Below are 144,179 nucleotides of genomic sequence, written 5' to 3' on the forward strand. Positions count from 1 at the left end.
CCTGATTCCCAGTGTCACTTCCATAGCGTCAGCCCCTCCTGACGTCAGTGCCCAGATCTGGGGCCCTTGATTTTTGAGAGTTCTTCCCATTAGCAGGTGAAAACTGAAAGGTGATTTTTGTTTGAAGAAGAGATAAGGAATCTGGAATCGGAGTGCCTGGATTTGAATCCTGACTCCCATCATATAAGCTGTGTGACTTTGAACAAGTATTGATCTGCCTCAGTTCTGTCTCCCATAAACAAGGAGGACCGTTGTGTCGAGCTCCTATGATTGTTCCGAGGGCTCAAGGAGTTTGTATATATGAACACAGTCTGGCCCATAGTGAGCACTGCATGAGAGTTAGCCAGTCCTGGGATTATTTCCAGAACACTGTCACTCAGATCACAGGTCGCCTTTCCTCTTGGCTGCTCTCACCTGTTTCATTTCCTCAGAGGCACACGCGTGGCCTGGGGGCATAACCCTCTGTGCTCTGGCAAAGTCCCTATTTCCAGTTAAGGCTTCATTCAGAGCTTCCAGGTGTACCTGAATTTTTGGAGGACACTATCCAACGGACTCTAGTCAGTCTCTGGGTTTAGGTGTTCCAGACCAGATAATTACCCAGGAACTCCAGACGTTACAGAACTACCTATTACTGCTGTAATTTTGCAGTGCTCTCACATTTCCTATACTCTTGTGTGTCAAGTTCCAAAGGACTCTAAAGCATTCAACATAGCCCAACACAGGTAGAGTCAAGACAGAGACACAGCCCAAACTCTCTAGCCTTACCTTTCTGACTCTTTCTTCTGAACCTCCAGAGAATAAAGAGGATGCTGACAAATGAAGCAAGAAAGATGAGGTGGGAGGATTTAACTCCATACCTCTTGCCACTCTCATACCTTTTGTGTGTTTGCTCAAAAAACCTGCCCATTGACAGGAAACTCTCACATGTTTGCTCAAGTCTCTTTGTTCATATAGTCTAGAGGTTTGACTATTGGTTCCCAAAGCCTGGGCTATAAGAGGAGCAAAAGGCACCCATGGGCACAGGATGGGCCCCTGCAGTGTACGTATAAGAGCACCAGCCATTAGCAACCACCTTGCTGGCTCTGTAGCAGACCTACTACCCTGTCCATCCCAGGGACCCAAGAGTGTGAAGGACTCAGGGGAAGTGGAAAGCTCCACAGTTAAGACAGAGCCATACCTCATCATTCACACCCCCAAAGAGTGTGGGTACCAATATGAAAAGACCAAAAAGATTATATGAAGTAGATAGGCTACATGCAAATAACATTTAAAAGGCTTAAAAAGCAGTACTGTTCTTGGTTATAGTATTACTAACTATGGATTACGCTACAGAAATTGCTTCTTTTCTTATCTATAATCTAGGCTGCAGATTCTGTGAGGTTAGGAGACTGTATCTGTCACACCGTAAGAGGCACTCAATAAATAGTCCTTGGATGAGGAAATGTTAAGCTTTTATTTTATATGGCCACCATGTGTTAGGCACAGAGTACATTAAAATAATCCCTGGAAATAATATAGAATTGATTCAGAAATGGAACACCATAAAAATTTACTTAAAACTGTGTTAAGAGTTAAGACCCATAAGTGGCATGACTGAAAAGTCATGGTACAGATTTCACAAGCCATCCTTGGAAAGCAACTGAGTAAAGCATGGGAGGTAGATGCAGACTGCCTGCCTGTTTTATACCCCAGCTTTACCACTTACAAATTCTGTCAACTGAAGCAAGTTTCTTAACTTTTGTGCCTCAGTTTCCAACTGCATAGGAGAATAAGGTCAGTACCTACTTCAGGTGGTGGTTGTGAGAATGAGTTTATTCATGTAAAGTGCTCAGAACACCACCTGGCAGAGAATAAGTTCTCGTAGAGTGTTAGCTATTATACATCTCTCGTGGGCATGTTTGAGCACTATACCTTGCACAGCATAGAGTACATGGAAGGAGCTCAATAAAGTTTGCTGATAAATTATAACATCAATAAACTAAAATGTGAGGTGGGGGTAGAAGTGAAAGAATTTTCACATGCTATCCAAGTTAACCTACCAGCTCAAAATAGGATGTTATAACTAAGACATTTTATGTAAGCCCCACGGTAACCACAAAGGAACAACCTATAGTAGATACACACAAGATTATGATAATGGTATCAAAACTTACTACCACAAAAAGTAATCAAATTACAAAGACTGCCAAGGAGAAAGAAAGGGACAAAGGCATCATAAAACAACCTGAAAACAACGAACAAATTAACAAGTCTTTACCTATCAATAATTACTATAAATGTGAATTATCCAAAAGACAGAATGGTTGAAAGAAAAAAAAAAAAAAAAAGCCCCCAAAACACTAGATCCAATGATAAAGAGACTCCCTTTCACTTAAAGATCACACAGGCTAAAAGTGAAGGGTATGAAAAAAAAAAAAAAAAAGATATTCCAAGTAAATAATAAATCAAAGAGCAGGGTAGTTTTAATTTAAAAAAAAAAATACTTTGTGCTACAAATGGTCACAGGTGACAAGGAAGTTCATTATATAATGATAAAGGAATCAATTCATCAAGAAAGTATCATAATTGTAAATTTTATGCATCCAACATCAGAGCACTGAAATATATAAAGCAAATACTGAGAGAACTAAAGACATCAACAGGGGTGCCTGGGTGGCTCAATTGATTAAGAGTCTGCCTTTGGCTCAGGTCATGATCCCGAGTCCTGGGACCGAACCCTGCATCAGGCTCCCTGCTCAGCGGGAAGCCTGCTTCTCCCTCTCCCTCTGCTGCTCCCCCTGCTTGTGTTCTGTCAAATAAGTAAAATCTTTAAAAAAAAAATAAAAAGACATCAACAGCAATACAATAATGGTAGGGAACTTAAATAACTTAAATAACACAATCTCAACCAGATCTAATCCCAGGCAGAGAATCTATAAGGACACAGTGGATTTCAACAACACTATAGACTAAATGGACTTAATAGACCTACAGAACATTCTACCCAACAGCAAAATACACATTCTTTTCAAGTAGAAGTGGAACAATCTTAAAGAGGGACATGTTAGACTATAAGTCTCAACAAATTCAAGAAGATAGAAATTACATCAAGTATTTTTTCTGACAATGGTATGAAACTAGAAATCAGTAACAAAATTCGCAAACACATGGAAATCCAACACACATTCTTTTAAAGATCTTACTTATTTGACAGAGAAAGCGCAAGCAGAGGGAGCAGCAGAGGGAGCAGCAGAGGGAAAGGGAGAAGCAGGCTCGTCACTGAGCAGGGAGCCCAACGCAGGCTTAGGCCCCAGGACTCGGGATCATGACCTGAGCCGAAGGCAGACGCTTAACCAACTGAGCCACCCAGACACCCTCAACACACTCTTGACCAACCAGTATATCAAAGAAGAAATCAAATGGGACATCAAAAAATATCTTGAGACAAATGAAAATTGAAACACAACATACCAAAACAAAGGATGCAGCAAAAGCAGTTCTAAGAGGAAATAACTATGACAACCTACCTTAAGGAAAAAAAAAAAAATCTCAAATAAACAACCTAATAGTACACCTCAAGGAACTAGAAAAAGAACAAACTAGGCCCAAAGTTAGCTGAAGGAAGTAAAATTAAAGAAATGAAATAGAGAATAGGACAAAAATAGACAAGATTAACAAAATAAGAACTCCTTTAAAAATATTAAGGAAAAAAATCGACAAACCTTTAGCTAGACTCCCCAAGCGGGAAAAAAAAAGGACTCAAAAATCAGAAAAAGGAGCCATTACAATACAACTGATACCATAGAAATAAGGACAAAGGATCAGAGATCACTATGAACAATTATACACCCAAAAACTGGACAGCCTAGAAGAAATGGATAAATTCCTACAAACATAGAACAAACAGAATAATGAAGAAATAGAAACCCTATACAAACCAATGATGAATAAGGAGATGAAGCATTAAAAACAAACAAAACCTCCCAACAAACAAATTTCAGGACCAGATGGCTTCATTGGTGAATTCTACAAAACATTTAGAGAAAAACTAACACCAATACTTCATAAACTCTTCCAAAATATTGAAAAGGCACTCTGAAACTAATTTTAAAAGACCAGTATTACAATGACACCAAAGTCAGATAAAGACACTACAAGAAAAGGAAACTATAGGCCAATATCCCTGATGACCATAGATGCAAAAATTCTCAATATTAGCTGGATTTGACAATACATTACAGTGATCATGCACAAGGACCAAACAAGATACATCCCAGAAATGTAAGGATGGCTCAACATACAAAAATCAATATAGGTGATACAGTATATTAGTTGAATGAAAAATAAAATCTTAGTAGATGGAGAAAAAGCATTTGACAAAATTCAACATTCATTCATAAGAACTTTCAACAGATATAGAAGGAACTTACTTCACACAAAAAAATGACATACATGATAGGCCCACAGCTCACATCATACTCAAGAGTGAAAGGTTAGGGGCGCCTGGGTGGCTCAGTCGTTAAGCGTCTGCCTTCAGCTCAGGTCATGATCCCAGGGTCCTAGGATCAAACTCCATATGGGGTTCCCTGCTCAGCAGGAAGCCTGCTTCTCCCTCTCCCACTCCCCCTGCTTGTGTTCCCTCTCTAAGCTGTCTCACTCTCTGTCAAATAAATAAAAATAAAATCTTAAAAAAAAAGTGAAAGGTTAAAAATTTTCCTCTAAGATCAGGAACTAGACAAGGATGCCCACTCTCACCACTGCAATTCAATATAGTACTGGAAGTCCTAGCCAGAGCAATTAGGACAGAGAAAGAAATGAAGGGCATTCAAGTCAGGAAGGAAGAAGTAAAGCTGTCACTATTTGCAGATGACAGGACATAGTTTATAGAAAATTCTAAAGACTTTATAAAAATACTATTAGAATAAGTGAATTCAGTAAAGTGGAATGGTTCCAAATCAATGTACAAGAATCTGTTGCATTTCTATACACTAGCAATGAAACAATTGAATAAAGAAAACAATCCCATTTGCAATAGCAACAGAAGGAATAAAATACTTAGGAATAAATTTAACCAAGGAAGTGAAAGATCTGTGCACTGAAAAACCATAAAACATTGATAAAAGAAATTTGAAGAAGACACAAATAAGTGGAATGTTATCCCATGTTCACGGATTGGAAGAATATTGTTGAAATGTCCATTCTCCCAAAGCCATCTATAGATTCAGTGAGATGACTATCAAAATTCCAGTGGCATTTTTCATAGAGAAAACAATCCTAAAATTTAAATGAAACTACAAAAGACTCTGAAAAAGAACAAAGCTGGAGGTCTGACACGTCCTGATTCAAACTATATTACAAAGGTATAGTAATCAAAATAGCATGGTATTGGCATAAAAACAGACCTATAGATTAGTGGAACAGAATTGAGATCCTAGAAATAAACTTCTGTATATACGGTCACTAATATTTGACAAGGGAGCTAATAATACTCAATTAGAAAATAGGGTCTCCAATAAATTGTGGTGGGAAAACTGGATATTCACATGCAAAAGAATGAAACTGGACCCCTATTATATACCCCTCACAAAAATTAACTCAAAAATGGATGAAAGACTTAAATGTAAGACCTGAAACTACAAAACACACAGTGAACACACACAGAAAAAGCTCCTTGACATTGGTCTTGGCAATTAATTTTATACATAGGACACCAAAAACAAGTAGGCCTACATCAAACTAAAATTCATCTGCACAGCAAAAGAAAATGAAAAACAGCTTATGAAATGTGAGAAAATATTTGAAAGCCACATATATGGGAAAGGGTTAATACGCAAAATACATGATAATCATGTAGCTCAGCTAAAAAGGAAATGATCCGACTAAATGGGCAAAGACAAAACAAGTCTTTTTTTTTTTTTAGAAGATTGAAATCATATTGAGCATCATTTCTAATCATAGCAGTATAAAACTTGAAATCAATTACAAGAGGAAATGTGGAAAATTCACAATTATGTGGGGATTAAACAACATGCTACTGAACAACCAGGGGATCAAAAGAGGAATAAAAAAATATCTTTAAGACAACTGAAAATGGAAATACAATATACCAAAACTTATGGAATGCAGCAAAAACAGTTCTAAGAGGTAAGTTTATAACGATAATGCCTACATCAAAAAATAAGGAAAATCTCAAACAACCTAACTTGACACCTCAAATGAGAAAAAGAACAAAGCCCAAAGTTAGTAAAATGGAAGGAAATAACAAAGATCAGGAGAAAATAAACAGAAAAGGCAATAGGGAAAAAAAAAAAAATCAAATGACTAAGATCTGGGATTTTTTTTTTTTTTGAACAAAATCCACAAACCTTTCGCTAGACACACCACAAAAAGAGAAAATAATATCAGAAATGAAGGAGGAGACATTACAGCTGATAATACAGAAATTCAAAGGATCATAAGAGAGTACTATCCCAATTATACACCAACAAATCAGACAATGTAGAAGAAATGGGTAAATTGCTAGAACCATACAACCTACCATGGACATACTTAAGCATGAAGAAATAGAAAATCTGAAAAGACTAGTAAGTACTAGTAAGGAGATTGAATCAGTAGACAAAAACCTCCCAACAAGCAAAAGTCCAGGACCAGATGGCTTTGCTGGTGAATTCTATAAAACATTTAAGGAAGAATTAATACCAAGCCTTCTAAAATTGTTCCAAAAATAGAAAAAGAGGGAATACTTCTAAACTCACTTTATGAGTTTAGCATTATCCTGATATCAAAATCAGACAAGGACACCACAAAGAAAGAACTATAGGCCAATATCCCTGATGAACACAGATGCAAAAAACCTCAACAAAATATTAGCAAACCGAATTTAACAATATATTAAAAGGATCACACCATGATCAAGTGAGATCTATTCCAGGGATGCAAGGATGATTCAATATCCACAAATTAATCAATACACATTAACAAATAAAGGATAAAAATCATATGATCTCAAATGCAGAAAAAGCATTTAATGAAATTCAACATCCATTTAGGATAAAGAGAAAAGAATCTCAACAAAATGGATATAGGGTGATATACATAAACATAGTAAAGGCTATATAAGAGAAGTCCACAATTAATATATGCAGCAGTGAAAAGCTTTTAGCTTTTCAGAACAGGAATAAGACAAGGATGCCTACTCTCCCCACTTTTATTCAACATAATATTGGAAGTCCTAGACAGAGCAATTAGGCAAGAAAAATAAAAAGTATCCAAATTGGAAAGGAAGAAGTAAAATAGTCACTATTTGCAGATGACATTATATATAGAAAACCCTAACGATTCCATAAAAAACTGTTAAACAAATCCAGTAAAATTGCAGGATATAAAATCAGTATGAAAATCTGTTGTATTTCAGTTATCAGAAAAATCATAAATTGTATCATAAATAAAATATGTAGGAATATGTTCAACCAAGGTGAAAGACTAGTACATTAGACAGTATCAGACACTAATGAAAGAAATTGAAGACAATACAAATAAATGGAAAGATATCCTGTGCTCATGGATTGGAAGAATTAACGTTGTTAAAATGTCCAAACTATCTAAAGCAATCTACAGATTAAATGCAATCTCTATAAAAATTCCAATGGAATTTTTCCACAGAATTAGAACAATCCTAAAACTTGTATGGAACCATACAAGACCCTAAGTAGCCAAAGCAATCTGAGCCTCATGAGCCCTGATTTCAAGCTATATTACAAAGATATAATAATCAAAATGGTATATTATTGGCATAAAACAGACACATCGATCAATGGAACAAAATTGCCCAGAAGTGAACCTATGAGGCAAGAATGTACAGTAAGGAAAGGACACGCTCTTCAAAAAATGGTGTTGGAAAAACTGGACAGCCACATGCAAAAGAATGAAACTGGAGCACAACCTTATACCATACACAAAAATTAACTCAAAATGGATTAAAGACTTGAATGTAAGACCTGAAACCATAAAAATCCTCGAAGAAAGCTTGGCAGTAAGCTCCTTGACATCAGTCTTGGGGATGGTTTTTTGGATTTGACACCAAAAACTAATAATACAACATAAGCAAAAATAAACAAGTGGGACTACATTATACTAAAAAGCTCTGTACAACAAAGGAAACCATCAATGAAATGACAAGGCATCAGTGAAATATTGGCAAACTGAATCCAATAATACATTAAAAAGTCATTCACCACAATCAAATGAGATTTATTCCAGGGATACAAGGATAGTTCAATACGTACAAAAATCAACATGATACAGGACATCAACGAGAGAAAGGATAAAAACCGTACAATCTTAATAGGTGAGGAAAAAGCATTTTACAAAGTACAACATCCATTCATGATAAATAACTCAATAAGGTAGGCTTAGATGGAATCTACCTCAACATAATAAAGGCTATATATACATATATATATATAAACCCAGTTAATGTCATACTTAATGGTGAAAAATGGGGGAGGTTTTCCTTTAAGATTAGGAACAAGACAAGGATGTCCACTCTCACCACTTCTATTCAACATAGTACAGAAAGTCCTAGCTGCAGCAATCAGGCAAGAATAGAATGCATCTAAATTGATAAGGAAGAAGTCAAACTTTCACTATTTGCAGATGACATGATACTGTATTTAAAAAGCCCTAAAGACTCCACCAAAAAGCTATTAGAATTCACAAATTAATTCAATAAGTTTGCAGAATTCAAAATGAATACACAAATCTGTTGCATTTCTATACACTAATAATGAAGTAGCAGAAAGAAATGAAGAAAACAATCCCACTTAAAATTGCACCAAAAAAATAAAATACCTAGGAATAAACTTAACCAAGGAAGTGAGAGACCTGTACTCTGAAAACTATAAAACATTGGTGAAAGAATAGGATAAATAGGACACAAATGAAAAGACATTCCATGCTTATAGATTAGAAGAACCTATATAGTTAAAATAGCCATACTACCCAAAGCATTCTACAGATTTAATGCAACCCCTATCAAAATACCAACAACATTTATCACAGAACTAGAATACAAAAATTTATGTGGAACCACCAGAGACCCTGGATAGCCAAACAATCTAGAGAAAGAAAAACAAAGCTGGAGGCATCACAGTCTGAGAGTTCAAGATACTACAAAGCTGTAGTCATCAAAACAGTATGGCACATAGACCAACAATAGAGTACCCAGAAAATAAACCCACACTTATATGGCTAATCAACCTGTGACAAAGGAGAAAAGAATATATCATGGGTAAAAGACCGTATCTTTAACAAATGTTGCTGGGAAAACTGGACAGCTACATGAAAAAGAATGGAACTGGACCACCTTCTTACGTCATAAACAAAATAAACTCAGAATGGATTAAAAACCTAAATGTGAGCCTTGAAACCAAAAAACTAGAAGAAAATAGGCAGTAATTTCCTTGACACCAGCCACAGAAGCATTTTTCTAGAGGTCTCCTCAGGCAAAGGAAACAAAAGCAAGAATAAACTATTGGGACTACACTATCCAATAAGGGGCTAATATCCAAAATCTGTAAAGAACTTCTAGAACTCAACACCCCAAAACCAAATAATCCAATTAAAATGGGCAGAGAACCTGAACTGACATTTTTCCAGAGAAGACCTACAGATGTCCAACAGACACATGAAAAGATGCTCAACATCACACATCATCAGGGAAATGCAAACCAAAACCACAATGAGATACCATCTCACATCTGTTAGAATGGCTAAAATAAAAAAGACAAGAAATAATAAGCATTGGTGAGGATGGGGAATAAAAAGGAACCCTCATGCCCTGTTCATGAGAATGCAAATTGGTATAGTCACTGTGGAAAAAAGTATGGAAGTTCCTTAAAGAATTAAAAATAGAATTAGCATATGATCCAGTAATTCCATTACTGGGTATTTGCCTAAAGAAAACAAAAACACTAATTGGAAAAGATATATGCATCCTTATGTGTATTACAGCATTATTTACAATAGCCAAGATATGGAAGTAACCCAAGTGTCTATCCATAGATGAATGGATAAAAAAAAGATGTGTTTATATATTTTTATATATATTTTTATAAATATATACTTATATAAAAATATATAAATTTATATATAATATATATAAACACATACATCTATATACACACACATATAATGGAATATCATAGAGCCATAAAAAGAATGAGATTGTGCCATTTCCAACAACATGGATGCACCTAGTAAAGTCAGAGAAAGACAAATACCATATGATTTCACTCATATGTGGAATTTAAGAAATAAAACAAAGAAAGAAAAAGGAAACAAAAAACCAGTTTTCTCAAATACAAAGAAACCTTGCCAGAGAGACGGTGGAGGAGAGGATGGGTGAAATAGATGAAGGCGATTAACAGTACACTTATGATGAGCACTGAGTAATGTATGGAAATGCAGCATATTATACACCTGAAACTAAGAACACTGTATGTTGATTATCCTTCAATTAAAAAAGATTAAATGGCAAAAAAAAAAAAAAAAAGGCAACCTACTGAATGGACAAAAATCTTTACAAGTCATGTATCTGATAAAGGGTTACTACACAAACTATATAAAGAATTCCTACAACTCAATAGCAAGAAAACAATCCAAAAATGTGCAGAGGATCTGAACATTTTTTCAAAGATGACAGAGATGGCTAACAAGTACATGAAGAGATGTTCAACATCACTTATCAGGAAAATGCAAATCAAAACCACAAGGAGAGGTCACCTCACACCTATCAGAATGACCATCAAAAAGACAATAACAAGTGTTGGCAAGGATGTAGAGAAAAGGGACAGAACCCCTCACACACTGTTGATGAGAGGGTGAATTGGTACAGCCACTATAAACAGTATGGAGTTTCCTTAAAATATTAAAAATTGAACTACTTTAGAATCTAACAATTCCACTTCTGTGTATTTATCAGAAGGAAAAGAAAATACTAATTCAAAAAGATCTATACTCCCCCACAGTCACTGCAGCCTTACAATAGCCAAGACATTGAAGCAACATAAGTGTTGGGTGAATTAATAAAAATGGGGGCACCTGGGCGGCTCAGTCGTTAAGCATCTGCCTTTGGCTCAGGTCATGATCCCAGGATCCTGGGACGGAGCCCCGTGTGGGCTCCCTGCTCTGCGGGGAGCCTGCTTCTCCCTCTCCCCCTCCCCCCACTTGTGCACGCTCTAATAAATAGAATAAAAATCTTAAAAGAAAATGTGGTGTATATATGTGTATTATACAATGGAATATTTAGCCATAAAAAAGAAGGAAATCTTGTTATTTGAGACAATATGAGTAGACCTTGAGGGCATTAGGTTAAGTGAAATAAGTCAGACAGAGAAAGGCAAATACCATAGCATCTCACTTACTGTGTGGAATCTAAAAAAAAACAAGAAAAACCCTAAACTCATAGAGAGAAAAGAGTGGTTGCCAGAGCTGGGACTGGGGGAAAGTTAGGTGGGGGGAATGTAATGTGAGAAGGTAGTCAAAAAAATACAAATTTCCAATTATAAAACAAATTCTGAGGATACAATGCACAGATGGTGACTATATTAATACTGTATTGCATATTTGAAAGGTAAGAGTGGGTCCTAAAATTTCTTATCACAAGGAAAAAATTTTCTAAGTATATGTGCTGATGGATGTTAACTAGGCTTATTGTGATGATTTCACAATATTTACAAATATTGAATCACTACATTATACACCTGAAACTAACATACGTCAATTATAGCTCAATTTAAAAAAAAAAATGGGCCAAGGGCCTGAATAGATATTTTTCTAAAGGTTTACAAATGGCCAACAGGTACATAAAAAAGTACTCAACATCACTAATCATCGGGTAAGTACAAATCAAAACCGCAATGAGATATCACCTCACACTGTCAGAATGGCGGTTATCAAAAACAAAAGAGATAAGAAGTATTGGCCGAAGTGTGGAGAAAAGGGAACCCTTGTGCACGCACTGCTGGTGGGACTGTAAGTTGGTGCAGCCACCATGGAAAACAGCATGGAGGTTCCTCAAAATATTAAAAATGGAACTACCACGTGATCCAGCAATCTCTCTCCTGGGCGGAAGGAAATGAAATCACATCTCAAAGAGATATTTGGGGGGGTGACTGGGTGGTTCCGTTAAGCATCTGCCTTTGGCTCAAATCATGATCCCAGGGTCCTGGGACTGAGTCCTACATCTCCCTCTGCCCGCAGCTCCCCCTGCTTGTGTTTTCTCTTGTGCGCTCTTCCCCCCTCCCCCCTCTCCTTCTCCCCTCCCCCCCTCTCTTGTACTGACAAATTAAAAAGAGAGATTTGCACCTCCATGTTCATTGCAGCATTATTTATAATAGTCAAGACATGGAGACAACCTAAGTGTCCACAAGTGGATGAATTGAAAAAGAAAATGTGACACACACACACAGCAATATTAATTGGCCACAATAAAGAAGGAAGTCCTGACATTTGCAATAATACAGATGGACCTTGAGGACATGAAAAGTGAAGTCAGAGAAGGACAAATAACAGATGATCTCACTCATATGTGGGATCTAAAATAACTGAATTCATAGAAAGCATAGAGTGGTGGTTGCCAGGAGTGAGGGGTAGAGGAATGATGGACAAGGGGTAACAACTTCCAGCTAGGAGATGAATAAAGTCTGGGGATCTAATGTCCAGCATGGTGACTATAGTCAATACTATATTGTATATTTGAAAGTTGCTAGGAGTTGATCTTAAATGTTCTCACTACAAAAAAAAAAAAACACAAAAAAACAAAAAAGACCCCAAAACACCCAAATACAAAAATACAGATGGTAACTATGTGAGGTGATAAACGTATTACCATATTTCTCAATATGCATGTGTATCAAATTATCATATTGTACCCTCAAACTCACACAACGTAATAGGTCAATCCTATCTCCGTAAAGCTGGAAAAAATAAGATACAAAATACTCTGGCAAGAAAAAGAACGTTCATTGAATGAGTGAAGGAGAGGGGACTCTCAAGAGCAGAGGCTAGTCCTGGTCCAAGCCAGCTGCAGGGTTGGCTTGGCGAAATGATGAATGGCCATTTGATCAATGCTACGAGGCAGAGGCTGGCCCCAAACAGGTGGAAGAAGGTTCCCAGGAGGATGGGCTCTGCTTTGCTGCCCTGAAGACTGGGCCAGATCCCAGAGCCTACATAAGCCTCTACCCCAGGGGACACTCAGGGATACACCTGGTCTTGGTGTAGGACAGCCTTCCAGTTCAGAGATGGCCCACTGGCAGAGGAAAAACCCTAAGTCCCATCTACCCTGGACTGAAAATACCAGAGTACAGGTTTTTGTTTGTTTTGTTTAATTTGACAGAGCGTGCACAAGCAGAGGGAGCGGGAGAAGCAGGCTCCCGTACTGAGCAGAGAGTTGGATGCGGGGCTCCATCCCAGGACCCCGGGATCATGACCTGTGCCGAAGGCAGACATTTGAACCGACTGAGCCACCCAGGCGCACCCTGGAATACAGGTATTAACATGATTTCATAAAGGAAGAAAAATTCAATGTAAGAGTCCACTAACTTGCTCAAGGCCCCGCAACTAAAAGCCACTGGAATAGAAATTCCTCTTGCCATTCTTAGTCTCCACACTATACCGCCTCCCTAACTTAATGGTCCTAAATCTTCATTTCCTTTTCCAGAAGACCAGAACCATTAATGGTTCCTAGCTCACAATACCTGGGGAAATTAAGCGGTAGAACAAACACGAGAGCCTGACACGCAGTAGGCATGCAGGAAATAACGGGTGTTATTGTTATGCAAATGTTGGTTCTCCTTCCCTAGTTCCAGATCCCCCTTCAAGCACTCAGCTGTCACCCGGTGAGGGCTTGCATTACAGAACCAACTGAGGGATGATGGAGGGAGGTGGGCGGGGGAGGGGCTAGGTGGGTGATGGGGATGCAGGAGGGCACTTGTTGGGAGGAGCACTGGGTGTTACACGTAAGTGACGAATCACTAAATTCTACACCTGAAACCGATTTTACCATATACGTTAACTAGAATTTAAATAAAAACTTAAAAAAAAAAAAAGGACTTTCAGTGTTATCACTGAATCCTAGAGTAAACCACTCAGACCAATGGGGGGTGGGGTGGGGGAGGAAGGGAAATCACATGTGACCTTGGAAAAGTTCCTCCACTCTGGGCCTGTTCGGTCAGTGGCAGGATGTTGCCCGTGATGTTTGCCGGTAAGAGTTAGGAGATTAAGGAACAGGAGGAAGTATGGAGGCAGCCCAGCACCTGCCTAGTGACAGGCGCACAGGTAACAGCAGAATCCCCTTACCCCAGTGGCCACGGCCAGAGGGGCAGGAATTCTACTTTGATTTCACTAGAATAAGGGAATTAGGAGGATTACTTTACACAGCTAAAGATCAAAGACTGTTGAAAGAACTTGGGCTGGTTAGCCCGAAGAACACAGGGTTTATACAAACCCAGCTAACTGGATGCCGGCACCTATTTAAAACGAGGCTTCCTGGGGATCAACAGAGGCCCAACCCACTTTCATCTGATAAGGTTTCTGGTATATTAAGGGAAAAAAATTGTTGAGGTTTGCGGTATATTATTGGGAAAGTTTTTTTTAAGGAAAATATTTAGTATTAAAAAAATACTCAATCGGGGTTATAAATATTATGGCATACCTTCAGTGTTAGATTTAACAAAGGTTACCACACAAAACTAAAGCTAATATAATTGCGCTAGTCCTAGGACAACTACTAGATTTATGTAGTTCTTGAAAATCTTAATTCGCAGTGCGCTGCATGCGGGCTTTGTCCACAGGTAACGGGACCCAAACTTTTTTCAATCCTGTCGGGGCACCCACCTGGAGAAAAGGCCAACTTTTTGAGCTTGAGGGCGCATCTGCATGGGATCGGTCTCTCGCTGCGTCTCTCCCTGTCTCCCCCTCACGCGACAGGCCCGTTGGAAGGGGGGCCGGACATTCCACCAGCCACGGAGTCAGAATGGAGCCTTGGAGCCGACGCTTGGAGAAAGCGGGTTTCTCCAGGGCAGGGCAGGGCAGGGCATCCCCCCTCCAAACCCCCCGGCACGTAGCCCCACCCTGAAATGTTGGGGCGGGGTGGGAAGTAGCTCCTTGCGTGGCACGTGGGCAGGACATTTATGTGGCTGGAGCAACCATTTTAAACTTTGGGGGATTCTGATGAAAATCCGGAGAAAACCTAGGACCGTCTCCCCAGAATTCTATCTCCCCCGCACCTACGCACGCACGACTTTCCCGCCAAGGAGCCGGGAGAAGTCCACACCCAGGGTGAAACCCCCGCCCGGCCCCTGGGAGCCCGGCTCCCCGCAGGCGCCGGCACCCCGCCGCTCGGCCAGAGCTGGGCGGGGCTCGGGGGCGGCGTGGCCCGGGGCCGGCCCCCCCTTCGACGCCCGGGGCGGCGTCGCCAGCCCCCCCACCCCCCGCCGCCACCGCCCCGGGGCCCCGAGACCGGGCCCGCGCTGCTGCAGAGCCGGGACTCGCGGACTGACGCGCCGCCGCCGCCGCGGCTCGGCTTGCCAAGCGCTGTTCCCGGGCCGCCGCTGGAGCCATGAAGATGCACTTCTGTATCCCGGTGTCCCAGCAGCGGCTGGACCCGCTGGGGGGCCGCTACGTGGTGCGCCGGGGGCCGGGGTCCGACTGGGCTGGGGGAAGGTCGGTGACCTGGCGGGGCGGGGGCTCACCTGCTCGCTCAGCTAATCGGGGACGGTCTTTCTCTGTGTTGCAGCTGTACTCCGTGTACCTGGACGGCTACCTCTTCTGCAGGGTGCGCTACAGCCGACTGCATCGTTGGAACGAACAGGTGAGCAGGTTCGAGGCACGTGAGTGCGCCCCAAGACACCGGACTTTTTGAGGACTCCAAGCTCCTAATCGGCAATTTGGTATTGCTTGGCATACCGCTCCTTGTATATAGGTTGCCGCTCCTAACCATCTACAGCTGGGAGATGAGGGGATAGGCTCAGGTCATTCTCCCAACCCCTTTCCAGCCCAGTGATCCCCCCCACCCCGCCCAGCAGCCCCACCTGGCAGGGTGCTCCATTTCAGTTTCAGCTGTCCCCCAGGACAATGCCCCCATTCAAAATGAGCATACTCAGTCTAGACCAAGGTGCCTTAGGAATCTTGTACGCAGGTGTTTAATCTCCTCTCCCCCAGAGTTTCTTAGACTGACTTTTTAAAAAAGGTGTGTTTATTTTTGTTTTCAAATTCGTGTATTTATAGGCTTCAAGTACTGGCAGGCTGGAAACCCAGGAAGCAGATGACTTATCAGGACAGGAGGCCATTTCCCACTGTAGTTTCTCACTCTGATGTCGTGGTAGCATTTTCTTTGGGAGGCAGCCTGATTTATTAACCTGCTCTAATGGGTTTTATTGTCCTAATAAGGAAGTGTTGCAGGTCTTCAAATTGGGTTGGAGAAGTAAAAGAAAGTTTGGAAATAAACTTCACCCTCCCTCTACCTCCACGCATAGTGTTTTCTTTTTAATTAAATTTTTTTTTTTAGATTATATACCCTGATTTTAAAGAGAATATACCTAAAATTAGAAAGAAAGGGGAGCCTGGTTGGCTCAGTGGGAAGAGCATGTGACTCTCGATCTCAGGGTTCTGAGTTTGAGCCCCAGGTTGGGTGCAGAGATTACTTAAATAAATAAAACTCAAAACAAAACCAAGAAACAGACAAACTTGCCCAGGCAACAGCTATTAACATTTTTAGGAGAATCCTTCCAGGCAATCTGGGTTTCTAGTGAGTAGATATACCTTCTGTTGAAGGACAGCTCTTAATTTCATTTTTTTTTTTCTACTATTGCAAACATTACAGTGAGCCTTCTTGCTCGTATCAGGGGGCATTGGAAAAGTCCATTTTCAAGATATGATTACGTTTCTTTGGAGTCAACAAAAAACAGGTGTAATGTGCTTGTTATCTTGTAATATGCTTGTAATTTGTGTGGTCCTCTCTGAATTGCTAGCACCTGCTGCAGTTGTCCCAGAAGGTTCTCGGGAATGATGGTGGGCAGACTCAGTGAGGAAGGCATGGATTCAGACTTGTGCAAGATGAGAAGCTACTTGTGACCAAAACCTGTCTGGGGATTTGAGAGGACTGCTGAGGTTGGCAGATGGAGATCTTAAGGGAAGAGAAAGTATAGGTGTATTAGGTATTTGGAGGAGGAAGTTGAAGTATCATCTCCCCCACTAATCTGTCTTCTCTAACGTGAGGTGGAATTGGGGAGGTTGCCATTCACAACATGAAAAGCAGGAGACAGCAGTGGGGAGCAGGGGGGTGTGGAATTGACTAACCACTTCCTGGCTGGTCACCTTACCTCTTCTCTGACCTTCAGTTTTTTCATCAAAAATAATAAATAGGTGGTTATAGGTGTCCACTTTCCAGGGTACTTGGGAAGAGTAGGGGCCAGTTTCCGCCAGAACCTCGGACGTGGTACATGCTCAGTAAACCTTTGCTGACTGATTTAAGATTTTTATTTATTTGTCAGAGAGAGAGCGTGCACGCACAAGCAGGGGGAGCTGCAGGCAGAGGGGAAGCATTTCTTTGGGAGGCAGCCTGATTTATTTTAAATTAATTATGCAATTATTTAAATTAATAATGCAAATAGCCACCTAAGCTCAGCCTCCAGCTGAGCAAGGAGCCCAATACACGGCTCCATCCCAGGACCCCAGGATCATGACCTGAGCCGAAGGCAGATACTTAACCAACTGAGCCAGCCAGGCGTTCCCCCCCCCGCCTTTTTTTAAGATTTATTTATTTGAGGGAGAAAGGTGCGCCCATGATGGGAGGGGCAGAGGGAGAGAATCTCAAGCAGACTCCCCACTGAACGTGGAGCCTAACATGGGGCTCAATCTCAGGACCCATGAGAACATGACCTGAGCCAAAACCAAGAGTCAATGATTAACTGACTGAGCCACCCAGACACCCCACTGCAGTGGACTCTTAAATATTGAATTGCCACAGCCTGGTGCCCAATGTGGGGTAGAGAGTAGATATTAATTAATACTTCATATTTGTCCCAAGTTTTTCAAAATCCAAAAGTGGAGATTTCTTTATCCAGTTTCCAACTACCTTACACCTTGCACTTAGCATTTTTCCTCTTTCAGTAGGAACAACTTCATTTTAAAGAAACTATTTAGAACTTAGGTGGCTATTTGCATTATTAATTTAAAACAACAACAAGCAGTTACTGTGCCTTAAGGTTGGTGCCAAGAGCTTTACATGTAATAGCATGTTTAGTTTTTACAGCAGTTCTATGAGCTAGGATTATAATTAGCCCCATTTAACAGATGAGAAAACTGAGGCACAGCTTGCTCATAATCAAACTGCTGGTAAGTATTGGAGCCAAGATTTGATCTCCAGAAACTGCTGTGACCCATTACATTTTGTGGTTTCTTACTAAAGTCAACAAAATAAATTGTATCAGTAAGACAATTGGGTCCTGAAATAACAAGGTTTTACTCTATTTTGGAATAACATGAAAATTCCCAATTTTAGGTGTTCAATGTGGTGAATTTTGGTAAATGTATACAATACTACCACCATAATCAAGATAAAGAAAAGTTTTGCACTCTAAAATTCCCTTGTCCCCTTTGCCCTTGATCCTCTCCCTCCACTTCTCACCCCAGGCAACCAAGATCTGCTTTCTGTCTGAGTTCCAAGCACAGGATTTAATTCAGACTGCCCAGCAAGCCTCTGTGGGGTCAGCAATACACTCATCATCATGACTCCCGTTTTGTATGTAGTCTGAGTAAGGTTGCCAGATTTAGCAAATAAAAACACACGCTCCGCAGTTAAATGTGAATTTCTGATCAACAACAAAGAAATTTTTAGATAAGTAGTTCCATGCAGTATTTGGGACATACTTAACCAGGCATCCTTTATTTTGTCTGGCAACCCTGAGTCTGAGAAAGTTTGGGGGATGTCTTTCAGGCACTTCTCAGCTAGATCTTATTCTTCCTCTTCCACTGAAGATCTGAAAATGGCTCAGAATTCTTAATCTGATTTAATACAAAGCACTATAAAAAGGGAAACAATAAAAGGCCCCATCTGTGTGTGCATTTGAGTATATTTCCTAGGAAGTTCTGCATCCTGATAGAATAAAAATGTCGTCTTATAGAATTAACTGCTTTATTTACTTAAGAAATATTTACTAAATTCCTATTAGATGGTATGCACTGTGGTATATTCTGTGCAGATGGCACTTCAGCACATGTGATTTTTTTTTTTAATTTTATTTGAGAGAGAGAGTGTGTGTGTGAGAGAGAGCACAAGCAGGGGGCAGCGGCAGAGGGAGAAGCAGGCTTCCTGCTGAGCAGGGAGCCCGATGGCGGGACTCGGTCCCAGGACCCTGAGATCATGACCTGAGCCGAAGGCAGACACTTAACGACTGAGCCACCCAGTCGCCTCAGCACATATGATTTTTGACTTTTAAGTATTGGATTTCTATTTTGTATATTGGATAACTTTGAGATTGAGGAAGGGCACCTGCCCAGGCGAGGTGGCCCCTGCTCTTTCTCTGCCCAGCTGCGTGGAGGCTAATGCATCTAAGACTGCCCCTGGGGAACTGAACCTGGCTGTTTTTCAAGATGTCCGTTGTGACTTGTGCCCTCTGAAGTCATCGCCTGCAGCCCTGTCCCATGGTGAGGTTCCTTCCAGGTCTGGCAGCTTGCCCCTCTGCTGTTGAGGGCTGTTCATCTCTCTGCCATGTGAACTGCCTGACCTGACTTCTCTCTGCGCCTTTGGCTAAATAAAACCAGTTTGATTTATGCTCCACTCTTGCCTACACCACCTTCCTCTAAGGGATTTAAAGAGACCTTCGAAGGAAACATTTAACTAGCTCATTTTGACCAAGTGTTAAAGATGAGGCCATCCTGTGTAAGCGACACTGGACTCTATGAAAAGGATGCCCGCCCCTTTGCAAACATTCTGCCAGTATCAGATATGGCAATGGGCGCAAGCCATAGAATCTTGCGAAGGATCCTTCCATGGTGATGGAAATGCTGTGTGAGCCCATATGTGCTGGTTTAGTCTTCGCCACTGCAGATGCTAACCCAGCCTAGCTCCTTCCCCTCTTTCCCTACCTCAGATTCTCTGTATTAGACTGGCCCATTCATTACCTCTGTCTACCTCACTTCCCTCTCCTGGGAAGACCCCTGCTTTCTGGCCCACTGGTCAGGGACCAGCCCTTTCTCAAGACCCATCTCAAGCCTCACCTCCTCTGGGAAGTCCTCCCTGATTGCATGAGATGCCTTTCTCTGATTCCTGTGTCACTTCGTGTTTAGACCTTGTCATGTTCCTCCTTTTGTGTATATATTTTCTTTCCCTTGGTCATTTAGTTACACAAGCCAAATATTTAAATGAAGGAATGAATGAAGGCTGTAGGCATAATATACCCAGCATGGAATCCTTCTTTAGTAGATGCTCAATAGAGATTTGGTGGAGGAGAAGGAAGGGAAATGAGGGAGAGAAGGGAAAAGTAATGAAAATCTGCCACTTATTAGCTTATGGGACCTTGGTTAAAGTCACTTCATCTCCCCGAGCTTCAGGTTACTGTGATTATCGTGTAACTTTGATGTGAAGGTGGCAGGATGACATGTTAATGGTGATGATGATCATCTACCTCACAGGGCTATTTTGAGGAACAAACAGAATAATATACAAGCTCCAGGCTAATGTTATTTGGTGCCAGATGCCACAGTCTGGATTGCTTTGAGCTGTGGCCCTTTATCTGGTAAATCTGGGGTTTTGATTCGAAGGGGCCTTGGAGAGGTGGAATGGATAAGTCAACATTAGAAAGGACACCATTTGTGTCTGTAATTCCACTTGTCCTGGGCCACCACTTTGGGATAAGTATGGGGGGCCGGGAGGGCATAAGGCGGGGAAGGAGATGATATTTTCCATTGGCCAGTGAAGTTCTCTTCATGTTAAAAGGCAGAACTCTATGATGGAGAAATCAGTGCAGGGGATTGTGCTGGGATTAAAAACATGTATTATCTAAACAGGGTCTTTCAAAAACCAACCAAAACCCCAAACAAAACATCTCATAATAAACAAAAGAGGTATATTTTCCTTTGGAGAACTTTGAACAATTTTTTGGAAGTCTTTGGGCTAAACTCTAATACCAGGTAATTCTTACTATGCTGTTGGTTTTAATAGCTAAACTGTGTTGCTGAGACCAGTAACAAAGGTTATATTTTGATGAGTTGAAGAACTTGGGGAGTCAATGATTGATGTTTGGCAGACCTAACTACTCAGTTTATTATATGTTTATCTTCCCGCTTAAACCAGTATTAGAGAGGGGAGGGGAAATATTCCTTGAGAAGTCAGCTCAGGTTGTAAAACCTGCTGGGAGAGTTTGGGCTGTGTTGGGTAATAGAACCTTAAGCCTTGGTGACTTTTCCCCCCAGCTCTTGGCCTTATGGTAGGGGCTTCCCCAAGATGCTCTCCTGCCCACGGAAAACCCAGATGGCTTAAGGATGCTGTGATTCAAACCAATTTGGGAGCATCTTCGACATTTATGAACGCATGCCTAGGAAGACAATTGCATTTTAAAGATCACTTAATCCATTAATCAAGAAATAGTCACATGCAAAGAAGACAATTTTCTGCTCCTAGTTCATGGAATTAACAGAGATGGGGTACATAAATCCCAGGTTGTTTGAGCAGCCTTGCCTGGTTTGATGCTAGAAACCTGATTTCTGGCTAGTTTCCTTTCTCCTATTTTATTTTATTTTATTTTATTTTATTTTATTTTATTTTATTTTAAACTGGGGTGACTTTGGGCAGTGTTTAGCATAACAGGAAAATTGCCTTGACTTAAAAAAAATTGTTGCTATAATATTTTATACTACCAGATTTAAAGGAGGAAAGCTTGCAAACTTTGATGGCTATGGGGGTCAGGCAGGTAATTGAAATGAGAGGCGTGGGCCAGGTGAGAGGCAATGGGGACTGGTGGAAATTGCTTAGGCCTCCTCTAAAGGGGATGATTATCTGAAGAATATGAACGCAGTGATTCCAGAACCTCTGATTTTTCAAGAAGCCAGAACATCAGGTTTGTTTGTTTGTTTTTTTTAATGAGCTTTATTTTTGTGGACCAGTTTTAGATTTACAGAATAATTGCAAAGATAGTACAGAGAGTTCCCATATATCCCCGCACCCAGTTTGCCCTGTTGTTTTCCATTAGTAGGGAACATTTACCATTAATGAACCAATATTAATACATTATGATGAACTATAGACCACAATTCAGTTATATTTCTTTAGTGTTAACCTAATGTCCAATTGCTGCCCCAGAATCCCATCTAGGACACCACATTACATTTAGTTGTCGGCTTACTCTCCTCTTGACTGTCAATTTCACAGACTTTTCTTGTTTTTAATGACCTTTTCGAGGTGCACGAGTCAGTTATTTTGTGAGATGTCCCTCTGTTAGAATCAGACGTTTTTCACATGGCCAGGCTGGGGTTATGGAAGACCACAGAGGTCCCTGTTGTTCTAATCATATCACAGGAAGAGCACCTACCATCAACATGACTTAACCACTGTTGATGCCTTGATCACCTGGCTAACGCTGTGTTTGTCAGGTTTCAGCACTGTGGAGTTACTCTTCTTCCTCCTTTTCCAAAGTGTACCCTTTGGAAGGCAGTCACTATGTGCAGTCCACACTTAAAGAGTGGAGATTAATGCTCCATCTCCTCATGGGATGAGTATCTACAGAAATTATTCAGGATTCTTCACGGATTTGTCTCTTCTGTCCTCTGTATTTTTTCAGTAATTGATAGCTGCATAGGCTCCTGGATAGTTATTTTATACTTTGGGTTATACTTCAATACTGCTTTATTCTGCTATTTTACCTGTTCCAGCTTCTGCCCATGGAAACTCCTTCAAGTTTGCTCCTGTAACTCTTGCACATGTGCCCGTCGTTGTTGTTTCGAGCACTTTCTTGTTTTCTGGTGCTACAAGATGCCCCAGATGCCTCTTCTATATCTCCTGCTTCAGTTCTAAAAAATCAACTATGTTCTTCATGGAGCCCTGGTTGCTTTAGTTGGGGAATGGTTAAGAGAAACCAAGATCTCAGACTAGGTATGTTCGTTGCTACTATCGTGTTGTTGCTTCGAGGCCCTCTCAGCTGACAGAGCAAGGAAATATGTGTATACACATATCTATAACTCTCTTTATATGTAACCATCTGTATCTATGTTAAGCTAAACATGAGTTCATACCAAGATCTCCAACTATCATCCACCACCACATGGATCATTCCAGCCTACTGCCCTTGCTTATCCGAAAACTCTCACTTCAGGAATGAAAAACCTGACTCCCATCAACTGCCATCCATTTACTTCATGTATCTCACCTACAGGCAGGCATTTACTAACCTTTCTAGATCTTAGACCAATGCTGTCCAATAGAACTTTCTGTGCTGATGGAAATGCTCTGTTTGCTTTGTCCAATTCAGTAGCAACTTGCCACGAATACTGTTGAGTATTTGAAATGTGGCTAGTACAACTGAGGAACTGAATTTTAAATTTTATTTCATTTTAATTGATTTAAGTAGTCACAGGTGGCTAGTGGACATCATGTTGAATGGCTCAGCTCTTGGCCATTGCAAAGATATTGACTTTCCCTTGAGTGAGATAGGAAGCCATGAAGGATTTTGAGCAGGGCAATGGATTGATCTAGCTTACCTTTTTAGAATGTTACCTTAGATGCTGTATTAAGAATAAACTGAAGGGGGTCAAGGGCAGAAGCAGAAAGATCTGTTGTAAAGCTGTTGCAGTAATGGGGCAAAGAGAGGACAGTGGTTTGGACCAGGGTGATGGCAGTGGGGGTGGAGAGAATTGGTAAATTTTTTGTTTTTTGTTTTTTTAATTTATTTATTTGAAAGAGAGAGAGGGAGAGACAGAGAATATGAGCAGGGGGAGGAGGCAGAGGGAGAAGGGGAAGCAGACCCCCCACTGAACAGGGACCCCGATGTGGGGCTCGATCCCAGGACCCTGGGATCATGACCTGAGCCGAAGGCAGATGCTTAACCGACTGAGCCACGCAGGCGTCCTGAGAACTGGTAAGATTCTTGATGTATTTTAAAGCTAGGGCCTATGCATTGTAAATATTCACCAGATACACACTGTTTGTGACAAAGTCCACTAGGAATTAAAATTTCTACCTCTTTGTTTCTCTTAAATCTGTTTTCATTTTCTTTAAGCCACTGACTATGCAATAGTAAGAGTTTTAGTCCTTCTGCAGAGGTACCATGTTAAAACCTGATTTCTGGCTAGTTTCCTTTCTCCTATTTTATTTTATTTTATTTTATTTAGATTTACTTATTTCAGAGAGGGTGGGGAAGGACAGAGAGAATGAGAGAGAATTTCCAGCAGGCTGAGCGTGGAACCTGACGTGGGGCTCCATGTCAGGGGCTCTGACCCTGAGATCATGACCTGAGTCAAGAGTCAGAGGCTTAACCAACTGAGCCACCCAGGCGCCCTTCCTTTCTCTTATTTTAAAGAGAATGATGCCGTGCCTTATCTTCAAGCTGCTACTGTAAGTGTAGGGCTAGCTACACTTCATTCTTCATTCTTCAACTGTAGGGCATGGCTTCCTTCGAGGAAGGAAGATGCACTTTTGATTATCAAAATTTAAAACATATTTTTGATACATCCACTATTTAGCTTGCATAAAAATAATTGCCACCTTGGTCTTGGATCAATATTTGGGTGAGTAGGAGGGTGGGAAGGGCCTCACTGGGTTGCTACTGGGATCACATGTCAGCCTTACAGGAATTTTATAAGCCAGCACTGTCCAATAGAAATATAATGTGAGCCACTTATATAAGTTAAATTTTTCTGGTAGCCCGACTAAAAAGCATAAAAAGAAACAGGTAAAATTAATTTTAATATACTTTATTTAATCTAGTATACCTAAAATATTACCATTTCAACATATAATCAATATAAGGAGTTATTAGTGAAATATTTTACTTTTTTTTTTCTTTGTACTAAGTTTGGGAGTCTGGAGTGTATTTTATACTGATGGCATATCTCAAGTCAGACTAACCATATTCCCAGGGCCCATTAGTACTGGCCAGGGGATACCATATCAGATCGCATGCTGTAAGCATCTGTTATGTTCAGACTTGGTGGAGGTGGGGTGGGGAATTAAATTCCTAACTATGCTCATCGTTATCACAGATACTATTGGAGAATGAGTTAAAGAAACACTGTATGGCATGAGTGGTGGGCAGTCTTACAAAAACAAATGAAAAATTAAAAGGTATCCCAAATCTACCAAACTCAGACTGGAGAGGTCAGTCTGTAGTATGTCTAATAGTATCTTCAGAAACCTATCCTGAAATAAACTCCTTCCTAAGAAAATCAAATCATCCCCTTTTCCTCCTTTTGGCCACCAGGAAGGGTTAATTTTAAATTAAGTACTAGAATGAGACTTGCCCTAAGAGGAGGCTTTGGTGTCTCATCAACCTTGAATTGGAGGTTCTTTGCCTTAACTGTGTGTTTTCTGGATCTTTCAGCTGAGGCGGGTCTTTGGAAATTGCCTGCCACCTTTTCCACCAAAGTATTATCTTGCAATGACCACATCCATGGCTGATGAGAGGAGGGACCAGTTGGAACAATATTTGCAGAATGGTATGTATTTGGACTTTATTTTTACAGATTTATTGAGATACAGATCATATACTGTAAAATTCACACATTTAAAATGTGCAGTTCAGGGCACCTGAGTGGCTCAGTCAGTTAAGCATCTGCCTTCGACTCAGGTCATGATCCCAGGGTCCTGGGATCGAGCCCCATGTCCAGCTCCCTGCTCAGCGGGGACCCTTCTTCTGCCCCGCCCCCCATTCTCTCTCTCTCAGATAAATAAATAAAATCTTTTTTAAAAAGTTGTACAATTGAATGGTCTTTAGTATATTTACAGAATTGTGCAACCATCCACCATAATCTGAGAACATTTTTGTCACCCCAAAAAGAAACCTTATACCTATTATCAATCACTCCTTATTCCTCACCCCCACATGCCTCTATCACCCCCTATACTAATTTCTGTCTTAATAGATTTGCTAGTTCTGAACATTTTATATAAATGGAAACATACAAAATATGGCCTTTCTATTTGGGGTTTTTTGTTTGTTTGTTTTTTAAAGATTTTATTTATTCATTTGAGAGAGAATGAGATAGAGAGAGCATGAGAGGGGGGAGGGTCAGAAGGAGAAGCAGACTCCCCGCTGAGCAGGGAGCCCGATGCGGGACTTGATCCCGGGACTCCAGGATCATGACCTGAGCCGAAGGCAGTCACTTAACCAACTGAGCCACCCAGGTGCCCTGTATTTGGTTTTAAAAATACTCTGTTTTCACATTTGCCTTTGGGTGCTGTATGTTGGCTTTGATTGTAAAAGTCAAAGACCTATTACCTGGATTGAGACCAAAATGGAGGGCTGAGATGAACTGTTTTCCTGAAAGCTCTCAGGAAATATCAGAGTTGCATTTCCATCTCTGTCCAACAACCAGGGAGCCTCAGAGGTCTGCTCTGACCCTAATGAGGCTTGCAGTACCCTGGTCCTTGGCCCTTGCCTGCATCCTGCAAATGCTGTGCACCGCAAGGGGGTTTCTCAGAAAGGGGGTTGGGGAGAAGTAGCAAAATTGGCATTCAAGTATTGAAAAGGGGAAATAGTATATACACAAAATATTTGAAAAGTAGATCCTGTCCGAAGAGTATAAAATGAAAGGTACATTCCCTTCCAGCCCAGCCCCCACCCCCTTAGGCCTCTAGAAGTAAACACTATGACTTAGGTATTCCTTGGAAGCAATTTTTGTGTCTGCTGGTGTGTATGCACATCCCTGTTTGTTAAACACAGGTTGGAATGTACTCTATATACTTTTCGGTACCTGATTCTTAAAAACTTTATTCTGAAAGAATTTCTGACTTACAAAAAGGTGCAGAAATAATGCAAAGAATTTCTGTATAGTCTTCACCCAGATTTCCCAAATGCTAACATTTTATATTTGCTTTATCATCCTCTCAATTTCAGGGTATGCGTGTGTGTATTATATATAATGTTTTGAGAGGCCTTTGTTACATACACAAGCCACTTTCCCCTTAAGTACTTCTGTGTGTATTCCCTAAGATCAAGGACATTCTCTTCTACAACCACACTATAGTTATCAAAATCAGGCAATTAACACTGATAAAATAATGTTATCTAATCTAGAGACCTTTTTCAAACTACACCAACTATCCCACCAATACCCTTCATAGCACAAGAAAAAAATGTGTTTTTCTTCTGTAAGTTGATTTTTCCCTCTTAAAAATCTATATTTTATAGACCATTCTAGATCAGCAATTACAGACTTACTTCATTACTCTCATGGTGGCACTTGTTTCCTTAAAAAAGATAGTAAATAAAAATTCTAGAAGTCCTCTATTTCCCATTTGTCTTTTGTAATGGAGAATATACCTCTTTTAGACCTGTTAAATAAGCCTTTTCAAACTCAAAATGTAATATCTGTTGAATTTTTCTTCTCTCTTGGTTTGATTTCTCATGTCTTAGGGAAATACTCCTTTAACTGCTGGCCTCTCCACAAATGATCACAGTGCCTAAGGGGTTGCTTTTCCAGGCCTGGCCTTTGTGCACATCATGGGGATATCTCCTGCATCCTCCTCTGGCAAGGCAGAGCAAGGAGACAGTGTGACTTAAGACATGGGCTCTAGAGTCAGACCCAGAGTCAAATCCTAGGTTTGCACTTCACTGGCTGTATGACCTTGGGCAAAACATTTACCTTCTCTGAGCTTCAGTGTCTATTTGTAAAATAGAGATAATATTTATCCCAGGGTTTGTTGTGAAGATTAAATGAAGTAAAATAGACAAAGTGCTTAGCATTGTACCTGGTTCTTAACAGTTGCACAGTAAATACTAATTGATTGAACACTTTTTTCAACAGCTTTCCCCATCTCCAAGAATCCAAGCTAACAATTATAATGTTAATTTGCATATCCACCACATAGATTCCAGAAAATAAGACAAGGGCTCCCCACCCCCCAAAATCATCTCCCTTAAAAAAGAGGGAATACCTTTTATAAAAAGTTTCTCATAATAGGGAGACTTTTTTCATTACTTTCTTTTGAAAAATGTTGCATTGTTGGGAAAGATACAACTTGAAATGACTTCAGTCAGTGCTAGTTTTGAATGCTGGTAGAAGTTACAGTGAGGCAGTCAACTGAATTGGCAACAAAAAAAGAAGGGAAGGGAAGGGAAGAAGGAAAAAGCGAGGTAAGGAAGGAGGGAGGGAGGGAAGGAAGGAAAGAGAAACAGAAAAAAGAAAGAGAAAGGAGAGAAAGAGAGAAAGAAGGAAGGAAGGAAAAGGCTTGGTGGGGATGGGAGTGAAGGGAAAGAGAAAGACATTTGCTACAGATTTAGTAAGTACGTAAGTTTGGCTAGAGTGCGGGGTCCAGAAGAGGCGTTACAGGCAGGAGGGTAAGAAATGAGAAAGCAGGCTGGAGAGCACCTCCTACAGGAGTTTAGACTTCTCAGGGGAAAGCTTCTGCCCTTCTGCTCTGGCCACAGCACCTGAATATTGGTATCTGAGCTTTAAAAAATCAAGAGGGAAATACTCTTATAGGTATAGAAGAATAGAAAACTTTAAATCTCTCTGACAGCCTTACAATCACTTCTCTGGGGATAACCTCTTGAGAGCTCCTATTAAGAGAGGTACTCTCAATCAGGGTTTCTTGGTTGATTTCAGATTTTCAAATTAAGAAATGTCTTGCCAAAGTGGGAGTCCAGGTCCAAGTTTTAAGATCTTTTGCTTTTTCACATTAACTTCATCATCATCCTGGTAGGGGAGCAAGCTGGATATTGAGCGATATGGGGATGTGTGAATAAAGTGAGACTCCTGGGACTGATATGATAGGTTCACGTTGCTGTCAAGGCTGCCTGGAGGAGGCAAGCTTTGTGGATTTTCATGTATCTGCTAGGTCATATCTCCATTGCCCAAGGAGGCAGGGGTGCACTGGCAAGGCCTTCAGGGCTCCCTGGAGGACAGAGCAATTTAACAGAGAAGTCAACCCAGCCCCATGCTAACCTGGCTCACCATCCATATTTTTCAGTAACCATGGACCCAGACATGCTGAGAAGTGATGTCTTCATTGACTTTCTAAAACTTGTACAGCTGGTAAGCATGCTCTTCTTTACTAAGATCATTATTTTGCTGCTGAACATGTCTCTTAGTTACCATGTGTGTGTTTCTGGCCATCGACCCCACATTGGGTAAAATATATTCATTTGGAGTAATTGGAGGATGGTTCCTATTTCAGTTGTTTTTTGTTTGTTTGTTTTGGGTTTTTTTGGAGGTTTAGATTCTAGATGGAAAAGAAGCATGTCACTTGACCTTTGAACTTAAGTAAGCAGATACCTTTTAAATCCTGTAGCCTAAGCATTGTACATCTCAAAACTGGCCATGAGAAAGAGAACCTTTCATCATTAAGGGCCTTCACAACAATTTGGGAATCTTCCTTCTGTAGATGGGATCCAGTGTGCCACAGTGAAGACATCAAGACAGCAGGAAGAGCTGGGCCAACTCTTACTTGTATCTTCTCTGCTCCTAACTCTGTTGTAAATGGATCACAGAGAAAATTCAGTCTGAACAGAATGACATAGAGCAACTCCCTTTCCTTTGTTGGTCTACAGAACCACTGGCCACTTGCCTGTAGAGGTTGGAAGTTTGCCACGTAGGCTTGGTTAGCACACCACTCATTCTCGTTGTACATGGGGGAACATTTTTATGCCTACAAGTATGTTCTTGACTGAATGGAAAGCTTTGCGAAGATTGAAGTCATAAGAGTAACGTGATATTATTGAACTGGATCCCTAGCTAGGGGAGGAATGATACTTTGATGGGATTTGTAAAAAATGGAAGCAAATTTCATTTATTCCGTGGGTCAACCATGTTGGTATAGTAACTGGTCCATTCAACCTGAGAAATGACCCTCAAGTCTCCCACTGTGTCACCGTTCATATTTTCACATATACTTGATGGCTCAAAAAATACATACTTTCTTTGAAAAGATTGTTGTCATAAAATTCAAACAGCACAAAAGGGCATATGATCCCACCACCGACCTCCAGCACGCCTCTTCAGAGACAGCTGTTTCCATTTAATGTGTGTTCTTTCTACATGTTTCTGTGCATTTGCATGCATTTGTATGTATGCATATCCTTTCTGTTTTACAAATAAACACATACTCCATGCACTTACTGAAACTTGTTTTTTAAAATTCTGCATCTTGCCAGTCCTTCTACATCAGTCCCCAGAGGTACATTTGGCCTCAGTTCTATCATCTTTTTTGTGTGCATTATGACTTTTGCTTTCAGTGCTTTTTAAAAACCATTCATGGGGCATCAGTGTTTTGGAGCTTTGTTTGAGTGTCTTTTCTTCTGATAATCTGAAAGATTTTTGCCTGGTTTAATTCTGTTAGTGTTTGACCTTACCTTGCTTACTCTGATGAGATTTTCACTTTTGTAATGGCTTTATTTTTCTCTTCCGTGTCTTCCGTCAACTTTGTCAGCTTACTTTTCTACCTTTTTATTATCATACCTCTTTTTTGAGGCCTTCAGCTATTCTTTGAGTGGCATCTCCTTAGTGGCATGGTGTGGGGAATATATTTTTTACCCCTAGTTGGTCACGATTCCTCCCCCACTTCCACGCAGGAGTTTTACTGGGGGCGCTTACTCTTTCTTCTCAGGCAATCACTCAGCTTTGGAAAGGGCTGTGCTTTGTGAGCAGCTGATACGGAGTGTTGAGGAGGAGCTGGGGTTGAGTCATTTGAATCTGTCCATTGTACTCCTGGATCTTACCTCTTGTTTCTGAGCACTTCCTCTGACATTCTGCCTGGAGGCCCGAGCAGTGTGTCCAGCCGAGAATCCATAGCCACGGGTGCAGACAGCATGATCTAGCATTTTAAACCCTCTTACCGACTAAGTAGTCTCAGGACTGGCTTAGTGGTTTAGAGTGCAAGTGAGATGACCCAGGTTTAAATTTTGGCGGCCTGACTTCTAATTTGTACGGTTTGGGGCAATTTACTTAGCCTCTTTGTATCTCAGTTTCCCCAGCTGTAGAATAGGGAGAATCGCTCCTGCCTCACAGGGTTGTTTTGAGGATTAAGTAAGCCTTCAATAGCTCTTAAAGCACTTAAATATCATCTGGCAAACTTAACACTTAGGAAGTACTTGCTACCATTAAGACCAGTCCTTTCTTCTCTTCCCAACCATGTTAAGAGATTGCTTTCTGCAAAGATGATGTGTCTGCACATTTTTTTGTGTGTGAGCTCCCCTGCCACAGACAAAAATGGGTACATTTAAAATGGGTCGGCAGTTGTCCACCCAGATATACTAGTCCCTGGGGATTAACTGCTTGAAGACGGCTTCCTTGTAACTTGAGTTCCCTGGCACCTCGATACCTCTGCTTCTCTCCTCCCTGACCAGGTCCGATTTTCACTGCCCTTGGAGGCCCCCTCTGAAAACCCAGTAGTGGTTCAGGCTCGGGACAATTTTCAGCTTCCTCAAGGATGATTTTCCTTCCAGTTGTTTTCTGTCTGTCTCCAAAAGGAGAGCAGGACAGAGGTACCTTTGCTTCCAAAGATGTTTATAAAGGAGGTTGATGATTTTGAAAAAGGAGTTTAAGTCAGGAAGGTGGTCCTGTGCTCACTGCATCCCTGTCCTGCTTTATGCTGTCCTTTATCATTCATACATTGAACAAATACGTAGTGAATGCCTGCCGAGAGCCAACACTGCTCTAGAGGTGGGGGGAGACACCAGGAAATAGCAATCAGTCCAGCTCATGGAGTTTACTGGCTTGTTGGGGAGATAGAAAAGTCACTGGGGGGCGCCTGGGTGGCTCAGTTGGTTAAGCGACTGCCTTCGGCTCAGGTCATGATCCTGGAGTCCCGGGATCGAGTCCCGCATCGGGCTCCCTGCTCGGCGGGGAGCCTGCTTCTCCCTCTGACCCTCCCCCCTCTCATGTGCTCTCTGTCTCTCATTCTCTCTCTCTCAAATAAATAAATAAAATCTTTAAAAAAAAAAAAAAAAGAAAAGTCACTGGGCATGGCACTAAATGTAATGAATACTGTGAGACGGGGCCGCGCACCGTGATGCAGGAGTGCGCGCCGGGAGACAGGGCCATGACCCAGAAGAAGGTTAGGGCTGTGTCGAGATTTCTGTCCTCTCAGCCATGGTGCAGCATATGTGGGCCCTGCCACTCCAGTGGCTTCGGGCCCACTTCCCCCAGTGTGAAGTACAAATACCGTTCTCTACGTGTGACCCATGAGAAGAGGGCCAGGAGACACTGCCATAGGATGAGTGTGTGTCTGGGGGACCTTCTAAAGGAAGTGACAACTGAGCTCGTATTGGAAGATTTCTGGGGTGGGCAGGGAGATCAGATCATACTCTAGCTTTTTCTTCCCGTTAGGGACAAAACAACAAACCACACAGTATCTGGCGTTCTGGAAGCCTCAGCACTGATACTAGTAAAAGGGAAGAAATAGCCACTTAGCACTGAGGGTGAGTCTACTCCAACTTCCAGGAGACCCTTCCCTGGCCACCTTGCAGGGCCAAAGCGATTTATTGGCGGTAAATAGATGCAGTCAATGCAGGAGAGCGTTGGCCCACCGAGCTTGCAGCCAGATTGCTAGTGCAGGGCGCACGGGAGCTGGGAGAACTGGAATGAGCGGTGGTGATATGTGGATTTGCCAGACTGTGAAAGGAGCCCCAGGAACAGGGATTGGGCGGGCAGTTTGCCCAGCTCAGTATTCTACAGACCTGCATATTTTCACCGCTTCTGGTAAGTGCTTGGTCCGCACTTGCCAAGTGATTATTGCTGTGTAATCCCATGCTCCCAGGCCTGGCTCTCCAAGCTCAGCAGTACAAGAGCATCTTCTCTCTGGGCAAGGACACAGGACGTGAGAAACCTGAATGCATGAAAGCTTTCTGGCCCCCTCCTGAGGAAAGCCTTTATCAAGGATGATCATATGCAAGTTGCAAAACCAAGAAGCGTTTCCCTCTACAGGGTGATTTAATCTGGGCGAGGCCTGGTTCTTTATGTGCACTCTCTCCTTTATCCCCCACAACTTGCTGAAGGAGGTGCCATTAGGATCTCTTTTTCAGGTGAAGTAACTTGTCCAAGGGCATATATCTCATACATGAAAGAGCTGGGATCTGAACCTAAGAAGCCTGGATCCAGAGCCCCTGTTCCATCGATGTTATGATGTATTTCTAGAGTGGTGGTAGCCCACCCAGCCCTGCTCCTAACCACGTCCCTCTTGTTTTGTGTGTCTAGACTCCCTTCACTTACTACATTCTATGTTTTTGCCCTGTGATCACCTTGGAGATAGATGGGTTTTTGAAAAGGCAAAATCAAAGTCTTTAAAGACTTTTTTAATGTTCTTGATTCTTAAACTGCAGTATTCTGTGGCGTTATGTGAACAACATATTTGAGAAAAAGAAGACTGAGAAGGTATCTGGAGTGGCTTTTGTGCACCTGGGAAGTTAGGGGCAACCTACTGACCTGGGAAGTTTAGTTCACTCTGGCTTTGTTTGGGGGATCTGAGAAGTGACTATTTTCCTCCCTTTCTCTTAAGAATGTTTATCACATACTTGTGTGATGAAACCTCCATTAAAATCCCCACACTGTGGGGTGCAAAGAGCTTTGGAGTTGGTGAACATGCCAAGATGCCGGCAGGGTGGTGTGCCCAGAGAGGGTATGGAAGCTCTGTGCCCCTTTCCACATGCCTTGCCCTAATGCATCTTTTCCATTTGGCTGTTTCTGGGTTGTGTCCATAATAAGTGGATTATGGTAGGTAAAAAGAGCTTTCCTGAGTTCCATGAGCCATTCTAGGAAATTACCAATCTTGAGGAGGGTGTCATGGGAACCCCCGATTTCTAGCTGGTTGTTCAGAAGTGTGGGAGGCCTGGACTTGTGATTGGCATCTGAAATTGGGGAGGGGCCATCTTGTGGGACTGAATCCTTAACCTGTGGGGTCTGTGCTCACTCCAGATAGATAGTATCAGAAGTGGTGTGAGTGGAGAAAAGCCGTGTTTTTCCTTATAGCATCCTGTGAGCAATGTTAAGGCCAGTGCTGGTGGTATAGTGGGGAGCATGGCTGCCTTCCATGAGCAAGGGAAGGACACTGGAGGGTTTTAAGCAAGGGGAGGACATTTTTAGGTTTGCATTTTAAAAATATTTCTTTGGCTGCTATGTGGAGAGTGCTCTGTAGTGGGGTAAGAATGGAAACCAGGAGGCCATTGCAGGAGTCTAGGGAGAGGAGATGTCAGTTGGGTCTAAGGTGCTGGTGGTGGAGACAAAGAGTGGATGGATTCAAGAGATGATAGTGTAAGATGTAAAATATGCACAACTCAGAACTTGATTGGATATGCATGTTGAAAATATCTTCCTGAATCTTCTCTTGAATCCTTTATTTCTTATCTGTTGGCGCTCATTCTAATCCAAGGTACATAACTTCCTCCTCATTCCTCATGCTAGCAATAACAAAACAATCTAACCACCAGTTGGGTGTTTGCAGTGAGTACCATTTCAAGTTCCACACGTTGCATCCTTGAGTCTTGTCCACAGCCCTATGAGGTGGGCACTATTACCATCCTTATTTTAGAGCTGAAGGAATGAGGAATACAGGGGACAAGTAACCTCTCCAGGTTTGCAGAAGGTCCCATGTGGTGAGTGCGGGAGCTGGCCTTGGAACCCTTTTCCTCACATGGTTCAGCCCAGTCCCTTGGTACCTCCAAGGGGATTGTTGCAGCTAACCTCTGAGTTCTACCCCCTGCCCCCCACCCCACCTTCTCTTCCCACCCATTTTTGCCACACTACCAGACAGATCTTTCTGTAACGCTGTTTCCATCCTTCTGCTTCCTTTTGCCTTTTTAATGAAATCCTCAAGTGTCTGATTTCAGGGCCCTCTATAATCTGACCCACTCTGCCAATCCAACCTGCTTTCTCACTTTTGCAGAAGAATTTGATAAAGGTATGTATTTATATCATTTTTGCTGTTCATGTAATTTAGCTATCTTACCAGTCTACAATTTAGTTTGAGTTGAGAGTTGCACTGAAATAATATAAATGAATGCTAGGCTTTTCTTTAAAATCTGACCAAAAAATAATGGCATTCCTTTCATTCATTTTGAGTGTTTTTCCCCTGAGGTAAGAGATCTCTGTGATGATAGGCCCTGAAACTTGAAGAACCAACATCTAGGCAAAGATGTACCTAGAAAGGGACTATTTACAACAATTATTTTGGGGGAACCCATAGAAACTTAGTAATTGTACGTACATGGTGGGGAGGGGGTAGTTAAAATTTAAAGTCAAATCTTGCCCTTTGATAATAAAATTAGGAAAAATAAGCCTGTCAGTAATGTGATCGGCCTTTTGAGGTACCTGGATAATGCAATTGAGTTGTTGGATTCCCTCAGTTCCCTATGAAACCTGATCTGTTGTATCTGTGAATGTGGTGGGGGTGAGGAAAGGGGAGGTGTTGCCTGTTGAGGGGAAAGGTCCCAGTTGGTCAGCTCACCTGAGTCCAATTCTGTGATCTCCACACCATCTTAGGATTGGCCCTTTGGTTCTTCTCTTGCCCAGCCCGATACCAGGAAGGCAGTAACCTGGGCTGGGTGCACATTGTCTAGGCACCCCTGTATTACTAATATTCTAGCTTATATGGTAGGCTTAGAACACAGACAGTGATTTGAGTGACTCTTTTCTCAGTTTTCTCCAGGATGTATTACATACGCACTGGCATTCTAAATGCCTAGGAGAGAAGCGAACTCATTGCGTACAGTAGATGTTTTTGGTGCATTAGGGTTTAATCCTATCGTAGAACCTGGGAACAGAAAGGCTGCAACCTGAATCAGCCTCCCAGAGATGAGGCAGCCCTGTGGATTGACAGCATCCCACTTGGGAGGTGCTAAAAACAGCCTTCCCCCAGACACAGCTGCCCTGTGAGACTCAGCTGGGTGGCCACTGGCCATGCCTCCTCCGGGGGTCCCTCTCTCTGTGGTCACTGAGCACCAATTGCAGCTTTACGCTTTCCCAAACTCTGAAGGCCTTCCCAGTGTCTCTAGCATGTCCTTCACATTTTAGAACATTCCATCCAAGAACTTCACAGGCCCCCAGGTTTGCAGTCTCCTCTGGCACACACACATCCCCTTGCAGAATGCTTAAGTGCAAGCAAAGCAGGACTGAGCTGGGGGTGCTGGTCCTCAGCTGGACACTTACTCACCAGAGAGTGACGTGCTTCCTCATTCAGGCCTCATGGTTTGCCCACTTCAGATTTTTGCTATAGCAGAATCATAAATTATTTCAGATTATGGACTTTTAGGGATGCCTGGAAATACTCAAAATGAGAATTAAAATCTGAGATGCCCCAGGGTCACATGGATAGGTTTGGGTTTTTTTCCCCTAAAATGGATGCCTTATTGTTTATTTGGAAATTATTCAAGCTGCATGTCATTGCTTTGTCTTGGCCTCTCCACACGCCTCCTCATCCCACCCTGCCCCTCAAGACAACATCCCCCAAATTTCTGCAGTCAGCTCTGTGTGTTTCTGGATACTGTATGCCCCAAGGGTCCAGGTAGAGGACTGACTGTTCCTGCTCCGGGTGCCCCATTGAAGGGCACTGTGGGGCTCACTGGACTTTTCTTTTGCTTGCAGGACACATTTAACATCACTACCAAGACAGCCTCTCTGGATATATTTCTGCCAGATGGAAGGAATATTCCAGTCGAAATTCTAACATCAGATACTGCTGAAAGAGTCCTAGAGGTAAACTTTGTCTAAACTCAAGAACCAAATTTACGAATCATTCTGTTTGAAGGCAGGGACTAGGATAAGGTTACCTTCCAGAAGCTTCCTCCCTATCATTTTACTCTGGATGACATATCTGTTGAGATGCTGGGATTTTCTGGAAGATGGACCAAGGAATCTGAGCTACAGCCAATCCTCCAGAGCGTCTTTGGTTTTACTCTCCTTGTGGACATCAACTTCCCAGACATCTTTTAGGCCCTTCCTAAGGCTGCTGTCAGTCACCTGGGATTCAGCCAAGGATGTACCCTGGAAATACGCCAAGTGCTTTATTTTGGGATGCCTCATAGTTGGGAGCAGGAAAGGGAGTGGAGTCCAGATGAGTCTGAAATAGGCCATACCCAGGTAGGCTGGTGACAGGTTCTGTCAGAGTGACAAAGGAACTCTTAAAGGCTAAGAGTTGTCCCTCCTCCCCCACCCGGAAAACCCCTGAAGCCAACACCCTAGCAGGTCTAACTCTGGGTCCAGAGGGCCAGACCTGAATTCTAGTTGGTTTTGTGAAGAGTCTGAGGACAAGACCCAGAGACTATCCTCCCTGTCTTTAGATGGCGGCCGTTACCGGCTCTGTCCCCAGGGCCTTTTCTCCCTCCCCTGGCATCAAGGGGACACCAGCTTCTCACACCCAGACACTGTTCCCAGGTCCTTTTCCTTTGGAGGGTTTTAGTTCTAATCCTCCAGAGAAGTATGCGAGGGAAAATATAAAGTTATAAACAGGTGGATGTCAGAAAGTTTCTAGGACTTTCCCAAGGACAGGACATTCTTGTGCTGGGGACATGGTACCTGACACCTTCTGGGCAGGAAACAAGCCCTCCCTGTTGCATTCCCAGCCCTCGAGCCCACCTTCACCTGAAACCGTGGGGTGGGTGGACAGCCTCTCCCTACATCATGGCTCCTCATTCTAGCTTGGAGATTCAAGCCGGTCCATGCCCTCCTGGTCTCCAAAGAGCAGTTTTGTCCCCAGACTAGGAAATGTCCCTTCTCTAGGGTCTTGGCTCTGCCCAAGAGTGATCATTTTCGACCTTCCTTCCTATGAAAGTCACTGCACACAACCTTTTCTTGGCTTCTGTACAGCTGTCCTGGTTGAACGGGATCAGCAGCCACCTCATTGCCAAGGCTATCCATGGAGAAGCTACTCTAGGGCCCCCCTCCTTCACTACCCCCAACCCCCCAAATCCTACTGACCTTGGGTCCCAAGTCTCTCTCCTAATAATTCCCGTCTTCTCATTTTCTCCTCTCCAACCTCACACCCTTAGTTTGAATCCTCATTTCTCAGCTAGATTTCTATAGCATCTCCAAAACCAATCCCTGCTTCCAGCATTGCCAGTCTTCAATACTGACCTCCAGAATGACCTTTCTAAAAAGACACTTAATGCCTGAGGGGATTTATACAAAAAAAACCCCCAAACCTCTCAAATATAAAAGCACTGTTCCCTAAATTGCCCTCGTGGGACCTACACAGTGAGAGACTGACACATCAGTGAGGGGAGGAGGACAGTAATAGGAGGGCGGAGGCCGCAAACACAGAGACCTCCAGGGCCAGGCCCGTAACGCAGGGGTGCAGATGAGGGACGTGAGATAATTTGGGAATGGTGGGGCCCGTGGAGAACTGGAGAGCCCCTGCCCTGCCCGACAGCATCATTATTGACCTGTTTTCCACATACTGGGCTCACTGGCCTGATTAGACATACCTGCAGCTGAAGTTGGCTGCCCGGTGGGCGTCTGGGGTCTCCTCCCTGCTGGGGTTAGGGCAAGAGCTGAATAGTTGTGTGAGTTTGGGTAAGTTGCTTAACCTCTCAAGACAGTGTCTAAGTAGTTACAGAAATAGCTCATGTTCCATCAACAGTGGTGGTTATGGTTATTTCTCATTATAGGTATTATTATTGATGTCGGAGAGAGTGTTGAGCCAGTATTGAGTAGAGTAGTAAGTCTAGGGTTCCACAATACCATCATCTCTTTGGCCCGGGTCCCCTTGTAACTAATAGCTAAGTTTAACGAGGTGCATTTGTGATCTCAGAAAAATATACTTTCCCTCTCTAATCACACCGACTTGTGAGAAATTCAGACCGCTGACACTGACATCATTAACATCAGCTAAGTTTACCTGGAGGTTCTGGCCTTGAAGTGGTGGCGTTTCTATAAAAAGTAAAGTGAGCAGTTGGCCAGGCAGGCAGGTGAATTCTCTTCCAGGGGCTGGGAACTTCTCCAGCTTGCATAAAAATGTAATTTAAATTTTGTGATTGAAAATCATTGTTTATATCTCCTCAAGCATACTCGCCCCAACTCTCCACCTCACCGCCATCCTGCTGGGCTCCTTAAAGAACCAGCAACAAGCTAAAATCTCATTTTGGTTTTTAACTCATTTGCACTAATGTGGTTTTATTGGTGGTGGTTGTATTTGAAGTATCCTTAACATTTGCTAAGAAGAAAATATTACTGTGTCTCTTTTTGTCAATGCTTACTCCTCTCAAAAGAAGGTATGTGTGTTTATGTCTTTATAAATTATAAAAGGCTTCTCCATTCTTCCTCCCCGCCCCCCCCCCCCAACTCCTTTATCTGCCCTGGCACGTAAGCTTGCTATTTTCACTGAACAAGTCAGAGAAGAGAGAAATCAAATCTGAATGGACATGGATCACACTCTAGGAAAAGATGTCTTTGCAATCTGTTCCATCCGAGCACACCCTCACCCCTGCATACCCAGGAACGCTGGGTTTTGGTTTGGAGGTTTTGCATGAGCATGGGGATGGGTGAGGTAGAAGGAAGGCGAATGGGGACAAGCCTTGAGTGAACGTGTGAAAAGATCCCAGGCTCTTCTTTATTTTCAAAGCTATGCCGAGAACACCCACTCATATCATCCACCTAATAGGACTGTCTCATGAGGTAATTTACAGATCTCTGACAAGAAAAGTACCCCTTTGAGCCTCGTATTTGCCACCTTGAGAACTTGGAGCTGTGGTTAAAGCATCAGCTCACACACACGACAGGAAAGGTGAAGCCTTGAGTGTCACAGAGGTGATCTAGTAAATTCAGGGTGTGCAAGCAAAGAAATCACTCTGGAGCCCAGGCTTCAAGAGGGAGCATCTGGGTGGGTGAAGAAGGGGAGAGTCTGTGGTAACATGGACATTCCCACTAAGGGAAGGTGAGTTACTGTAAGACATGATGAGGTTCCACAGCCTCATGACCCACTGGCAAAAATGAAACCATTGGAATGAAAGCCATTTGACAGAAAGGCCAGGGAGGAACATGAAATGAGAGCAGCCTGTGCCTGGGATCTGAGGTTTCACTGAGCAACCGCCATACAAATTAGACTTGACCATCACAGGAGACGTCAGACAGAGGCAGGCCCAGGGGGTCAAGGACGGCCAGTAGCTCACGCACTTTCACCTGCCAGCCCAGGGGTGGGGCACGTCCCTTCTCCCAGTGTTGGATAAGCCAGCCCATAGGAAGGTGATCCGGTGTGGGGGCCCCAGCGGCAAATGTCGCAGAAGGACAGACAGACATGGAGAATGGCTGCTGACCTCCAGTGGGCTGTAAAGACCAGATTCTCTGGGAGACACATCTGTGTCCAAGATGGACCATCCAGCCTCGGCAGAGGCCAGCTCGTGTCCGTTGTGTTGGGGCTGATTTTTATTTTCTTCACTCTAATGTTTTTAATTTCTAAATTCTCTAAAATTCGTATTAAAGTTGGGGGCGCCTGGGTGGCTCAGTTGGTTAAGCGACTGCCTTCGGCTCAGGTCGTGATCCTGGAGTCCCGGGATCGAGTCCCACATCGGGCTCCCTGCTCAGCAGGGGGCCTGCTTCTCCCTCTGCCCTCTTCCCTCTCGTGCTCTCTGTCTCTCATTCTCTGTCTCGCAAAAAAATAAATAAAATCTTAAAAAAAAAAAAAATTCGTATTAAAGTTTTAGATTCAGAAAAGATTCCTTTTAATGTCGGCAGCCCCTTAAAGCTCCCTCTTATCGACGTTTACAGGCAATTTCAAATCCTGCACATCACCGTAAGCATGGCGGACATTCCTAACTTTTCTTGTCTTTGGTTAAAGGTGGTGTCGCACAGAATGGGACTGTGTCAGGAGCTCTTGGGCTACTTCGGCCTCTTTCTCATGCGGTTTTGCAAAGAGGGCAAACTCTCTGGTAAGGAGAGAGGGAACGCAGGGCAGCCAGGAGCCGGGGAGGGCCAGTGTGGGTGGGCACTCAGCCCACAGGATGCGGGAGATACAGCCGAGGGCAGGGTGGCGTGTGGGCCTTACTACTGCCCTCAGCCCCTGGATCAAAAGTGGGGGGATGAGAGGTTGTGTCAGTGTTCAGGGTGAGCCGGGGATGAGCAACTCCCCGGAGAGGTGGCGTGGGCAGTAGCAAGACGTCAGGTCCTTCCAGCAACTGCACTTGGTCTTGTGCCTGCCCCAGCCCCAGGCCTGATGCCCGTCTCGCCTTGACCCTAGCCGCTGACCACCACCCATCGCACAACCCCCTCAGAAATGGAGTGCTAGACTCCAGGTGTCAGGACATCTCATCACACCATCGCTTCTCCTTGTTAAGGAATGTTGGCTATAAAATGTGGATGCTATAGATAAGTTCTCAGATTCTTAAAACACACATAATGAGGTAGTGAAAGAGGACAGTATGATTCACATCACTTTTGCATTTCTCTCCAGTGTATGTCTAAGACATTACAAGTTATTTACTTGTGAAATGGTATCGGTTATCTGAAGGCAGTTTACATATGTTCTCAAGAAGCTGCAGAGAGGTGGTCTTGAGTTGGATGTCAAGGGGTTTGTGTGGCAGCTTGGCCACTGAGCTCCGCGGTGTGCTGGCAGGGCAACAGACCTCTCTGGACCTCAGGTTCTTCTTCAGTATCGCAGGGTAAAATATCCCCTACTAAAGGTGTTGATATTTTATGAGGATCAAATGCTATTTATCTTTTGAAGGAATTTCAGAAAGTTAAAAATTGTGTACAAATGCAAGGGAATGTTATTGTTGTGATTTTATTCTTTCTAATGGTAATGATTTATTTTCTCATTTCAAAGCCTCGGTATGTAAACTATATGTGCTGTTTCAACCAATAAGACTCTCTTTCCCCTTTCTCTAGTCATGAAAAAATTGGTGGACTTTGAACTCCCTTATGTGAGTCTTCGAAGCGCTGAAGTGGAAAACTGCAAGGTCGGACTCAGGAAGTGGTAAGCATTTATGGTGATGGTAGGTATTTGAGGATGTTTTAGATTCCTGCTGAGAATTTGTTGGTCTCACCCTGTCTGCCCACAACCTAACAGCTAGAGAGGGACCAGGAATTTGGAGACAGTTGAGAGGAGAGCAATAAAGAAGAGAGAGTGGAGAATGAACCAGAATATTTGTCCTAAACAATAGGATGTTGAGGATGACTTTCACTGGTCTCCAGTAAGTACTTGAGGGTTGTCATGAAGATGGTGGCCATGAAGGCAAGGCTTGAAAAGTAAGTGCTGTTGGGGTGGGGATCGAAGCAGGAATGATGAGAAACTGCAGGTTGTGGGCTTGCTTTGGAATGGGTTACCAACTCTATTAATTGACGGAATTTGTTGGTGATTACAAGCAGGTGCAGTTCATCTGTTGAACTGTGGTATTCCCTAAAGGCCAAGGGTGGACTCAGCCAACTTGCAGTGAATTTGAACTCTTAAGTATTCAGCTTACATTCCTAAATGATTCCAACAATAAATGCATATAAACCAGGGCCAGCCATACTCCTAGATTGATTGAACACCTTGCAGAAAATACTACCCTTTCCCCCAGAAACAAGAAGGCCTATGGAGAGCTAACAAGCAGAAAATAACAAGAAGCACCCTGGGGCGCCTGGGTGGCTGAGTAGGTTGAACATCTGACTCTTGATTTTGGCTCAGGTCATGGATCTCAGGGTTGTGAGATAGAGCCCCACGTCAGGCTCCATGCTCAGTGGGGAGTCTGCTTGAGATTCTTTGCCTCTCCTCCCATTCTCTCTCTTGCTCTCTCTCAAATAAATCTTTTTAAAAAATAGGAAGCACCCCACATATATCCCATAATCTGTAGTTCGCAGTGTTTATTACCGTGGCTGTATTGGATTGCTTCTTTGGTTCCCTCTCTCCCAGCCCAGCTATTCTGTAATCTGAGGACAGAAGTCTTATAGAAAGGCATTTTGTAATCTAGGAATAGTAGCTATCTTGACCTCGTGATGCCTTGCTTAGAGCTCCAGTCTGTGGTTTTGAATTTTGGAAGGATATTTTGGGCAAGGCTAAAAGTTCATATACTGCTATTCAAAAGTATTCTGAGAAACTGTCAAAACCTGTGGCATGGAACCCTGAGAAGGGGAAAAGGAAAAAGCCTGAGCAGTTCCATCTAAGTGTTTCTGGAAGCTGCTTAGTATAACAAGTGGCTGAGCATGATAATTCCTGGGATCAGAGTATGTGAATCTAAATCCCAGCCCTCTCAGGATTTAGCTGAATAACCTTAGCCAAGTTACTCAAGCTCACTAAGCCTCAGTTTCTTTATCTGTAAAATGGGAATAATAATAAAAGTCTACCTCAAACAATTAATATGAGGGTTAAATAAAATAATTCCACATGCTCAATCAATTTTGGTCTTGTTTGTTACTGTTATAATGAGGATAATAATGATAATAGTAATAACAATAACAACAGAAATCCCTGGGGCTTAGACTGTTTGCTCATGGGCTCTCCAGAGAACTTGACATCAAAGAAGACATGAGGATTCTGTCCCTCACCTTGAAGCCTTAATTGGAAACTGGGCTTAGCCTATGTCTTCATTAAATAGGTATATTCTAGATCATCAGTGCAAGAGAAAATGTCATTCACTTGTCAGCGTCTCGGATCCAGGCGGGTTGCCTTTGCTTAGGGGAACTGGGAAGAAAGGAGGTCCCACTCCAGTTGTTAGAGCTGAGGGTCAAGTCACCCGAGGGGGAGAGCCTGGAGTAGGATCCTGAAGGTGACTTGTCCTCTTTCTGGAAAAGTCTAACTGAGTGGGAGCAGGGAGGCTAGCTTAGCTGCCATGAGCTGTGGGATTCCCAGCAGGTGAAGCATCACAATGAAGCCTAGCCAGCATTTGGGGGATTTTTCTCTGTCTGTGAATTCTCTGGTGCATCTCTCCAATTATGATGTGGTTCCTTCCAGACTGGAGGGAGCCCACCCTGGCCTCTCAGAGCCCCAGTGTGGGATGGGTCTGGGGGCTCTCTAGCTCTGACGTAACAGTTGCTCTTCTCTGCCATGGAGAATAGGGTGTATGCGCTGCATGGCAAATTAGCTAAATAGAATATAACAGAGTGCTTCCGTTGCTTCTCCTCCAGGAGGAAGGTGATCTTCAAGTTACATTTTCATCCTTTCCTAATCTATGCCAATCCCATTGGTCTATTAACCATTCACTTCTAAGTGCAGTGATTCTACTTACGTCTGCCTTCAGACTGGTTTAGACCAGCTGCAGTGGATCCTTTCCTGACCGTTTCCATCCATTCTCAGCAGCTCCTGTGCTTATACAGGAGCTATGATTTCAGTTTATCCTGATGATTCTGGATCCGTTAGACAGACATGGAGCCCTGCCATTTGCAAGTCACTTTGTGAAGGTCCAGAGGGGCAACTCCAAATAGGATGCAGCCCCGACATACCTGGTATCAAGATCAACTTGATGAGAGCAGTGATCAGGATGAATTCAGAGTGCTAAGGATGCACAGAGGATGGAGTGGAAGCCTTGGGGAGTGGGGACCAGAGGATGCCAGGGGAGGCAGATAAGTCAGGGATGGAGGCTGGGGAGGGCAGTGGTCTTCCAAGCAGAGGAGAGAACACATGGTTGGAATGTAGAGTGTGAGGGAGGGAGGTGGGTCATAGATGGAGCTGGAAATGAAAGCTAGGTATCCCATGACGGGCACCATGGAAGGGAGCAGGATGAGTGATCTAACTCCTGGGACTATGAGAGTCCAAAGATTACTCAGGAAAGAACACTTAGGTTCGAATGCAGAGCCTGAGACTGAGTGGGGCAAGGCTGAGGCAGATGGCCTGACAAAGAGAGCAGCTCGGGGGATAGACGGAGGTGGCCTGGGTACAGGGCAGTGATACAGATGTGGGTATGGGGCTGATGAAGACACCAGGTACTGTGGGGTGGGGAGAGGGCATCCACACTTGGGGACTGACAGCGGGGCTGAGTGTGAAAGGGGCTGTGGACCATTTTCCGTCAGCTTTATTGTTTGGCATCTTTACTCTCAGGGTCCACCAGGCAAGAGCTTACAGTGTAAAGAAAATAGGAGACAGAGAGGTGGAGGGACAAACTGAAAGCCAGGCGAGGAGAGGGGTGTTAGAAAGGGGGGGCTCAGTTTAAAGTGTGGGGGGCCACCACTTCAGAGAGCACTTTCTCCCAGGTGTGCCCACCAGCCATGTCATATGAATGAACTTAATGTTCCTGAATCACACAGGTACATGGACCCATCCCTGGACTCCGTGCTGATGGACTGCCCAGCAGCGGTAGATTTGATCTATATGCAGGTGAGGGTGACCGAGGGCTCTCAAAACATCAGATGTTCTTGACCATTTGAGAGTGAAACCATTAGAAAAAATTTGTAATAGCTAAGAATTCTACCTCCATAGCTAGAAGAGGGAAATTCACAGAGACAGAAAGTACAACAGAAGTTATTAGGGGTTGGGGGGCAGGGAGTTATTGTTTAATGGGTACGGAATTTTTGCTAGGGATGCTAAAAAAGTAGGTATGAGAGAGTGTTAATAGTTACATGACATTATGAATGTTTTTAGTGCCACCGAATTGTACACTTAAAAATGGTTAAGAAGTGGGGCACCTGGGTGGCTCAGTCAGTTAAGCGTCTGCCTTCGGCTCAGGTCATGATCCCAGGGTCCTGGGTTGGAGTCCCGAGTTGGGCTCCCTGCTCAGCTGAGAGCCTGCTTCTCCTTTGGCCTCTCCCCCTGCTCACATGCGTGCCTTCTCTCTCTCTCTCTCTCTCTAAAATAAATAAACCTTTTAAAAAATGGTTAAAATGATAAATATTATATGTATTTTACCACAGTAAAAAAATTTTAAAAAGCAGCAGAATTTAGAAAGAAAGTTCTACCTCCATTTTAACAATCTCTCTGAGTTTTCTAGCCGACACTCCATCATCTGGGCCAATTTCCATGAGCTTAGAAATGATGTCCCTGATAATCTAAAGCTACATGGGGTCCCTAAATCTCATTTTAGCATCATCTTCTTTTTCCCTGAGCTGACAAGCAGCGTACCTGCCCGCAGGCCCCGCTTCAGGGGTGTGTAGCCTGTGAAACAGCACTGGGCCCCAAGCTCAGATGGGCCCCACACTTGTTTAAGATTCTGCTGTCGCCATCTTGAAATCCTTAATTTTGGAACAACAGACCCCACATTTTCATTTTGCATTAGGCTCTGCAAATTATGTTACTGGTGCTGCCTACCCCGGTACCCTAAGCCCCAGAAAGTACATTTAGAGTTTGGCTCCTTTCCTTTCCCGGACTCGGGAAAGGTGGTGAAGGTTCTACTAAGCAGTGGGACGGTTAGCGGACGCTGCCTCTGTGATAAGTCCCCAGTTACCCCCCCGAACCCCCTCTGTTCTCCTGCCTCACCAGCCCCCTTGTTACTACATACACGATGTTTCTCCATGGAATGGGAGTTATCACTTACACAGAAAGGCAAAGACAGGGTACCTCGTGACTCAGTCAATTAAGCGTCCGACTCTTGGTTTCTGCTCAGGTCATATCTCAGGGTCGTGAGATCGACCCCACATCAGCTCCATGCTCAACAGGGAGTCTCCTGGAGATTCTCTGTCTCTCTGCCCCTCCCCTCGCTCACTCTCATTCTAAATAAATAAATAAAATCTTTTAAAAAAGGCAAAGACAGAGTGGCGGATTTCCCTTTTATATTCATAAAGCAAAGTCTCATCTTTGAAGAAATGACCACACTTCCATATTATCTTGTAAAGCAACGAGCAGGTGCTTTATGCACCCAGAGAGAGGGAAACTGCTCGGTGTTTTACTAAAGCTGTATGCAAAAGGACTGCCCGGCACAGGCCAAGCAGGGCAGCCGAAGGCAGGAGAACTCACCAAATGCCTCAGAAGAACTAAAAGTAATTACCAGCTGGTGGCGGGTTCACGCACCATGCACCAAAGTCACAGGGCACTGTGCCGCCATTTAACCGGCAGTGTTTTTACTTAGTGTCTCACAAAATCATGGTACCAGAATCCACAGTATCTTCAATTTGACAAAGTAGAGCATCATTGACATCTGTATTTTCCCCACTAGACCACCAGCCCCATGCAGGGACCTTGGCTTTTCCAACGCTGGATGCAGCACCTGGGGGTAGGACGGAGGAGACACAGGGAGCCCAGTGGCCAGAATGTCTATAAGGGGTCACAGCCCTAATACCCACTCCTTCTTATGTGACTTTTTTTTTTTCAGATTTTATCTATTTATTTGGGAGAGAGAGACAGAGATGGTGAGCAGGGAAGAGAGGAAGAAGCAGACTCTCCACTGAGCAGGGAGCCCAATGCGGGGCTCGATCCCAGGACCCTGGGATCATGACCCGAGCTGAAACCAAGAGTCAGACTTAACCAACTGAGCCACCCAGACACCTCTCTTCCGTGACTTTTTAAGAGACCAAGGCAATTTAATAAATCATCTTTACAAAGCTATTCTAAATTCTAAGGAGGCAAATCAAAATATCACTTATTACATGTTTAATGTTCACTGTTGTAGTTTAATGGCTAGAATACAGTTTTGAGTTCATTTCTTATCATATTTTAATTACATCCACGTTGCGTGAGTTTAACTTGCCATTTTAAACGTTTACCGAGGCTCATTGCTGTTGTATCCTGCTATTACAGCACGTTATTAGTTGTGTCTGGTCTATTTGATACCACGTCCTTGGGGAGAAGGCATCACCCAGTTCTATTGTTCTGGTGGGAAACAGAGTCTTTCTGGCCTGGTTTCCAGGATACGTTGTGGTGAGAAGTAGGACCTGCCAGCATCATCATAGGAATTTTATCTGTCTTCATCAAGGAGTTGTAAACCAGAGAGAAATGGACCGTATTTCCTCTGCTTATAGCTGGGGGAAAGAAATGGCTTCACAGAAAGCACACTGAATTCAGTTTCAAAGATGAGTTCTGTCCCTTGCTCTGTGGCAGGCTGTCTCTCCGTGTGATCTGGGGCCCGCCACTTCATCCTCCTGAACCCGGCACTACAATGTCCCCCTGTTAAGCGATGAGATTGAACTGCTAAGTTCTCCCTCCGCCCGAAGAGACTGGTATTCAAACTGTAGCTCTTTGCCTGGCAAAATCTTCGAAAGATTGTAGCTGACATTATAATCATCTATGCATCAGCATTCTCATTGTTCACTGAGTCCACACAGAGGTACCAAGAAGTCGGCCCCAGGGAGTCATGACCACCAGGGTGGTCTCTTTTGCTGAACTCTTCTCAGCTCCCCTCGAAAGAAAATGCCTCCCTCCTTCTCTGCTCCTGTGGTATTTTGTTTATACCCTCCATTATGGTGCTTCTCACCCAGCCTTGTAAATACTGCTCATATACCTATTTGCCTAACTAGACTCTGAATGGCCCAGGGCAGAGACTGTCCTGGGAGCTTAGGGTGTGTGAAGGTATGAGAAGCAATCATCCTTTTAAATAATTAATGCAGAAAGTTCTTCGGAGGTCTTCCGATAAATAACGATGCCATCATAATTAAGGGACACCCTTTTGATTTTTCTTTTTTTTTTTTAATTTTTTTTTTTAAAGATTTTATTTATTTATTTGACAGAGAGAAACACAGTGAGAGAGGGAACACAAGCAGGGGGAGTGGGAGAGGGAGAAGCAGGCTTCCCGCGGAGCAGGGAGCCCGATGCGGGGCTCGATCCCAGGACTCTGGGATCATGACCTGAGCCGAAGGCAGACGCTTAACGACTGAGCCACCCAGGCGCCCCCTTTTGATTTTTCTAAAGCAGGTGTGCCCCATGAGGTCCTAGGAGCCAAGTGGACTCCCACATGTTCCCTTTCTTTTTCTTTTTTAAAATTTGAGTAACATTAACAGAATGGAAGATTGTATATAAAACTATAAATTTCTGGGTTTTCTCAAAAATATTGAGGCTTGGTCAGTTCTGGGCCTGCATTTCAGCACCACTGGCCGGTATGGTTAACTTTGTGCAAATTAGAACAAGAGGTCCCTTCCTCCAGGCCGGCCTAACCCTGTTGTCAGGGCCCGTGGCTCGGGGAAGGGAGCCCGGGTTGACCGTTAGCTTCCCCGGAGCTCCATGGGCCGGCGCCCTTTATGCAGAGGCTGGCCTACCCACACAGGCCTGGCCTTGCTCTGCCATGCCTCCACCAGCTGCAGCTGAGTGGCTGATGCCTTTCTTTATGTTCCTCACTGCTGTACCCTCTGCGGGGGATACGAGATATGTGTGTTTGAAGCTCGTGAAACCCATGGCTTAGGTGATTTCACTCGATTTTAAAAAATTAGTTTCTACATCAGTCTCCAGCAGCCAGTCTTTGGGGAGCCAGAGAACTGAGCAGAGCCATTTGTCTAAACTTGACTCTCTCATTGTTAGAATGAGGTCCTGTATGTCATGTATTTGATGACTCGTGAGCCCATAATCAGGGTCAAATCTTTTCAAAGGTAGTGAAACAAAAGCAGTCCGTTCCTGCTGATGTAGGGCATTTAAATCTCTGTGTCTGAGAGTCCCAGGTCCCCTAATGCTGAATGACATATCTTCAGTGAGTCCTTACTGTTGTGATTGCTGTTCACCTTCTTTCTTTAGCCATGCTTTTCTCTTTGATATCCCTGCCCTGTGATAACAGCCCTTACAGGACTCTACCACCAAGTAGAATTCAGGAAAGGAAAAGGTGTTCCGTTCTTCACACCCACATCGATTCCATTCAGGCATGGTGTCTAGGTTCAGTTTTTAGAATAGTTGGTGACCATGAGAAGGTCTTGGGGAGGTTAGGTGCCTATATGCTCAGAATTCAGTGGCTTGGGCAAGGACTTCGTGCAGGGGCCAAATCGGGATTTTAACCCAACTCTTGCCACTTACTTGTCGGGTTGTCTCGAAAGCCATAACCTCTCTGGAGGTTTACCCATTTGTAGGATGGGGGGATGTTCCTACCCCACAGAATAATTTGGAAAAAGTCAATAAGAAAACCTTTCTACAACAGGTTCTCAACAAATACTATTTTTCTTCTCCTCTCTAAACCCATCTCCTTTTCCCCCAATCTAAATAGCTAAATCAAAACTTTATTCAGCTTTTCATTCTCTGTTTGGAGATAAAGCATAACCAATAACACTGCGGGATGGAACACGTAAACTTACATTCAGACTAGGGTGTAAATAAGTGCCTGACAATTGGCAAAGAATTGTTGAGTGTTGGCTGTAAGACCTTGGACAAGGTACACTGAGGCGAAGGACTCAAGGTTTTCCCCTGAGGGGTTAACAGGCTAACTGAAGACCAATGGAAAACTTCGTTTAAATCATGATAAATAAGAATAGCACAGGCTAATCGGCAAGTTTAAATCCCATCAGTTCTGTATGGAACTTCCTGTTTCCCTAAACCCTTGCTAGCCCTGATTATTATATATATTTTAGTCTTTGCCAAGTTGAGAGGCAAAAAAAAAAAAAAAATTACTGATTACTGGTGAAGTTAAATATAGATTTGTAATTTGGAATTCCTTTTTGTTGATTGCTGATACATATTCCTTATTGACATTTTTCCTATTGCTTTGCATGAATAATACCAACTTTTCCCCCACATATGATGCAGTCATTTTCTCTGGTTTGCCATTTACTTCTTAGTTTTGTTCTTGATGGTTTTTATGTACAGAAGTTTTATATTTTCATGTAATTATATATTCCTTTATATTTAAAAATATTATTCCTTACCTCAAGATCAGATTTTTTTTTTTCTGAATCTTTTTTTTTTTTTTTTGAAACATCTAAACCTTTATCTGGATTTATTTGATTGGGTGGCATGGGGAAAGAGCTAACTGTATTTTCTCTCCCAAGTGTGGCCAGTTTTCCCCAAACCATTGGACGATCTCTTCCTACACCCACTAATTTAAAAAGTAACCTTTATAACATGCTAAATCCTTATGTATGTCCACTGGGGTCTGTTTCCATAGCCTTTCATACATGAGTGTGTTTTTGCCAGATTAATTCATTTCTGCTAAGGTTGCTAATCCTACAACTTCTGTTGTTTTAAGGCAGTTCAGGACTTTGAAAAAGAATGGGCCAAACCCACACAGGCTCAGAGGCAGAAATTAGAGGCTCTCCAGAAAGAACACAACCAAACCAAGGTAAATCAGATACTGTACCAAGAGAAATCCCTTGGAGGGGAGTTAAAGAAACATTAGAATTGAGCTGTTTCTTAATTTATAAACCCATCAACCACTAAAAATGGGGTTCTTTTAAAAAATGAAAATACTGTCATTAATTTTTCTGATTATATTATTTAAAGATTCTGAAAAATACAGACAATAGATTGTGGTGAACGCTTTGCTCACTTAATATAGACTCTCAGCATTTTTTTTTAACGACCACAGAGTATCCTGTTTTATAGTTATCATTTAGCTAGCCAATTTCTTATTATTGAAAATCTGGTGGTTTCCTGTTTTTGCTGCTATAAATCGCTTTGGCAGCGAGTACCATGAGGCCCAGGACTGTGTTTAATTTACACATACCCTGGAAATTCCCAGCACCTGGAACGGTTCCTAGCTGAAGGTCCCTGAATACTGCAGGCCGCATCCTCTGTCTTTGCGTACGTGTTCTGTTATTTCTTAGAATATATTTCTAAAAGTCCATTTTTAAAGTTCCATGAAGATTGTACCAACTCACACTCCCCCTGTCCCCAAGCAGTGATCCAAGCCTGACGAACAAGGCATATTTTAACAGAAGAAATGGACTCTGCTTCATAGTGTTGTCTTCTTTATCCTTCAGACTTTGCCAGTGGTCACCACTTTGCCAGTGTTCACTCATTGATTTTAAACAAAATGCAAACAAAATTTAGAGGACTCATACCTACATTAGTATAGAAAGTAATTCTTTAAAAGCTCAGATATTTTGAGAATTTCACTGATGGGCAGGATAAGAAAAGGAAAAAGCATCTACTGCCATGATTTAATATTTTCCTTCCTTGGTATTCTGCCTCAGGTTTGTCACGAAAATTTGGGGGTTCAATTTCAGTTATAGTGTTTGTTTTGATGGATAGGATATTTAGATATAATCAGATACATCAGCTGCTTTGGATACAGTTACAGATTCTAAGTGGATTTCTGCTCCCTAAACTTTTCAATTTAATAATTTAGTAAGAATATTGTTTTTACCATGTGCTATACTCCACCAAAATTTGTATTTGTATTTTTGACATAAAACAAATTTTCTTTTCTATGATGAATGTTTTACCTGATTTTATCATACTATTTGTAATAGTCCTCTTTAAAAAACTTTACTTTGGGGCGCCTGGGTGGCTCAGTTGGTTAAGCGACTGCCTTCGGCTCAGGTCATGATCCTGGAGTCCCTGGATCAAGTCGCGCATCGGGCTCCCTGCTCGGCAGGGAGCCTGCTTCTGCCTCTGACCCTCCCTTCTCTCATGTGCTCTCTCTCTCTCATTCTCTCTGTCTCAAATAAATAAAATCTTAAAAATAAATAAATAAATAAATAAATAACTTTACTTTGAGTGCATGAATTAGATGGAAAAAAAAAAAACAAGAACTGAACCATGATTCAAATTAACTGATACTCTCTTGAAGCATCTAAGGATACTGGCATAAAAACCAGCATTATTTAAGTGTTTATAAAGTTCTTCTGCTAATAGATTCAGCACATTAACAACTATTGCTTTACTTTATGTCCATGTGCAAGAAAACCTGGAGTTGAAAATGAGTGAAATTAGGGGCGCCTGGGTGGCTCAGTTGGTTAAGTGTCTGCCTTCGGCTCAGGTCATGATCCCAGGGTCCTAGGATCCAGCCCCACATTGAGCCCCACATCGGGCTCCCTGCTCACTGGGGAGCCTGCTTCTCCTTCTGCCCCTCCCCCAATCATGCTCGAATACTCTCTCTCAAATAAATAAAAATCTTTAAAAAAAGAAAAGAAAGAAAATGAAATTAATTTAAAGGAGCAATTAGTTGATCTAAATCATAGATGGGCTAACTACAGCCCATGGACCACTGTTTTTGTAAATGAAGTTTTATTGGCACACAGCCATTCATTTACATACTGTCTAAGGCTGCTTTTTGTGCTAGGATGATTAAGGTGGGTAGTTATAATAGAGACAATATGCCCAGAAAACTGAAAATATTTACTATATGGCTGTTTACTAAAAAGTTTGCCGGAGTGCCTGGGTGGCTCAGTCGTTAAGCATCTGCCTTCGGCTCGGGTCATTGATCCCAGGGTCCTGGGATCGAGCCCCACATCGGGCTCCCTGCTCAGCGGGAAGCCTGCTTCTCCCTCTCCCACTCCCCCTGCTTGTGTTCCTGCTCTCGCTGTCTCCCTCTCTGTCAAATAAATAAAATCTTAAAAAAAAAAAAAAAAGTTTGCCAATCCTCAGTCTAAATGAAAATATATGAACATACCTTTTGTAGTTATGCTTGTTAAAGTATCTTTTTCAGGTGTAAGCTTCTTTAAAAAACTAATTTTCTTAAAAAAAAAAAAAACCCAACTAATCCTTGCAGATTTCTTTTACTTTGCATATGGTCAGTAACATCACTACACCTGCTTATTGAATGACAAATGCCCACAAGCATTTGAGTTACTAATTCATCACTGACTTTCTAGAGAAATGGAGCTTAACTTTTAAACACTTTCCGTCTCTTTGAGAGCATTGCAGCCAAGAGTTGATTACAAAACATTTTTTAAAGTGTTACCAAGCAATAAGATAACGATTTGTAGCATATAATAAATAAGAAACTATTGTAGCAAGAGCTTAAAACTGCTCTGTATGCTGTGTGGCAAGATTACTCAGCCCTTCCCCGACCCCTGCATGCATAGCGTAACTCAGGACCTGTCGTTTCTGCGGTTTCCCATTGACCCAGAGGAGGGCCAGGCAGCTTACCGCATCTCCTAAATTGAATGTGTGAACCACAGCAAATGAGCTGGTACAACGAACGATGTGAGGCTGGAAGGGACAGGAGCCTCAAATACCTCTCCCGCCTTGTAGTAACAGTCAGCTGCCCCTCACTGCTCATGTCTCGGCACATTTTACTTTCTCAGAGAGGGCTTCGTATAGTCCTTGAAAGGACTTAACCTTCCTTCAAGAAAAGATCTGGAAAGTGCCAGGTTGTCACTGAGTGATCTCTCTGATTTAACCATGTGTTCAAGTGAGAACTCCCTTTTCTTCGTGCTTATCTCCCACAGCATCAGGCAGGACCATGGTGAAAGCTGGAAGAACCAGGGAGAGGTCCCCAAACTGATATCAGCTTATTAAAAACCAATGGGTAATAATAATGCTTTGTTACAAAAATGAAAAGTCCCGGATAGATATTGTCAGGACAGGATGCCTGGGCCACAGGTGTGAACTGCAACTGTCCTCTGTTCTTAAGCCAAGTCAGAAGCAGAGGGAAAGGGGGCACCTGGGTGGCTCAGTCAGTTAAGCATCCGACTCCTGATTCCGGTTCAGGTCATGATCTCAGGGTTGGACAATTGAGCTCCGCGTCCGGCTCTGTGTTGGGTGTGGAGTCTGCTTAAGATTCTTTCTCTCCCTTTCCCTCTGCCCCTCCCCACTGGCTCTCTCTCTCTCTCTCTTAGAAAAAAAGAAAAGAAAAGAAAAGCAGAGGGAAAAGCTAAACCTTAAAAGTTACATAAAGGTGTTCCCTTGACATTATTGGGCTGTCTCTAACTCTACTTAGAAAGCAGACTCACTTTCTCATTTTATTGCCATTTGCAAAAACTCTTCCTCGGACAATTCATACCATCATCATATAATGCAGACTGTAAAAATTAACTACTTTCTTTCTACATAGACCTGAGCTTAGTTTTTTTTTTTTTTTTAAATTGCCTTTTTTTTTAAGGAGGCTCAACATCAAATATAGGGATTGAACTCACAACCCTGAGATCAAGAGTCACATTCTCTACTGACAGAGTCAGCTAGGTTCAGCATTTCGTTTCATTTACTTATTTATTTATTTATTTATTTTTATCTATTTATTTAACATTTTCTTTCTTTCTTTTTTTCTTTCTTTCTTTCTTTCTTTCTTTCTTTCTTTCTTTCTTTCTTTCTTTCTTTCTTTCTTTCTTTCTTTCTCTAAGAGAGAGAGTGCACGCAAGAGAGAGCACAAGCAGTGGGGAGGAGCAGAGAGAGGGACAAGCGGACTCTGCACTAATCACAGAACCTGATGCGGGGCTTGATCCCAGGACCCTGAGATCATGACCTGAGCCGAAACCAAGAGTTGGCTGTTTAACAGACTGAGCCACCCAGGCGCCCCCAAACAGCATTTTAAATGTACACTTTTTGTTTATTTTGCTGTTGTAATTTGCTGAGATAGAATCCTATCTACTCATTCATTTGATTCACTCTATTCTCCTCCATTCATCATTCAGTCACTGAATATTTTTGTTCCCACTATGTACCAAGCACTGTAATGGGAGCAGAGACACAATGGTGAATGAGGCAGAAATGGTTCAACCTTGGCAGGACGCACCATGAACTTCCCCAGGCCTTATTGTCAGGGAGCACAAAGGACATTGTCTTCGTTTGTATCATCCAGAAGAAAAAGGTGCTTTCACTGTGGCTCAATTCCCTGTGTTCCACGAGAATGGCAGTAGCTTCTGACATGAGGTTGTCACCTTTTTCAAGCAGTCTCTTGCTTCTTTTGCCCTACCTTCACCCCCGGAGCAGTTTCTGGAGCTGTCCCAAGAGGTCCGGCACTATGGGTACTTGCAGCTGGATCCGTGTACCTGTGACTACCCAGAACCAGGCTGTGGGGTCGTCCTCTCTGTTGGCAATAATGAGATCAGCTGCTGCATAACCCTGCCTGACAACCAGACCCAGGAAATCATTTTCCAGATGAACAGAGTGAAGTGCTGGCAGGTCACTTTCCTTGTAAGTATCTTGGCACTTTGCCTTACCCGTGATTTAAAGTCTCTACCCATGGTTTAAAAATCCTATTGTCTTTGGATGACAAAGTTGGCAGTAGGGAGATGGGCCTGCCGTTTGCATCACTACCTTGAGTGGACCGGCATCTAAGCCACATGAAGCATCACCTAATGGTAAAACCTGTCTCTGGTCTGGTGCAAGTGGCCCATCCATAACAGTAGAGACAGCCATCTTCCCACTTGGCAACAACAGGCTTCTTTACTGCTTGGAGGCTGGTTATAGTAATACGGCATAGAGAAACAATGGCTACTGTTTATGGAGTACTTAATACAGACTCAGTACTGACAAGATTTCTACCCTTGGAAACTGGATGCTGACCAGTAGAGCTCTCCTCAAGGATCCCCAGCCTCATACTTACATTGCCATCTCCTCCCATAGGAAATGCTATGATCAGATGTATTGAGTGCCTACTTTGTATCAGATGCTGTTCTGGGTGCTGCCACATCTATTTAATTAAATTCTTGCAATAACTCAGTGAACTAAGTGGGATTATCCCCTTTACACAGGAAACTGGGGTTAACTCGGAGAGGACAAACACTATTAGAACAACCGCGACCCCCAGTTGCTAAATCCTTGGAATCCACAGGGATTTTTTGGCTGGCACAATACTAAACCTCTCTGTGGCATTTGGTGTTGTCAACCATTACTTGCTTCTCAGAATTCCCTCTCCTTCCTCCCCTGTTTTGTGGGCTGCCTCTTCCTCTGAGCACTTCTGAAGTGCTCGTTTCCCCTGGGGTTCCATTTCCATCTTTCCTCTACATATTCTCTGAAATCAATTGCCTACCTCCCTGTCGAAAGGTCCAGTATTTCCTAATGCCTTCTGGACATCTACACCAGGTGTCTCATGGACATCCCAAATGCAGCCTTTTCCCAAACCAGACTCATCCTTGCCCTCTCCTGCCCATCCTAGAGATCCTCCCCACTGTGTTCCCCATTTTGGTAAATACGACTTCTACCACCTGCTAAAGGCCAAACCAGCAATCTTGACATTTTCAGCATATGATTCCAGTCTTTTAAACTTACAGGAACTTGTTTTATGGCCCCAAATCTGGTCTATCTTGGTGAATGTTCCATGTATACTTGAAAGGAATGTGTATTCTGCCACTATTGGGTGAAGTATTCTGTAAGTTATCAATTAGGTCAAGCAGTTGACAGCGTTCAGATCTCCTGTATCCTTGTACGTTTTCTACTTGTTCTATCAGTTACTGAGAGAAGAGGAATGTTAAAACCTTCAAACCTAATTGTGGATTTGTCTATTTCTTTGAGGTTTATCAGTTTTTCCCCTCTTTTCCTGCCTTCTATTGATTAAGTATTTTATGATTCCATGTATTTACACCATTTTTTTTTAGTTGTACCTTTTCATTTATTTATGGTTACTTTAGACTTCTTGAACTTATTACATTCCACTTTTAATTATTATACTACACAAAAAGTGTAACAACACTGTACTTCTCTTTCCCCTTTTGTGATATTTATTGCCATATTTCTACATATATAATCCTCATGCTGCATTATAATTATTTTTGCTTTTAAACAGTTGATTCTTTTTAAACTTTTAATTTTGATGTAACTGTAGGTTCGCATGCAGTTGTGAGAAATGGTACAGAGATCCCGTGTACTCTTCACCCACTTTTCTCAAATTGTTAGTTACATCTTGCAAAACTATAGCACAACATCAACATCAGAATATTGGCATTGATACAAGCAGGAGTCCAAACATTTTCATTATCCCACGAACCCCTCATGTTGGCCTTTTAGAGCTCTACCCACTTTCTCTCGCCACACCTCTCTTTAGCCCCAAGGAACCACTAATCTGTTTTTTTTTTTTTAATTTTTTTTTTATTAAAGATTTTTATTTATTTGACAGAGAAAGACACAGCGAGAGAGGGAACACAAACGGGGAGTGGGAGAGGGAGAAGCAGACTCCCTGCCGAGTAGGGAGCCCGATGCGGGACTCGATCCCGGGACTCCAGGATCATGACCTGAGCCGAAGGCAGTCGCTTAACCAACTGAGCCACCCAGGCGCCCTGTTTGTTATTTTTATAATTGTGTCATGTCAGGAGTGCTACGTAAAACTTTTGGAAGTGATGGATATATTCATTACTTTGATTGTGGTGATGGTTTCATGAATGTATGCTTATGTCCAAACTCATCAGATTGTGTACATTAAATATGTGCAGGGTTATTTTTTTACATCAATTATACCTCAATAAAACTTAAAAAAATAAAAACACGGGGCGCCTGGATGGCTCAGTTGTTAAGCGTCTGCCTTCAGCTCAGGTCATGATCTCGGGGTCCTGGGATCGAGCCCCACATCGGGCTCCCTGCTCTGCAGGAAGCCTGCTTCTCTCTCTCCTACTCCCCTTGCTTGTGTTCCCTCTCTCGCTGTGTCTCTCTCTGTCAAACAAATAAATAAATAAAATCTTTAAAATAAATAAATAAATAATAAAAAACACAGGTTTTAGAAACCTAAAACAAGATTATGTACTGGTCAGTCGATGAAAATGTTGTGACCAGAGGTTTGCAGGAACCTAACCGTGCATTTCCCCTGGAGCAATAACTCGGTGTTCAGTAATGCAGTGTTTACAGTGACTTTATAGAACAGGACTACTGTGAATAATAAGAATTGACTGCATTTAGGAGGCAAAAATATAAACAAAAACAAGGAATTGATTACCTTACAAATGTTCTTCAAGTGGAATCATATGTAGCCTTCAGGACTGGCTTTTTTTACTCAGCATAATTCTTTAGTAATTCACTCAGATTGTTGTATATGTCAGGAGTTTGGTTCTTTTTATTGCTGCGCAGTATTCCATGGTATGGAATGGACAAGATTTATTTAACCACTCACCCAATGAACGATACCTGGTTGTTTCCAGTTTTTAGCTATTATGAATAAAATTCCTATAAACATTCATACGTATGTTTTGGAGCACAAATCTCCATTTCTGTGGCATAAATGCTTGGGAGGACAATGGCTGGGTTATTTGGAAGTTGCGTGCTTACTCTTTTAAGAAATTGCCAAACGATTTTCAAGAGTGGCTGCGCTAATTTCCATTCCCACCAGTGATGCCTGAGTGATGGAGTTTCTCTGCATCCTCATCAGCATTTGGTGTTGTCACTGTTTTTCAGTTCAGTCATTCACCTAAGTGTGGAATGGCATTTCATTGTGATTTTAATTTGCATTTCCCTCCTGGCTGATGGTGCTGACCATCTTTTCATATGCTCATTTGCCATCTTGTCTGTCTTCTTTGGTGAAATGTTTTCTTCCATATCTTTTGCCTATTTTCTTTTTTTTTTTTTTATTCTTATGTTAATCCCCATACATTACAACATTAGTTTTAGATGAAGTGTTCCATGATTCATTGTTTGTGCACAACACCCAGTGCTCCATGCAGAATGTGCCCTCCTCAATACCCACCACCAGGCTAACCCATCCTCCCACCCCCCTCCCCTCTAGAACCCTCAGTTTGTTTTTCAGAGTCTATCGTCTCTCATGGTTTGTCTACCCCTCCGATTTCCCCCGCTTCATTCTTCCTCTCCTGCTATCTTCTTCTTCTTCTTCTTTTTCTTAACATATATTGCATTATTTGTTTCAGAGGTACAGATCTGAGATTCAACAGTCTTACACAATTCACAGCGCTTACCAGAGCACATACCCTCCCCAGTGTCTATCACCCAGTCCCCCCATCCCTCCCACCCCAACCCCCACTCCAACAACACTCAGTTTGTTTCCTGCGATTAAGAATTCCTCATATCAGTGAGATCATATGATACATGTCTTTCTCTGTTCTAATTGATTGTTTGGGGTTTTTTGTTTTGTTTTGTTTTGTTTTACTGTTGTTTTGAGAGTACTTCATATATCCTAGTTACTAGTCTTTTGTTGGATATGTGGTTTGCAAATATTTTCTCTCACTCTCTAGTTTTTCATCCTCTCAACAGGGTCTTGTACAGAGCAAAAGTTTTTAATTTTGATGAATTCTAATTCATCAGTTTTTCATTTTATAGATTGTGCTTTTAGTGTTGAATCTAAGAACTCTTTGCCAAACCCTGGTTCCTGAAGATTTTTTTCTTAGAGTTTTTTTCCTAAAGGTTTTACAGTTATAGGTCATACATTTAAGTCCATGACTCATTCTGAGTTAGTTTTCATCTAGGGTGTGAAACTCAGAACGACATTCCCTTTTTTGCCTGTGGAAGTCCACTGACTCAGCACCATTTGTTGCAAAGCCTGTCCTTTAAGTGACTTGCTTTTGCACCTTTGTCAGATATCAGCTGGGCATATTTGTGTGGATTTATTTCTGGATTCTCTAGTCTGTTCCATGATGCATATGTCTATCCCTCCCCCAGTACTACATACACAGTCATTCCCTTCCTTTGTAACAGCTTTATCAAGATATAACTCACATACCATACAATTCACTTATATAAAGTGTATAATTCAGGGGTGTTTAATGCATTCCCAGAGTTTTGCATCCATCACCACAATCAGTTTTAGAATACTTTCATCACCTCAGAAAGAAGTCCCGTACCCCTTAGCTCACGTCTGTATCCCCCCATTCCTACCAGCCCTAAGAAGCCACCAATCTGCTTGTCTTTATAGATTCACCCATTCTGAACATTTCATGATTAATGGAATCATATATGATCTTTGTGACTGGCTTCCTTTACTTGGCATAATGTTTCCAAGTCCACCCTTACCATAGCATGTATAAACACTTTATCTTTTTCATGATCAAATACTATTTTGTTGTATGGATATACTATATTGTGTTTATTCATTCATTCATGGACATTTGGGTTGTTTCTCTCTTTTGGTTGTTATGAGTTATGCTGCTATGAACATTTGTGTATAAGTTTTTGTGTGGATATAGGTTTTCATTTCTCTTGGGTATATGATTAGGAGTGGAATTGCTGGTACCATGATGGTAATTCCATATTTCATTTTGTGAGGAACTTCTAGACTATTTTCCAAATAGTCTGCTTGATGTTATGTACCCACCAGTGATGTATGAGGGTTCTCCCCATGCACGGACAGAATATTATTCAGCCAAACATCTGAAAAGAGCTCTCTGGAGCTCTTATTCTGTATAAAGTCCTTGTCTGTGATCCTCTGCCCCACAGATTGCATCCAAATTAGGTGCCCATCCTACCTCCTTCCATAGACCTGGGTTTGCTTCCCTTACAATACTTATAATACTTATCATACCAAACTGTGGTAACTTACTTTCATAGCCCCTCATAGACTGACAGCGTCCTGGGGATAGTGACTATATCACTTGTTTTAATATTTTGCCCAGCAGTTAATAGCTGCTTAAATTTCTATTGGAGATCAAATACTATCTTTTCTCTGTAGGGAACTCTGCCGAATATGGAGGGACCCCAGCAAACTCTCAACCAAAACTTAGAGCTCAGATTTCAGTTTAGTGGAGACGGTGGCTGGCAGTGGTTTGTTATTTACACCAAGCAGGTGAGTTCTTGGGACAGCATATGAGAACCAGCACTGAAATGCTCTCCTGCTTGCTGGGGTGAACAAAGCACATTACCCTAACCCAACCAGAGCAGAGTACTAGAATATGCTATACACCCTCCTTTTTGGCCTATAATACTGTTTTTTTTTTTTTTTTTGGTTTATTTTTTGTTTTGTTTTATTTTACTGGTCACCACAGGCTTCATGTCGATTACAAATGAATTTAGTTACTAAATAACAGAAGACTCAACTAATAGTGGCTTAGACAAAGCGTTGGTGAACTTTCTCTCAAAGGGCCAGATGGTAAATATTTTAGTTTGGGGGTCCATCTGGTCTCTGTTAGAACTACCCAACTCTGTTGTAGTACAAAAGTAGCCACAGACAATATGTGAACAAATGGGTATAGTTGTTTGCCAATAAAAATTTATAAAAACAAGTGAGGGGCTAGATTTATTGACCTCTGACTTAGACAATACAGATTTTTATCTCACTTAACAAGAATACTAGAGGTAGATGATTGACATCCCTTTTATCTGGAAGGCAAAAGCTTTGCCTCAGAAGCCCCAGTAGACTTTCCATTATGTCTCATTGACCAGAACTGAGTCTCGTGACCACTCCTAGCTGCAAGGGAATCTGAGAATCAAGTATTTAGCAAAAAAGAACAAAATTCATGATCAGCTTAGAGTAAGCATGAGCTGGGCACTTTGTCATCAGACAAAATCAAGGTTCTCTTAGGAGAGGAGAGACTGTTGGACAACAATCCAGGTCTTCCATGGCTTTGTAATTAAAGTTGGAATAAAATTTTTTTTTAAAAAGACTTAATTTTCTAAACACCAAATTCAGCTGAAAAATTCTATGAAATAACTTAAGCTATTTCAAATTAGAATCAAAACTACAAATGTTCTAAAACAAAACCAAAATTATCAAAGTAATCTTTGCATCAGCATTTCATTCAACTTAAGTCGCTGGCGATCACACTAAATTCCATGGAGCACTGTGGTTTCAGGTAACCGAAGCTCCCTGAGACACTCTACTTTTAATATAGTTGTGATCACAAGATAATAGATACCAAGGTCCTCTGAAAAACATGAAGAACTAAACCAAATTCTAGGGTAAAGAAATGGGCCATCAGGTTCACCTTGAATATGAAACATCCTTAGGGAAATGGTAGGATGGTTTGCAGTCACTTGGAGAGATGCAGATAGATCTTGGCAGTGAATCCACCTACCCTTGCCCAGAATGCTAAATGCAGTAGTTAAATTTTATTATGGTCTTTTAATCTAGTCTGTACCAAATGAGTTTAAGCCGCTATAGAGAGTGCAATAAACATTCTTTTAAAGGATTCCTAGTAAGCTCTTATTTCCTTTGGAGTGTGGGTTTATTGATACGTACCCAAGAGCTACTCCTGCAAAAGGAAGAAATGTGGCTTGTGTGCCTTGCAAATACAAATGAGGCCTTGGACCCCAATATTTTCTAGACCCTTTAAACAATAGCTCACTGCCTTTATATTGAATAAGCCTTACCTGGTTTATAGCCAAGTCTTAACCTACATATTTGTGCACATCGTATGGAATATGGAATCGGTCCACATCTTATGGGGCATTATTAAACACCCTTCCAAGCTCTATCAACTCAGGTTATGTTGTTTAACTATTTCATATCCTAGTTTTGTGTAGGTTATATATATGCACAGATAAAAGAGTTAGTTTTTAGCTAAACCAGGAAATCAGAATTTGTTTTTGTATGTAAATCCCATGTCTTCTACTCTTTTCCTTATTGGTAGCAGTGCCTTTCTTCTCTTCTACCTCCTTTCTCTCCCCTTAAACGAAATAAATTAGTCAATCTCTACAGTCCTGCAAGACTCTGAGATGCTACCCATATGTAGCCATTCTCCCTCTAATTCTACTTTCTATGTCCTATCCTCCAAGAGTCTCTGCTTTGGCCACGATCCCAACCTGGGTTTTCTCTCTCTTTCCTTTCTCCTCCTCTCCATCACTCCCCTCCCTTCAGTGCAGTGACCATCCTTGAGCATAAATTTATACTAAGAGCCTGTAACCTCAAGCTTTGAGCTTCAGTTGTCTCAAACTTTAGTAGGGCCAAAAGAGAAAAGTGCAAGCCAAGCATTGCAAGCAGGACAAAGGAGAAAGAGGACTAGTGGGAAAGGAGCAAGTGGGGAAATCGCAGGGAAACTTAATGGGCACGTGGAGTGAAGATCCTGGAAAAAGGAAACCCCAGCTTTTGTGTAGCAAGATGTCTAACATGGGTCTTGGCACCAACGATGAGCCAACAAAAAGCCACAGGTGATCATGGGAGCAACCATCAGTCTTAAAAGTGAGTGATTAAAGATGCCAGAAAAATAAGAAAGTGCTGAAAAACAATTTTTTTGGGTTCAGTAAAAGCCATAAGGTGTTAATATACCCTTTCAAACAGACAGGTTTATGCCTAGTAACAGGTCTGTCAACAATTATGTATACAATTAAATGTAAGATCAACCATCGTCAGTTGATTTGATTACAATAATAAGCACTTTTTATTATTTTTTGCTTGTAAAACATGAGCTGCTTACAAAGTAATAGGAAAAAATAGGAGGGGAAGTTTTAAGAGGGAAAATGATTAGTAAATGTAATGATTCTCTGTCTTTTTAAAAATCTACCCTAAGTACATCCATGTAATTAAGAAAATGTATGGCTACTTGCTAATTGCATATTATGCAAATTTATGGAAATTAAAGATGAAATTGAAATTCTTCAAAGTGTGCTATTGGAGAGCAGAGTTCAAAATCTGCTTTGTGGTGTGAGGAAGGAAGAAAGACAAGATCTCTTCAGTTGAGAGACTTTATTTCTGGGTTCTTCAGGCCTTTTTGCTGAGTAGCTGCTTGAAAAAGATGATCTCAGAAAAGATGCTAAAGCTAGCTGAAGAGAATCCAGAAATGGTAAGTGCTCTTATCTGTGTATCTTTTTCACTTTAAGTTCCCACCATCAGCCAACATTAACCTACAGGGATGAATTCTGACCCTCTGGTGAAGAACCCAACCTCCCAGAAATGAGCTCCTCTGCCTTCTCTAATGAGCTGTCTTTAGAATTCAAGCCATTTTTCCAAGAGAAGTGTCCTGACATTGCTCTCTATCCTTGTATCTCTGCTTTCCCCCAGATGGAAGATTCCAGATTTTCCATAAAAACTACATCATAAAGTCAGGATCCTGAGAGGTCTTTAACACAGCAGCGATGAACTTAAATAAACTCTACAGTTTTGTCTCTAGAAAGAACTCAGAGTTTCTTGAAGCTTTGACTGTGCCAAATTAAAATGCCATTAGAAGTCGAAAGAAGCCATAGAGCAAAAGAAACTCTCAAGGCTATAAATTTTTCTCAGTGTAAAATTAAACTTTGCTTTTCTAGTCTGTGTCTCTTCAATAAAGGCCTAGTAACTCACTGAAAGGGTTGGCGGCAGGCTGTAAAAAGAGACACTGAGATTTTAAACTTTTTGACTTGCCTTGTCACCATCATGATACAAGCATATCCCAAATAAGACAGTACAATTAGAGTTTTAAAGATGATTACAAATACTAATGCCTAGTTGACATGTATAAACATTTTTTTTTTTTTTTGCAGAATGTTATACTGATCTTTAAAAATGCAAAAGAAAACACTTGGAAATGTTCCCTAATGTTTTCATTTAAATTGAGTCCTTTATAAGAGGATGGGTGACATCTTTCGTTGAACGTTGCTCTTTATTAGACTTTACAGCTTTTTTTCTGAGAAAATAGTTGCATTTTATCCTTATTTCTCTTTCTTCCAAAACTGAAAATATTTTCCTAGGGAAAATAAAATTTACTGCCCCTTGGTATTCAAACAATTCAAAATGTACTATAGAGTAGCAAATCAAAGCAATGAAAGAATCATGGATGCTTGTTTTTAAAGAGTCATAAAATCCAACCTCTCATGCAGGATGGACCCCCTTAGGCTCCAATTATTATATATATACAAAAAGAAGAAGAAAAAGTAGTTAACTGAAGTAGCCCCATTAAAAGGGAGAAGTACTCTCAAATGTGGCTGAATAAAATGTAAGCTACTTGATGCAGGAAATACTTGTACAATGAATAGCTAAAGAGTTTGCTAAATAATAGAAGGTAGTGACCTATTTAAAGTTTAAAAAAACAACAACCACACTAACTACAATCTTTAGATTTGCACACAAATTGAAACCTATCCTTTCCCGTGGCTGATAGTGAAATCAGCATATTAGTCAATATTGCATTACTCAATCCAAATACTCAAGTTTTATTTCCACAAGGTCCTTTTTTTACTTTCTTATTTTGGTTCTTGGAAAGGAAAGTTAAGACCCTTCCTCTGGAAAATTGGTTTTTTGGGGGCACCTGGGTGGCTCAGTCGGTTAAGTGTCTAACTCTTGATTTCAGCTCAGGTCATGATCTTGGGGTCCTAGGATTGAGCCCCGTGTTGCATCAGGCTCTGCACTCAGCAGTGGGAGGGGCTGCATCTGCTTGAGATTCTCTCCCTCTGACCCTCCCCTCGCTCACTCTCGCTCTCTCTCTCTAAAGTAAATAATAAAACATTTAAAATTTTTTTTTAAAAAAGAAAACTGGGTTTTCAAGGGGATGTGGTAGGGATAGTCCACATTTCAACCTGAAATTTCATCTACAAACCCCTGGGTAGAATGAGACCCTAGAAAGTGAAAAGAGCAAGCAGATCAGCTCTTTGAATGTATACTGAGTTCTGGGCTTCCTCACAAAGCACAGTTGACCAGAACAAGTCATTCTATGGAACTTAAAGTAGCCATATAAATGCATGACTGTGACATTCACTCATTTTCTAGGTAAACACATGAAGTCTGAACTGACACGTATCATTTATAAAAGGCTTGTATGGACTAGGATCCAGAGGTCTCTATTTTGCAAGGCAGACTAGATTCCAAGATTTTGATAATCATGAAGAATCTGGAAAGGGGCAGAAAAATTAAGGAAACTGTAACCAAATGAACCCCATAAAAAAGCAGATAGTCCTTAGAAGCAGATTAAATAGTATTATTTTATCCTAGTAAGAAGAAAGGCTTTGAAAGAAGAAATTTAGTGCTAACTTTAATTACAGCTAATTAACTTAGCTATAGGCAATGCTTTCAAAGGTGAGACTTGAACCATTTCTGAAGAGATCATTAAAATTTGAAGTCAAATAAATGCACTAAAAAAATGTAAACACACAACAAAATCATGTTACATTTTTTTTTTTAAGATTTATTTATTAGAGAGAGAAAAAGAGAGCATGGGCAGGGGGAGGGGGAGAGGGAGAGAGAAAGGGAGAAGCAGACTCTCCACTGAGTAGGGAGCCCGACACAGGGCTCCATCCCAGGTCCCTAGGATCATGACCTGAGCCAAAGGCAGACACTTAACCACTGAGCCACCCAGGGACCCCAGAATGTTATATTCTTAAAGGCCGTATAAATTGCAAACCAGAAGCAGAAAAAAATTGTAACATTCTTTTTAGAGCTATGCTCCTATGCAAAACCTTTAAGAAATAAATTTTGTTATTATTTGCTCCTTTTAACTAGAACAAAACTTTAAGAATTATGTGAAAATGAAGTGTATTTGTTAGTAGTAGGTTTGGCTATATATAATGAAGAACAAAACAAGACAGAAGTGTCCTAGGTAAAATAAAAGTTTGTGTCTTTCTCATCTAAAAGAAACCCAAAGGTAGGCAGTCTAGGGCTGGGATAGTGGCCCCATGATGTCACCAGAGACCTTTCTGCTCTGCCATCTTTTTTTTTTTTTTAAAGATTTTATTTATTTATTTGAGAGAGAGAATGAGATAGAGAGAGAGCATGAGAGGGGGAAGGGTCAGAGGGAGAAGCAGACTCCCTGCTGAGCAAGGAGCCCAATGCGGGACTCGATCCTGGGACTCCAGGATCATGACCTGAGCCGAAGGCAGTCGCTTAACCAACTGAGCCACCCAGGCGCCCCATGCTCTGCCATCTTTAGTGTGTGGCTTTTCACTCGTGTTGAAGATGGCTGCTGGAGCTCTAGTCATTACATCCACATCCTAGGCAGCAAGTATGATTGGAAGTGTGAATGGCTCATCTCTTTTCTTTAAGGAAGGGTCTCTGAAGTCCCACAGAATTTCAGCTTATGGCTCATTGGCCAAGAGTTAGTCACACCACAGGCCTTCACCTACCTGCAAGGGAGTCTGGCAAATGCAGTCTTTTTACAGGGTATGTTGTCTCTCCAAATAAATTTGGGTGGTATTACTAAGAAAGAAGGGCAGATGGATAATAGAGTAGGCTACCAGCAATCTCTGCTATTGAAAGAAATCTAAAAGACATCAAGAAAAGAAAGCAGATATATTTTATGCAATAGATGTGTTCTTAATGAGTTTCTGAAAGTGTATCATTATTATTATCTTGTATATTGAACCATAATCTGAATACATGAGAGGTATCAGGAATAAGATGGTGACTAATTTTCTGAATTGAAAAACATTTTATATTTTTAACAATCCGTACCTAGTTTGTTTTATTAGTTTGTGTATTTTTTTCCTTAGGTTTACCAAAAAGTGGTTCTGAATCTCTAAATTGGTTTTCTGGAAAATAGCAAAGAACCAAATGGCTTTCTGATTCTGGCTTGCCTCATACCTCTCACCCCCAATGCCAACTACCATCACCATATGTATTTTCCTCTCCACTCCTCTTTCATTCTGTGCAAGATCAGACAATGTAAAAGGCCACTGGGCTCAGAGATCATGCTTTGAAGTGTGTTTCTGTCACATGTGAGGAGGGGAAACAGCAAGGGCAATATTATCTGATGTCCCAGAAATGTCAGCCTTCGAATAGTTGGCGCTGTCTAGAAAACAAAAAAAGTACAGATATATTACAGCCCACTTGAGACTGGTCTGAGCATAGCAGGTGGACAGAATTTTAGAGAGCCAGGGGGAAATTACCATGTGAGCGTAAGTAGACTATTAAAAGAAACTACCTGTTGATGAAGAAGAGTGTATAGGAATACTGCATTATGAAAAAAGGATTTGCTCTCTTCCCCCCCCACCAACTTTATTCCCCCTGGTATATAAAATATTTAAAGCCCTTATTCGAGTAAGTCAAGGAAACAGATATCAGAAATTGCTTAACATTCATAGTAGGTTCTGTTTTATTTATTTCAACATAGAGAGGGGAGGAAGATGAAGGAGAATAGGAGAGAGAAAGATTCTGAGCTATTTTCGCCAACTTCTGTATTTCATTGCACAAGGCTACTTACAAGCTATAATGTAATATTGTAAGCAATAACAATAATACTATAGCAAAACACGTAAGACAACAGAGCATTAATTTCTCATTTACCAAGACTTAATACTGATTTTTTAAAAAAGATTTTATTTATTTATTTATTTGAGAGAGAGAGCGCGCGTGAGTGGGGAATGGGGCAGAGGGGGAGGGAGAGGGAAAGGGAGAGAATCTCAAGCAGCCTCTGCACTAAGCATGGAGCTGATGTGGGGCCCCATCTCAGGACCCTGAGATCATGACCTGAGCTGAAACCAAGAGTCAGATGCTTAACAGACTGAGCCACCCAGGCATCCCTAATAACTGATTTTTTTTTAAATTATTAAGCTAGGCTTCAAATATATGAACATTTCTATTAATACCAACCTAAAGGAAGTCCTTTGCATCCTTCCAAGCAATCTATTTTATTACAATATTAACTGTAGTTAAAAGACAAGGCTCTTTTGCAGTGTCATGTTATTTATCCCACTTATTTTGAAACGTTCCTCCTTATATTCTCATGAAAAATATGCAGTAATAAACAATTTAATTCATCCACACCTCATTCTTGCATTTACAAATGCCTCTATTTACCATGCAGTGGTTGGAAACTCAAGGATCCAGAGTCAAGGAGTTTATTTGTTGGAGGAGAAAGGCAATAGAGTGATACGTTGAGACCCGCACATAACACTAGTTGCTTAAGAAGAGTGTTCTTTTCCTCGAAGAAGAGTCTAAGAGCTGTTTCTCCCGAGCCCTGCCTAGGTCCTGTTTCTTGGCTGTGCCAGACAACTGCTAGCCTTTCCCGGTTCCCTGTCCACTCTCCCCCACCCCCGCTCTGCGCGCCAGAGACTCCTCTTGCTCTCGGGTCTCCCACCGGGGTCACCCATGGGAAAACCCAGCGAGAATGGATGGAGCGTGGAAGAAAAGTGAGATTGCGCGATTTCTCCAATTCTGTTCCTGCTGGCACGGCCTTCTGCGGAGGGCCAAGCTCCTGGAGGTGGCCTCTCCTCCCCACCGCTCTCGCTCCTCTCATTCCAGTGAGAGCTATCCGTGCGCCTTCAGGCCCAGGAGCCCCTCACGGCTAGCCCCTGGGGGCTCCAGCATCCCTTCACTGACTCACTTTAATCCTGGCCACACCTCCATTAAATAGCTCCTTTTTTAAAAGGCTCCTCAGCAGTGTGTCATCTGTTTTCTGCCGGGACCCTGACTGTTCTATTAAGCTTACCTTGTGTACATGAGGTATATTCAAGTGTCTTGAACTTCTGCTTGATCTTCACTTGATTCATGGTGCCTTTTGATTAATCCAAGCCCCATTTGGCTTTGATTCAGCGTATGCATTGGGGCTCTGTGGATTATTTCAGGATTTAGGAGTTCATTTCGTGTGAAGTCCTTCTAGAAGCTCTGTTAAATCACAAAATCTATAGGCAACCACCAGTGGTTAAACATGAAGCTTCACTTCACTTTTAGGGGCTCGATTTCTGCAACGTTCCTACATTTGCAAATGAAGGGGGGGAAGGTGCGGATGGGAGGCAGGTGTGCCCGCTGACTGGCAGCCTTTGAGACCTAAAAGGATTATTGTGGAAGGGGAAATGTGCTAGTTAAATAGATTATTTGTGTGTTTGCTTCCCCAGGCTGTGCTGACTGACATTTTACTAATCTATTTAGCAGATTGAAGTTCCAGAACAAGGCAAAAGTAAAAAATACCACATTCAACAAAGCCAGGTCTGTGAGTAAAATTATGTAATTGATACATTATAATTTTGATAAATCTGTCCTTTTCCCCCTTTAAGTAACCAAAGTCATTCTACTTTTAAGAATAAGCCAGAATTTTCGTACTCAGAAGCTCCTCCATGTAGGATTGGGCCAATTGGAGGACCATCACAGAAGTATAGTATTTTTACTGTAATACCCAGGAGGGCCAGGAGACATGCTCTCCTGAATTTTTACATAGAAAATTTCTAAGAAGAACATAAAATTCTTTAGTGATTTTCTTCTACACTCCATGCATTTTTTTTTAATCCTCTTTCTGGTTTACATTTCGTTTCATTAATTCTCTGCAGTGTACTCTGTAGAAAACAACCTTTAAGTTTATTAAATACTGTTTGGAGCATTTAGGTTTGTTGGGCAGATTACAATAACAGTAAATATCATTCTAGAAAGCATTAGTAGGCACTTATTGCTAGGCACTGTTGTAAGCACTTTTATGTGGATTACCACGTCATTCCCACCAAAGTCCTATAAATCACGGGAGGAAACAGGCGCGGAGAGGTTAGGTGACTTGCCCAGGTTGCACAGTAATCAATGGGGGAAGAAGCAGACAGTCTGACTCCAGAGCCGTGCCCTTAACTAACTCTTCCTTCCTATGTTCAAATCCTAGTGTATGTAAGTGAAATAAAGATGACCTCCAAGTAGCATTTGAATGGAATTTATTATCAGTCCACTCCTGTTACACAGTCTGCTGTGTATATAAAGGTACAAAGTATATAAGGACAGTACTTATGAAAATATAAGGGCCTCTCTTGAGTGACTAAGCTCAGTAAAAAAAATTTAAAAACAGACTAAATGCAAAGCTTACTCTGTTTCATAATACCAGCATTTCTGGCTGCTTAGATCAGAGACAGGAGATAAGAACTCCACCACAGACTGGTGATGTGTCCTCAGGCAGATCAAAAAACTAAATGTTTAAGGGACTCTTGAGGTGCTTATTAAAATGTAAATTCCTGGGCCCCACTCCAAAAGATTGATTTAGCAAATCAGCATTTATAGCAAGAACCCCAATGGGGAACACTGCACCAAGCTTCAATTTCTTTACCTGTAAAGTGTAGGTAGTAATCACTCCATCACTCAAATTCATCAGCAGCATAGTGATCAGCACAAAGGTTCTCAACCTTGGCTGCATGTTGGAATCACCTGAGGAGCTCTAAAAACAAATCATGGCTGGGCCCCACCCTCAAAGACTCTGACTTAATTGGTCTAGGGGCCTGGCAACAGAATTTTTAAAAGCTCCTCAGGTGGCCTAATGTACAGCCAGGATTGGAACTATTATCCTAGAACAGTGGTTCTCAAGGTGTCATCCCTAGAGCAACGCCATCAGCATACCTTGGGAACTTATTAGAAATTTAAGTTCTCAGGCCCCAGACCTACTTCATCAGAAACCCGAGGGATGGGGGCTAGTAATCTGTGTTTAGCAAGTCCTCCAGATGAGTCTGATGCATGTCCAATTCTGACAGCCACTGTTCTGGAACAATAGATAACACATAGCACAACTATGATCAACATTGAAACTAATTCAGATGGCCTCCCAGATGAGCAGCAATGCTAAAATAGGCCAACTCCCTCATGCTCTAAGCAGGGCCAGCATGTCAGAAGTCGTCCAAGTATATTGAATTCCAACTTATTTAGCAAACCTTTATAGAGAGCTTATCCTGAGCCAAGCACTGTTATAATTGCATTCCACATATAACTCATTTAATCCCCATAACAACCCAGCTATTATTATTATCCTTGGTTTATAGCCAAAGGAACTGAAAACACAGAAAGGTTAAGTAACTTGCTCAAGGTCACACAGCAAGTAAATGACAGAGCCCCTATTGGAACTGAAGCAGTCTTTATCTGTTGTTTAACCAATAAAGTTTGTTTGTTCCTTTAACCACTTTGCCATGGGGCCTCTCTATCAAGACAAATCCCTCATAGAAAAAAATTTTTTTAGCTTATCTGCCCATTGAGGCACATTTATTTCATCAGGGACAAAGGCATGGCCTTGTCTTTGAGATTTCATAAATACTGAAGGCCAAGTATTCACTTACTGAGGGTTTATAGCAACCATAACCTCTTAAAATGTTTTAAAATACAAAACTTGTTAAAAATTTGTATTTGTGTTGGGTGTGCACTAAAGATTTGGGGTAGAGTTAAAAATGGGAATTTGCATAGCTTTAAGAGATGGGGGAAAAGGATGAGAGGCAGCATCCAAATGTCACCTGGGGACATTCCAGTGCCTGGAAAGGCCCTCTGAACAGGTCTACTTGTTCAGCATACCAGCAGGAGGCGCTCTCAGCCCTAACACAGACACCTACCCCAAAATAAAGCTTCTATGGGGGAAAAAAACACTTGAAATAACCATCTTTTAAATAAATGTAACCTTTCTGTTGCCTTTTTAATATTATTTTAACATTCCCGACTTTGTAATTATTATTGTTGTTATGGAAATTATTTCCTCTCACATACATTTCTGACCTCTCTGTTTATTTCACAACAGAAAGACTCTTTTCGTTTTCTACCAAGAAAAAGCAAGATCGAGATGGCCAAAGCTGAATGTGTTTTGGGGATCATAAAGGAAGAAGAACTTTGATAGAAACTCACGTTTTTAAATGTCCTCTAGGGCTGTCTCAACAGTGAAAGAGCTTGGGGACTGAAAGTGGGCTGCTCACCAGCAGTGGAAGAAATGTGACCCCTTCCCATTTTCTCTTGACGTTAAGATGGACCGTATTCACCAAGGGTACTTCAGAACTCTGTGAATCTTAAGATTAAAAAGAAATATGAACCAAAGTTATACAGTTTGCTTTTAATGACTCATAAATGAGAAGTGGCAAATCCAAATCAATTAGTATGAAGTTCTTTTTTTTTTTTTTTTTTCACTCTAATAGATGTTTACCTGGCTTGATGAAGTCTTCTATATGTTCTAATACTACATGAATGAAAGGCTCAGCCTAAAACACTATAAATGTACTTGGGGTCAATTCTGAAGACATGACTCATCACCTGCGGAGAATTTGGCTCTAAGAAATGGAATCATTGAAAAAGAAATCTGGACTTCACTGATCCATCCACAGCACCAAGCAAGGAGGTGATGAAATACTAATTTCTTTCCTTACGTCATTCTGAGCCTACCAGTAGGGATAGACTCAAAGTAACAGGCTGCTCTGTGTTCTGTTTCTCCACTGATGTAATTGTATTTTATCTTTAGAATGTGAAATTCAATTCACTAATCACATGCTATTTTGAATATTTTTATTTTGGAAAGCAATGGGGCCCTGCACTCAAAATCAGATACTATAATAAGTCTCTTAGCTTTAAAACCATGGATATTTTTTTCACTAGATTTTTCCTTATTTAGTTTCAGTTTATCATGATAATAAATGTAATTATATATGGAATTAAGACTGCAATAAGGGAGAGGGACAGAGGAATCTATGTAATGTAATTAAAGTGCCTAATGTTCTTTTCTCACTGGATTGTGTAACTAATTATGTAATAAATATGAAATATATTCTAGTGAATATAAAATTTACTGATGAAAATTCTGAGAATGATCTTTCTGAAGTATAGAATCTATTAAAACCCTGTAAGGTTTATAAAGCAGTGCCTCCAGCCATAACTCTAGTGCCATAAAGTTTTATATTTATATTTTAGGCAGTAGTAGGATGTTTTTGCAAGGGGAGGGGTATAGTAAACATCCCAAATCATCCATGGTGATGGTATTAATCGATTGGGATACATTTTCAGATTAAAATAGAAGTTTATCTACTATTTTGCCAATTTAAGAATAGTCCATCGATTTCTTTTTAATTGCAAACACCTGCACACTGTGTAAGGGCCTATTGGAGACACTAGGAATACAAACAGAACTTGTATTTGGGGGTGAGAAGGTGCATATACTAGATCGAACCATACCTGATTGCTGTTTTGCAGGTCAAAAGTAGTTGAATGTTGTCCATTCCATATGTTTCAACTTGACATCTGAGAGCTAGTAATCCTAGACAACACATGGTGGGTGCCCAATGTATAGTGTGGACCTGTGTGTCAGAGGGAGTTGGGAGTGGTCAGGAAGGCCCACGGGGAAGAGAGACTTTGAAGAAGGAGAGCCAAGTGGGGGAGCGATGGGGGCACACATGTGAAAGGATAAGATAGGCCCTAATGGGACAATGAGTGGGAAATGATGAGCAAACCGCTGTGTGCTGGCAAAGTTTTAGGTTAGGGAGTAGTTAGGAGATAAAGCTAAGAGAGAAGAGGGATCAGTACCTATGCATACACAAATGGAGTGAATCTATAGACTAAAGCATATGCTGGTAATTTCCAAAACCATGTCACACCACTTAGAAGTTACCTCAAGGTTTTTTTTTTTAAGATTTTATTTATTTGACAGAGAGAGAGAGCAAGGGAGAGAGCACAAGCAGGGGGAGTGGGAGGGGGAGAAGTAGACTTCCCACTGAGCAGGGAGCCCGACATAGGGCTTGATCCCTGGACCCCGAGATCATGACCTGAGCCAAAGGCAGATGCTTAACGACTGAGCCACCCAGGTGGCCCACAAATGCAGCATTCCTATAAAATGAGCAGAGCACTTTATCCCTTATTTGAAGATGGCAAAAACAAAAGGATTGTATTTAACAGTTTTTTTCCCAAGACATAGAGATTATCATCAATATAAGGATACGAGAGGAAAGAAGTGATGGAGCACATTCACAGTATATACCATGAAGAAGAAAGGAACTGGGATAGTGGAAGACAAAACTCAAAACTTACTTTGTAAAATGGCACATTCCTTAGCAGTTATGTGGGAGAAGAAAGAACAATTAGCCCCTTTGGAGATTATTGGGCCTACATTTATGTAGAAGGAGTTGTGGGTTTGAATTACTTCTGGATCAAAACACTTCATCATTGGGTAAAAAGTCTAAACTCTGACTGCCAGAGTGGCCTTCCCTGCTGCAGGCTCCAAGAGAGGCCAGAAGTAGGCCCCCATCTGTCCTGGGGGTAATGACCTCACTCTTGAGTGGTGCTGCTGGGCAGGACATTTCCAGCAGCCTAGCCCCTCAGCACAGGACAAGACACGAGCCAGTGCGTCAACTTTGTAAAGGCGGGCAGCTACTGAAACCCTTCAGGTAGGGTGCCTGGGTGGCTCAGTTGGTTAAGCGACTGCCTTCGGCTCAGGTCGTGATCCTGGAGTCCCGGGATCGAGTCCCACATCGGGCTCCCTGCTCAGCACGGAGTCTGCTTCTCCCTCTGACCCTCATCCCTCTCATGCTCTCTTTCTCTCTCTCACAAATAAAATCTTAAAAAAAAAAAAAATTAAAAAAGAAACCCTTCAGGTAACTTCTAAGTGGTGCGACATGGTTTTGGAAATTACCAGCATATGCTGTAGTCTGTAGATCCGCTCCATTTATACCTATAAAACTGGTCCCCAGTCAGCCAAATTTTCTCCTGATGCCTCTGCCATCACCAACATCACTGCTCCCCACTTCTACGCATATGTATGTGTTTCTATTGCTGTTCATTCTTCTAAAATTACTGGCATAAGCACCTGGCTCACGGGCCAGCCCACTAGTGTGAAAAGTTGACAAACTAGAAGAAAAAAAGGCAGAGCTGACTCAAATGTGATTAGGCCCACAGGGTCTGAGCCCTTATCGGTCCTCTGGAGGGAATCACGTGCAGGCTTTGTCTGAAGGGCTCATGTGCGCCCCAAAGCCAGGTCTTGGTCTAGGTCCGTATGTGGTGAGCTTGTGGCTTGCATGCATCCCCATGTGGGTGGACCCTTGGGAAGCAAACTTCATGCTACATATGTAAGTGAGAAATTAACCTTAAGTTTGCCCTCAAAGTGACTTTGAGAAGAGCTGAGTGATCCTACTTTGTGGAAAATCAAACAGGTTCCAAGCCTCAGTGGGAAAAGAATGGCCAAAGTGATCCTACAGTACAAAACAAAAGAAAACTCAGCAACGGAGGCAACTCTCCTTCTCCGGGTGCTTTTTAGTCCTCCCCTTGCAGTGTGTGGACCAAGGCTTACTGGGAGGACTGAGGCCAGGGGCCCATGTAGACTGCACTAAGGGAGATGGAGTGCAAGGTACTTCTTTCCTTCATTAGGGTGGTCTCAATCCTGTCCTTGGAGATCTCAGAAAAATAGTCAAGAAAAAGTTAGACATATTTTGCTGGCTCTTGTCACCCCAAAATAAAGCACGTTGAGTTAACTTAGAAAATGTATGGCTGGGGCACCTGGGTGGCTCAGTAGGTTGGGCGGCTGACTCTTGATTTCAGCTCAGGTCATCATCTCAGGGTCCTGGAATCAAGCCCCTCATTGGGCTCCATGCTTAGTGGGGAGTCAGCTTCAGGATTCTCTTTCCCTCTGCCCCCCCCCTCTAAAATAAAGTCTTAAAAAAAAAAAAAGGAAGAAAGAAAATGTATACCTAACACCAATACTCTCTTAGAAGATGGCCTTTTAGGGATGCCTGGGTGGCTCAGTCAGTTAAGCGTCTGCCTTCAGCTCAGGTCATGATCCCAGGGTCCCGCGATCGAGCCCCGCATCGGGCTCCTTGCTCAGTGGGGCACATGCTTCTCCCTCCGCCTGCAGCTCCCTCTGCTTGTGCTCTGTCTCTCTCTCTCAAATAAATAAATAAAATCTTTTAAAAAAAAATGGCTTCTCAGCCTTACCATTGTACTCCCCCCCCCACACTTTATTGACATATAATTGTACTTTGCTTATACGTTACTTTATAATAGCTATTTGTTGTATTCTTAGGAGTCATGTGTTGAACAGTTTTCCAGATAAGAAAAATTAGATAGAGCTATGGAAAAAGTCCATGGTGGGCTTGGCTCTTTGGTCTAGCCCTGTAGCTGGTGTACTTTTCTGTAAGGCACAGTCTTTAGCTCACCAAATGGGCTTTGGTTGTGTAACATCTTGGAAGAGGTTAGACAGTTGATTTAAAGGCACTGACCCTGGTGATTTTGCACTGCTCCTGCACTGAATGTGGTTTCTGTCCCGGAAATGTGGGAACACAGAGTTGGCTGTACTTCCTAATGGCTTTTCCATCTGTCCACATGAGCCCTTATTTGATGGGTTCTGCGGTGCAGCCGTTGTCTGGGATGGAGGCGCCTGGAGCGCCAGGCTGAAGCTGGGAGTGTGAGCTGGCTTCTCTGTGCGCATGCGTGCTCTCATTCGCACTGAAAACTCCTCTCCACACAATGTCTGGGGAGGTCCCCCTCTTTGTATCGCATCTAGTGTGCAGAGGAAGAGGGGATGGAAATCTACTGCATCTGGGTCCCCATCAAGGGAAGTTAGAATTTGATTTTCTGCAAAATGCTAAGTAGAACAAGTGAAATGGCAGTTATGAAACATATGTGGCAAAGTCAACCAGTTGGAGACGGGTTCTATTCAGATCTCAACTGTAGCGATTTTGCTACAGTTGCTGGTTTTGCTACAGCAATAGCTGGTGGTACGTGATGCCCAGAGGCTCCATGCCAGCAAGTGCACCTATTTATGTGCAAAGGGAAAGCGGTTCCATGCCCCAGGACTTGTATGGCACTGTGTTAAGGGAGAAAATAGGAAGACTGTATATCAGAGGGGTTTTTTTTCATGTATTGACTGAATACATATCATAGCGGTTAAATTGAAGATTTCTTATAGGTAACTGGGTTTATCTCAATTACGTTTGTCGGTATTAGTTTCTCTTTTGCAATTAACTGTGGGTCGTTTGTGTCAAGATGTCTTTTTTCCTTGTTTTTCTTCTCTTGTATCCTTTTTTCCTTTCCATTTGTCAAAATTAAAACAGAAGTGACATGTGGGCTAGGGGTGATAATGAAGATGGGCTGAGATCTTAGTGAATTCTCTGTAGAAAAAAAAAATCCTAAAACCTTCTGTTTAAGTGCGGTAAGGACTTGTTACCTGGGACTTGTTAAAAAATCCCACTGGATGATATGACAAAAACAAACACAAAAGGCAACTAACTCCATTTTTTTAAATTTTTTTTAATTTTAATTTTTAATTTTAAAATTGTATTTCTTTATTTGACAGAGAGACAGCGAGAGAGTGAACACAAGTGGGGGGAGTGGGAGAGGGAGAATCAGGCTTCCCGCTGAGCAGGGAGCCCGATGTAGGGCTCGATCCCAGGACCCTGGGATCATGACCTGAGCCAAAGGCAGACTTTTAACGACTGAGCCACCCAGGCACCCCCATTTATTTTTTTAATGTACCTCGTGAGCTTAGAAGATAGACACACATAAAATACATTTTTGAGGTTTATAAAAAATAAAAATCATTTGTAAGTCTTTTCTGATTCTGTTTGCCTTAAAACAAATGCATAGGCTAAGAGCAATTCACATTACTTATCCAACCCCCCCCCCTCTTATTCCCCTATAAAAATGTCACAAGTTTGCTTTCTTGTTGGTCAGGAGTTTAAGTTCAAAAGATGTATTAGTCCAGTTGTATTGGCAGAAAATATTTATCAGAGTAGCCTTGGGCTTTCTCCTGACTGGGGCTTCACAGCTTTGGAAAAGGGAAATGAAAGTCCAGGCTCTGTGTTTTGAGAGGAAGAGAGCAGAACTGAGGCAAGTTCTGTTAAAGCTCATTCCCTGGACTATGTTTCAGGACTGAGAAGGAGAGGAGTTTTGCTTCTGTTTGAATGATCGCCAGGAGTTTATTTGGAGACTAATGTGAGAGTGAAGATCCCTTTAAGCCGAAAATATCGGTTCATTGTGAGCCCCCGGAGTGAGCTAAGTGCCCTTCCAGGGTTGCAGCAAACCCTTTAACAACACAGATTGCTGGAACCAGCTGCTCATTTTCTGGACCGAGCAGACATTCTGGAGCCCTCTGGGACCAGCATGAACCCTTCCCTAGCTTCTCCTTTGCCCACACTGAACAAACCTGGATCTAGCATGGTCTCTAAGGAGTGGGAATATTAGAAGGTTAGGAAGGAAATTTAGGGCCAGAAAGGAAAGGAGAAAAGGCCAGGCTAGCCTGGGCTAATTATCTCCTATTGGCTTTCCTTGCCTGCTTCTGAAAAAAAAAATTTATAAACCTATTAGCTTCTGAGTTTCTAGTGCTTGTTTTGAAGTATAAAATAAATTATCAATATGTGGACATGATCATTTCTTATGCACTCTGGAGAGTTTTTATTGACTTTTTTTTTTAACGACATAGAACAGTGCTCTTTGGGAGATGGTTTCTTAGGTTCCCTACATAATCCTTATATGACAAGATATGACTTTCACATGCCTAAGAGCTCCTATCTCATTACTCAAGGACTGAGATCTGGTGGTCACAGGCATAATTTCTCACCAGTTGCTTTTAAAGGCTTTGCAAAGCAATGCATTTGCTTAAACCTTTGCAAAATGTATTCCCTTACTAATGATCAGTTCCTTAACTTGTGGAAGGGAAGCTTAATCAGGACTAAGCACTATATACGTCCCCATCACATACATTAGTCTAATATATGTGTGAAAATCCATGTGGTTCTGGCACATGTGGGTAAGAGCAACGAAAAACAACAAATGGGTGTTGCAGCGAGGAGCCAAGTTCTTTTCTTCTTTCCAGGGATCTAACTCTTATCTTAGTAACTCCAGAAATTCAAGATCTAAGATGTTTACTTTGCAATTAATAAAGGGAGAGAGATCCCTTTCTGAAGGTTTTGCTTGCATACTTAATTTCTAGTTGCGTTGGTTGCTGGAGGGACAGATTATACTCCTAGATTCCAAATTTTTTCCTCAGTGTTGCAGATATAATGCCAGGCACCCAAGCACACTTCATTTTTTTCTGGTGGTTTAAATGTTTAAACTGTTGGGGAACCGGAACAAATCTAACTCTTGTGTAGATAAACATATGCAATTTATTCATTCTATGGGTAAGCCTTGGGAATCCGCAGGGTTGTTAGAAACACCTGATTCTCCCTAGCCGGGAGTGAGATGGGACGCCCGTGGAAGCAACACTTTTGGTAGCATGTCTCCCTCTGATGGTCATTTGTTAGTACTACAAAAACCACCCTGAACAGTCGTAAAGCTCAAAAACAAGTAGAAATTCCTTTTCCTTTGTAGGTATGATGTTTTTTGGGTTTGTGTTGTTGTTTTTGTTTTTTAGAGAGGGAGGGGAAGAGGGAAAGAGAGAATCTTAAGCAGGCTTCATACCCAGCATGGAGCCCCATGCGGGGCTCAATCTCACAACCCTGAGATCATGATGACCTGAGCCGAAATCAAGAGTCAGACATTTAACCAACCCAGGCGCCCCAGTATGGTGTGTTTTTAAAGGACTTTCCCCATTCCAACACATCTCCTTTCTACAGGGACAATTGGTTACACTGGGATGGTTGCTAGATCACTCAGTCCCTTCTGATTAGTGTTCAATTCTGTTTTTGAAAACCCTTTCTGAATTTTCTAAGACTGGAGAGTAATATATAATCAGTTTAGCCCAGACTCCTTTTTTCCCTAACCAGGAAAACACCACCTAAAGGAAAATCCTACCCCAAGCAAATGTTTTCTGTCATCCATCCATTCATTCATTCGCTCAGTTGTATCTGACATGGTGGTTCTCAGCCCAGCACCGTGGCTGCGTATCAGAATTCCCTGAGCAGCTTTTTAAAATATGGATGCCAGGGCCGTACTTCAAAACGGATCTTACTTGGTTTTGACTAGGACCTGGGTGTTGGTATTTTTAGGCTCCCCTGGTGACGGTGATGTACTGCCAGGGCTGAGAACTACTAAGCTAATAGTCTTGAGCACCTACTACGTGCCATTCATTGTGGTAGTGCAAAGGATTCAATGGTAGGGACACAACTGGGCCACGCTGACCTCCTCCTCCTCCTCCTTCTCTTTTAAGTAGGCTTCAGGCCCAACATGGGCCTTGAACTCAGGACCTTGAGATCAAGAATCGCATGTTCTATTGACTGAGGCAGCCGGGCGCCCCCACAATGACCTTCTGACGTCCCCATTCCCAGGCTGCACATACTATCCCCTCGTCTGGAACACTGCCTTTGTTCATCACATAAATAACTCTTCCTCATCCTTTGTGTCTCAGAGACAATATCACTTCTTCAAAGGTATTGCTCCCTTCCACCTAAATGAGGTCCCATTGTATTTGTCTTTACGTAGCATCTCTCTTCCTTCATAACACTTATCCCACTTGTAGTTACAGGTATTCCTCCCCAATGGAAGTCCCACAGTCAGAACTCGGGACCAAACAGATTTTGGTATTGAGGAAAGAGGCCGATTTACCTGAAGGGATTGGAGTTTGGGCTTCAGGGCCCTGTAGTGGGCTGAATAACATCCCCTCAAAGATGTCCATGTCCTGGTCCCCAGAACCTGCGACTATGTTACCTTGCACAGTAAAAAGGACTTTGCAGATGTGATTAAGTTAAAGACCTTGAGATGGAGAGATTCAGGATTATCAAGGTGTGTCCAATGTAATCCAAGAGTCCTTGTAATGAGGCAGGAGGGGCAAAGTTAGAGAAGATGCAAGAGTGGAAGCAGAGGTCAGAAGGAGAAATGATGCTACATGGCTGGTTTTAAGGATGGAGAAAGGGGCCACAAGCCACAGAATATGGGCAGCCTCAGGAAGCTGGAGAGGGGAAGGAAATGGATTCTCTGTAGAGCCTCCAGAAGAATGCAGTCTTGCCTACATTTTGATTTTAGCCCAGTGAAACTGATTTTGGACTTCTGACCTGAACTGTGAGATGATGAATTAGTGTTGTTTTAGGTCATTAAGCCTGTGGTAATTTGTTACAGGGACAACAGGAAATGAATACAGCCCACCCCTCCCTTGTACAGTTCCCTTCCAAGACCCTGGAAATATGTTCACACGTCAAATGGTTCTGTAAAGCTTGCAAAATTAATATATTTTAACTACAATAAAGACTGCTGTCTCTTTCTACTCAGATTTCCCAAGGCTCTCTTCTCTGGTTGAGTAGCACTGGAGTGAATACAGATATTTTGGGGCTCTTGCTAAGCAGAAATGCAGTTGGGAATACTCTGTTTTGCATTTAATGGGATACGTTCATGCGGTTCATGGTCACATGCAGCATTTATTGTTGAAGTGTAGTAATGGCTTCTGTGAACACTCCTAATGACCAATGTGCTGAATTCCCCAGGTGTGGTGACAAGGAGGCATCACAGAATATGTGTATGTGCATCTCACCCCCTTAATATCAACGGAGGGTGGCCTGGTTGAGCCAGTGGCACTAGAATTCAGAGAAGGGATAATCACTGTGCAGAGGATGTCTGTAGGAACAATATATATATATAGAATTTTATGTTTCCAGTAAATGAACTTCTACCACCCCACTACCCACCACATTTTTAGTGAGTTTTGGCTGTATACATGTTGCATTTAGTCCAGGAATCCTAAAATATGGGATGTAAATATCCAAACCATTAAAAAAAGACCTTTGCATCATATTTTAGAATTAGAGCAGTTACTATTATAAATATGTCCATTTGGGTTATACATTAGCCTTACCTAGAGACCAGTGACTATTAATTGATGCCTACAGCTCTTAATAAAACGGTCCTTGCTTTGAAGCCTTCATTTAGCTGACGGGGTAGGATGTATATTTAGAAAAGGATGTGAATAGTGCAAAGTGCTCCTGGACTCAGGTCGGAGAAACCTCTTTCTAGGCCGTCATTCTTTTCTCCCCACGCCAGGTTTGGTCCTGGCCCTCGTTCTGAGTTTCCAGTTCTGGGCAAGCAGAGCAGCCGCTTGGGCCTCCCGCCTCCAGGGGGCGCGCCGTCCGACGCGGCGTGAGGCCGCTCTAGCCCGGGGGAGAGCTCTGCCTGTCTCTATGGCCTCTCCTTCCCTCAGCCTGCTGCCGCCGCCGCTGCTTCCTCTGCTCCACCGTGTCGAAGGTACTTGGGCCGGGGCCCGTGGGCGGCCCTAGGACTGAGCCGCTGACACTTCCCCTGCCGGCCCTGACGCACCGGAGAGGCCCGGGCCGGGGCCTGGCCGAGGGGCCAGGGGACCCCCCACCCCCGCACCTCCTCGGCGGCGGGAGGGAGCCCGACTGGGCGTCGCGGGTCCAGGGCTCTGCCGCTCGTGGGGGCTGGGGAAGGGCCTGCGAGGGTTCTTGTTTGTTTTTGCGGCTGAAGGCCGTGGTCGCTCGCAGGAGGGGGCCAGCCCGGGTTTGCGGGCCGCGGCGGGCGGGCCCGGGCCGGGGTGCGCCCGCGGTTAATCGGGAGGTCTGAGCCGCAACCCTCCGCCGGCGCTCTGTTGTTGCGCCCGGACCGAGCGTGTGCTTTCGCGGCAGCAACGCGGCAGTCGGTGGCCGATCGTAAGGAGCCCGCAGTCTAGGTGTAAACAGCTGTTGCGGTGTGACTGAACAGTCCAGAGTGGCACATGGCCCCGTGTTTTAAAGAGCCATTTGTCTCTTAATGTGCAATGCTAGGAAGCGGGTGGTTTACCCGCCAGGTTTTCCAATACAGCGGCCTGCCTCGAGGAAAAGATATATTTATTCTTTAAAATTGGCTACTGAACATAATTAGGAAAAAAAATATATACCACTGAATAGTGACACCTCTCACTCTTCAAAAAAAAAATAACAATGGGGGCGCCTGGGTGGCTCAGTTGGTTAAGCGACTGCCTTCGGCTCAGGTCATGATCCTGGAGTCCGGGGATCGAGTCCCGCGTCGGGCTCCCTGCTCAGCGGGGAGTCTGCTTCTCCCTCTGACCCTCCCCCCTCTCATGTGCTCTCTCTCATTCTCTCTCTCAAATAAATAAATAAAATCTTTAAAACAAAAAACAACGGTACCAAGGAGCTCCTAGCTTAAACAGCTGTCATATCAGTGGTATAGAAATTATAGTAATAACTATTTTCGGTGCTTGCTCTGTGTCAGACATGGGGCTGAGTGTTTGAAATACCTAATACCTCTATTTAATCCTTGCAGCAACCCTGTGAGGTTGCATTTCCATTTTACAGATAAGGAAAACTGAGCACGGAGAGTCTGAGTTAACTAGTCGAAGGTCAGACAGCTAGCAGAGGGTGAGCTGGGATTTGAGCTTCATCTGCCTTACTGCGGTGTTCTTGCTTCTGTTACCTGTCCATACATGTTCTAGAGATTTTTGTTTGTTTAATTTGATTGTAGCCTGAACTGATTTCTCTCAGGCGTAATTTTCATGGTTATATGCAAGAGCCCTATGCCAACTTCTTTTTAGTTTTTAAGGAGTTTAATGAGAAAAATGTTTGCTCATTAAAGATTAAAATGGATAATAAGTTAAGCTTGGAGTAAGGCCCTCACCACTGCCAATGCAGTTTGATTTGAAATAAGAGTTGGGTTTATTTGGTTGTTTGTATGCTTCATTACTGTTCTTCATTATTTGTGTTTCGATACCATTTTTAGTGAGTTCACTTTGCCTTTGCAATATGATGACAGTAGTACTGAAGGGAAATGAAAGATTTTTCAATGACAATAAGTTAATATCTTACTGGATACAGAAAAGGCACTGGAGAGAGACTGGAGTAAAAAGGAATGAAGAGACTTTTGGCATGTTGTTTAGAGCAAATTGAGTTACTTACTATGAAGGATAAAGAATTTCCACTGTTCCCATGAGCATCAGAAGGGAAGTCCTATTTCCCATGAGGAAAAAGGTTGGATATTAGAATCTCCCAAATCTCTTAGCCTTATCAGGATATAAGAATTTCCATATTCAACATTCTTGTAGCAAATGTATATTGAATGCCTTCCATGGCCGGGCACTGTTTTACACATTGGGGATGCAGGGGTGGGAAAAAAAAAATCTTTGTCTTCATGGAGCACTGGAGGAGTGGGTACAATAAACAAAATAATTTGAAAAAATTAAAATATATCCAGTCAGATGGTAACTGTTGCTAAGAAGAAAAATAAAGCATCTAAGGGGGATAGAAGAACCAGAGAAGAAGCAGATGCAGTTTTAAAATAAGGAACAGCGTCATGGAGAAGATTCTTGTCTTGTCTCCCTCCGACAAAACTGGAGGGAGTGAAGGACAGCCATGGAGCTATCTAGGGGAATAGTGTACCAGGCAGGTGCAGAAGCCCAGAAACTGCCAGTCTTACTGGAGGACCAGCAAGGAGGCCAGCAGGTTTGAGCAGAGTAAGTAATGGAGGGCAGAATGGGGTCTGAGAGCTAACTGGTCCTGGTAAAGACCTTGGCTTTTTCTCTGAATGAAGAGGGGAATGGGTGGAAGGTTTTGAGCAGAGTTGGGGGATCTTACAACGTTTTAAAGAGTCGCTCTGGCTGCTGTGTTCAGAATCGACTGTGGGGGCAAGGATGGAAGAGGGGAGACTGGTTAGGAGGTTGGTTCAGGAATCCAAGGGAAAGATGATGGGGGCTTAGACCAGCTGGTAGCTGCCAGGATTTATTGATGGATTGGATGTGGAGTGGACCGGTAAAAGAATGAAGCATGACTCTAAGGCCTTTCTTTGGCCTGCTGTTGGAAGGATGGGTTTGCTGTTTACTGAGATGGGGAAGATTTAAGGGTGGAGAGATAAGGGGAGGTGGGTAGAGTGGGAATTAAGAGTTAGTTTTAGATGTGTCCGGTTTGAGATGCCTGTTCACATGGGGTTATAGGAGACTGGAGTTGATGGGAAAGATTGCAACTTGAAATCAAAATTTAGGAGTCTTTAACAAGTAGATAGTATTTAAAACCATGAGTTTGTATGAGATCTGGTCTAAAGAACTGAGGATTGAGCTCTAGGCTTTCCACATTCAGTGGTTGGAGAGATTAAGAACCTCAAAGACTGAGGAGGAAAAAAAAGCCTTTGAAGGTAGGAATGTGGAGTGCCGGAAGCCAAGTGAAGAGAGTTTCAGGAAGGAGAAAGTGATCATCTGTGTCTCCTACTGCTCAGTTGACAAGTCATGTAAGATGAGGACTGTGAAATGGCCATTGGATTTAGCAACGTGAAGGTCCTTGGGGACTGCGCAAGAGCACTTTTGGGAGAATAGTGGGGGAGAAAACCTGGGGTAAAACCTGGTTTTACAGAGAGAATAGGAGAGGAATTGGAGTCTACAAGTATAGACAACTCTTTAGAAAAAGTTAGCCGTAAATTTTTTTCATATATAAATTATTTGAAACACTGTCATTTTCTTTTTTTGTTGTTTCAGTCTTTTTTATTTTTATTTTTTATTATGTTATGTTAATCCCCATACATTACATCATTAGTTTTAGATGTAGGGTTCCATGATTCATTGTTTGTGCATAACACCCAGTGCTCCATGCAGAACGTGCCCTCCTCAATACCCATCACTAGGCTAACCCATCCTCCCACCCCACCCCCCTTCTAGAACCCTCAGTTTGTTTCTCAGAGTCCATAGTCTCTCATGGTGTCGTCATTTTCATAGTGACTAATTTTATTTCCAGCTTCACTTACTTAGCAACTAGGCTTGGATTATTTTATCAATGGCTGGTGGAAGTAAATAACTATACTACTACTACTGATAATAATAATGTGTTATTAATTAACCTTCAAAACCAATACACCAGGAAGCTTGTCCTTTTTTTTTTTTTTTAAGATTTTTATTTATTTATTTGAGACAGAGAGAATGAGAGAGAGCGAGCACATGAGAGGGGGGAGGGTCAGAGGCAGAAGCAGACTCCCCGCTGAGCAGGGAGCCCGATGCGGGACTCGATCCCGGGACTCCAGGATCACGACCTGAGCCGAAGGCAGTTGCTCAACCAACTGAGCCACCCAGGCGCCCGAAGCTTGTCCTTTTTATATAACACATTTCAGGACTCATGAAAGTGCTTGGGTTGGAGTGTGTTCTTTTGCTACTTTGTTCTTACCTTAGGTTAAAAAATTAACTTACAAGTGTTACAGCTGTGCATTTAAAAACAAAAATACATGCATCCAGAAATTGAGAACTAGGATTTATTTTGGAGTATGGTGTCTCAGTAGTAGTAAGAACTGACTGCTGATATACATCATTTCTGTTATAAGAATTAATTCATAAGTAACAAAATACACTTGGCCTTTTTTATTTATAAGGTGTGAAGACTTAATACTTCATTGCAAGTGAATAATAATATAAGACAGCATGGTTTAAAAAGGGAGTAAATGTAAAAAAAAAAAAAATACAATTTTTATTTGAAGACATGAGTTTAGGTTCTTGTGTTTGCCCTGAGTAACTTAATGCCCACATACAAATACAAAGTAATCAGTGAGATACACAGCTTATGGCATATTTACACCATCTTAGCTGTGGATATCAGCTCTTTCCATGATCTTGTTGTGTACTGTTTCCATAGTAGGTACAGCCATTGGTTGCATTGTAAAGATTTAGAGTGATTAAAATATTTCAAAGTTTAGTGTTATAGCTACTGATTTTTTTAATCCATTAATCCTATCTGGAAGATGACAGCTTCTTCAATCTTTTTTTTTAGTGAGGGAAGTAGTTTCTTAAGTTTGTGCCTTTTGTTTTGTTTTTTCATTTTTTTTCTGTGGGAATTTTTCATGGGTTAGCTCTGGTTTCAAGTTGTATTAATCATGTCACACATCCTTAACTTTTTTCTTTTCATTTTTTTTTTTAAAGATTTTATTTATTTATTTGACAGAGAGAGACATAGCGAGAGCAGGAACGCAAGCAGGGGGAGTGGGAGAGGGAGGAGCAGGCTTCCCGCAGAGCAGGGAGCCGGATGTGGGACTCGATCCCAGGACCCTGGGATCATGACCTGAGCCCAAGGCAGACGCTTAACGACTGAGCCACCCAGGCGCCCTTTTCTTTTCTTTTGTATCGCTTCTTAAGCAGGCCTTTCTGTCCCGGATTTGATTTTCTGCAGTATTTCTTCTGTTTCTTACTGCTCACAAATTGGATTTTAAATTTCTTTTATGTTTTTATTTTACTTGCAGTTTTGTTTTATCCCAATCTCCTTCTAATACTGTTTTTTCCCCTCCCCCTGAGTTCTTAATTTTTTGCATATTCCTAAAGCACATTTTTTTCTGGATTTTTTTTTTCAATTTCTTACTTTAAATAATTGTCAGTGGTATGCTTTTCTTCATGTAGAGCTGATGAATCTCTTCTGGTGCAGATTTTTTCATTGACTCCATGTTGACTTTGTTTTGTTATTCATCCTTTAAAAATGAAAGAACTTGGGCGCCTGGGTGGCTCAGTCGTTAAGCGTCTGCCTTCGGCTCAGGTCATGACCCCAGGGTCCTGGGATCGAGTCCCACATCGGGCTCCCTGTTCAGCAGGAAGCCTCCTTCTCCCTCTCCCACTCCCCCTGCTTGTGTTCCTGCTCTCTCTGTCTCTCTCTCTGTCAAATAAATAAATAAAATCTTTAAAAAAAAAAAAAGAAAGAACTTTTGAGATTGTCACTATACTATTGAATTGTCATGCCAAATTTGCTTAGTACCATTCTACTGAAGACTTTTTCTAGATTTCTTGCAAGGAAAATAATTAGAGAATTGGATTGTGTGTAGGCATTCCATAAAGAACTCTGTTGTGGTGTGGGCAAAGAATTTACCTATTTAAAATAATTTTTGCTATTATTAAAACTTAAGTTTATAGTTGTATCTTTGTAATAAAGTCCCTTTTTTTTTTTTTTAAGATTTTATTTATTTATTTGACAGAGAGAGAGACAGTGAGAGAGGGAACACAAGCAGGGGGAGTGGGAGAGGGAGAAGCAGGCTTCCCGCCGAGCAGGGAGCCCGATGCGGGGCTCGATCCCAGGACCCTGAGATCATGACCTGAACTGAAGGCAGTCGCTTAACCAACTGAGCCACCCAGGCGCCCCGTAATAAAGTCCCTTTTTAATGACTCAGTAAGTAGACATAAGAATGATCAATTTAGCTTAAACTTCTATGTATAAAAATAAAATCAGTGACAAAGGAACAGCTAATTTCCAGATTAAAAGTGTGCTTGTTCCTTTTTCTTCCAGCTTTATTGAGGTATTAGTGACAAATAAAATTGTATATATTTAGGTTGCACAACATGATTTTTTAAGGGGTACAACATGATGATTTAGTATTCTTTTTTTTTTTTAAGATTTTATTTATTTGACAGCGAGAGAGCTAACACAAGCAGGGGGAGTGGGAGAGGGAGAAGCAGGCTTCCCGCTGAGTAGAGAGCCTGATGCAGGGCTTGATCCCAGGACCCTGGGATCATGACCTGAACCGAAGGCAGAAGCTTAATGACTGAGCCACCCAGGCGCCCCGATGATTTAGTATTCTTATACACTGTGAAATGTTTGCCACAGTCAGGTTAATTAGCCCATGCATTACCTCACATAGTTAACTTTGTGTGTGTGTGTTGAAACACTTAAGATCTACTCAGCAAATTTCAAGTATACAATACAGTATTACTATAATCACCATACGGTACATTTGAACTTCAGAGCTTAGTCATTTTCTAACTGAAAGTTTGTACATTTTGACCAACATTTTCCTCCACCTTTCAGTCCCAGGCAACCACCATTCTATTTTCTGGTTCTGTGAGTTAGGCTTTTTAAAATTCTACATATAAATATGATCATACAGTATTTGTCTTACTGTGTCAGTATTATTTCAACTTGGCATAATGTCCTCCATGTTTAATCATGGTATTGTAAATAGCAGGATTTCCTCCTTTTTTAATATCTGAGTAGTATTCCATTGTATATATATATATATACACACCACATCTTCATTTTCTGTATTATTTAGCTGTCAACTGACACTTGGTTATTTCCGAATTTTGGCTATTGTGAATAATGCTACAATGAACATGCAGATATTTCTTCAAGAGAGTGATTTTATTTCCTTTGTTTACATACCCAGAATTGGGAACTTGTTCTTGTTTTAGTGCTGTTCAGTTTTTCTGAAGCTTCTCTTTGTTCACTAAGATCTTTAGCAATTCCTCCAAGGCAGTGTTTAGCAACCTTAAATACTTATTTATTATCTTTATTGCCAGTAATTATTAGAGAAACAAAACAATTCTAAGACCAAAACATGTCCAATAGTAGAAATATACCCATTTGATTAAAAAATGGACAGTTTATTGTCTCTAGCTCTCTTTCATGTAACCATAAACACATATATATCAAAAAAATAGTGATATTTGTATGTATTTGATAAGCTATCCAATAAGTAGTACTTTTTTTCCCCTCTGGAAGTTTGTACCTCTTAATCTCCTTCACCTATTTTGCCCATTCCCCCCCTTCCCCCCTCCCCAGAGGCAACTAGCAGTCTGTTCTCTGTATTTATTTCTATTTGTTTGTTTTAGATTCCACATATAAGTGAAATCATATGGTATTTGTCTTTCTTTGTCTGATTTATTTCACTTAGCGTAATACCCTGTAGGTCCACCCATGTTGTTGCAAATGACAAGATCTCATTCTTTTTAATAGCTAAGTAATATTCCAGTGTGTGTGTGTGTGTGTGTGTGTGTGTACACATATACACACACCCATATCATCTTTATCCATTCATCTATGGATAAACACTTGGGCTGCTTCCATATCTTGGCTATTGTAAATAATGTAAATAATGCTGTAATAAACATAGGGTTGCATATATCTTTTCAAATTAGTGTTTTTATTTTCTTTGAGTAAATACCCAGTAGTGAAATCACTGGATCCTATGGTATTACTCTTTTTAATTTTTTGAGGAACCTCCGTACTGTTTTCCATGGTGGCTGCACCAATTTCCATTCCCACCAGCAATCCTGGAGGCTTCCCTCTTCTCTCTATCCTTGCCAACGCTTGTTATCTCTTGTCTTTTTGTGACTAGCCATTTTGACTGGTGTGAGGTGATATCTCATTGTTTTGATTTACATTTCCCTGATGAGTGATGTTGAGAAGCTTTTCATTATTTGTCTCTGGCCATCTGTATGTCTTTGGGAAAATGTCTATGCAGCTTCTTTGCCCATTTTTAAACTGGATTAATTTTCTTTTTTTGGTGTTGAATTCTGTAAGTTCTATATATATTCTGGATGTTAACCCTTTATTGGATATATCATTTGCAAATATCCTCTCCCATTCAGTAGGTTGCCTTTTGTTTTGTTGATGGTTTCTTGTGTAAAAGCTTTTTATTTTGGTGGAGTCCCAAGAGTTTATTTTTTTTGTTTTTGTTTCCCTTGCCTGAGGAGATATATCCATAAATATGTTGCTAAGTACTAATAAGTAGGACTTTTCACAAATTTCTGAATATAATCACTTAAAAGATACGTGTACAATGTTATTTAGGGATGGTAGCAAGTCAGTCAGAAAGAACTGCAAGAATACAGTTTACTTAGCTACCTTTTCCACATTGGGTCTTTATGAGACTAAATACTTCGCTGTATTTTACATTTTAAACTAAATATATTAGGGGCGCCTGGGTGGCTCAGTCGTTAAGCATCTGCCTTTGGCTCAGGTCACTGAGCCCCGCATCTGGCTCCCTGCTCGGCGGGAAGCCTGCTTCTCCCTCTCCCACTCCCCCTGTTTGTGTTCTCTCTCTCGCTGTGTCTCTCTCTGTCAGATAAATAAATAAAATCTTTAAAAAACAAAATAAACATATTAAAACTCGTCAAATAACCTATGTATTTTCTCTTACTGATTACAATGTCTTTTTTTCCTTTAACATAAGCTTAAATTTTTTTTAAGTAGGCTCCACACCCAGCATGGAGCCCAATGTGGGGCTTGAATTCAGAGCCTTGAGATCAAGACCTGAGCTGAGATCAAGAGTTGGACGCTTAACCAGCTGAGCCACCCAGGCATCCCAACCTAAGTTTAATTTTAAAATGAAATGTCCTGGGGTGCCTGGGTGGCTCAGTCGTTAAGCGTCTGCCTTCGGCTCAGGTCATGATCCCAGGGTCCTGGGATTGAGCCCCCATTGGGCTCCCTGCTCTGCGGGAAGCCTGCTTCTCCCTCTCCCACTCCCCCTGCTTGTGTTCCCTCTCTCGCTGTGTCTCTATAAAATGTCCTGAGTGTGACATTGTTGGAAGAGTTTAGGCATTTGTAACTTTGGTGGCATTTTTAGTTCTAAAGTCAAGTCAGTCACTTTTTTCCCAATTGCCAGATGGCACTGCTTCTTTCATTTAAATCTTTCTCTGCCCCTTCCCCATCTTTTGGCTGTGTTTTACTTGTTGACTGTTACGTTGATTTTTTTCTTAAAAACAAAAACTGGTATTGCCTGTAAAAAGAGTATCTTTTCAACTTGTTCTCTGGGTTATCTCCGTGGTCAGTTCCTAGAATTTACCCAGCTCTCAGTCAGCATCCGATTCTTTGTGCTGTTTGTTCCATTTAAATGTGGGATTTCTTAGGCCTTAATTCATCTCATTCTTGAAGCAAGTTAGATATCATTACACCCCACCCTTCCTTTGACTTTTGTCTTTTTCTGAAACATGTAACAAAAACAATATTTTTTCCTTCTTAGAAAGCAGTGACAGGCGCATATAGCAGTAGGTTAAGTATCAAGTAGTAATGACCACTTTAGGTTCTCTGTTAAATATTTGGCTCTAAGTAACAGAAAACCTAATTTAAACTGTCTTAATAAAAAAATGGACTTTACTGATGCCTGTATTTAAAAAGTCCAGAGTTAATATGAGCTTCAAATGAGGTTTAATCAAGCCTTGACTCCCATTTTTCTCTCTACTCTGTGTGCTTCCTATATGTGTGTGCACGCACGCATGTGTGTGTGTATGTGTGCACATGTATATAAAATATATGTCAAAATGACTAAAGCAATTTTAGGTGTTATTTGCAGTACACCATATTTTTAGGAAAAAAAGAGAGTATATAACTCTAGCATTCCAAGCAGAGTCTTATTGGACTGGTCACATGTCTGCCTCTAAATAAACCACTACAGCTAGGGAAATGTAATTATCACATGGCTTAATATAATCAGGACTGACCCCCTCAAGGCATGTGGGCAGTGAAGAGTTACACCGTTGAGTACTATGGGGCAGAAAAACATAGGAACAGATACTAGGTAGGCAGCCAATGTGTCCACTACAGTGGCGGTAGGTTTCTGAGGATAGAAAAACACATATAGTTGCTTTTAGATCAAAATGGTACATTAAGTGCATGTTTCAGTACATGGCAATAATTAATTAAACATAAAAAGAGGGAACCAGAAAGATGTAGTCAGAACAATACATAATATACACATATATACATATTCTCTACAGAGTAGAAGCACAGTGTGATGAGTGGAGCTGCAGCTGTTCTGGAAGTGGACAGTGGCAGGCAAATACCTGGCTCCTGCTGGGTGATGAGGATTAAAAGTGCTCTGCATAGGACAAGAGTGGAGTAAGGTGATGGCTTAAAGTCAAGGCTTTGGGTAGAAATTCCCTAAGCAGGAAAGGAGTCCAAATAAAACAGTTCTTGACTGCTGGAATCAGATGGCTTAAAGAAGCTGGACCTAGCAAGGCAGAAGGACATGGCAGTCTCACGGCCAGGAACTGAACTGGACTTTGGCTCAGCGACTAAATCTGTAATAGCCCCACCATCACTGAGAGGAGTTCAACTTACCTTTTATAAGACCTGGTTCTGAACTACATTCCCAGGTGGCAAAGTGGAGGCAGCTATCAGAAGGAGTGAGCATGGGGGAGAAAGAATGGAGAACAAAAACAAACAAATAAACATTTCTCTCAAAATAAGCTTGCAGCACAAATTCCAAAAGGAACGAGGAAGATGCTAAATGCTAAGAAGAACTCATCCAATAATATTAGCATTGGAACACAAATTCAGTCCTGACATAAAAAATTTTAGGAAACCATCCAACAAAGACTTTTAATTAAGTGTCTATATGCTCAAAGAGAAAAAGGACTCACATTTATTAAAAATGAACAGTAAATTATGAAACAAAAAGTAACAGGTGGATATGAAGAATTAATTAGAACTCTTAGAAATGAAAAATTACAGTAGTTGAGAATTTTTTTTAAGTGTAATAAACTTTTAGACTCAAACCAGCCTGAGCGTTAAGTGAATTAGAAGATGGAGCTGAGAACTGCACCTAGAAGTAGCACAGAAAAACTTTTTTTTTTTTTTAAGGTTATATTGATCTTTGAGTTTCCAACATACATTTAATAGGAAGATATGGTTGAAAAGCACTATTTGAAGAGAATTTGCCAGAATGCAAGAAAGGGATGAGTACTTAGATTACAAATACATTCTGAATTCCAAGCAGGATAAATAAATCCTCCTAAATAGATCCCAGTAAAACTGTAGAACATTAAGGATAAAGTGAAAAATTTTTAATGAAATAAAGAAAAATACATTCCTACACAAGAACAACAATTAGACTGAAGCAGACATCTCCTGGCAATAATAGATGCCTGGAAGCATCAGAGTGAGAGCTTGAAGGTACTGAGGGAAAGTAACTGGCAACTACAACCTCATGATCAACTGAACTGTTATTCAGGAATAACGTCAAATCAAGTCATTTGCAAATTTGCAGACTGAAAGAATCTACTTCTCACAGATCCTCACTAAAAGAAGTGGAGAGTGAACTTCAGCCAAAAGAGTGAATCCAGAGGAGAGGCATGGGATTTTTTGAAAAAGAGTGATCTGATTGATAAGATGTTGACAAATTTAGGTAATTTTTTTTTTTTTTTAGGTTTTAGGGGTTTGGGAGAGGTATTTTTTAAAGGTAAAGCTAAAACTCTTAGCAATCATGGAGTGGTCTGTGGTGGTTATAGTGCATTCTGGTTATTGTGTTCAGAATAAAATTCTAGATAATTTTAGACTTTAAGAAACATTAGCATGTATGTCAACATTTTTAAATAACTAGTTGAAAGGAAAAATAGAGGAAAAAGATAAACAGAAAACAAAAAAAGATGATCAACAGAAGACACACAAAGAAGAAAAACATGATAAACAGAAAACACAAAATAGATGATAAACAGAAAACACACAAAATAGGTGGAAATCAGTCCAAATAGGTTAGAAATCATAGAAAATATAAGGTGATTAAATTCACCTATGGGAAAAAAAATCTTCAGAACTGTTAAAAAGCCATCTAGTTTCCTGTTTAGCGGACATACACCTAAAACAAAACTATACATAAAGGTTGAAATAGGAAAATATCCCCCCAAAGTTATAACCATAGAAAGGTAATATAATAATGTTAATATCATTAATGTCAAATGTTGAGGCAAGAAACATTAATAGGAATAAAGAAGCACACTAATAAAAGAAACAGTCTTCCGGGAAGATCCGTGTACCTAAACATAGTCTCAAAATGTAACCCCAAATTAGATGGGATTACAGAAAGAATCCATACATTCACAATCAAACATTAAAACTGTTAACATTACTTTCAGAAACCAATGTTATCATATCGCAAAAAACTGGAAAAATATAGAATATTTCCACAACAAAATTAACAAGATTGATCAAATTATGTATATAGAGAGTAGAAGTCTATCTTCAACTAATGCTTCATACATTCTTTTCAGATACGCATGGCACATTAACCAAAAGAAGGTCTGTAAATTTTAATAAATTCTTGCCCCAAAGACCATTTTCTTTTGCCACAGTGCAAATAAATTAGAAATTAACAAAAAGGTTTTCAAATTCCTTATGTGGGTATTAAAAATATAATTAATAGGTTTAAAAGGGGACATCACAGAAATTATATAATTAAACAACAATGTGAAATACTGCGTGTGAAAACCAGTGGAGTCCAGTTGACACTTCAGTGTAAATTTATAGATTTTTTTCTTTTTTTTAGATTTAAATAAATTTGTTAAAAGGTAGGATTAAAAGTGAGTTAAGGATACAAATCAAGAAGGTAAAAAAAAGAAACCACATATAAAACTTAAAGTAGAAGAAATGAACAGAAACCAGAAGCAGTAAAACAGCAGAACTGGTTCTTTTTTTTTTTTAAGATTATTTATTTGAGAGAGAGCAAGCACACCCATGCAGGGAGAGGGGCAAAGGGAGAAGGAGAGATACTGTATTGGCACAGTAACCTGACCTTCCTGTCTTTTTTTTTTAAGTTAATTTTTTTTAGTAATCTGTACATTCAACATGGGGCTCAAACCCAACCCTCAGATCGAGTCGCATGCTCTTCGACTGAGCCAGCCAGGTCCCCCAGTGCCCTCCTTGTCTTTATTATCTTACAGATGTCATCCTACCAAACTCCCAATCACCATCTACACTGCAACCAGATACGGATTCTTTGATTCAAGGCCCCTTTGCCATTAGGCTTCAAGCAGTCTTCCTTAGCTTAATTTCCCTGATACTGCTCTCTTCATTCTCCTAAGGATCTGGCACACCTTACCCTCCTCCCCAACTCCATCTTTCTAAGACCAGTTTAAATATACATTCTTCATTCAACAAATAGAGTGCTGGTTGTGTGCAAAAAGAACCCTCAAGCAGACTCCCCACTGAACTTGGAAACAGATGGGGATGCGGGGCTCAATGCCAGGACTGAGATCATGACCTGAGCTGAAATCAAGAGTTGGCCGCTTAACCAACTGAGCTACCCAGGCACCCCAGAACTAAATATACAGACTTCTCCCAATAATGATCTAGGAAAGAAAAACAAAACAAGGGACACCTGGGTGGCTCAGTCGGTTAAGCGTCTGCCTTCGGCTCAGGTCATGATCCCGGGGTCCTGGGATCGAGTCCTGCATCGGGCTCCCTGCTCTGCGGGGTGCCTGCTTCTCCCTCTGCCTCTGCCTCTCTCTCTCTCTCTCTGTCTCTCATGAATAAATAAATAAAAATTAAAAAAAAAAAGAAAAAACAAGAAAAAGCACAAATAAACAGCATCGGAAACAATGCAGATATAATAGAGATTTGTTTTTTAGTCATGAGCATATGTAATGAATAACTTATGCCAATAAATTGGAAAAGTTTAAAATAATAATGTCTGTGGGTCAGGAATTTGAAAGTGGCTTAGCTGAATGGTTCAGGCTCAGAGTATTTCAGTCAAGGCTAGCCATGTGAAGGCTTGGCTGGCTAGGTCTGGAGGATCTTTCCCAAGGTGGCTCACTCACAAGACTATTAGCAAAAAGCTTAGGTTCCTTGCTGTCTACCTGCAATGCTTCATCACAGGAACCTCTATAGTACTGCTTGGGTGCCCTCATGACATGGCAGCTGGCTTGTTTCAGAGTGAGTAATCCGTGAGAGAGTAAGGAGGAGGCCGCATTGTCTAATTTATGACCTGTCTTACAAGCCACTTCTACCATATCCTATTTGTTAGTAGTGAATTAGTAAGCCCATACTCAGGGGGAGGGTATTTTAACTCAAGCTCTTGAAGAAAGATGTAGTGAAGAATTTGCAGGCATGTTTTTAAACTAACACACTGTACTTATGTAAGTAATATGGTAATACATAGAAAATTCAAGAGAACCTACAGATATATTAATAGAGTTAGTAAGAATTCAGCAGAATTGCTGATGTGAGTCAGCACATATGCATCAGTTTCATTCTTTGTACTGGTAATAACCAAATTAAAACTGTAGTAAAAAAAAAGACCTCAATCACAGCAGAAATAAAAACAGTAAGTTTTTAAAAAATAAAATGTATAAAAGATGTACAAGACCTTCATGGGGAAAATTATAAAAATGTATTAAAAGATAGCAAAGAATATCCAGATAGTTCATCTTCAAGGGTATGACTTGGTATAGTAAACAGAATTTCCATGTCAAAATAATCCTGACACTCAGATGGGATAGAAGATTGCAAATAGGGGCACCTGGGTGGCTCAGTTGTTAAGCGTCTGCCTTCAGCTCAGGTCATGATCCCAGGGTCCTGGGATTGAGTCCCGCATCGGGCTCCCCGCTCCGCGGGGAGCCTGCTTCTCCCTCTCCCACTCCCCCTGCTTGTGCTCCTTCTCTCGCTGTCTTTCTCTCTGTCAAATAAATAAATAAAAATCTTTAAAAAAAAAAAAAAAGATTGCAAATAATTTTTTTTTAAGATTTTATTTGACAGAAAGACATTGTGATATTGGTACATATATATCCCACAGACTATTAGAACAGAGTAGAGAGTCAGAAACAGACATACGTAGACAGAAATTTGTTGTATATTAGAGTTACATTATCTAGTATTGTGGCTATTTAAATTTTAAATGTAAAGTGCCTAGCATTAATAACTACAGTACTGGTTTTCAGCATTGTGGTGTGCTAATATTTAGTGCTGTTTTAAGTATTTTTGATGATATATTGCAGGGTTTAGAGGTATTTTTAAAACTAAGTATTTACATCTTGGGACACACCAAGGGAATTATATGAAGAGCCATGTAGCTGAAAACTAGAGATCCTTAGTCACTAACCACTTTTTCTCATGTTGGTCCCAATGACCTGGGAGGTCTCTGGGCAGTCTGTAAAAATAGTTGCATGGGAAACTGATACAGGGATTTGCCAGCCCTACTCCCGTTTCTGAAAGATTCCCTAGAACTCTGAGTACATAGACTTAAACTGAGCCAACTCACAGATCTGCCATTTTAACAGGAGAGGTTTTGTGGGGGCCAGGTCTCAGTCGGAAAGAAGATTGCTATAATTCATTGTCCTTTTTACTCGGAGTTACTGTTATAGTGACAAAGCTATCAAGACTGCCAATTCAGCTCTGCCTTAGAATACTGGCATTTCCCACCTTGTGCCCCACATTTTAGGTTCCTAAGTGGCAGCATGAGGAAAGCGCCAGCCAAAAAATACAACTTCTCCCTGTAATTCTTATTTTTAATCCTCCTAAAATGGGCTAAAAAATTTAGGGGAAAAAGAATCCCTATTTCTCTTTTCTTGAACCTAGAGTCATTTGTATGTCATTCTCTATTTTCTTTTCTCTGGGTATCAGAAGATGCCTCCCCAAAATAGGTTGCCCCTGGTCCAAGGGGGGGGGGCCACAGGCAAAGAAACAAAAGGTTCCCTTAAAGTCTCAGACGTCTACTCTTCATCTTTTACTCCCTTCCTACCAAAGGTCTTATCCTTAATTCTTAGGGAATTAAGGAAAAAGAGGAAATGTCTCACACCCCAAATGGTGGTCCTTTTGTGGCTATACATAACCATGCCATTTTTAGAGGCTGTTTGGTTAAGTTGGTTCCTTAGTCCTCTCCAGTCATTTTTTTCATCATATATCCTTATTTACCAGGGTCCCTAGAGGTTGGAATAAGTGAGGTAGGATGTGGGTCTAATAATGATGTGTCAGGAGTTCTTGAATTTTAAGGGTCTACATAGGACATCACTGTAAGCAGTATGGAGCTCTAGACCACAGTGATTCACATAGCTTCACATGCAATCAGAGCACACCTCAAAGAAGTCTACTAGATCCTGTGTGGGCTTGTATAGCCTAGGGAGGGCCCTTGTCCATCCTGTGTCACTAGAATGGATGTTTTGTGTGAAGGATGCTGTACGTTCTAGCATCCATCTGGTGCACAATTTAAAGCATTAGATGGGGACAGATTACAAGAGAATTGTGACAAACTGTTACGTTGAAGATAATGTACCTTATATTTCCACCGTGAATCATGAATGGAGCTAGAATCTTGAGGGTAAGGGGTAGTTTGCTTGTAAAGTAGCATGTTAAGTTATAGCTTTTCTTTCTTTTTTTTTTTTAAAGATTTTATTTATTTACTTGAGAGAGAGAATGAGAGAGAGAGAGCATGAGAGGGGGGAGGGTCAGAGGGAGAAGCAGACTCCCTGCCGAGCAGGGAGCCCAATGTGGGACTCGATCCTGGGACTCCAGGATCATGACCTGAGCCAAAGGCAGTCGCCTAACCCACTGAGCCACCCAGGCACCCAAGTTATAGCTTTTCTGATTCTCAGTATCTTTATATGTAAAATAAGGAAATTGGGTTGGATAATCCAAAATGGCCTTCCTGGCCATAAAAACTTTATGGAAAGTATTCAAGTTTCTCCTAAGAACAGTCTTGTGCCTTCAAACTGTTTGAGGTGAATCTGGTTTACATTTTGTGAACTATTTAGAAAATGAGTAATTTACAAAAGTTGTAGTTCCTGTATTTTTAAATAACACCAAATAAATGAATAGTAGGAATGTCATTTTTTTAGAGGGGGGAGGGGCAGAGGGAGAGAGAGAATCTTGATTCACAACCCTGAAATCATGACCTGAGCCGAAATCAAGAGTCAGATGCTTAACTGACTGAGCCACCCAGGCACCCCAGGAATGTCATTTTTTTAGCACTTTAATTTTGTATAAATGAAGTCTGCTAAGGTGGGTTTAACGAGATTTAGATCTCCGAATAGTCCTGGAATCATTATTTATGCTATTAATTTGCTTGGTTAATTTTTTAATTGAGGTATAATCGACATACAACATTGTTAGATAAATTTTTTTTTTAAAGATTTATTTATTTATTTGAGAGAGTGAGAATGAGAGAGAGAGTACATGAGAGGGGGGAGGGTTAGAGGGAGAAGCAGGCTCCTCACCGAGCAAGGAGCCCGATGCGGGACTCGATCCTGGGACTCCAGGATCATGACCTGAGCCGAAGGCAGTCGCTTAACCAACTGAGCCACCCAGGCGCCCTAGATAAACTTTTTTTAAGGAAAATTGAGCTTCAGCTCAATTCTGAATTTTCACTAATTAAGAATTATTGAGAATGATAATGGTAAGTAACTGAAATAAAACAGAGAGGAGAGCCTGGCTAGTTCATTCAGTAGAGCATTGGTCTCTTGATATCAGGATCGTGAGTTCGAGCCCCACATTGGGTGTAGAGATTACTAAAATAAGTAAGTAAGTAAGTAAACTTTAAGAACAAAAACAAAACAAAAGAAAAAAACGAAACAAAAACTTCCAAGGTGCTCCCTCCTCTTGCTGTATTCTTGTCCTGGATGCTGAAGTTGCACTTGAAGCCCAGGTAGGCCACAAGGTGGCACCATTAGTTCATAAATAAAGTGCTGCTGTTGCAGGAAAAACCTGATTTTTTTTTTTAAATCACTTTATTACAAAAATAATACATATGCGGGCGCCTGGGTGGCTCAGTCGTTGAGCGTCTGCCTTCGGCTCAGGTCATGATCCCAGGGTCCTGGGATCGAGCCCCGCATCGGGCTCCCTACTCCGCGGGAAGCCTGCTTCTCCCTCTCCCACTCCCCCTGCTTGTGTTCCCTCTCTCGCTGTGTCTCTCTCTGTCAAATAAATAAATAAAATCTTTAAAAAAAAAAAAATAATAAATAATACATATGCATGAAAGACTTCAGCTTGACCTTCCAGTGCTTATTTACTATCTTTATTATATAATTACAAATTATAAACTGAAGACTTCCTATGGGGGCAAGTCCCTTGCTAAGAATTTTAAACAGGCTAAAATTACACAATAAAGATTTTGGAAAATATTGAAAGGTATTAGAATAAAATAAAATACCCACGGTACCAGTACTCCATTTGTGAACAATTAATTTTTATTTTAAGCCAATATTTTTCCAAAAGTTGAATTGAACTGTTAAAATAATGCAAAGATACAAGTAACACAAACATTGGAAGAAATATATATCAGAAATCCTTGTTTGTTTGTTTTCTGATGGAGAAAGAAAAATTTAGACAAGTGTTTTCTCACTATCCCAATGAGTAAGAAATACATGAGAATAATGACTCCAGGGATTTAGTCACTTCCTATAAAGTAGAATATATTTCCAAATGTTTTGATGTTGTTTTCTCACACTTAGAAAAGATTACTTTGAGAAGATTGCAGAGTTAATTCAGAATATATGGCTGAATGTTTCCTGTAAACAAGTGACCGGTGTTTCCTGCAAAGTAAGAAACATTTCCAGGTATTTATTGTTTCTCTGCAGTTCGAAAAATTTACTTTGAATGAAATGATTTTAAGGAGTTAATTCAGAGTGTGTGGGCTAGACTGTTTCCCTTTATGTAATCTTTGATGAAAAATTTCCTAAACTAATTCATTATATGAAAAAGAATCTTATGAAAGCAAACTTAGTGCCATTTTTTTTGCCCATAAAATGAGGATAATTGATAATACCTTATATATAAGGTTTATCTGAGGATTAAATCAGTCATTCCAGGAAATACACTTAAATAGTACCTGGAATATAATAACTTAATAGACGTTAAATATTATGTATCATGTTGCTAAGTAGTTGCATAGTGATAGCAGACATATAAACAAATCCTTGTTTTTTTTTCATTAAGCTTTCTTTCCTAAGAACTAAGTAATGCCTGATTAGCCTACTTTCAGTTATTATATGAACTTAAACATAATGAACTGGCCTTTAGTAGCATTCTGTAATTCACACATTTCAAATTAACCTCACCTTTATTGCTTTAATAAAGTTTTAATTATGAAGTAATTGGTAGCTTGGCATTGAAGAAATCACAACATTGAGAATTTTAAACAAATCAAGTTAGACTTGGAAATACCACAAAATGAGATATAAAGTAAAAATGTATCTGTAGTAGATCCAGATATATCTAAAAATTACTTTTTTTTTTTTTTAAAGATTTTATTTATTTGAGAGAGAGAGAGAATGAGAGAGAGCACATGAGAGGGGGGAGGGTCAGAGGGAGAAGCAGACTCCCCGCCGAGCAGGGAGCCCGATGCGGGACTCGATCCCGGGACTCCAGGATCATGACCTGAGCCGAAGGCAGCCGCCCAACCAACTGAGCCACCCAGGCGCCCTCTAAAAATTACTTTTTGAACTTCTGTTAATTATTTTTGAGACTTGGAAGTAAAATTCAGAAGGTTCTACTTATAAACTTCCTCCTTTACATGTTTTTCATGGTGCTGGAATATCCTGAAAGGATAATATTCTCAATTCTTTTTTTAAATTTACTTCCATGCTTTCAAAAAGGCGGCTACCTTTTTTCTTTTTTAAGAACTCAAAACAAATATCCACATATTTTGTCTTTATTTTGGACAGATACCTCAAAGGGTAAGAATTGAGATTCTAGCCATACGATCTATGAGAATTTATTTCCCTGGCCCTTTTAAGACAATCTTCCAAAAAATCAATAAGTAAGAATTCTAAAAGGGATTCAAATTAAAGTGAACTGTAGTTTAAGATGAACTGTACATTTGACGTTTTATTGTGAGCAAAGCAAGCATTGCATCAAGATTGCTGTCAAAGTAAAACTATTGTCCATAAAGAAATAAGACTAGGGGCATCTGGGTGACTCAGTTGGTTGAGCATCCATCCGACTCTTGATTTTGGCTCAGGTCATGATCTCAGGGTTGTGGGATTGAGCCCCAAGTGGGGCTCTGGTCTCAGCAGGGTCTGCTTGAGATTTCTCTCCCACTCCCTCTGTCCCTCCCCCGCCCCCCATTCTCTCTCTCTCTCAAATAAATAAATAAATCTTTAAAAAAGAAAAAAAAAATAATTCCACATTATAGGTGGATCCATCTGTGTCACATCTTTTAAATACATTGCCTGAGAATCTATTGACAGATTTTGACCAAAAATACTATTTTAAAAGTCTCTTAGACTATGCTTTTTTTTTTAAGATTTACTTATTTTAGAGAGAGTGAGCAGGGGGAGGGGCAGAGAGAGGGGTCGACAAGCAGAGTCCCCTCTGAGCGGGGAGCCCCACGCAGGGCTTGATCCCAGGACCCTGAGATCATGACCTGAGCCGAAACCAAGAGTGGTCACTTAACCAACTGAGCCACCCAGGTGCCCCTCTTAGACTATGTTTTGATTGGCTTAAAATGTCAATGAATTTAAATTCGGGTAAGAGGAAAAATGCAAAGCAAATTTTTTTAAAGTGCTAAGGAATTTAATAAGAAAATTATGGAAAATTATAGAGTCTTATAGAATACAACCATTAAAAATTGTTTTTGGAAGACTGGTAATGTGGAAGGATGTTCATGATATAGTAAGTAAAAAAGTTTAACATTTGTATTTATAGTATGAATTAAATATATATTCATATAGAAAAAAAAGGCTGGAGGACCATAGCACCAAAGTAGTAATAATAGTTATTTCTAGTTGGTAGGATTATGGGTAACTTGTATTTTCTTCTCTTAGTTCATATTTATTTTCTTAATAAATTTATAATAAATTATAAAATTGGTCATAAAAAATGTTACCTTAAAATCCAGTTAAGATGGGGGGGCCTGGGTGGCTCAGTCAGTTAGGCATCTGCCTTCGGTTCAGGTCATGATCCCGGAGTCCCAGGATCGAGCCCCGCATCGGGCTCCCTGCTCAGTGGGGAGTCTGCTTCTCCCTCTGCCCCTCAACCTGCTCATGTTCAATCTCTCTTTCTCTCTCTCTCTCTTTCTCAAATAAATAAAATCTTAAAAAAATGAAATCTTGTTAAGATGAGCTTAATTGAGTGTATAATCCACAAAGAATTATTTGGATTCTCCTATGTCTAGATTTCAAAAAAAATGTGCCAGGCACTATGTAATCTGCAAGGATACACAGACATCTCAGACCTATTTCTTGCATTTTAGAGACCAGGTCTGGCAGGAATTTTTGCAAACAGTTGTGAATATGGAACCGAGCTTTGTATGAGCCATTTCCTACTGGTTATCTTGATAACTATGTAGAGGTGGCATGGCATATTAGAAATTTTGTAGACTAAATGTGAAGCCCACTCTTAACAGCAGTGTGGCCTTAGACTCATTAACCTCTCTGAGCCTTGGAAATTATTAAGACCACTCTATTAGGAAATACAGCTATTGAAGATAAGCAGGCTGAAAAAATATATTAACGTTTTGAGAAGGAATTGTTAAAATTTTTACTTCTGCAGAGCTAGATTTCTTTTAGATGTGGCTGTTTCCCCTTGCCTAATATCTGGAGCTGTACAGCACTTGGATTTTAAGAACAGTAATTCTAAAGTGCTAGCAGTTAGGATTTAATGACTTCATTGGAAGTTCTTATTTTATGGTTCTTTGAGGTTATTTTTATATTTTTAAAACAACTGTATCCTTTTAAAACGTTAAGAATAACCACATGAGGTATAGAGAATCCAGATTTGGGTTTCCATTTACTGTATAGGCTCTAAGTTTTAGTACTTTTCTATGACATTAGAAAATGTAGGCAGTCCCCTCTGATATTTTGTCTCTCCAGGTATGCCATTTTTCCCTTGCATTTTGCTGAAGTGTCTGGTGCTTTGATGTCTGAAGTTGCTTGTAGGCATAGTGTCATTCCATTTGAACCAAGAATATGGCACTTAGTCTTGCCTTTCCCAGTGGCTTTTCAAAATGAAAAGTAAATCAATACATTATGGTTGGTGATATTAGATATAGAAGACCAATTTAAAGTTAGGTTTAATGAGTATATATTAAAATATGACAGGTTTTCTCCATTAGTTCTTAACCATCAAGAATACTATCTTAAAGTTATGTAGCTATGACCCAATATTAACATAAAAGAAAAATTTAAAAGAAAAAGAATATTAACTAGAACGTCCCATCAGGTCAGTGACTCACATGCTTCCACTAAAACCTCCTTACTGTTTTGTCATTTGGCCTGAGACAAGCGCTGTGTGGTATTAGGAGCTCTTGTTACTGATATTTGGAAACTGCTTCATCCGAAAGTATGAGTGGCTCCATCCTCATAAAGTCTTTTAGGCTGTGCCAGCCCTCCAAGACGTGACCTCCCAGAGTTCTCCTTTTAACAGTCCCATGGAATTGGCCTCTGAAGTAGTCACCGTCCCTCGTGGACACTGTCCCTTAGGAACATGGTGAACAAGGAGAGGATTTTCTGGGGCTGTTCCCACAATTGACTGTTCTTGTGGGTTTTCCTCTGCCGGGAACCAGTTCTCTTTTCCTTTCTTGGACTTCTTTACTCTCCACTAGAGGTCACCCCATTGCTAGATGCTGCTCTGTTAGCAGGGGATCAGTGCTCCATGTTCCACGCAGGCTATCTTCAGTACATAAAGAACTGTCTCCCCAGAGCTGTGCCCATCCTCAGGAAGGTAGTAACTATTAATTTTTGAGTACTTAAGTCACACAGCTAGTAAGTAGCTGAACCGGTGCTCAAACCCCAGCAGTCTAGCTCCAGATACATTCTGGGTGAGGTAGCCAAGCTCTTTCTAGTGTCTTCTGACACTAGAAAAACTGCGTTTCTGGAGTATTGTACACTCCTGAAAGTAGTCCCTCAGGAAGTCAGACCATATCTTATCTCTCTGTCTCCTGCTTTTCCTACCTTGAAAAGCAGACTTCACTATGTTTAGCTTTTATGTTCATTTACAGGGGAACAGACTCAGCCCTCTGTGAATCTTGAAGGATACCAGTTCAGTGTTCATAATCACACATTAATGTTTCTAACTCTACTTGTGGAATGGTTCTTACTACACACTACCTTTGGTAAATACTAGGGCCCTTATTAATGCTTACTCCAACAAACTCTTCCATAAATAACCTCTTACTGTCCTGGTTGCCTGAGCCATCCAGACAGATGATCCCAAAGAAGACCTTACTTTCTTTTTTCTTTCCTTTCCTTTCCCTTTTCTTTTTTTGCATGGGGACAGTAGGCACCTTCAGACTTGACTCTCTCTCCTTTTTTTTTTTTTTAAGATTTTTATTTGAGAGAGCATGAGAGAGCACAGGTAGGGGGAAGGGCAGAGGGACAAGTGGACTCCCTGCTGAGTAGGGAGCTGGATGCAGGGCTCAAACCCAAGACCCTGGGATGAGGACCCGAGCTGAAGGCAGACACTTAACCGACTGAGCCACCCATGCACCCCGTCAACTGTCCTTCAGTCCAAACCTTTAAGCATCCATACCAGCAATTGCACTTCTGGACATTTGTCCTAGAGAAATGAAGACGTTCGTTCACATAAAAATATGTACCTGAATGTTTTAGAAGCTTTAACATAACACCCCCAAACTGCAGACAACCGCATGTCCTTCAAAAGGTGAATGGCTAACCAAGCTGTGGTACATTCATACCATGGAACACTACTCCGCAGTAGAAAAAATGATACTATTGATATACACAACAACCTGAATGAATCCTCAGAGAATTCTGTTGAGTGAAAAAAATAAAAGGTTACATACTGTATGGTTCCATTTATATAACATTCTTGAAATGACAGAATTCTAGAAATGGAATACAGGATAGTGGTTTCCAGGGGATAAGGTGGGGTGGGGGTGGGAGGGAAGTAGGTGTGGCTGTAAAAGGGCAATATGAGAGAGCTCTGTGGTAATGGAAATGTTCTAGATCTTAATTAGCAATGTCAGTATCCTAGTTGTGATATTATAGTTTTGTGAGATATTAACCTCAGGGGAAACTGGGTAAAAGTACATAGGATCTCTGTGTACTATTTCTTTCAACTTCGTGTGAATCTACAATTATCTCAAAAAGTTTAATTTAAAAATCTTTAGTCCTCTTCACTCTTTGAACCATAGTTAATATGTATTCTAAGTTTTACTCACTTTCATAACTTCTTGAGAAGCTATTAACAGATTTCTAGTGATTAAGTTCTAATTGGGGTCTTAGACATTTTCTTGGAGGTTTCAAGTATAATTAGGTCTAATGCATTTGTGTAATAAGTTTGAAATCACATAAATCTGTAATTTGATCAAATGTACTTTCTTATGGGGCTTGTCATCAGAAGAAAATGGCAGAAGCATTGTCTTGTGAATTTAAAGAAACTTTCTTGTGAATTTTTTTTAAGTTTTTATTTAAATTCCAGTTAGGTAACATATAGTATAATATTAATTTCGGGCATACGATGTAGTGATTCAGCACTTCCATACAGCACTCCGTGCTCATCACAACAAGTGCACTCCTAAATCCCCATCACCTATTTAATCCATCCCCCACCCATTCCCCTTCTGGTCACCATCAGTTTAGGAACTTCCTTATGAATTTAACAGGTCATTTGAAGGGGTAACTATATAATCTATAATTCTGTCTCCACATGAGAAGCAAAGCTTGACCTTTTCGTAATGCGAACCCTACTATTTTCAGAATTCTAACACCTGTACCATTTTAACCTTGAAAATCGTATATCAGAGGTAGGTTTTAGTCGTGAAGATCCAGCCCCCAGTGGTCATGATGAGAAAGTAAAGGTACTCTACTTTGGGTGAATTCAGAATATTCGTGCAAGGAAATTAAGTGGCTCAGTAATCTGAAGTTTGTCTAAATTGGTACATACAATTTGTCAGCCCTCATTTTCCAGTCTAGCACTGATAACCCTTATGATACAACCTGACTTATGTATTTAAATGGAGCCTCATAAAATACCATTAATTATTTCTCATACAAGTTTATTTAAAGGGATTTGATAAAAATTGAGCATGAATGACCAGTAAAAGCTTAATCTGAATCTCAACCTGAGCTATAAATTCGGGATTTAGTCTTTATATCCTACCACTTAGCATGGTATTTGCCATATTTTGAGCACATAGTAACTGTTAGTTTCATGGATTAATACTGATTTTTTGTGGCCCCTACTGCCTGTGCGTGGCCCTTGTTCCACAGTCCCTCACGAGAAGAGTATAGCGGGGCAGACGAGGTACTTGAGATGTCTGAGTACAGAGGGGAAACCTGAGGGGGTCCCCGCAAGAGCAGGAAGGTGAGGCAGCAGCATATTTCAGGAGAAGCAGGGTCTGGCATGTGGAAAAGTCTGCAGATAGATCTGGGCCAATTTTTCTTTCACACTGAGAAGCAAAGGGGGCAGAGGATCAATCTCCTGGGGAGATTCAAGTACCAGCATTCAGGATGGATTAGAAATATTTTTTCTTAAATGTATTCTATTTGGTTTAGATGTAAGTATTGGTTCTTTTTACTTTCCCCCCATGCAAATAGCATTTTATTTCTAGAAATGTTTTTGTGGGCTGCTCTGAGATCTAACACGTGAAATATGTGCATTCTGAATTCCAGGGACTTAGCATGAATTTTCAGAGTCCAGTTTGTTCTCTACTGATGGCACATAATTTGATTCTTTTTCTTTTATCTTTCTGACCATGCGTTCTTGTTTGTGGGCAACAGAGTCACTCCTTAGGAGGCCTTCTGTTCTCCCTTTTCACTACTTTATTACTTGTCAGTTACTACTAGCTCGCAAATTGATGCATTACCCATAGATTTTCTGGAGAATATTCACAGACCCCACCAGCTTGTCTGTGTTTAATAGAACAGCTAGACTTCATGTCACACCCTTGTTATAACTAAAGTTTCTATTTACTGTAGATCCTTGCTGTCACATTTCTGGATATTCTCTTGAACCTTCTTAAGAATTCAGAGAAACTGCTGGCTGACTACTGAAAGAAAGATATAATCTTCAGGCTTACATGAGTATTTTTCTGCCGTCAGCTTCCTCAGAGTATGTGAAAGCTTCGATGCCTTGCTTTGTGGCAGATTCAGTTCTGTGATCAAGATGAAAAATGTTATCTATCATTGGCCTTATTAAATTTGGGGGTAAAGTTAGTTTCTCAAGGACACAAAGAAAAATATACCATACTTATTCTCACTTAAAAAATAAACAAGGAAGGCTTTTTTTTTTTTTCCCCACTGAGCCAACATTCAAAAGAATCCCAAGTCTTCAAACCACAAGAATTCTTACTGTGTTAGAAACAAAAATATCAAGTAGCTTGTTTTTCATTATCTGTTCTTACAGAATTCAACAAAAACATGTTATCTCTTGAAAAGCACTTGATATGTGGTATTTTAGTTTTTTAAAAATGCTTCTGATAGCTTTGTCCTTTTTAATGATCTAATCCAAGGAATACTGTAGGGGAAAATAGGGAGGCTACCCTCAAAAGAGAATTCTTGACTATTTTAATGAGCAGTTTCTTCTCAATGGGTTAATTTCTTTTTTTTTTTTTTTTTAAAGATTTTATTTATTTATTTGAGACAGAATGAGAGAGAGAGAGAGCACATGAGACGGGGGAGGGTCAGAGGGAGAAGCAGACTCCCTGCCGAGCAGGGAGCCCGATGCGGGACTCGATCCAGGGACTCCAGGATCATGACCTGAGCCGAAGGCAGTCGCTCAACCAACTGAGCCACCCAGGCGCCCCTCAATGGGTTAATTTCTTTAAAAAGCATTATATAGTGTCAAAATCTGAAGTCTATTTTATCTTGATCTCTGTAATTCTTAATCCTCAGCAGATTTTTCCCCTATTTAGAATTAGCCTTAACAACTCCTTCTCACCTGTTCTATGCAGCGGGTCATTAAGTTGTGCTAATTCTGTCTTCTCTATCCGTCTCCATTGTGTTCCCTTTTCTCTGACACGGCCTCAGATCAGGCTGTCATCATTTCTTGACTGGATTTCTGCAGTGACCTGCTGATTGATCTCCCAGTCCCCGGCCTTGACCCTCTCTAATCTACCCTCTCCCTGTTGCTGACAGAGTAATCTTTCTGAAAGACTAAAAGACCATGCCATTTCCTTGGCTTGAAATCTTTCAGTGACTCCTTACTAAAATTCAGTATAATAACCCTTACCATAGAGTTGTTAGGAAGATGAAATAAAATGCATTAGGCACCCTTGGTGTGGTGCCTAGCTTGGAGCAGGCCCTCAGTGTGTGTGACTGTTTCCCCTTTGCACAGAGAACCCGTGGAGGCAGCAGAGCTCTAGGGGCAAGTAGCTCATGTCTAGAGGGACCATGGCTCTGCTGGGAAACCAGGCTAAAAGGAGTGGGGGCCAAGAATCTCACCAAACTCCGTAGCCATGTTTTCCTGAATCCCCTTGAGGTCAGACACAAGAATAGATTGGTCTAACATCCAGTTCCATCAGTGTTCCAGAAAGAAAGACTTTGTTTGACAAATTACAAGCCAACCCTGTCTGTGACTCAGCTTTTGTGACTGTAGAGTGAGGGAGTCATCTCTGTAAACACATTGGTCTCTGCCTTTGTGTTTTCTTCTTTTGGTTTATTTTCTCTTCAATTTCTTAGTAAGGTTTCTTTTGTCAGACTTTAACTTTCCTTAAATGAACCAAGAGGAGGTCAGGGAGACAGACAGACAGACAGACACACACACACACACAGTCCAAGAAACTGCTGGAGCAAGAAGTATCAGTGAAAGAGGTGTGGACGCGCTGGAGAGGCTAGGTTCCTCAGATGGATGAAATTTGTGGGGTGGACACAGTTGGGATTGCTGCCTTTGTCCTGCCTCTGAATTCCCAGACAGACCTGTTTTTCTTCATCTCTCAGTCTTCAGACAATGGGAGTTTGGCAAAATCAGATACTTAGATAACCACAGAATAGAATCAATACTGTAAAAAAGACAGTCTGAATTGATTTCATGGTATTTCCAATTTTTAAATTCAGTTTGTTGCTTTTCTTAGCTTTTCTCTTTCCCCTGAAAATTGAAGTTCGTGCTATAGACAAAACATTCAGCAGGTCTTTATTGAATATGAATTAAGTTATTTCATTATTTTTTCTTGCTGATTTAGTTAACTTTTGAGCAGATAGTTCTGTTTACCATGTAGAATATATCAAATATGATAAAAGGCAAATATGTGAAAGAGAGTTACTTTGTTTTAAATAAGAATCTCTACCAGCAGTAGCGTGTGTTTGAAGTTTAAGGATCATGTTATATATGTCTTCTGACAATGCAATAAACTTAAATCTAAGTGATTATATTTTCCTTACCTTTAAAAATCTCTCTTAATCTTTTTATTTAATGAAAAGCAAAATAGAGCTTTATAGTAATTTAATTGCAATTTTGATCAAATGGATATGAAGAAAATAAGACATTTTATTGAGAAATAAAACGTAATTGATAACTTTGTTGTTGTTTCTGTTTGGTGAGGTAATTTATTAGAGGCAGGAGGCCAAGAAGGATAAGAAATAGTGCTTCTCTAAATGACTTCATTGTCTTCATTTAGTTTGGCTTCACTGAATCTCACCTCATATTTCATTACAGGCATAGTCCATCCGCTCCATCAGAATAATGTCCTACGTTTTTGTAAATGATTCGTCTCAGACTAATGTGCCCTTGCTACAAGCCTGTATTGATGGAGACTTTAACTATTCCAAGCGGCTTTTGGAAAGCGGCTTTGACCCAAATATTCGTGACAGCAGGGGCAGAACAGGCCTTCACCTCGCAGCAGCCAGAGGGAATGTTGACATCTGCCAACTGTTGCATAAATTTGGTGCTGATCTTCTGGCCACAGATTATCAAGGAAACACAGCCCTGCATCTCTGTGGCCATGTGGATACTATTCAATTCTTAGTTTCCAATGGACTCAAAATTGATATTTGGTAAGTCCTCTGTGGTTTTTGAAATCTGGTCATTTCTTCCCATTAGTTTGTCAGCCATTGGTCCAATCTCAGAGTCTATTGATTCTGCTTTCTCGTTGATCATCTACAGTGACAAGTTCAACAAGGCATGGAGGACAAGGTAATCTTGTTAGGGGAGTGAGGAAACAAGAGGCTGACTTCTAGATTGATGCTGAAGTGGTGCAAGTTTTTCTATGAGAACAGTGGTGAGGTTCTGCTACCAATAATTGTGTATTGTCAGATAAGGGAAAAAGAAAAGAACTAACATTTGTTGAATAGCTGTTATGGACCAGGCGCTGTGTTTACTTACCTTAGCTCATTTAATCCTTAGAATGAATAGCTCTTGAGGTCAGTGTTATCTTCGTTTTGCAGATGCAGTAGTTGAGACAAGAAGGGTTTAAACAAAAAGGTCACACAGCTGGAATTTGAACCTAGTTCCACCTGATTCCAAACTGTCTTCTGTCATATAATATACCATGCTAGCTTCATAATCTCTCTGGGGCTCAGAGTCCTTTTTATGCTGAACAGTTTGAAGAAGTGTTTGTTTTAGTGATACCTTGTCTCTAGAGTGGAAAAGGTGTGAGACCATCTTTAAAACTGAGCTTGACATTTAAACTACACTTACATGTTGCCTTGATTTATTGGTCCCTAAATCTGAAAAAGACAGCAAATGTGGTGGACAAATGTGGTGGGAATTGGCTATGGGAGTCACTGTTACTTGGCTGTCTTCTCTTATTAGTGTTAAATAGGTAGGTGAACCAAAGCAGCTTATTTGGTTGCTTTGGGCTTTTATTTGTTTTTAATTCTTAGACTTTTCTTTTTTTCAATATGCTCTATTGCCATAAAATGTAAATGTCAGGTAAGAATGAATCTAGAATCTAGAACTTTCCAGTTAATTTCTAAGAAAATGTCCTCTTTTTCTTTTATTTATTCTCATGTATTTACTCTTTTGCCTCTATATTCTTTTTCCTCTTTCCCTACAAGGAAAAAAAATAGGTTTACTCAAAATTCAAGTTCCAGTTCAACCACTGGTTCTGCTCTGGGCTTTGAGTTAATTCGGCCCATGCCTTTGTCACTGAGATCTACACAGGTGGGTACTAACAATATAATCCCAACTGTTATGATGACCTCTTTATATTTATGAACTTTTTTAGTAATCATCAAGGTGCTACACCCTTGGTTCTGGCAAAGCGCAGAGGAGTGAATAAAGATGTCATCCGATTGCTGGAATCTTTGGAAGAACAAGAGGTAAAAGGGTTTAACAGAGGAACTCACTCAAAACTGGAGACCATGCAGACAGCTGAGAGTGAAAGGTACTTAACAATGTAATTTTTTAAGGGGCAAGTCACTTTAAGTCTTTGGATCTTTTATGACAACTTTGTGAGCTTTCTATTTATTTGCTTTCAAGTACAGAGCTTTGATACTTTCTTTGAAGTTTATATAGGTCCGTATGGCTCCAGATTACAATTGAGAAGCTATTAACAGAAAGTACTACGTGCCCACATGCACGTAATGTTCTCTTAGTCCCTGTGCAAGGAAGGCTGCAGTATTGTCAGCACAAGGGGAAGAGGTGGTTAAGAGCTGGATATGAGGGAAGGAAGCAGGAGTTTGAGAATTTCAAGTGCAGGTCACAAGCCAAATGGAACTGCAGAAAGGAGGAGAAAGATAAGGCTAGAAACTTGGACAGTATTAGAAAAGACCAAAAAGGCCATTTCAAAGGCAGGAAAGTGGAGTGCTGAGGAAAAGTAAAACAGGAAGAGAGAAATGAAGATTTAGCACACAATTCAGTAATGTGAAAGTGAAAGTAACTTTTCCATGAGTTGGAACAAATGCAATTTGGGCTCCTGTAAGTAACTGATGCTAAGATGTAGTAACTGACAGGGTTTTCAGTATCTTGTCATTTCTCATCTCGAAGCAGTTTACAACACGGTTCAGGAAGCTCTGAAAAGGTGACAAATCGTCTTTTCTCCTGGCCCCACTAGTTCCACAGGGAAAGTCCATAGTCCAGACTGAGTTGTACTAGCATGGAGTCTGGTTGATTGCCACGGAGTTTCAGCCTTCCAGATAATTACAAGGTAGGACAGATGATGAACCTACTATTGTCACTTCCCAAAATTTTCAGTGGAATATATTTCAAGGGCCCTCATTAGCTGTTGACCCAGTAGCTTGACTGATCAGACTATTTGTTTAGATACTTTCAAGAACTTACTACTGTCCAAAGAAATGAGAGCTTTACTTCTAGAACAGTGCATGCTGGTCATGAGTTATCACTGAAAGCTGACAAGTAGATAAAATAAGCAAGAAGTCCAAGATATATTTTCTCTCACCTGTGTACTCTGGATTGACGGAATGCCATAAGCAATATGGTAACATTGAGTTTTCTATTATTTGTTAAAGATCGTGTTCTTCCAAAATAACTTGAAATTTATTTTCATAAATACTTTAAGCTTCTTTCCATGAAAAATGTCCAAGAATGTGTTTTTGCTTGGTATGTTCTGGGGACCTTGCTTGCTATATTTTGTTAATAGCCAGTGTCTTGGCACCTCCGTATCAGAAATATACTTTTTTTTTTCCTTTATTATAGATTTATTTTTTTTTTAACTTTATCTTGCCTAGGTTGTGATTACTTACTAAGTAGTAGAAATGAGTCATTTGAGCTGTTCTGTATGAAATATTTACTCCTGCTTCTCTCATATACCTGTCATTTCCTTTAGCATAAGGATTTGTATTATTTATAGCATTGGGTAAAGCCAGTTCTTAAAAAATTGAATTACTAGTATTTGTATTACCTGGCTGCCCTACCTTATTCCTGCCCCTCAGTATCATGGTAGACCTGTGATGGGTGAAGTTTAAATTAAAAAACTTAAAGACAGCATCATTGGTTATTAGGGAAATACAGAGCAAAGCCATAGCGAGTTACCACTTCATACCAGTAGGATGGCTGTAATCAAAAAGATGGAACGACAACAAGTATTGGTGAGGATGTGGAGAAACTGGAACCCTCATACATTGCTGGTGGGAATGTAAAGTAGGGTAGCTGCTTTGGAAAACAGTCTGGCAGTTCTCAAAAAGCAACACAGAGTTACCATATGACCCAACAATTCCACTTTAGGTATATACCCAAGAAAATTGAAAACATGGGTTCACACAAAAACTTGTACATGAATGTTTATAGCAGTATTATTTATAATAGCCCAAAGGTGGAAACCACCCAAAAGTCCATCAACTGATAAATGGATAGACAAAATGTCATCTGTGCATCTAGTGGAATATTCCACCATAAAAAGGAATGAACTACTGATATCTGCTACAACGTGAATGAGCTTTAAAAGCATCCTCCATTAAAACACTTTCATTTAAAATAAATAAATAAATAAAAGCATCCTCTATAAAAGAAGCTGGTCAAAAAAGCCATATATTGTATAATTCCGTTTATATGAATTGTCCAGAATCGGCAAAAAGAAAGTAGATTAGTGGTTGCCAGGAGCTGATGGAAGGGGCAATGGGAAGTGATTGCTAAAGGGTACAGAGTTGATTATAGAGGTGATTAAAATGTTCTGAAATCAGTGGAGATGGTTGTATAACTTTGTCAGTATACTAAAAACCACTGAATTATACAAGATGAATTTTATATGTGAATTATACCAAAAGAAAAAATTAGAGAATAAAGCTTAATGGGATTGGCTAGCATGTGGCATTGTGGCAAAGCTGTGTGATGATTAGCAGAGCATAAAGCAAGTTTTGAATGTACTTAGTATTTTCCATCACTCTTAGGATTCTCTGAGACATAGCATAACTTAAGGGCCTATAAATCAAGATGATGAAATTTTCCCACTCCCCCATATATCCTAAGTTTAATTTAGTTATTTTTATGTCTGTGGGTATAGGATGACAAAGACAGTGTAGATGACACACGTACAAAAAAAATATTGCACACGCACATTCAGTAGAAAACATTTCACTGGATAAGGTCACTATGGAAAATTCTGATTGGCAGAGCTTCATGAGCTCCTAGAGATTGCTCAGCTGAATCCTCATTTTATATCTTAACATCTTTGAATATGAGAGCACATCAACTCGGACATAGTCAGTATATTTCATACAAGTCAAAATTAACCTCTCCTGAACTTCTTTATATATTCATGTTTATGTGTTTAAACCTTCTCAAAGTTCCAATCTTATTTTTGAACTTGCTTCACTTTTCTTAAATTTTTGTATTCATGTAGACTCCCACTGAAAATGTCTTTTCTTATTTGGAGAATAAACATCTTTTAATATAGAAAGAAGAAAAGCTCAGCTATCGAGCAGAGTGGCCCATTGGGAGGTCAGCTTCCTATGATGAGAGAAGACCTTTAATACTAGTAAATGCTGAAGGATGTCTGGTTAAGTGTCAAGAAGTAAAGTAAAATTGTAGGTTAAATAAAATGCCAGTTTTTGCATGATGAACCAGACTGTAAGACACTTTTATTCTGTTTCCATTGTCCTATGCCCAGATGGTTGGAAGAATATGAAGAGAGAGGGTTTAGGAAGGGTGGTAAATTACCTTTTATAAGCAACAGATAGTTGATACATAGAATTATGGTCATTGTGGCATTAATCTAAATGATACCCTGTTATTGGACCTGCATGTTACGACATAATTGTGGGTGCTAATCCCTCCGAACTTTGAATTCATCACAGTATGGCCGTCCACATACCAAAGTCAGATATCCTGTTTTCTACTTGTAGGGGTCATATTTCTCTTTGATAGAGTTCTGAAAACCAGAATCAAGAATCATTGTTTTTTATGGCTTGTGGTACCTTATTTTCGACTAGATTCAGCCTTTATGCAGAAGTGAGATAAACTTATTTTGTATTATTGTACAAGATAGAACTACAGCCAGTTGGAGGAAGCTGTTAAGAAGAATTCCTAATGGCTAGGCGTGTTCAGATGTACAACAGACTGAACTAAGTGTCTGTTTTTAGAGGATTACAGTTAAAAGAAGTAATTCCTTTATTGGTCAGGTAACTGAACTAAGTTAGTGAAAATTCCCTTTTAACTTTAAGATTCACACACTGTATAAAAGTGACTCTAAAAATCATTTACAGATTTACCTATCTTTGCTTATTTTCATTAACATGAATTCTTAAATTATGAATCTTTGTTTTGAATTTTTCTAAATTTAAAGTAACCACAATTTGGTTACTTAGATACTAGGAGTTTGAAACAACTCATCTGACCTATAGTCAAGACTTCTGCTTGGGACCTTTTCATTAGAAAAGAATTTTTAACTCTGACTCTGCTGGATACTAAACCAGCAAGAAACATAATCATTGCAGCTTAATTGACAGTTGAAGGTAGATTACCAGATAGATACATACATCAGTACATGAATGTATGGGAGCACATTTGTCAGTTTTCTTCTTGTAAGTGTTGTGTCTTGTCTTTTCTAAGTAACGTGGTTGCTGTTGTATCTTTCTGAAATGGGTGGAATGTGGTGTTCATGCCCCTTTCCTTTGTCTTTGCTCCTTTCACAGTGCCATGGAAAGCCATTCTCTCCTCAATCCCAACCTGCAGCAAGGGGAAGGAGTCCTGTCCAGCTTCCGAACCACATGGCAGGAGTTTGTCGAGGACCTGGGCTTCTGGAGGGTGTTGCTCTTGATCTTTGTCATTGCTTTGCTATCTCTTGGCATTGCATACTACGTGAGCGGGGTGCTCCCCTTCGTGGAGAACCAGCCTGAACTGGTGCATTAAAGGAGCCCATGGGGATGGGGCCAGTGCCTCTTCCCTGGCTTCCACTGTTTGTTCTGAGTTTCTCAAGCGTTTTCTCTTAGTGCAAGGCAGTGAGGGCTGTACATTTTTTCTTTGTGCATTTTTATGTATTGTAATCCTTTTCGAACAACGTGTTCATTTGAACCAACCACATACCGTAGTCAAGTATACTTCATCCTAAAGCTACCTCTGACTCACCCCGACTTGTTAGGAAAGCCTTCACATAGCCTTGTTTGATAAAAACATGGAGGTCCGTGACTGAAGAATGAAAGATTAAGGAAGAGACTAGGGAGTCTTGCTACAGAAACCTTACCTAATATGGGACCAACTAAAGTGAAGTATTCAAAAAGAGAGAGGTTTTCTTCTGTGATTACTTTTTGATAGTTGGTTGGTTTAGGTTTTGTTTATTTTTGCAAGAGCCCCTTTTTTTCTTTTTCTTTTTCTTTTTCTTTTCTGGGAAGAGGGGAGAGAATGAAACATTAAGCTTAAAACTTGAAGTGCTTTTTTCACATCCTGTATAGCAAATCAGTATGTGGGACTCTGTTTGGTTTATTTTAATATTTTCAAGTCTAGTTACAAACCAAACAGAACTTTTGAAAATGAGCTATATTTTCTTCAAAAATGATTGATTTGATATTTATTTGTTTATAGGATAGTTTTGGGTTTGTTTTTTTTTTTTGTAAACTGCTTTGCTTGTTGTTAATATCTGTGAAAAAAGAACTTGAGTTCATTTTGTTCACTTTCCAGTTTCCCCTAGTGTTTATATCAAAGAACTCCTGTTCATCAAAAATAGTCAGAAAACTCTTTTTCTACTCAGTAGTTAGCAGGGAAAGATCATTCTGACATCTGTCACTGTAATTCTGTAGTGTTATTATTGTGAAAAATTCCGTGCTACAGGCTAGCTGCGTTGTTACAACTGTATCATAGGTGATAATTATTTCATTTTATATGCAATCCTGTTTAGAGGCCCCGTTAGAATTGTCTTAACAGTCTCATCCGTATCAGTAATTCTCTGATGCAAGAGTGGATGGAGCATTTCTGAGGTGACGGTGCTGAGCACTATTGTACTGGGTGCCGTAAACTCTTTACGGATGGTGATAGTATGTAAATTGAAATCTGGTCCCCAAACTATATTGCAGCTTTCAGCAGTATGTTTGAAGGCCTCTTCTGTCAATGAGTGTGTTATGTATAAATCATATTCTTGATTTTTTTTAAAGTATATAAAGAGTTGATAATTATTCACTGAGTATAGTCAGAAAATTGTAGTGAAAGAACTAATGGTTTTATTTTTTAGAACAAAGGCATCTAAGCTACTGCTAATTGAATTGTTGCTACTTTAGAGTAGGATTGACATTTCTGTGATTCTTGTTGCTTCTTGCTATTTTCTCTTGTATTTATATATGTAGGATTGAGGTGTTTTCTTTCATGTGGCTTTATCCTCTCTTAAAGAGCTGTTTAAAAATTCCTGATATAACTGACTGCTTCAGGATCAGCTCACAGAGTCTTGTTTTTAGGGTAGAAACAAAATAAATCATACTTGGTAAAAGACAACAAAATAAAAGCCGACTTCAGAATGGAGAACACTAGAACTCAAAATCAGAGTATATTCAGAATGAAAGCTTTGGAATTCGCTTTATGTTTGTAAATCTAGATGAGCAGAATTGGTTAACATATATGTAAAGATACTGCATTTTTTAAAGATTTTAAGTGCTGATTTCTTTGTATTTTAATCTCTGCATTCAGCATTCAGTAATACTACCAATAAATGCATTTATAGTATCTTAATCACAACCCATTTTCTTAGTGTGTCATTGTTTTCTTTTGATTTAGGGCTCTTTGTAATAGGTTGCAATTGCCAGTTTAAAAAAAGTTTTTTTCAAACCTGCTGTAGCAGGTATATTGAATTTCACATAGGTTTGCCTTGTAAGTGCTCTGAAACTAATTGGGGTGAATTGCCTGTGGATTCAAGAGTAATGATACCTACCATGATTAAGCACCTTTCTATTGCGTATTTTACTTAACATGCCTCATCTCATGCCGTCGGTCAGCCCCCCGACCCAAGCTACATTTTCCCATTTTGTAAAGTGAGAAAACTGACACAGGGAGGGTTGTGACTTGTCCAGAGTCAGACAGATAGGTCATAGTGGAACAGGGATTCCAAGCTGAAGCTCTGTCCCCAGTTAGAAGTTTCTGTTTTCCTTCTGCCCCACTGTCTGTCATGCACCTTGCCTGCTGCCATCACAACAATACATTACTAAATTTTCCACCCACATTCCTAAAAACTTTTCCTCCTCCTATAATGCGCCATTTCCCACATCCTCTCAGTATTGCCAGCCTTTAAAATTAAAGGTCTAACTTTGGCATGTTCGGAAGACCTTCCCTAGTTAACCTTGACAGTCCATTTCTCTGCCTTTTATTTCCTCATCAATTACCGTACTAAATAAACATGTTTTTTTTTTTCATTTGTCTCTAATTACAAGCTTCACGAGAGCAGGGGCTTAATATATGTTACTACCCATTTGTCCACAGTGCCTCCTATGTTGTGTAGAACTCTTTGTACACACATATTGACAGTATTACTTTTTCACCTGTAGCTATATTTTTTCTATTTATTTATTTATTTATTTATTTATTTATTTATTTATTTTAAAGATTTATTTATTTATTTGAGAGAGAGAGAATGAGAGAGAGAGCACGTGAGAGGGGAGAGGGCCAGAGGGAGAAGCAGACTCCCCACCGAGCAGGGAGCCCGATGGCGGGACTCGATCCCGGGACTCCAGGATCATGACCTGAACCGAAGGCAGTCACTTAACCAACTGAGCCACCCAGGCGCCCCTATTTTTTCTTTTTAGATTTAAAAGCTTTTTACCTTTCACATGTTCTAACGGGCTGCATGTGCGAACTGTGTTGGTCGTTCTTCTTCCATGGTATGCCTGTCGCTTGATGGAAGAATTGCACACTCGTGAACGGTGTAGCTCCTTTACATAAGAGCATGCAGGCTCATTTACCACAGGTTAAAAAAAAAAAAGTATAATTGGTGTATACTTGGTATAGAAGTCTGTAACAATATTCACCTTTTGTTGTTTTGGGTGGGTTTTTTTTGTTTTTTTTTTTCTCAACCAGGCCTTATTCTTTGTCTTACAAAGTTGTTTGTGTATGTATCAAAGTGCTTTCAGTTGCAGGAAACCAAAATCCAAATTAAAAGTGGTTTAAACCATAGGAAATTACTGATTGATGTAACTGGAAGTCTAGAGGTAGAGTAGACCCCCAAGAGTGACAATCCAAATTTACCTGTTTTCCTGTGCTTCTGGCTCTGCCCTCCTGCTTGTTCACTTCATCCTCCAGCTGCTTCTGAAATGAGTTTAGAATTCTCAGGCCTCACAGCCATTTGTAACCATGAAGAGAAAAAGAAAGAGACTGTCTTTCCTGTGGTTTTCTCCTAGGAAACTTCCTGCCAGGCCCCCAGCAACTTCCTCTGTTTCATTGGCTGACATTATGTCATGTTCCCTATTCTCAAACCAACCATGGCCATGCACTGACAGTGAAGCCTGGATTGATGAGCCAGTTATTGGTGAGGGTTGGAGTGATAGAACTCATATGATTGGCTTGGAGCAATGGTTTTAGAAATGAGTGGAGGTACTGCTGGCAATTACTGGGCAGGGGTCAGAGATGTTTTATGTCCCACAGCACATGGGAAGGTTTAGCACAACAAAGAATTGTTCCATATGTCATGATTCTTGAATGGTCTATTGAACATTCAAAAAAAAAAAAAAAAAAAAAAAACAAGTTATCTGAGCCTTAAACCCAAATCCATTTTTTATAGAGTTTTAACATACACTGAATTTTCCAAGAATACAACCATGAGATCAGTAAGGGAAGATTCTACTTTATTTTGTTAAAACTTGACCAAGAACCACACCTGTCTCAAAGAATCTTGTTACCAGTGCTACTGGTGATAATTGAGTTACCAACACAATTCTGTATATAGGTACTGATGACTTTATTGCTTCTTGTGTGGCTGTGCCTATGCATTTATATATCGAAATACACATTTTATTATCCATTACTTTGCCTTTATTTTGCCTTTATATTACATGACTTATATGAAATCATTATATTGATTTTAGCAATTGTTACTTTTATCTGGGACTCATATTCATTCTATACCTTCTCTCATTTGGTCATCTTGATGTACCTTTTCCAAATAGTTTATCTTAGAGGGTACACCAGGAAATAGCATTTCTCAAAGTTAATAGAACACCGGGCGGGGGGCGGGGAGAAGAAGCCAGCATCTGGTTAAACTACCCTTTAAAATTGTTCGGTTCCAGAGTGCCTGGGTGGCTCAGTCGGTTAAACATCTCCCTTTGGCTCAGGTCATGATCCTGGGGTCCTGGGATCTTGGGGTCCTGAGCAGGGAGCCTGCTTCTCTCTGCCCCTCCCCTGCTTGTGCTCTCTCGCTCTCTCTCGAATAAATAAGTAAAATCTTAAAAATAAAAAATAAAATTGTTCAAGTCCAAACAATTCCAACTGTGCTGATCAAAGTAGAACTCTGGGATCAAGCCCATTCCTTTGTGCTCTGAAGTAGCTTCAAAGCAGTTTCCTAGGGATGATCTTGGCCTTGCCATGGATACCTCCTTGGCTTCCCTCACAGCACAGATAGGTGGGCATTCTGTTTAGTCACCTTGGACTTTGCACATCAGAAACGGAGGTCCACAGTCCAAGGTGTAGGGGCTGTGTTTACATGGCAGTGGAGGTGGCCACACTCCAGTTAGATGTCAAGGGATACAATCTGGAGTCCTTGTTGCCAAATGCCCATCAAAAACTTATATTGGTATTTAGAGAATATTACTTGGAAGATATTTATAGATCAGTACTATTCAAACTTTCTGAAATTTCTGTATCTGTGCTGTCTAGTGCAGTAACCACTGGTTATTTGTGGTTATTTAAAAGAAATTTAGTTCTTCATTAGCACAGTTATCTGAGCCTAAAACCCAAATCCATTTTACATTTGAAAGCAAAACTATCCACATTTCTAGTGCTCTGTATCCACAAGAGGCTATTGTATTGAATAGCACAGATTTTTGCAGAAACACTTTTGAACAGCACTGTTCTAAAAATCTATGGGGTCAAGTCAGATCAGTGTAGAGCTAGATACTGAATTGTATTATGGCAGTACCAACCCCAGTTACTTCTACTAAGCTCTTCACTAATAAGTGGTAAGTAACACTATCCAATGCTCATTAACTTGCTTAATCTTTGCAAATTGCTGTTGTTATCCTCACCTCACAGTTAAAGAAACTAAGGCACTTGAGCCAGGTCGGAATAACCTGCCCAAGGTCACACAGTAGAGCTGGGATTTGCACTTGGACAGTGTAGGACTGGAATCTCTCCTAACCATCGTGCTGTGATGTCTCCCTCTGCTTGGCTGTGATGCCATCATTTTCAAGTAAGAATTGTCTTGAGGACTAGCCCTGTGTACCCACCCACTGCATCTACTTAAGGAAAGTTACTGAGGATGCTGTTGGCATAATTCTTTATGAAGACCCCCAAAGAGGAGCTTTTGCTTATTCCACTGCAAGCAACTGCGTTTCCGCTGAGCTTTTGCTTTCATCTTATTTTCTCTATGAGTTATGTAATTGATCAGGTAGGCTTCCTCATTCATACAGGATGTTGGAAAGCTTAATGCCAAATTTGGGTTCCACTAGAAGCAGTTGTAATGGAGGCCGTTAATGGTGATTTATTAGAACCTCATTCCTGGCTTATTTTGTATGCTCATCTTTAGTTTTATTTTCCTGTTCTAAATGTTCACTTTTTATTTATGCAATTCTGTATTATTTAAGCCCCCTTAATTTATTTTTGGATCATGATAGGGGATGATAGTTAGTTATTTTTATTAGTATGAATTGATAGGACCACAACAAAACTGTCAGTTTCTGGAAACTAACAGCAGAAAATGCACTGACCTTTTGCAATGGAAAACAGTAGTTTGTTGCCTCCTATTCAAAATACAATTATTTCAGCCCCTAAGAAACAAAAATAGGTTTCTGGCATAGCTGCCATTGTTAGTTTACTTTATTCATATGTCTCTCTCTTCCAAAAAAGGATTTAAGTTCTGCTGAATAAGCAGGTATTATTCTAAACTATGGAAATCGAATGTCCTGGTTCTCTTCTAGCATTCTGATGAATCGTGAGTGAAGCCTGAAAAATGAACATTGTAACAAGTTACTATAATCACAAAATTTTAGAGATGAAGGGACATTAGGAGTCATCTAGGGAGGGGAAAAAGACCAAGAGGGATGGAATGACTGGTCCCACAAGTAAGAAAGGGGCAGAACGGTTTTGTGAATCCAGATGTAGTGTATTACTCTTATCACACTTCCCTTACCCACATCTCCAGCTTCCCCATAGGCTATCGGAAATGTTACTTAAAAATACAAGTATCTGGTGTTAGATACATAAATACAAACTTTCTTGCCATGGTGTTTTGGGTACTTAAATAGTTAACCAAAATACTGATCTAATCAGTGAGTTGATCATGTCATAAGCCAAGAATGTATTTTTCTGTAACCCCAGTCTATTTGTTTATGGGAGAATCATCATAAACCTATCATTTTCTCTTGATAAACACTTTGAGAAGTCTTTCACTTCTAAAAAAAAAAAAAAAAAAAAAAAAATCCACATCAGATAATGCACGTTCTCTGTAAAGCACCTTATACTGTGGAAATGCTGTGGGGAGGCTAAGCAGAAGGCCCCAGAATTTCCGTCAGAGGCACGGTGTTGCCTGTTTCTCACTGGTCAGCCACAGTACTTTTTCTTATTAGAACAACTAACTATTTCTTCAATCCCGTCGTCTGCTGTATACTTTTAATTCAAGGTAGGGGGTCGATGGCAGCAGGACTAGGAATGTGAGCCCTGAGTTATAAATGCCCTGCTTGAGGGTGCTTCACACAGCTGTTCTCCGCTTGGTTCTCTCGTGTATCAGACATGTCTTAGGCATGTCAAGTGAGCTCTTCAGTACGTGTTCCCATGTGTCCTTTCCCACATCTTTGGTAGTATTTTTTAAAAAAGCAGTGAGAAACGAGTGAAGATAGGAGAATAACCCACAGTCAGAAAAAAACTATCATTGTATCTACTTAGGAATCACTCACTTAGGGGTGGTCAGTAGATTCTTCTTGCCCCCTTTTCCTTCCTAAAGGTTTTGTTTTTAATCTAGGTTATTTTTTTCATGTCCAAATTAGTCTAAGGATCAATTTAATAATAAGCTGACTTAGGGTAATTCCAACTTGAGATGTACAATAGTTAATCTACTCTTGAGAAAAAAAAACTAAATGGATTAATTTTTTATTTGTAGGAATCATCACAAGTTACTGTGTGCATATATTATTTTATGGACAAACCTATTTCAGCAAATTTCAGTTGTTTATCTTTCTCTTTTTTGCAGTATTCTTCTTTGTGCTTTTAAAATTGTATGGCATGCAACGTTAGCTCTACAGAATACTTGTGTATTTTTGTATGTGTCCATAAGCCATAAAACCTTTTTGGAGGTTAAAGAACAATTGTCAGCCTACTTCTCTTGCATCTTCATGGTGCAAATGGCAAGTATTTAGAAGTGTGGCATTGCGAGTTAGTTATTTCTTCCTATAATTGAGCTAGGAGAAGGTTATTCTCTGTCACAATAAAAATTAATGTTCCCTTTCTTTGGGGATTAATTTCTAAATTTGAAGACTCTGGGTCAGAGTTGGCTGGGCTGTTTCACTGAAATTTCAGCCCTGAAGAAGCGAAAATAGGTTTTGGAATAGTTTCTAGGTCACTGGCACAGAAAGCTGGCAAAAAGCTATAACTTACTTTGGATAGTCCTAGTTAGTACAGTTCCATCAGCACAAGCTGTTCTTTAGCCTGTGACTCAAGTTTAGGAGAAAATAAAATGTAGGGATCCCCAAGTTCTTACTGTGTAGTAAACGTTTAGGCTTGGATTCTCCTGTATTTTAGTAGAACCCCTGACTTGAGGGGAGGGAGACATAGTTAATCAGATGTCAGTTCTATATTTTACCTTACTGAACTGTTCACATTCATCTGTTATTTTAGCTTATGTTCCAGCTCTGGATCAGACAGTGGAGGCTGTGGTTATACTGAAAAGCAGGCAGACTTGGGAGTTGATAGATCTCAGCTGTACTTAGTGTGGACTGACCTTGGTCAAATAATGTAAGCTTTCTAAACCTCTGTCCTCATCTGTAAAACAATTAATACCTACCTCACAGACTTAACAATGAGTAAAAATAACTTGAGTGCTGTGTGCCTGCAAGTATGTGTGCCTGGCCCTATAAATGTTGATAGTGTTGTTATTCCCATAAAGAAAACAAGGCTTGAAAAATTTAGTATGTTTCCTGAGGTCATGGAGTAGACCAAACCAAGAGTCTGTCTAATTCTGGCGATTTTGTGCGTAGCCATTAGAACATGGTGCTTCTCCCATTAAGTGAGTCACCATATCTGAAAGTATTTGGTACTCATATAGGGACTCAATATAAGTTCTCCTTTTCTCTTGGCAGAATAAATTGTGTGGTTTATTGACTGAACTCTCACTTTTTATGTGCAGATGATCTACACATTATCACATAATTTCTGATTTGCTGAAGAAGCTTTAATAACTGCTTTATTTTTTTTTTAAAGATTTTATTTATTTGACAGAGTGAGAGACTGCAAGAGAGGGAACACAAGCGGGGGAGTGGGAGAGGGAGAAGCAGGCTTCCTGCCGAGCAGGGAGCCCAATGTGGGGCTCGATCCCAGGACCCTGGGATCATGACCTGAGCTGAAGGCAGACGCTTAAAGACTGAGCCACCCAGGCACCCCAATAACCGCTTTATTAATTAAAACTCCTATCCATGATTTTTCATACCTGCAGCCTTATAAGAGCTCGTAGAACCTTCCAGGCATCATCTCATTAGCTCTGGCTGCCCTTTCTCGATAAAGGAACTTCTCAGCCACAAAGAGAAAGCCCTGAGATCTCTCCAGTGACAGGAAGAAGGAAAATGCTTAGGCTCATGACTGCTGGACTGTCCAGTCTCAAGTTTACATTGAGAAGGGATGTGTACCTTTTAAACCAACTATGAAGTTGTAAAATGCCAAATGCACACCATGTAGGACTGAAGAGGATGATTTCCATTGAGTTCCATGAAAAAAGGTCTAGATGTGGGTAGCCACGTTGACTATATTCTTTGAAAAGGGGTTCTTCTAATAGAACTACTTTTGAAGATAACAGAGTAAATGAGAGTTATGGAAGCTTATATTTTCTTTCTAGTTGAGCTCTTTTTTCTGTTTGAGAAGCATATTTTTCTCTCATGATTTTTGTATCTGCGATTATGTTGGCCATGTCAGATCCCCAGAGATGTGGTGACATCATCTTGCCTAATTACAAAAATGTTTTAATGGCTGAGCTTAGAAACCCACTATACTTCTTATGATTTTCAAAAAGTTTGTGTTGGTCACATGAACTGGGAATGCACTAGATTTTCATTTAAACCTTCAGCCATACTGGAATTCCCATTCTGGAAAGTGGCAGTCCCAGGCCCCAACACAGGAGCTCTACCCTATCTTATTTCCCCTTTGACAAACCCTACACCCTTCCAAGGCCTTCTTCCCTGCCCTAGTCTTGAGCTGCAATTGGAAGAGAGAAAGACTTGAAAAGCAAGGAGTTCTTGTTCTTTTGGTCCTGACTCAAAGAATGCTATAAAAAGAAGGGGCCCAGAGCTCCCATCCCGCAAAATTATGATTCTCTTTGGACAGACTAAACATCTGACCCTCCTCACCTCCTCAGAATACAACTTCTATTTAATCAGAAGTCTTATTAGAAAGAAATAATTTCAATTCCAGAGTTAAGTGGGTAAACCCCTTTTCTCCTGCTGATTGAGATTCTTTGTTGTCATTAATAGAGCCCTATTACTCAACACTGGGGCCTAACTTTGGTTCACTGGCTTACAACTGCTCAAATAGCATTTCCAGCTGTGGAATAAATACAGATGGTCAACTTATTTCACACGTCAGCCTTTTAAAATATGTATGGATGTATGATGTTTCTTGATAATTTAATTTGGATAAAATAAGTTATAACAGACCATCTGTTGCTTTTGGGGTTTCTGAGTTGCAAGAATAGATATGAAGGGATGAGATAAGATGCCCCACCTTCAGCATTCCAAGGGAAACACACACACATAAACACACAACTTGGTCTCTCTATCTCACTGTTTGCCAGGTTTATATGAAAACAAAATAAACAAGGCACACCTTTCCACAGACACCCTCTATTTGTGATTGGGAGACAGAATGGCTTAGTGGGTAAGCATGTGGGCCTTAGAGTCAGACCTGGCTATGGATCCCAAGCCTACCACTGTAGTAGAGTGGCCTTGGGCAGGTTACCTACCCTTCTTCCCTAGCCTCAGCTTCATCTGTTAGATGAAAATAGTAACACTAACCAGAGACTCAAATGAGATAAAGTATGTAAAGTGCTGGATGCAGGTTCTGGTAACTCTCAGTTATTAGTGTATTTATATGATTACTTCCCTTTAGGCCAACCACTACCTAGAACTGTGCCAGCCCCTAACGCTACACTTTAGGAAGCATTTATTTGCAGAAAGGACAACTTCTGTTCTCTTGTAATTGGTCAGGCCCTCAGGCACTGGCTGATTGGATTCCCGGATGACTGGATGGCTTCCTCTCTTCTTTGAGCTTTCTTTAAATAATACCTTAATTATTAGCTCAAGAGGAGGTTCACCCCAATCTCTGCCCATCTCCCTGAACCTTCCCTGAAGGAAGCCCAGGACATTTGAGGACCTACAGAGCACTTCCCTCTAAATGTTGAAAGATCTAAGGGCAAGAACTGGAGAAGCAGGGCCCGTGCTTGCCAGGTCCAGACATTCATTCTCTTATTTGGTCCCAGTGCATCTCTGTAGGGTGGCAGAACTGGGATTTTTTACCCTCCGCACTTCTATAGAGGAGGAAACTGAGGCCTGGAAGCTTTGCAAGACAAGACAGAAGCAGAGTCCAGACCATTTAACCCAGGTCCATGCTCTCTGTACCTGGCTATTATCACCAAGCATCCGAGGCCAAGAAAGGAGGGACACAGACATCAGTATCCCTGTGCCCACGTCCCCATCATGACTGTGTTATGGAGCCGCATCTCCGGAGCTCTGCAGTTAGAGAAGAAGCAGAGAGACCTCCCCACCAGGCCCCTCCTGCCCCATCCTGCCCTGCAGTCCTCCTGGCATATCTGTGGTCCTCCCAGTTCCTCCAGCTGAGCCCAGAGGACCATCCCCTCTGCTGAGGCAGGATGCGACCTCCACAAGGCAGATCACATCCATTTGATCTTGAACAAAAAGCTGCGACCATGTCTGAAATGACAACTCCCCGGCGGCTGATGTCATGCTGTTTTGTCTCCATGGACTGTGGGGATCTGATTTCAGTTGTGAAGAAAAATGGTCTGGGGAAAAAAGTTACTTCATTCGGAAAATTCCGAGAAGCCATAAATACAGTGTGCAGCTGATGAAAGCACATTCACAGGCAGACAATGGCTCTGGGATGGAAGAAGAGCCCTCTCGAGAGGCCAGGCCCTTCACCCCCACCCACGGCCAGCAGCGGCCCTGCTTCTCCCGGGCCTCTGGCAAGATTGAGAGCAATCCCTCTGTCCGCTGAGGAGACTCACCACCCCCCAGGGGCAAGGCGACTAGGGACAGGTTTTCCCTGGTTCTCATCCTAAATTGCCTCCTGCCCAGTTCACTCCTGGAGCATCTTGCGCAGCTGTGTCTACCTCCCTGTCCGAAATGGCCGACCTGCACTCCTGATGTCTGAAAGCAAATTAAAAATAACATTTTGTTTTGTTGTTTTCATTTCTTACTCACTTTCTAGCCTTGCAACCTCTCTTGAATCTTTTTCACTTTGCATATTCTTTTCTCTTTTTCCTATAGTTGGCACAGTGAGAAAGAGGGAGAAAACAGAGGATGGAATTCTATTTTGCTTTTCCTAAGAAATTTAAGAGTATAATTCCTAGTCCAGATCCTCAGGCCTGAGTCAGGAAGGAATAACCATTGCCAGGAAAGACCAGAGGCAGAGAGCTTAGAAGTGGGGGTAAGTTTTCAAGAGATGTTGCATCCCCCTGCCTAGCTCCCTCCGCCGCCCCCCCGCCTCAATAATATAAAGATTTATTTATTTATTTGAGAGAGCGAGAATGAGAGAGAGAGAGTACATGAGAGGGGGGAGGGTTAGAGGGAGAAGCAGGCTCCTCGCCGAGCAGGGAGCCCAATGCGGGACTTGATCCAGGGACTCCAGGCTCATGACCTGAGCCGAAGGCAGTCACTTAACCGACTGAGCCACCCAGGCGCCCCCGCCTCAATAATATAAAAACAATATGGCAAGATTACAGAATTTCGGGAGATCAGAGAAAGTTTTCCTAATCCAGCCCTTCCTTCCATCATTATGTCTTCTGGTGCCAGGTCCCTAGGTCACTGAGCCCCTCATTCTGTCTTCCCTATTCCCACAACCCCCAGCTTTGGGGTGCCCTTCTCTTGGGGCCTGGCCTCCAAGAAGTCCGTGGTCTTCCCAGACCAGTGGGAGCTGTTTTTTCCTGAAACTCACTCACAGCCTCTGATTTCCATGCAAAAACTGGTTTCTAGAGACAATGAGCCCCTTGCATTTACTCCTGAGAAGAGGAATCCCTTTCCTTTGGCCCTCAGCCTGGGTGCCTCCCACACAGGTCTGCCCCGAGTACCTGCAGCCCCACCAGCTGCCCATCTACAGGTCTGAGCTGGGCCATCGTGGTGCAGACACCGCCCCAAGCATGGCAGGCCCACCCGCTTCCTTCTTCCACCCTGTGAGCCTCAATGCCCTGCCAGGCCACAGGTTCAGGCTCTTGGAGAGTCTAGTTCCTGGAGCAGGTGCAAGTACAGTGTCAGAGGAACCTTGAGAGGAGACCGCATTTGTCCTTTGGGGGGCTCTCAGTCCCGCAGGCACAGCATCACCAGATGATAGAAGAATAAAAACAAAGCCAAAGCTTCTTAAAAAGTCCCCATTAACCCAATTAATCAAATCCTGAAGGGGCTTTTGTCTTAATGGAATTTGACTATATCTCAATAGTACTTGAAATAAAAAAACATCAGTTCACATTTAGGAAATGTGGATTTTAAGCTCCTGGGATTTGATTTCTAGACGTAAGTAGTTTTACCTCATAGATCAGTGTCGCCCCATAGAAATATAATGCAAGCCAATTGAGTAATTTTAAATCATCTAGTAGCCAGCCACATCTTTAAAAAGCAGTAAGAAATAGATGAACTTAATTTTAATAGTGTATTTTATTTAACCCAATATATCCAAAATAGCAACATGGAGTCAATATTAAAAATTATTAATGAGATAGGGGCGCCTGGGTGGCTCAGTCGTTAAGCGTCTGCCTTCGGCTCAGGTCGTGATCCCGGGGTCCTGGGATCGAGCCCTGAATCGGGCTCCCTGCTCAGTGGAGAGTCTGCTTCTCCCTCTCCCGCTCCCCCTGTTTGTGTTCCCTCTTTCACTATCTCTGTCAAATAAATAGGGTCTTGAAAAAAATTATTAATGAGATATATTCCTTTTGGTACTAAGTTTTTGAAACTTTACCCTTTTTTTTTTTTTTTTAAAGATTTTATTTATTTATTTTAGAGACAGAGCACAAGAGCGGGGAGCGGGAGAGGGAGAAGCAGACTCCCTGCTGAGCAGGGAGCCCGATGCGGGACTCGATCCTGGGACTCCAGGATCATGACCTGAGCCGAAGGCAGTTGCTTAACCAACTGAGCCACCCAGGCGCCCCGAAACTTTACCCTTTTAACGTACCTCATTTTGGGATGGCCACTTTTCAAGCACTCAGTAGCCACATGGGGCTAGCAGCTACTGTGCAGGATGGTGCAGTTATGGGCAACTGTCGTCTCTCCTGGGAAGGTTCCCCAAGAGAGATGATCCTGGCAAGTGGGCAGTGACTCTGAGAACACAGCTGCAGCCCAGCCAACCGGAGGTCTGCGCTTGTCAGAGATCACAGGGTACAACAAAAGCAATGTAGGAGTCCTGTAGAAAGTAAGTGCTATGGGAACAAAGGGAAAAAATAGAGCAAGGTAAGGAAATAAGTGCTGAGGTGGGTCAGGTTGTAGTAATAAAGAGAGTAGGTCTCCAAGAAGGTGAGATTTGAGCAAGTCTGTATGCTAAGAGTTGAAGGAGGTGAAGAAGTGGGCCAGTAGAGCATCCTGACAGGACAGCTAGAGCATGCATATACCTGGCATGTTTGAGAAATAGCAAAAAGACCAGTGTGTCTGGAGAGGAATGAGCAAGGGGGAGAGTATTACGAGATGATATCACAGAGGTAAGGTGGGGGGGGGCTAGGTCATGTCGGGCCTTACAGGCCATTGCAAAGACATTGGCTTTTATTCTGAGCAAGAATCACAATAGAATTTTGAATGACATGGTCTGACTTAAATTTGAACAAGGTCACTGGTTGCTGTGTTGAGAATAGAATGTAGGAGGGCAAGAATGGAAGTAGGAGGACCAATTAGGAGTTTCTTCCAAGATGATGGCAGTTGGACCAAGATAGTAGTAGTGAAAATGATAAAGAATACACATCTTATGGATATATTTTCAAGGTAGGGCCAGTGGAGTGTGAGAAAAAGAGTAGTCCAGGATGCCTCCTAGGTTTTTGGTTTGCATAAAGCATGATCTGTCAGGGCCATCTATGGAGATAGAAAAGGCTGCAGGGGGGCAGGCTTATGGGAAAAGATCAGGTGTTCGGTTTTGAATGTATTTCATGTGAGATGTCTGTTTGACATCCCAATAGAAATGTCAAGTAGGCAGTTGGAATTATGAAGCTAGAATTTGGGAGAGAGGGCTGGGCTTGAGATACAGATTTGGGAGTTCTCAGCATATGCATAGAATTTAAAGCCCTGAGATTCCATGAAATCAAATCATCTGAGTACGTACAGGACGAGCACCCTGAGGCACTCCCGACAATAGATGGTTGGAAGGTCAGGAGAACCAGTGAAGAATGCTAAGGAAGAGTAATCAGAGATGGAAAGAAAACCAAGAGACTGTCGTGTCCTGGAAACCAAAGGAAAAGAGAGCTTCCAAGAAGAAAGGGTGAACTGGATGGGATGTCCTGACAGGTCAGGTCAGTTGAGAGAAATGGGAACCGACCATTGGATCTAGCAGCATGGAGGTCATTACAGTCCTGAAGGAGCAGTTCCATGCGGGATGGAACGAAACGGGTGTGAACAGAAGAGAGAGTCTGTGGGGCAGAACTGCAGACAACTCGGGAGCCTTGCACAATAGCTGGCATGGTGAGGGGGAGCAAGAGAAAGCGTTTTTAAAAACCAACTTTATTGAGGCATAATTTAAATTTATGTCTGAAGTATACAGTTCAGTGTTTTGAGAAATGTATACACCCATGTAACCACCACAACAATCAAGATATATAACACTTCCACCACCCCAAAAATTCCCTCTGCCCCTTTATAGTCAATCTCTCCCACCCCCTCCTCCCAGTCCCCAGCCCCAGGCAACCACTGTTTTGCTTTTTGTTGTTGAGCTTTGTTCCACCTTTTCTAGAATTTCATATAACTTGAATCATACAGGATGTCCTCCTGTGCCTGGCTTCTTTTGCTCAGCATGTATCAGTAGTTCCTTCCTTTATATCGTTGAGTAGTATCCTATTGTACAGATATACCCCAGTTTGACTACCCATTCCCTTGTTGGACATTTAAATTGTTTCTAGTTTGGGGCTATTATGATTAAAGATGCCAAGAACATTTGTATACAAGTCTTTGTGCAGACATAAATTTCATTTCTTTTGGGTAGATAGATATCTAGGAGTAGAATTGCTGGGTCATATAGTAATGTATGTTTAGTTTTATAAGAAACTACAAAAATGTTTTTCTAAAATGACTATATAATTTTCCATTCTCACCAACAATGTGTGAGTTCCAGTTGCTTCACAGATTTACCAACACTTGGTATTGTCAGTCTTTAAACTGTAGATGAAGTTTGTTTTTTGTTTTTTTTTTTGGAATAGACTTTTGATTTTAGAATAGCTTTAGGTTCATAGACAAGTTGCAAAGACAGAACAGAGAGTTCTAGTACACCCTTTGCCCAGCTTTATGCAATGTTACCTTCTTATAAAGCTGTAGTTATTTGTCAAAACTGACATTGGCACAATTTGAGTAGCCCCACTATGGTCTCTACTTACATCTCACCAGTTTTCACATTAATGACCTTTCTCTGTCCCAGGAGACCACACTGGGTCAGGCCTTGGTCTCTCCAGTCTGTGACCCTTTCTCTGTCTTTCCTTGGTTTTCATGACCTTGACAGTTTTGAAGAGTACTGGTCAGGTATTTTGTGGGATGTCCATCAATTTGAGTTTATCGGAGGTTTTCTTATGACTTGGCTAGGGTGATGGATTTGGGAGAAGAATGCCCCAGAGCTGAAGTGCCCTTCTCTTTGGTTCACATCAGGGAGCACATAACAGCAGCATGGCTTATCACTGGGGATGTTGTTACCCTCATCACTTGGTTAACATGCTGTCCGCCGGGTGTCTTCCCTAATAAAATTTCTGTTTTCCCCTACATACCCTCCTTTCAAGAAGCCAGTCACAGAGTCCAGCCCACCCTCAAGGAGAGGAGATTCAAGTTCCACCTCCTGGAGTGGGAAGTATCTACATGTATTACTTGGAATTCTTCTCTAGGGGAGATTTCCCCTTCTCCTTTATTTCTTTGTTGAATCATTTATTACAGAGAAAACTTTCTTTTTAAAAGATGGGCAAATAACAGCACATTTGTATGTTGGTGGAAATGATCCAATAGAGCAAAATATTGTGAGAGTTTCTTTAGTTTTTTCAGCAAATGTTGAAAAAAATTTTCACTGTTAGAGTTTCTACTGCATCTTTTCTCATGTCGTTTTAAACATCACTTTTACCCATAATTCAGTTTCCATAGGCCTCATTGGAAGTCAGAGGACCTGTGGAGGTCAGGGCAGAGTTTTCGTAGATGGCCCAGGAGTCCGGTGTGTTCATCTAGCAGAACTCCTGGGTCTTGTGAAAGGATGGCCCCTCTCCCCAACCCTCACCCTTCCTACCATCTCCCTCCTCAGCCCACAGTAGCCTGGGCAGGACGGGGAACTCCAGAACTGGGGAAGAGCCCATGTTTCCCTTGGGTGGGAAGAAGCCAGACATCTGCCATGGGGAGCTGTGGCAGCTGGAGCCCTCTCGAGGGGACTCTAGGGGCTGATGGTGACTGAGGGGGAGAATTCTAGGGGAAGGAAAAAGCAGATGGAGCTGCTTTCCTCCAACTCAGAATCCAGAACAGTGGGCTCTGTTTATTCTGTCCCCTCATTGGGAGGACAGAGCTCTGAAGACAATAGCCAAGGCTCTGAGCCCTGGCAGGACGCTCCAAGAAGAACCAAGTCTGAGCACCCCAGGGCAGGGGGGATGAGATGAATGATATTGGAGGTTCAGGTTAGAAACTCAGTGGTGGAAGAGGCCCCCCCCCCCAGGAGAGAGAGGCCCAACAGGCCCTGGAAGGGACTTGGGCCACTGCCAGCCAGCTTACCAGCCCCACTTCCCCACCCCCACCCCCAAATCCCTGCACATAGAGATTCTCATCTGGCCTCCAATTGGGGAACCCCAGGCCCACATGCCTGGGCCCGCAGGGTGTGGGGGTGGTGTAGAGAGTGGTTGTGACAAGAGGTGACGTATTCTGGGCTGCAGAAGTTATCTCCAGGCTTGTATTCTGCAGAGGCTAGCAGTATGGTGTCTACACAGATACATATATTTGTAGGTGAATCAAGCCGTACCCTGCCGTGATACCAGAAGCGCTGCCACCATAAAAGAAGGTGGTAAATTCCCTCTCATTCAGAGAATGCCTCTCTCTTCTCAACCAGCTGCCCACGGGTTTCTCATCAAGACAGTAATTCATTGTACAGGGAAGGGAACTTACCCTGTGGAAATTCCCACTTCCTCCCGAGAACAGGGTGCACAGTGTTAACCTCGGTGGGTAAGAACCGCCCCCCTGCCCCCCACGACCCCAATTGCCACTTTTCTCTTTGAAAGCCTGCAGCCACTCTAAGTCTTATCCAAACCCTCTGCACAAGTCTGCAAACTGCCCAGGGCAGACCTGGGGGTGAGCTCAAAAGCGCCGATAATCCGATTGATAGGAGCAGATATGACAACGTTCTTCCTGCCCAGCATCTCCTCCTTCTGACGGCAGCCCGTGGGTTTTCCTTTGGGGCAGCAGCTCTCCTGTCCATGTGCTTCCACAGGCCCAGGCTGCAGGGATGGACACAGGCTGAGCCAGTCAGAGCCTCGGGCAGGTACTGCTAGACTGGAGTCCAGGGCAGAGCCTGCCTGAGGACAGAGCTGATGCCGAGGGAGGGAAAGCTAAGGGGTGGACGGACACCTGGCCGCACCCTCCTCGGGGCACCTGGCTCCGGCTGGCCTTTTCAGTTACAGATCAAGCAACTTTCTTTCCTCCCTTACTCCTGCCCCCTCCTTCTCCCCCCCGCCTCTTTATTTTGGTCGGTCCAGTTTGTGGTTTTTATCTCTTGCACTAAAATTGTTCCAACACATACCCTAATGGCATTGCCACCTCACATGCCTGCCCATGCCTCCCCCCCTCGCCCCCCCAACACTGTCTGAGAGGCTCAAACTCTGGTTTTTCTCAGGTGCCACAGGACTACTGTAGGAACCATTTCACGGTCCGACCCACAGCCCCTTCTGCCCCCTACGGCATAAAGTGAGAACGTATTTTTATAAAACTGAACACATGTATCTTTCTGTTATACAAGAACTTATTGTTTTAATTAGAGAAAAGGGGGAAATTATTCATAATGCAGCTGCCATGAGGGTTTTAGCTTATTTCCTTGCAAATGCTTCCCCAGTACGCACGGACACAGTTGTAGCCCTAGTGCACAGCCTGGCGTCATCACTGGCATTTCTCTCTGTTTTCAATGGCTCCCCTTCTCAGAGGTCCAGCTATAAGACTGGGAAGTCAGGAGCTCCCCTAGAACAAGGTGAAGCCACTTGTTCGGGTCGGGGCTGTTCCTGTCACTCTTTCCGAGAATCCAGCCATCCTCAGCTGGAGTCGGACACCGATGCCTGGGCCGCACCCCTAGACGTCTGCTTCGGTAGCTCTGGGGTGGGTTCCAAGAATTTGTATTTCTGAGCAGTTGCCAGATGATACTAACGCTGCAGGTCTCAACATGCAGGATTCACGTGGGAGCTAAAATGCATTTGCTATTCGGTGACCTGTAGGCCCATTCAACTTGGAGAAGCCCAGATAGAGACATGCCCTAAGTTTCAACTTAATAGTCACTTACTGAACACTAACTCATGCCTCTGTGGTTTTTCAGAAGCCTACCTTTTTCTTGGGTGCCAAGTTTCCGAGTGGGATAGGACCTACAACTTCACACCTAAAGCCCCTGGGAACCCCCAATTTTACATAACCTAAAAAGGGAGGGTTATGTGAGGGTTTCTTTCACTGTTCTTTTATAACCCTCCTCCAGTTGGTTAGAGATGAAGGGGCAGGCTGTGGGGGATTGGAGCCTCAGGTCAGTTTCATATTTATTGAATGTTGGGGACTGTGTCAAGGGATACAAAAATAAATGAAGCATGGTCCCTGTTCTCTAGGAGCTGATGGAAAATGGAAAGGTAAACACAAAATAAAAAAATGCTCATAAGCTGAGAAAGAGCAGGGCAGAGGAAGGCAGTGTTCCTGGAAGCAAAGAGAAGGGGCACTCACTGGCTGTGCGGGATGGGGAAGCTGAGCCGAGTAGAAGTTTGCAGTTAGCCAGTGAAGGAGCATGGGAAGGGCATTCACGGCAAAAGGAACAGTGAAGGCCAGGGCACTGGAGACATCCTGGTGCTGTCAGGTGTGGGATTGTGAGAAATGGAGCTGGGGGGTGAAGTGGGCCAGACGTAGACCCCCTGAGCAGCTGAAAGCACATTTTAGAACCTCCCAGATCTCTGGTCCTCCAGTCCAAGAGCCTGACATGGAGCCAGCATAAGACTATTGGAGGATTTTCCGCCAATCCACTGAGTGGAATGACTTGGTTTCTCTTATTGCTTAAAATTTCACCTCAAAGGCACCAAGTTTGATCAATAATTTCCCAAGCCTCAGGGGCACGTGGGTGGCTCAATCATTAAGCGTCTGCCTTCAGCTCAGGTCATGATCCCAGGGTCCTGGGATCAAGCCCCGCATCGGGCTCCCTGCTAGGCCGGGAGCATGCTTCTCCCTCTCCCGCTCCCGCTGCTTGTGTTCCTCTCTAGCTGTCTCTCTCTCTGTGTCAAATAAATGAATAAAATCTTTAAAAAATAATAATATAATTGCCCAAGCCTCATTGCGGCCTGCACATACCTAGCCACCCCAACATCTCACCAATGGCTCCTACAACTGTAACCACATGTCTGCCTAAGAACAAGGACAATGGGTTGGATTGGGTTGCTAGTTTATAAAGAACCAAATAGCAGTGAGTTCATTGAAAACCAGTCATATTTTCTCCAGAAAGCAGTCCAGGATTCATGTGGGGGCCCCATGGTCAAACTCAAGCCCTTCTGGCATTCAAATTCATCATCCTTGACTGCCTTGCTACTCAGAGTGTGAGAACTTGTTAGAAAAATGAAACCTCTGAAACAAATAATGCAATATATGTTAAGAAAAAAAAAAAGAAAAAGAAAAAGAAGGTAGCGGGAGGGGAAGAATGAAGCGGGGGAAATCAGAGGGGTAGAGGAACCATGAGAGACGATGGACTCTGAAAAACAAACTGAGGGTTCTAGAGGGGAGGGGGGTGGGAGGATGGGTTAGCCTGGTGATGGGTATTGAGGAGGGCACGTTCTGCATGGAGCACTGGGTGTTATGCACAAACAATGAATCATGGAACACTACATCTAAAACTAATGATGTAATGTATGGGGATTAACATAAGAATAAAAAAAAAAATGAAAAGGGCCTGCTCCAGACCTGCTGAACCACAGCCTGCATTATAATCAATACCCAAGTGATTGAAACACCTGTAGTTGAACAGGTTGGGCTTATCCTCACTGTGGTGAGGGAGACCGCACAGCTGGGGCAACGGTGTACCATCTCAGTAGGAAGGGTTTTGACAAGACTTGCAGGACTTGGCCTTGGTTGGGTGAATTTAGGGAGGGCCCAAAAAAGCAGGCATTTGCTCTGGATTGGGTTTTGTCAGGAAATGGGACAGTTCTTTGACTGAGTATCTTAGTAAATCTTATCGATAAGGAGGGTAAACCAGATCCAAGCTAAATGTGTACTTGGTAAAGAAGCAGCCACCACTCCTATTAGCAAGGAAAGGAAGACATTTAGTATTTTATGGTTGTTTTTGTCTGTGCTTAAATAAAATTACGAGGCAGTCCATTTTGACTCACTTCATCACAGTTGCAGAGTGACGTTGACTGATGGCATTCTGTGAGATCGTTTATGTCCAACAAGAAAACATCTAGGCCAGCTTCAGACAAGCTAAGGCCTAGCTGAAAGTGTCAGGCCAGTTCCCAGATGTCAGGAGCTGCTTTCTCCTTTCTCAGCCTTAAAGACTGAGAGTCAGCGTTTTAGAGTGTGGCGTCCCTTTTCAGGGTCGTCTCCTGGTCCCATATGGTTGCTGGAGCACCGGAAATCATGGAAGCGTTCAAGGGACAGAGGGTAGAGAGTTGAGAGCACATTTCCCAGCTCCCTTTAAGAAGCTGTTAAGAAGCCCCATCCAGCTCCTTGCATTTATACCTCATTGGCTATCCCTAGTTTCAAGAGCACTGGGAAATGTAGACCTTTAGCTGGCTGTGTTGCTTCCCCTCCCCGAAGTAGGTACTTTTCGGTAAGGCAGAAGGGCAAATTGGGTACAGAGTAGGCTACTGGCAGTCTCTCTCAAACAAGGAAGACTGGGCTCAGGAATGGGGAAATTTGGGGCCCGGGAGGGTAGCAGGGTTTATCTTCTCCTCCTTATCAGTATTTAACATTCCAGCAACCAGAGCTGGCCAGTCACAGTGAAAAAGAATCAGCCAGTCTCCGGTGTCTGCAAGAAATTCTTATTAAAGGTAGAATTTGCTTCTCACGTGTTCCATACCACTGGCTGGGAGAGCAAGAGTGATGTAAATCTATGAGCCAGAACTGCCCCACAGCCACAGGTGGGAGAGCTGTTGGAACGAGAACGACATCTGTGAGGAGAGTCAGTCTGCTCTGTTAGAAGGCTTTATCCCGTCCCTAGGGAGAGGAACAGTGGGAGGAGGGCAAGATGACTACCCAAAACAAGGTATCGGAGCTAGTAAGATGGAGGCATGCCTTCGCTTTTTATTCCGTAAACTAGCCCAACAGCCAGGAATCCCAGAGGTCACCGGCCTGGACACACAGTAGGGTCACACTGATGCCCAGGTCGCAGTGACTCACCCCCACCCCACCCCACCACACGCAGAACACCGCCTGAAGTAGAACGGCACCTCCTTCAGAGTGCCCCAGTCATTTCCCAGAAGCCCCAAAGGGACCCTTCACAGGTGTCCCTGGAGTACACCAGCTTCCCGCTTCATCACCTCGTTTGAACGTTTGCTGAGCACCTTCGAGACCCTAGGCCCCGTGCCAGACACGAAGGATTCAGGTGTCAGTAAGACAGACACACTGTTACCATAGAGAGCTGACAGCTCGTGGCAGAAAACACACAAGAACCTAACAGACATAAGTTACAAATTGTGCAAATGCTGTGTTAAAGACGAAAACCTGGTAGTGACCAACAGGAGCTAGGGTATTCCTTGAAAATACCCCGAGCAGCCGGGGGTGTTCCCACTTCAGGGCACAGCTGCTGTTCTTTCTGCAGGAACAAATTTTCCCCTGCAATCCCCATGACTCACTCCTTCGCTTCCTTCAAGTCTTTGTTCAAATGTCACCTTCCTAAAGACGCCTTCGCTGACGCCCACCCCCAGCCCCTGCTCTCCCTACTTCCTGGCCTTACTCTGTTTTCTCCACAGGTTTGCCATCTACCATCTCATATATTGGTTTACTGACTGTCTGCCCTCCCCTCCACTAATACTTTGTTCCATGAGATCAGGGGTTTTGTGTTTTGTCACTGTTCCCAGTCCATAAACAGTATGTGATCGGGCTTTGATGAATGTGTGTTGAAATGAATGAATGAATGAGTGAATGAATGAGTCAGCCCAAGAATGGGGCAGTCAGGGAGGGCCCCTCGCACCCTGCTGACCGGGGGGCAGAGAACAATGCGAGACAGTGATTTGATTTCTGTTTTATCACTGGTCGTCTGGCTGTTTGGGGAGGAACAGGCGCGGGAGAACTACGTGTGGCAATGGAGGCCACTGCAGTGACTGAGGCAGAGAAATCAGCCGGACGTGGCCCTGCAGGAAAGTGGGCGGCTGAGGGCTGTTTTGGAGGTGGACAGGATAAGACTTTGAGTTGTGCCCCTGAGGCCTGCAGTGCTGGCCTGCGCTGCCTGAGATGGGGCAGACGAGGGAAGAACAGGTGTGGAGGAAGCCAAGCGTTTCCCTCTCGTGCTCTGCCCCCACTGCGGACCTCTGTAGCCCTGAAGCGGCTTGCAGAGGATCTCAGCGCTGCTGCTGGGACAGTGCCCCCTCCCCCCAGGGAAGACCCAAGGTCCTGCAAGTTTGGGCCCTGATCCCTGCTGAGGCTGCCCGTCCTTGGGGAGCCTGGGTGATGCCAGGTCCACGAAGAGCAGAGGGTGTGCCCACCCCCACCTCTGGCCACTTGTGCCCAACCCCTGCTGGCCCTCGCCCCTCCAGGGTGCATGGGGACGGGAAGGGAGCAGATCTGCCCCTTCCCGCTCCCTCTGTCCTCTGCAGCACCCACTGCTCCAACCTGACCTACCTGGCTCAGCTGACTAGAAAGCCCTGCTGCACAGGCCAGTGTCCACAGGGGTGAGGCAAATAATTAACTAGCAGTGCAGCAAGCACCACGGCCAATCAGGACAGGGGCCTGGCCCATCCACTCGGAAGCTGCCCAGATAACCATCAGCCCCCCAGACACCCTCATCAAACCCCATCCGCCAAGTTGGAAGGAGCAGGATGGTCAGACTCCCCAGAACCCTGAACCCAGCAGGTGACAGACACCCAAAGGCCAGCCCAGTGGCCTTCTCCAAGGACTCTGTCCCCACTTCCAAGGCAACCAAAGTGGCCTCTGAGGAGCCCACGTGCCACCACACTGAGTCCAGTTTCCTCAAGGTTTGCACCTTCTCCCTTTCTCCACTTGCTTTCCTGCCCCTACCTTCCCCAGACATTCTCTGATCCCATCCCCACTCTGCCTCCTCCATGAAGTCACCCCTAGCTGCCTCTCCTTCTTTGTGTTTCTTTTCTGGGTTCTTTGGCATCTGTATCCTTATTTCAGCATTTCGGGCTGTGTGTTTCATCTCCAGGCCTTTTAATTCCTAGAGGCTGGAGGGTACTTGTTACATGCTCAGAGTGGTGGTGGCGAGCACAGACTGCTGCAGACAGAAGGTGCATTCAGGTCCCACCTGCTACTGTGTGGCCTTGGGCAAGGAACTTAACTTCTCTGTGCCTCATCGATCAAGAGGATATTCGTGCCCCCCTGAGAGGTTCCTGGAAGAATTAAATGAAACCCTGTTTGCAAAAACCCAGCCTGGTGTCTTGCACCCAGTAAGGACTCCACAGATGTCAGCTATTATTCTAGTGTGACAAGTCCCTGTGATATCTGACATCACACCAGGCATTCAGGAGGTGCCCAGGAAGTGCTCAGTGGCTAAATGGGCTGAATCTCTGTCTTTAGCTGCCTCACATGGGTTGTGCATTAGGGCATCTGTTTCCATTTCTCTACAGACATGGGTCACAGCTGCAGGACTGGAGAAGCACAAGGCTGATCTCTTATTTCCTTAGAGCCTGAGCCAGCAAAGAGAAAGCAGGTCAGGTTCTCAGATAAGTGTAGACATTGGCCTTGGGCCCCTCTCAAGAGGTGGAGAGAAACTTTCTCACAAACATGTTCACTATTCCTCCCATCCTTTTCCTCACAGACATCCCTAAAGCAAGAGTAGTCTCTGTGGGAACCCTCTGCTTCAAAGACAGATTCTAGGAGCACTCTGAAGACCCTTCAGGTCCCACGTGACCCGTTGCAGTGACTGAGGCTCTATCAAAGAATGGTGTGGCCACCATGACACTTCCCTTATTGATCTGGTTCCTGGAACCAGCCATTTTTATATACATATGTCTCTTGTCATCTTCATGAAAACCCCATTCTGCAGTTAAAAGAGACTGAGAATTGGCAAGGTTAACAAACTTGCTCAAGGCCACACAGTTGGTAAATAGCAGAATCAAGTTTGACTTCTACCAGCCCATGCTCCTGCCTCTGGGCCACTCCCTTTTGTAATGGGGCAGCCACTGGCCTAGAATCCAGAAACCCAGCTTGGGGCCAGGTGATGGACTCTCCGGCTGGAACCTCAGCCTTATCCCTTTCTAGACGGGAAGGAACGGCCACCCTCCCACTGCCCAGGTGGGAGCTCTTGGGTGGGCTCAGGAAGAGAGTAAAGAGTAAAAAAACCAAAAAAATTAATTTATGGCTAACTAGATTTCTCTCTTGCGACAATTTATATCCATTTCCCCTAATTCAGGCAACTCTGAATATGAGAAAAGCATTCAGCCGTTTGAGGAATGCTATTCAACTCATGACAAAGAACAATTCTTTTGAATCTATGAGAATTTTCTGGAAGTCACATGTCATTTTCACTTTCACCTATTAAAATCGAAGCTTACATTCAGCTTTTTTTAAAAGTTCCTCAGCGTGGAGGCAGCCAGCAGCTGGTGGAGCAGGGTGGGTCTCAGGCCCTTGCCAGAGGTCATCACTCTCTGAAAGCACAGACCAGCTCAGCAAGCCACAGGTTTGGGCTTAAACCTGAACTGATCTTGAAAGAAAGACCTGCATAAAGATCACAGCGAACCAACAGAAAATATTCAACATCTGTCATTATCTCAACTTACTGGGGGCTTGGGAGTGGGATGTGGCAC

The 144,179-nt window shown here is 41.7% G+C and overlaps 2 protein-coding genes across 8 annotated transcripts; both read left to right on the plus strand.

Annotated features, from left to right (window-relative positions):
- The first annotated feature begins 15,489 nt into the window (after positions 1 to 15,489).
- SNX31 (sorting nexin 31) lies at positions 15,490 to 73,919 on the plus strand. The gene is made up of 14 exons (XM_045895584.3): positions 15,490 to 15,664; positions 15,776 to 15,850; positions 25,572 to 25,686; positions 29,162 to 29,226; positions 36,766 to 36,876; positions 40,952 to 41,042; positions 41,998 to 42,085; positions 45,331 to 45,400; positions 51,108 to 51,200; positions 55,736 to 55,939; positions 61,347 to 61,460; positions 64,315 to 64,392; positions 70,383 to 70,439; positions 72,973 to 73,919. Exons 1-14 carry the CDS (start codon positions 15,599 to 15,601, stop codon positions 73,063 to 73,065), a joined length of 1,320 nt encoding a protein of 439 aa, XP_045751540.1. The 5' UTR covers positions 15,490 to 15,598; the 3' UTR covers positions 73,066 to 73,919.
- A 9,303-nt stretch (positions 73,920 to 83,222) lies between these two features.
- On the plus strand, positions 83,223 to 138,527 carry ANKRD46 (ankyrin repeat domain 46). 7 transcript variants are annotated; one of them, XM_045896153.3, is made up of 6 exons: positions 83,223 to 83,306; positions 101,953 to 102,057; positions 109,381 to 109,513; positions 112,055 to 112,392; positions 113,565 to 113,723; positions 117,928 to 126,556. In XM_045896153.3, the coding sequence occupies exons 4-6, from the start codon at positions 112,082 to 112,084 to the stop codon at positions 118,142 to 118,144; spliced, it is 687 nt and encodes a 228-aa protein (XP_045752109.1). In that variant the 5' UTR covers positions 83,223 to 83,306; positions 101,953 to 102,057; positions 109,381 to 109,513; positions 112,055 to 112,081; the 3' UTR covers positions 118,145 to 126,556. The 7 variants fall into 7 exon arrangements, with proteins under 7 accessions (XP_045752109.1, XP_064444112.1, XP_045752108.1 ...); XM_064588042.1 differs by lacking the exons at positions 109,381 to 109,513; positions 117,928 to 126,556 and adding an exon at positions 134,793 to 138,527; XM_045896152.3 differs by lacking the exon at positions 109,381 to 109,513.
- Positions 138,528 to 144,179: the final 5,652 nt, after the last annotated feature.

Source organism: Mirounga angustirostris, unplaced genomic scaffold (assembly GCF_029215605.1).
Source record: "Mirounga angustirostris isolate CCGP_5_RB_7025 unplaced genomic scaffold, mMirAng1.0.hap1 SCAF_4, whole genome shotgun sequence".
NCBI classification, from domain to species: domain Eukaryota; kingdom Metazoa; phylum Chordata; class Mammalia; order Carnivora; family Phocidae; genus Mirounga; species Mirounga angustirostris.

Excerpts from the sequence above, each read along its gene's own strand:
- SNX31 (XM_045895584.3), top strand. The coding sequence starts at position 15,599 with ATGAAGATGCACTTCTGTATCCCGGTGTCCCAGCAGCGGCTGGACCCG. Across the intron at positions 15,851-25,571 it reads TGCATCGTTGGAACGAACAG|CTGAGGCGGGTCTTTGGAAA; the intron begins GTGAGCAGGTTC and ends TGGATCTTTCAG. Across the intron at positions 61,461-64,314 it reads TTGTTATTTACACCAAGCAG|GCCTTTTTGCTGAGTAGCTG; the intron begins GTGAGTTCTTGG and ends TGGGTTCTTCAG.
- ANKRD46 (XM_045896153.3), top strand. The coding sequence starts at position 112,082 with ATGTCCTACGTTTTTGTAAATGATTCGTCTCAGACTAATGTGCCCTTG. Across the intron at positions 112,393-113,564 it reads GGACTCAAAATTGATATTTG|TAATCATCAAGGTGCTACAC; the intron begins GTAAGTCCTCTG and ends GAACTTTTTTAG. Across the intron at positions 113,724-117,927 it reads CAGACAGCTGAGAGTGAAAG|TGCCATGGAAAGCCATTCTC; the intron begins GTACTTAACAAT and ends CTCCTTTCACAG.